The sequence below is a fragment of the Gadus chalcogrammus genome, chromosome 8 (genome assembly GCF_026213295.1).
Source record: "Gadus chalcogrammus isolate NIFS_2021 chromosome 8, NIFS_Gcha_1.0, whole genome shotgun sequence".
NCBI lineage: Eukaryota > Metazoa > Chordata > Actinopteri > Gadiformes > Gadidae > Gadus > Gadus chalcogrammus.
In genome coordinates this window covers 13,480,527-13,608,026 of record NC_079419.1, presented here as the reverse complement: position 1 = coordinate 13,608,026, position 127,500 = coordinate 13,480,527, and the positions used below count along the sequence as shown (strand labels likewise).

Here is a 127,500-nt window from a genome sequence, read left to right as displayed (position 1 = left end):
ATGCGTCTGATAGTGGAAATGATCACTTGCTCTATGTTATTGAATACTTCTCTATCTGCAAGTATTTGTTGCTGTAGCTTGTTGAGACGGATTGCATTGTTTGCTCGGACCAGGTCCACAATGGCAAGCTCCTGCTGTTGGGTGAACAGGCGTTGGCGTCCGACCCCAGAAGGTCTTCTAGTCATTCTATAGAAAAAAGCAATCACGAAATGTTACTGTATTGGTTTGCTTCTTTTCTTATAGTACTGTATATACTGTACTTTACTGTATATACCATAGAAAGTACTGAAACATCTCAATGTAGGTAATCACAAAACTACCACTTTCGTTCAAAAAGGAGCATTAGCCACCCTGCAATACAGTACATGTGATATGGTACAGTACTGCAAATACTCTAGATACAGTCTGAGTAGAGTAGAAAGTAGAGAGTTGAAGACATACCTGTTTTCCAGTCGGAATGTCCTTATTATGGATGAAACTGTGAAACGGCTTAGATTAGGGTGGACTCTGCCCAGCTTCCCTCATAGTCAGGCCATGGTTTACAGTATGACATGGTCCACCAAAGTTGCTCTTATGTCGTCGGAAATAATGTTCCGTGCACGGCCTCTTCCACCACGTCCTCCTCTATGTCTCTGTCCTCCTCTTCCTCCTCTACCTCTGCCTCTTGCTCTTGCTGCATCCATGCTTGCAAGTTCTCAAAATGGCTTAACTGAGGCCTTTTTGCAGCTGGCTGATTGGTGTTCAGTTTTGGAAGAAAGTGTTTTAAGGTGTGTAAGTAAGTATTCTCAATTAACCAATGTGTTTAGGATTTTGAATAGATGTGTTTTCCCAATGGTACAATGAGACGTCATTTTTGAATTAAGTGTCTTATGTATGAAATACTGTGTAGTGTGCAGGAGCAAGTGTGTTGCAGAAAGGAGCAAGTGTGTTGCACCATTGCAACTAAAGTGCAAAGCAGCGCTTTTGTTTAAGGAATGGTTACATGTGTTTAAGGTATAGAAACAAAAACTTCAAGTTGTGTTGCTTTGGTCTAAGCATGTGTCTATAGTGTTCAAGCAATTGAAAAAAACTGTAAGCTCAAATATAACAAAAAATGACCAAAAATACACAACTGTACTGTACATACAGTAAACACAGAAAACAGGGCAATTGTGCGTGGGTGGGCTTATGGATCCTCACCTTGTGTGCCGAATCCATCCATGGATTGACCTTATCTCATTGTCTCCACAGGCCTGTTCCATTGCCTGCAGAAGAGGTCGCAGGCTTGTGGTTGGCGGTCATATACATTTACCTCCTCAAGCTGAAAAAAAACCTTCTATAGGGTGTAGAAATGGCGAGTATACGACTTCAAATTGTTTATGGTTGGTGTACCAGTTCCAGACCACAACAGCCCGATGGAAATTAACATTATCCCAGACAACAACAAACCTGGGCTGCTCTGCTGATCTGTCCTGTTCAGCTGCATTATGAAGTGCATCTAGAAGTGTGATGATATGTTGGGTATTGTAGGGACCTATTTTTGCATGATGATGCAGTTACCTTCGAAGGCTTGTGGCGGCACACAATGATATATTTCCCCCGCGCTGCCCCAGGACATGCACAATTGCACTTTGGCCTTTTTGTAGCTGGCCAATAGGTGTTCAGTTTTATAAGCAAGTGTTTTGAGGTGTGTATTTAAGTATTTTCAATTAGTTGTATTTGTATTTTTTTTTTCAAATAAGTGTCTTATGTTTGAAATAGTGTGTAGTGGGCAGGGGCAAGTGTGTTGCAGAAAGGAGCAAGTGTGTTGCAGAATAGCAACTAAAGTGCAAAGCAGCGTTTTTGTTAAAGGAATGGTTACATGTGTTTATGGTATAGCAACAACAACTTCAAGGTGTGTTACTTTGGTATAAGCATGTGTCTAAAGTGTTCAAGCAATTGAAAAAAACTGTAAGTCGTCCTGAGTTTAGCTTTGCCATCCCAGATCAGCCCGTTTCTTTTGTTTTTTACAAGACGTTGAAATGCCTTTGAAGCCCTCGCGGGCCACATAAAATTAGGCAGCGAGCCAGATTCAGGGGGCTTTGTGTTTGACACATCTGGTTTAAAGCATAGACGGCAGGTTGAGAGGGCATTCAATTATGAACAGCAAACATTCCCAACTGGGTAAACTGACCTAAAAGCAGTTACGCAGATTTTGCAGTACAAGGCCAACTATAGGGCTGTTTGATGAAGAAGGATGCTGACGTACACCTAAAATGACTCTAGTTCTTCAATACACACATACGCACACAAACGCACACACACACACACACACACACACACACACACACACACACACACACACACACACACACACACACACACACACACACACACACACACACACACACACACACACACAGTACTGTCACACAAACACACACAGTACTGTACACAACTCTGTATGTAGAGAATGTACAGGGATGTATGGACATGAAACTCCTTGTCCGTCAAACATCCACACACACACACACACACACACACACACACACACACACACACACACACACACACACACACACACACACACACACACACACACACACACACACACACACACACACACACACACACTCACTTGACATTAGCATTACATTGTGTCATATGATAAGAAAAGACAGTCAGTTCTAGGAAATAAAAAACAAAAAACTCAGATTGAGTTCCTAAAATCGTCTCTTCTTATCATTACACAGCACCAGAAACAGATAGCTAATACAGATCGTATTGTTATACTCTTTATCAAAACATGATATTTACATTATTATTATCAATCAACCACAGAGGAACTAAAACAATCTAGGAATTAGATTGGTTCCAAACTTCCAATAACTTATGTTTGCTATTTTATTTCTTGAAGAACACACAAATAATTTAGGTGGTTCTGAGTTTTGCTTCGCCATTCCGGACCAGCCATTTTCAAATTGGTTCTGAATGAAACCAAAGTGTTAAGTTGATGATGGCATTCAATCGTCAGAATACGGGGGTTTGATCCCCAATGTCAAAAGCATTGGACACGCACCAGACAGATTGACACAACGATGTAGATACTGCAGTTGCTCCGCCTGACTGTAGGCGGCAGAGAGGAATAACAGAGGGAGCGGAGCGTCTTCAAAACTCCAGAGAGGAAGGGAGTTGTGACAACACGTAGATGGTGCGAGCTAGCCATCAGCTTAGATCATTTGTTGGCTGATCAACGAATCCTAAACAGACTGACAGCTTCCGTAAGTCATTACTTTGTTTTCAATAAAAGCTTTATGAAGTCAGCATGTGGTTTTAAATAGAAAACAGTTTATTTTGCAGCGTTATTCGTCAAAGTAGACACATGACCGACGATGCTAGCTAACCTTAACTATAAACATTGCTGATGTTAAGTTCAATTTAACAACGGTAACGCACAGTGAATTTAGAATCTAGGAGGTTTATTAAGAATATACTCGGAAATGAGGAAACAAGACGCTCTAAACCTGTTTTGAACCATTGTATTAACATTAGAGCTAGGGTGACTAGGCTGCCTAGCTAGCTAGAGAGCACACAGCAGGGAGACATCCGTGTGTCAAACTGCTGTCCTGCAGACAACATGTCATGCAGCAGCTGAGATTTCTGGAAAAAATGTGTCCTTTTTAAAATCCCCGACTGGAGATGAGTGAAACATATTGGCATACATCTTGTATCAATATGTGTCAATCATGTCTCTAAACTTTACTATGTTTAGCGTCTGAGATTAGTTATGTTTTATTACATCGATGGACGTTAGTAATAAGTCTTTGTCCCTAGAAAGCATGCACCAACCATGGCCATGCAGTCCATGCTGCAGGAGCGCATCGTCATCGCCCAGGAGCTGCTCGGGCGGGTGGAGCAGCTGTGCCAGCGGCAGTCCCAGCCAGTGGAGGGCCGGGCCAAGCTGTGCAGCAAGCTGCGCGCCGAGCTCAAGTTCCTCACCAAGGTGAAGAGTGGTGCGGTTCAGGTCAAAGAGTCCCACCTCCACAGCACCAACCTCACCCACCTGCGGGCCATCGTGGAGACGGCGGAGAGCCTGGAAGAGGTGGTCTCCCTGCTGCACGTCTTTGGCTACGAGGATGATGAGGACAGCGGAGGCGGGAAGCAGTCGCTGGTGGTGGACGTGGTGGCCAACGGCGGACACACGTGGGTGAAGGCGGTGGGCCGCAAGGCGGAGGCACTGCACAACATCTGGCAGGGGCGGGGCCAGTACGGCGACCGCAGCATCGTAAGCCAGGCGGAGGAGTTTGTGCGCGCCAGCGGGCAGCAGCCCATCCAGTACAGCAAGCCGCACATTATCTTTGCCTTCTACAACGGCGTGTCTAGCCCCATGGCCGACCTGCTGCGAGAGATGGGCGTGTCTGTGCGCGGCGACATCGTGGCGGTGAACGCCGTGCCGGCGGTGAAGGAGGAGGAGAGCAGCGAGGAGGAGGAGGACGACGAGGAAGACGACGTGGAAGGTGAGGAAGATGGAGAGCAGCTCGGAGCAGAGAAGGATCTAACGCACGCTGCTTCTGAACCCGATGAGGAAGAGGATTATGGTGATGAGGATGAGGAGGATGATGACAACGAAGAGGAGGCCGACCTGAGCCAGACCCGGGTGGATCGAGACACCATCGTGGCCAGCCTGGCGTTCCCCACCCAGGTGAAGGTGGACGCGTGCCAGCGGGCCAACCTGGACATCACCACGCTCATCAGCTACGTGTCGTCGCTGAGCCACGGACACTGCAACTTCACCTTCCGGGAGCAGGTTCTGACGGAGCAGGCGGCCCAGGAGCGCCAGCACCAGGTGCTGCCAGAGCTCAAGGCCTTCATGCAGGGCAAGGAGCTGTACGCGTGCCGGTCGGCCGTGGACGACTTCCAGGTGATCCTGGACACCCTCGGGGGCCCCGGGGAGAAGGCCCGTGCCCAGGAGCTGCTGGCCCGGGTGAGGGTGGTCCCGGACCAGCCGTCCGAGCGGACGCAGCGCCTCAACGCCAGCGCCAAGGTCAACACCCGCTCGCTGATGATCTTTGGCACCGGAGACTCGCTGCAGGCCGTCACCATGACGGCCAACAGCGGGTTTGTGCGGGCTGCGGCCAATCAGGGTGTCCGCTACAGCGTGTTTGTGCACCAGCCCCGAGCACTGACCGAGGGGAAGGAGTGGAGGGCCACAGCCATATAAGGTCATATGATTAATGTTGCAGAATGAAGTCGGGTGATCTTTTATGGGCGGGGCCTTATGCGGTCCAATGGGGGTCCAGAGAGACAGCACTTTTTGGTTGATTCGTTAAAACTTGGAACTGATGGTTTGACCGTCACGGGACGGGGTTTGGAAAATCTGTACAGATGTGGGTTGGCAAGTGATGTTATGGTATAAATTGAGACCCTAACTATTGGTTATTTGTTTGTACATTTTGAATATCTGTTCCCATCCAATTCTAGCAAAATATGTAATTTGGCAAGAAAAAGCTGATTTAATTTGGTCTCGCGCTCCAACACTATTCTTTACATACTGTTCCTGACAGCACATTGCCTGCCATGGCTGAAATAATTGAAACAATGTAAGGATATTTATTTACTTTGAAATAAAGCACTCGAAAGATGACTTGCTTCCTTTTTGTCCCAAGCCACTATTCCTAGGATTATTTTTGCATGGCGTTACATTTACTGCCATGTTAAGTCAAGTCACTGACTTGAATGTAATGGGCAATTTGACAGGAAGGCAATATTTTAGAATTCACTCACGAGGGTAACGATGTACCCAAGTCATGGATAGCAGTGCCAAGCATTGACCGATTATACCAATGGAAAATCCACGAGCCAAGTTGGATTTCATAAAATCTGGTATGAGAAATCTTTGGTTGTCCAATTCTGGATGCAGATTTGTTTCCCCTGCAGTCTGTTTCGAGGTGAACACTTGAGATGTTACATGGACCAAAGGGAAACTGAAAGTTATTTGATGTTACAGAAACAAGTTGTATAGTTTCCTTTACTTAGAACGGAGTCAGCTGAGGTGGTTCGGGCATCTGGTAAGGATGCCCACTGGGCGCCTTCCTTGGGAGGTGTTTCAGGCACGTCCAGTGGGGAGGAGACCTCGGGGAAGACCCAGGACTAGGTGGAGAGATATCTCAACACTGGCCTGGGAACGCCTCGGGATCCCCGCGTCAGAGCTGGTCAATGTGGCCCGGGAAAGGGAAGTCTGGGGCCCCCTGCTTGAGCTGCTCCCCCCGCGACCCGACCCCGGATAAGCGGATGACGATGACGAAGTTTTATTGCTTTCCGTTGTCTAGACATCAAGAGCAGCTTGGTCAGGAATCTGAGTCAGATTTAACCATTGCATAAAATGTTAATACAATTTAGTTGGCGGTATGGCTCATTTATTGGGGCTCTATGCTGCAGGATTTAAAAATGAAATCCCCATTGTATAGGTTTATAAATCATAACGAAACAGGTCGAGGCTGGGTGAAGTTCTGTCACTCTATTTTGCAGATTGAGTGTTTAAGGTCTGAAATTGAACGCCCTTGTGTGGACCATGTTAGCCGTCAGCTGACAAGGGGGGGCATTTAGAGAAAGCAAGTAGTTTCCTCCCATCCAACCTTTTCTTCCTTTTATGAAATCTACATCCAACTTGTTACAAAGAGGCAGACAGCAGAAAAGTAAAGTAATTCTCTTTTTATTAAAACAAATGTAGTTTCAGGTCACAGGCAATCCTGAAAGAAAAGAACAAACCTTTAGCCCCGAGACACAACTAAAGCAAACCAAAGTATTTATAAATTACCGGTACCCATTTCATCCTAGTCCACAATAGTCAGGGGTCCAAGAACAGCACTGTGCTTTATTCCGCCTGTTTGTAAACAAATCAAAGTCAGCATATTGCATAAGCCCGCCTTAGCTGCATGTTGTTGAACGAAGCTGTACCTCCTGATGGGCTCCTGGTTTTCCTTGAGCTACAGCTGGTGTCACAACATCCACAAAGACTGCTCATAGATGGGTCATCGAGAAGCTCCCATCTGTAGAAATAAGCCAGTGTTTGACCAGAGCCAGGTAAATGTGATGATGTTAATGTAAACGCAGTCTTTACCCGTTGCCCACGATATGGCAGGCCTTCTTATTCGGGAAAAAAGCGCTGGGATCCCAAGCCTCAAGTGTGCAGTGGATGTACACCTGTTGACATAAAGCACATGGTGGCCACAAGCAACACCACTTCAGTAAAAGGGTGGCTGTTGAAAATAAGCCAATGTTTCAACTAAATCTATAAACTAAGCGACAGGGTAAATTGCCTTTTGTACCACAGACTAATTTTACCCCAACTTGTCTAATTTAGACGGTCAAAGGCTTATATGAAATGGATTACCTCTTTACCAACTGCAAACTTAAAGGCCTGCAGGGACAAGCGGATCTCTGAGGAGACCACCCGGGGTTCGAATCGCGAGCGCGCCCCCTTGCTGTCCATAAGACACCTGAAGAGTGACAGGACATGGAACACGTCCCGTCAAGTAGGGGGAATTGCTGATGGCTTAAATGAAAGATCATGACCCTTGGTTATCCCCACTTACCCGTGGTTAGAGATGATGGAATACACGGCGCTCTCTTGCTGCAGGTCCGGTGTGTTGGTGGCGACACATTCATCCAGAAGCAGCAGCAAGGGCTGATGGGAGTCCTGGCCCACGGTCGCCATGATTGGGATTAGTGAGCCAAGACTGAAGGCAAGGGACTGAGCTGGGCCCGAGAAGTCGCCTGGAAAAACAGGGTCAGAGATTATAGCATGGAGAGATGGTCCAACGCAGAGTGGAAGCAGACGACAACAATGCAAGGAGAGAAAGGGCACCTTGAGTAAGTCAGAGAGGTAGGAGTGCTCCTAAGCTGTGACCCTCTGAGCAGGCTAAAAAAGGCTAGTCAAGTGTTCAAGGATGGACATGGGTGCCTTTTGTTAGTGAAGTAATATCCATCAAGACCAAGTGGTTGGAAACACTGAGCAAACAGCAAACTGACCGTTCATGATGTCCATACTGAACAGAAGATCTCCTTGCCCATATGTTTGGAGCATGGACGGGTCATACATGGGAGGGGCCCAGTCAACAGCCCTTTAAAGGAGAAACCAGGCAGTTAGAAGTGAAAGGGCCATAATAAATTCTCAAGACCAAATGGTCTTCGAGACACTCCTAGTTAAATTGTAAAAGAGGGATATTGAATGCGCAGGACCATAGCCTCTACAATTCCAAGTAGTTCTAGTTACTTCTCGAATGTACAAGATACAGGATGATGGAAAGTTGTTTTTGTGTTCCCAGGAGACGCCAAGGTTAAATCATTGCTGTACTCCAGGGTGTCCTTGGTCACCTTAAGAGAAAAGATGGGACTTAATTAATGCCAGAGTTAAAATGAAAGTTTACACATGTAGTAATCATTACACCCCCCAAACAGACGTAGAGCTCACCCACCGTCCTCCTGAAGTTACAGTCGCCGAACTCAACAGAGAACATGGCCTCCCTCAAGGACACGGCGGTCGGTCGACAGCTGCCGAGTCGCAGGAGAGAGAAGTCCATCAGGGATCTGGCCTCGGTCCAGACCAGCGTGAGGCCATCGGGTCCACAGTCCGCTTTCATATCTGCAAGAGAGATCATAGAAATAATAATTTCAAGTGGATTTTTTTGATTGCAACAAAACAGATAGAAATGATAGACACTGACATATATAAAAAACAGAAGACAAAAAAACTGGCCACAGATTATATTCAAATATTTTACCTGCGTTCACCAAGACAGCTGCTACAAGGACAAGTAGAGCCACACTGCTAAAGGGAAATGCCATGGTTGCCAGTGAATGAGCTTAGGAACCCAGTGCTTTTATTTGGTTCTGACTGCTGCAGAGCAATCAAACTAATATCTTTCACCTGGTTTCCCTAAACGAGTCTGGGTGTGTGAACAGGCAGCATCAGGGAATTAGACGATTAACAGTTTTTATACATTGAGATGTTTCCTCAAATTCTACTACTCGTGTTATTTATCTATGAAGTGTGTAAAAAATACACATTGTATCACACATTTCACAAGGAATATATATCTATATCAGTAAGGGCTATAGGCATTCTATGTAGGACATCTGAAATGGGATATTATTGCAGCTTGAACCTTATAAGTGGCACTAGGTATGAAGGAAGAGGGCTATTAAGTTCCTCACAAAACAGAAGTTGGCCTATCAGCCAGGAGACAACTTTGTCATGGATAAAATGTATCCTAACAGTATCACAAGGGTAATGAAAAATAACCTTTTACTAGTTAATTGACCATTCTCTTGACAATCAGCAGGGTTGCCAAGATTTGTATTGTCAATGCAAATCTTGGCAATCTAGGCTCCCAGTTTAGATCGAGAACCCACCTTTCCCCCAATAATATATATTTTAGGACAAAAGGCTCTTATATCAGGGGAATAATTCCTGGTCTGAGGCTGCTTTAACAAGCCATCATCCACACACACACCACATCTTTAAATGAACTTGACCTAGTGGCAAACACCCAAGTTCAGTTCCGTTCCTGATAGCGGCCAGTGTTTGGACACACTTAAAATTGAAGATCAGCACCTGATGAAACATTGCTAAGATCTATCCATCTCTAAAGATATCTGATTGTTAACTGGTGTGTTCTTGTCAGTTGGAGGCATATGCAATAGACACAACATACCATCCCTGAAAGAATTTCTTTTTTTTTTAAAAACACCCTTTACTTGTCTTTATGGGGTTATCATGGATTCAGATTTACACTTTGACAGTCACATCAAATCAGTTACAAAATCGGCATATTATCACCTTAAAAATGTAGCAAGACTTAGAGGGCTCATGTCCACCGAAGACTTACAAAAACTTGTACATGCCTTTATCACTAGTAAGCTTGATTACTGCAATGGTCTCCTCACAGGTCTCCCAAAACAAACTCTGAGGAAGCTTCAGCTTGTTCAGAATGCTGCTGCTAGTTCTAACAAAGACCAAAAAATGTGATCATATTACACCAATTCTGAAATCGTTACATTGGCTTCCTGTAGGTCAGAGAATTGATTTTAAAATCATGTTGCTAACCTATAAATCCCTACATGGTTTAGGCCCAAAATATTTAACTGATATGCTTCCACTACAGCCTTCTAGACCACTAAGATCCTCTGAGACCAATCTGTTAATTATCCCCAGAGTAAACACAAAACATGGGAAAGCAGGATTTAGTTACTATGCAACAAATAGCTGGAATAAACTCCCAGAGGATTTAAGACTTGCCCCAACTCTGAGCACCTTTAAAACAAGACTGAAGACTTATGTTTGCTATAGCCTTCTGCTAAAATCTTAAATACATTGCACTCTGAAAAGCTTTTTAACTTTGCCTCCATTTTCTATTTTAATACTAAAATGCCTTTTTCTATTTTACCCATTTCTTTGCATATGTTTTTCTTTTACTTATTTATTTTATTGTATGATAATGTTTATATGTGAAGCACTTTGAGTCTGCCTTGTGTATGAAAAGTGCTATATAAATAAAGTTGCCTTGCCTTTACAAAACAGGACTGCTGGATACCAAGGAACATTTCAAGTCAAGACTGCTTTTGTGTAGAATTATTTATTATAACAATCAAATGGTCATTCCAGGGGACATTACTGGTCCTCCATGTTGTGGGTCCCTCAGTAATGCAGTGGTCACGTTGATCGGGGCATTCCTATGAAGGATGAGATTAGACATTGTCCAGTCGCAGTACATCACATTGACAAAAAGATGAGAAACGTAGACCATCCATATTAATGACAGACCTTATTTGAGGTCTGATCTTGAAGTGCTTCTGGGGCCCACTTCGTCAGACGGGTTTACGAAGCGCAGTGGTCCCAACACAACATTCTGAGCAATGCCCCGGGATTTGTCTTTATGGACCAATCACAACCGACACAATGAGTTCAAGGAAGCCACACAAACCACCGGCGTCATGGATACATTAAAGATGGCAGGCATACCCGCTCCTCTTTTGTGGCGGTACTTGCACGACGAGTCACAGCAGCTGCAGAGGTGGCTCTGGCTGGGGTCGTCTAGGAGCTCCCAGCTGGTAGAGACAGTGTACAAGTCATTATGGTTTCCACAGCATTGATGGGAATACAAGATTGACAATACGCCTTACCTGCCGGTTTCCTTCACGTAGTTACAGGCCTTCCTTTCTTCGCTGAGAGCTTCAGGGTCCCATGCGACCAGTTTACAGTTGATGTAAACCTGCGGGAGCTGCAAGTCCTTCAACATCTGGCCAGTTTATTTATTATTTGTACAGCTTTAAATCAGGCTGAACTAGCGTCACAAGCCATCCCAAGACCTCTTGAAGAGCAAGGAGGAACTTCAAAAAGTGAACACAAGAGGAACCCTTCCCTTCAAGGGGGGTTTGGAGTGCAATGGATGCAGCTATAATAGTAGCAATAACCAGCAGAACAAAGTTTTGGCAAGTTCAACAGCAATATGGTAATGAGGCATTTGATATTAAAGGGTCATCATTATTCAAGTTCATCCTTCTTACCTCGTCTGTAAAAGCAAGCTTGAAGGTCTGCAGGTTCAAGACCAAAGCAGAGGCATGATACCGTGGTAGAAATTTTGAGTTTCCCCACGTACTGGCCAAAAGGCAACTGCAAAACAAGAAGTTCACAGAACGTATAAAAGACATAAGTCTATCCATTGGATCCTTGAAATAAAGCCAACTTAGTCATCGCTTACATTTTGAAGATCCGCATTTAAGCAAAGTTGGAGCTACAAAATAATTCAGACACTGCATGACCTCGTTTTACATAAAAAAATAGAGTCCTTACCGTGCGTTCACACCAAGCGAAGGCGGGGCACGAATACATTGAAAGTCAAGTGAGTACTTGGAGCCATCACGTTGCTAAGACGAAAACACGCGTCTATAAACCTCACCCCTGGTTCCCAACGAGCGGGTAATACTGCCCGGCGGGCTGCAGCTCGGGGGTGGCTGCCGCCACACACTCGTCTATGAGCAGCAACAAGGGCTGGTGAGACTTCTGTTCCACCGCAGCCCAAATGGGCATCATGGAGCCCAGCGGAACCTCATTGCTCTTGGAGATTGCACTTAGGTCCTCTATTTAGAAAAGACAGATTGGGGAAAACAGTTCAATATTTGGTTTAAGTACGTTATATTGTTGGTTAATACATCAAATGAAAGATGTTCACCATTGAGAAGTGCGAGGTGGAAAATCAGATTCCCATGGCCTTCTGCGACCCCCACTCCAGGTCTATTGAACTTGGGAATCCATTTGTTCTGGTCTCTAAATTAAAAAAATGCAAACGTTTTCCTGTTAGAAGCTTGAGTGTATTGATGTCAAATTGGTGGCAGCAGGTTAATATAGGCCTACCTGTGAGAATAACACTCGAAGGGATATGTGAAGTCTGCTGGATGATTTCTGGTTTTTGGCCGGTAGGTCAGCTCATTCTGGTAGATGACACGCTTTCCTTTAGGCTGTGAGGGGAAAAGGAAATGCATTTAAAAAAACATTTACTTACATTTACATGACATGTCCGCTAGAACACCCAGCATTACCCGTCTTCTGGAGTTGCAGTCCATGTATTTATGCTTGAAGTATAGTTCCGCTTCTCCACTTTGGAGAATGGCAAAATCAGAAGGAATACAACTTCCAAGAAAGAAACGGGTTGCGTGTGGAATAAATTCAGCGGGAATCGTCCATGTTATGTTGACCGAGTCTTTTGAACAGTCTATTTTGATATCTGGATGGAGGAAAATGTGTACAAATTACTTAACAATAAACGGAAATATACACATTTGGTTTAACCTGTAGATTATTGTGACATCTACCTCCTGCATTGGCAGCAGCTGAGGCAATGACTGCCAACACTATCATACAAACGTAATTCTTCATGACGGAAGGTTTCTGAAACGTTGTGCAAACCACACGCTTTTAACACTTAACCAATTAACTTAATCACGTGCATCTGTGCATTCGTTGGAGACCGACAGTAATTCCAAATATCACCACCAATTTCACTTCGTTAAAGCTTATGAAACTTTTCACCAACTCTTAATTTATAGATTTGAATAAAAATATATTGACTTGGATTTAATTTTTTTATATTTGTTTTTTATATTTATTTATGATTTATTCAATGTATTGGTTATGGATTTAGTTTGGTTATTGTTTTGTTGTAAATAAACAAAAAATAAACATATTAATCAACTAAAATAGATTTTCATGTAAAATAACAAATCGTAAAGGAACCAACGTATCTCTCGTTCATTCTTACACGGAACGTTCATGGTGTTACACAGGAAGTCATAGAGAAGTGGACGGCTTGAGTGTTGATGTTGGTCAGTTTGTAGACAGTCTATCAATTATTGGTATTACATTTTTTTCAAACGTGTTTTATGATCTATATCCAACATGCTGATTAAAGTAAAGGTAAGACGATTAATTTGGGGTTGAATCTCAGACTACTATAAGTTATAAGAAGTGGGCTCATTGTTGGTGGAGGAAAGCGTTGTATTTAAGACGTCTCATTTAACGACTGGTTACTGCACTAGAATAATTCCCTTTGTAGCAAAATGTAGAGCAGGTTCATGAGATTAAAAGGGTAAAATATTCCGGGGCGTAATTTTTATGTGTGTATACCATGCAACGTATCTATCCTCCAACATTTATAGACCGCGACATCGCTCCAACGTTGGTCTCATTACTCAGCATTTTATTTCGGTGAAGGAAGGAAACACTGTGTGCATATCGTATGCATTCATCTAGTCTTGTGTATGATAATCACACAACAGCCCTGAGTTGTGGAGGGCGCCTTGTGGCATGTTCTCCAGCGACGTCAAGCATCTCATTTCCTTTCAGACCCTCACAGGAAAAGAGATAGAGATCGATATCGAGCCCACAGACAAGGTAATGACATTTAATTCACGTTGTTTTATTAAAGAACCAATAACGGGTTTGACTTGATTGAATTTATGTACCACATGAAATTAAATTTTCTTTAATTTCAGGTGGAGCGAATTAAAGAGAGGGTAGAGGAAAAGGAGGGCATCCCACCACAGCAACAGAGACTTATCTACAGTGGAAAACAGATGTAAGTATCAAAGCTTCACAAATTCTGTACTGTATCGGCGGGGGAACGCCTACTCCATTCTCTGGCTACTTAAAGGGTGCTCCTGTACCAGCCTCAGGGGAGATAAATGGTTCATTGAGGTATCAATATATGTAGGATGTTCCTCTACATGAAATCCTTTCTTTTTTAGAATATATTCCCAAACTCTCAGGATAGTAGTGGGGACAGGTTCTGGGTTCAAAGCCCAATGTTTGCAGCGTAACATGTATGTGCCCTTTGGAAAGATGCTTCTTTATGACGTGGACCTAAATTAAATTTGGAAAGAAGTGTATGCTAAATGAATCAATAATAATCAATCTTCTGTCTATTCATTTACATTTATTCATTCAGCAGACCCTTTATGCCAAAGTAACGTGCACGTGGGGCTGTGAGTGAATCGATATTGTAACTGCTGTAGATCGGACATCTTACTTTGAAATTGTCTAACTTCCTGCCTGCTCTTTCACAGGAACGACGAGAAGACGGCAGCGGACTACAAGATCCAAGGAGGCTCGGTGCTCCATCTGGTCCTGGCGCTAAGAGGAGGGCTGCTACTGCTCCCCGTGCCCAGGAAAAACCTCACTCCTTAGGGGTCCCGCTCTGTGCCTGTCTGCCCCCCATCCCCCAGACAGGTGGTGCGGTATCCATTACAGTCCGACCCCGGGCCTTCCCATTACACCATTCGGAATTCCGGTGCTCTCCCGGCTGATGAAAAAGCAACAGTTTTAAAACAGGTTTAAAAACTTTAAGAAAACAAATGGACTTTGCTTGCTCATGTGTAGATGTTCAATCTGTAACCCACCCATGCGTTTGAAGTCCTCTGATGAGCGCACCTGCTCCGTGCAAAATGACAAGAGCAAGTTTGACACCTGTGGTTATGTTTGATTAAATGGTTCACTTGATTGGGTGTTTTTGTTGTGAGATACCCACATGCATCATGGATAAACATACTCTCGGTTCAGGTTGTAGAGGAATTTTCAGAACCCTGTTCTGTATTTATTAGCAATTTACAGGTTTCAAAGGCCACACAACACACTGCATCTTCCTCCTGGGATATAATGGTCATGTCATAATTCCTTTTAATGATGCAACAGTCAACATAATTAGATTGGACATCTGAAATGGTCAGCAAGGAATGGGATGGACATTTGATTTACAGAATAAATTCATTTCACTTTCGAAACAATGAATACTTATCCAGGTTTTTAAATGATTTGGTCTAACTCCTAACAAAATCAAAAACCATCTAGATTTCTATTGCTCTATTTTACAGCTAAAATATACTGTTTGTAGGAAGTCCAGCATTGAGTCGATAGTGTTTCTTTCCTTACATCAGTTAGAGAGGCGACCAAACACGTTTTAATAAAAACGACACCATCGACCACAGTAAACCAGGACGTGGGGCGGAATGAATACTGCCTTCTTTGGAGCACGCTTGCCTTCCGAGACCTCGTCAGAGCATTTCAGTTACAGGTACACAGACAGGTAATGAGTGTTCACCTCAACGACAATAGCAAACCCAACAAGACTCCCTCGTGGAGGGGACGAAGGCACAGGGAAGAGGGTGGGAGGTAGGGAGCATAGGGGAGCCCAGAGGAACGGCGTGGGAGGTCGTTATAGAAAGAAAATACCTCCCGTGCTCAGAGTCGAGCCATCGCGTCACGTCATCTAACGGGTCAGGTTAAAACATCGGAGGCGGTTGTGCCCGTGACCGTCAGCTAAAATGGGTCACCCAGAAGGATCAACTAAGAACATTAACCCTGGCTCTTAGTGTCATCCGTCCTCCAGATTTCGGGGGGGTTATTTTCCTTTGAATATCCTTCGATAAACTCTTGTGTTTGGGCAAACTGACCGTATAAAACAACCAACTCCTTTTGAAACTGCTGAAAAAAAGTCAAATGTGACAGTAATGGATGCTAATTGCAGGTAGTGTACATGGTATCGTAGTGGACATGGTTCTGCTGATTCAGTGCCCTGGAGCCATGAAGAGCCATTGCTACAGGGGTCTGTGCTTCTGAAAGGGGGAGGAGCCATCGAGTAAACTTGAATATTTGCAGGTCTTTCATAAAAATGTTAAGGTCAAGGTAAAACATTTACAGGGTAATGTATGCATAGTTCCTAGCGCATAATCCTTGGGGTGTAAATCTATAGTGAAACATCTAACCGTTTGTGTCTCAAGTGTTGATCCAAACCTTTATATTCTATCCTTTAAATAAATTCTCCAACTGGAAATCGATTGATGATAAATCAAACCTTAAATCATTTAGGTTTTTATATTGCTAAATACATTTTCAAATCTATTAGAGTATCTTTTAGGGGAGGGAGATGAAATGATCAAAATGTTGACATGTGGGTGTTGACAAGGTTCAGAACAACTGCTAACTAACCGCCATCTTGTCTTGTGAATCCCGGTGTTGTTTGAGCTCAGGAGACGCAGAGTGTAGTAACTAAGACAACTGAGTCACTTCATCGACTACAATGAAAGGGTGCGGTTCCAGACGAGGGACCCCTCCCTAAGTGTCACGTGACCACGCCTTGATGAAGATGTGTACATTTAAATCTTCCCAGGGGGCTGAAATTAAAAAAAAAGAAAAGAAAAAGGAAAAACCGACCGCTGTCTATAAAAACTAAAACATGTCGACTATCTGATCAATTCACTGGTTTCTAAAGGATCCCTGGTGGGTGGAGGAGTTCCTGCTGGCATTGTAGTGGTAGCAGTAATGGCGTCGGGTCCTGTGTGTGGTAACAGAGTCCTGCAGCCGTGCGAACGTCAGAGTTAACAGACCGACGTCAGGGGGTCGGTTGGGGGGGTCGGGGGGCCGAGAGCCGACGGCTATAGCGTTTAAGTGAGTCAGAGAGGGAGAGATCCACGGCTCACCCCCTCTCTCCCCGTAGAGTCTGCTGGGATGTAGTCCCACCGTCCCCGTCCCCCCCCTGTCCCCATCCGGGGGTCTGGGGTGGTTCTCAGGGGGGTCTGGGGGTCACTGCGGTGGTCACAGCGGTTCTGGGGGCCCCAGGGTGGAGTCAGAGGCCGGGGGTGGGGAAGGAGTCGATCTGCACCGTGTCCTGGAAGGGGGAGCCCTGGCTGGTGTAGGACAGACGCACCCTCATCTTCAGACTCACCTGGAGGGGGAGGAGGGGGAGGAGGGGGAGGAGGGGGAGGAGGGACATCGTTTTCAGCATTAGTCGAGTGTTGTGATCAATGTTGAAGGATTACGAAACTAACCATTTAAATGTTCAGGTCTAGATGTTTGGTCTTGTAAACCTGCTTTTAAATATAATTATTTGATCCAGTTTATGTTAAAGTGAGTACTCAGAATTAGTTAACATCGTGCGAGCCAATTCAAACTAACATATCTGATTCTTATTGTTGTTTTTATTTCAGGTGAGGTTTTTGTTTCATGTGAACCCCGATACAAATACAAGAAACCCTTATTTTCACCCTTTACCCTGGCCCTGTGCCGAGGTTCATTCAGCACCGGCAGAGGCTGACAACCTGGCACCTATTGCCCTATTGGGATTGGGGTTCTCATCTTGACCGTAACCATGACCACCGTAGCCCCCCTAACCAGGAGTACCGGCCCACCCGGGGCCCACCTTGTTGGGGTTGTTGAGCAGCACCGTCTGGGTCACCACGGCCGAGCTCCGCGCTGGGAGGGAGTCTCCGCTGGGGGCCTTCATCTGCAGCTGGACGTTCTGGGGGTACGGGGGGGGGGGAGTGGTTAAATGGGACTGGAAGTAGTCACAGTGAAGTTCATTGAAGTAATCCCAATCAAATAATTGTTTGGGAAAATGGGCGGAATACTATGCATTCTCTATATAGCCTGTGACATTAGAGCTCGTACAGACATATACATAGACATTTTCTGAATCACTGATCCATTATTACTCATTTGATTATGCAAGATATTTAATTAGTAAATAAATAAATGTCCAACTGCACAAATGTATACACTTACTTTTGTATTTTATACACAGACTTATGGCATTTTTGTGTGTATTTCTTAACAATACAAACCCTTCAGCTCTCCGGCCTGAGCACGGTGGAACATTCCAACAGCCTGTTGCCTCAGATGGTCACGGTGACCCCTACCTTGGGCACGGCGGCCTGCAGCGTGAGGCTGCTGACGTCGTGGTCGCTGGTGTTGGTGGCGGTCAGGGTGATGGTCTGGCTGGCGTCCAGCGGCCGCTCACAGCTCAGCTTCAGGACCACGCCGCTCTTGTCGTACACCGTCACCGCCGCCGGCGCTACGGAGGGATCCATGGTTACCATACCATAATACACTATATATAAGAATACTGCTATACAGTTTTACTGCTCGATGTATTAATACTGCTCCATACAAACTGTAACACCCTATATATTAAAACTGTTCTATACAGTTATACTGCTCTATATATTAATACTACTCTATACACTTATACTGCTCTATATATTAATACTACTCTATATATTAATACTACTCTATACAGTTATACTGTTCTATATATTAATACTACTCTATACACTTATACTGCTCTATATATTAATACTACTCTATATAGTTATACTGCTCTATATATTAATACTACTCTATACACTTATACTGCTCTATATATTAATACTACTATATAGTTATACTGCTCTATATATTAATACTACTCTATACACTTATACTGCTCTATATATTAATACTACTATATAGTTATACTGCTCTATATATTAATACTACTCTATACAGTTATACTGCGCTATATATTAATACTACTCTATACAGTTATACTGCTCTATATATTAATACTACTCTATACAGTTATACTGCGCTATACACTACTGTACCCCACTATAGTTGCACTGCTCTATGTATGAATACCGCTCTCTACTGTTAGACTGCCTGATATATTTATACTACTCTACACACCTCTACTGATCTATATTACTAGTCTATACCTATACAGCTCTATACACTACTGTACAGTAATACTACTCTATACTGTAAAACTACTCAATATTAATACTGCTCCATAATATAATACTGCTGTATATGACATTTATTTTTACAGTAATACTGTTCTATCCACTACTGTACAGCAATACTACTCAAAACAGTAACACTAGTCTATATGTCGCCTTACCAACAATGAAATCCCACTGATGGTAAAATAAAAAGATTTGAACAATATATCACTAGCCTTCACAAAATGACTTTGACATGGTAAATAATAATGCATAATAATATATTAACGATGGACATTTTATACATTTTTATTTGGGTCCAGCGGGAAGAAGTCCCTTGCAGACCAACTTGTTTTATACTCAACGTGGTTTCGGTTTGGTCACTGAGCCTTCCATTGTTTACGACCAGAGATCACATCAAAATAAGACACGCCCACTTTGACTTTCTAACCAATCACATAAAGTTAGATTTGGGCCAGTTCTACAGTGCACATCATTTAGTTGAAGTGTTTACCTGTGGCGGGCGTTGGGGTGGGGGTGAGCTCCAGCCCTCCCAGCAGGTACAGCAGGTCTCCCCCCGCCGACCCAGACATGAGGCCGGCTGGACCCAGGGGGGCGCCGCCCGGGAGGCTGGGCTCTTCTGGATCGCTCAGCAGGTCCAGCAGATCACACACCTTCAACACACACACACAGGTTACAGAGACGCGCTATGATGACCGTGAGCATTGATGAAGCACATTAGGCCTATCCTAGGTGGATACAAAAGGTAGAGGTGGCGTCATCTTGGGCATCCAACAACAAAGTCCAACAAAGAGCCCTGATCTTAGCCTTTACAAGACATTTATTTGATCTTTTATATATATTATATATATTATTATTATTATTATTATTATTATTATTATTATTATTATTATTATTATAATTAGGAGCCTCCCAGCTTAAAATCCATGACCACCACCCCCCTCACCACCACCCACCTGGCTAGCCGGCTGCGGGGCCACCATCATCTCGGGCTGCTTGGGTTTGGTTGGCTCCAGCTCCTGGACGCCCCCTCCGCCGGACTCCCCGTTGGTCTGGCCCATCGAGCTCCGGTCCATCACGGGCATCTTCTCCAGCACGGCCGCCCTGGGGAGCCAGGACACTGCTGCCTCAACCAACCTGGTAGCATCTGGTCCATTGTTAAAATGGAGTTTGAATAAAGATGGATGAAAGCAGCAGCAACATCTGCAGCAACATCATCACACAAACATACTGTTTTTGTGTGATGATGATGCTGCTGCTGATGTTGTTGCTGCTTGGTGCCATGAAAACTGTTTGTGGCGAGATGCCATTTAAACACGGCGACCACCCACAGCCAGCAGGTTTGTTTCCATCAGGCGTCTCATGTGACCTTACCTCATATGGTCGTACTTCTTGAAGAGAGCGTTGTACTCTACCGCCCTCTGCTGGAGCTCCACGTCCATACAGCTGCCATAGATACTCACTATACTGCGGATACGGCTGGAGGAGGGAGGGAGAGAGATACATGTAGTTGAATGAATTAATAACTATATTATTTAGAAGTCCAACATTGTTATCTTTCCTTTGCTAAAATGTAAACTGCGTTGGGAATGTGAATGCTTTCCCACGCCAGGAGAGCTAAAAAGTGAGATTAACAAGGAGGTTTGAGAGAGTGAGTGAATGTGATAGACAACAGAAAGATGGAAACCCAATCCATAATAACTATCTGAGAACATTTCATCTGAATTTACTTTAGTGTGGTCCGATATATATGTTTGTACAATTTTAAATATACAAGTACTTTATATGAAAGAATGAATCCTCCTCCATCCTCCTGGGATGACGATGATATGATTTCCTTATTAAATGAATTGTGCCCTGTTCACCTATAGGAGGGTTTCAATCATGTGACCTAAAGTTCCATAAACTAAGTTCAAAGCCCGCCATATTGAAACCTCTTCTTGACCAAACATTCTAGAGTTACCACGCAACCAGTGGTTGTGGTCAAACTGGTTAGAATGGTCAGGAGGCACCAAGATGGCCGCCCGGAATGTGCGTGATATCACGTGAAGGCCCTCCCTCTCCGCGTTGCCGTGGCGATGCTTACTCCACGTTCTCGGTGATGCGGGTGCTCAGCTTCATGGTGGCCGTGAGGGCGAAGCCGCGCGTCGCAGGGGACGACATGTGCGACTGCAGCACCGTCTCCAGGGCGTCCAGGATGTCATCCTCTGTCACCTGGTGGGAGGACACGCATCACTTCCTGTGGTCATGTGACCTGCCCAACCAACCCCCGGCAGTCTGTAACACCGTTCATGTCTTAAAAAGGGTCTCTGTGGGGGTTTAGGGTAATCCTCCTGTGATTAAGATATGTATGTACCAGTGGCGGCTGGTGGTTTTTAAAGTGAGGGAGGAAGGACTGCGCGCTTGGTTGCCATTGGCCTGCTTGGTTGCCATTGGCGAACTGCACCGCTCGGCGGAAACGAGGCATACGACTGAGCGCCGGGTTCGTTGGTTCTCGTATCCTAGACTTGAGGGGATAACCCCTCCCTCTGGGCTGCGCCACAGCCAGGGCTCCTGCTTATTGGTTCATAGCACAGCCAGGGCTCCAGCCTATTCGTGAATAATCGTTGGCGCGGATGTCTCTCTCTCCAGTCATGTTATGTAGTGTGGGTGTCTCTCTCTCAGCTGTACAGGGTGCGTGTCTCTCTCTCTCTCTCTCTCTCTAGTCATGTTATGTAGTGTGGGTGTCTCTCTCTCAGCTGTACAGGGTGCATGTCTCTCTCTCTCCAGTCATGTTATGTAGTGTGGGTGTCTCTCTCTCAGCTGTACAGGGTGCATGTCTCTCTCTCTCTCTCCAGTCATGTTATGTAGTGTGGACGTCTCTCCCTCAGCTTTACAGGTGCTTGTTTACCTGGATGGGCTCCGTCTCCTCACAGTCCCCTTGCAGCAGAGAGTCTCCGTACTCCCCGATACACCAGCAGGCCACCTGCACCAGGGGTTGCTACACACACACAAACAAACACACATTTGGATTTATGTTTAAGGATGCCTCAGCGAGGTCAGACACAGACTGAATTCAATGAGAACAGCATTTACCAGATTATTTAAAAGTGAAGGGACAGTGCATGTATTATTTTAGGTCTGTTACGGCAAAGGACTGAAGGAGAATATCTAGTTGTCTACATCGTCCACACACACACACACACACACACACACACACACACACACACACACACACACACACACACACACACACACACACACACACACACACACACACACACACACACACACACACACACACACACACACACACACCTGGGAGATGTCTGCGACCAGCGCGCGGTAGAGCTTGTGCACGGCTTAGCAGTGGAGCTGGGAGGCGTTGGTGATCAGCTGGATCAGGTTGGGCACTGTCTCGTCGCGGACATCGGCCCCTGCCTGCCGGAGGGGGATTACAGTAACTGAGACGGTGGGGTCATAGAGAACCATGGGGAGGTTCATTCATAGTACACTGGCTGAAAGGTGGTGGCGCAGGTCACAAACCAGTTCTGGTGTAGCTTAATTATTAGAGCATGGTATCATTAACATTAGTGTAAAGTAAACAGGCAGCGAAGTGCAACTACAAAGACAAACATACAAGGTGAATTTAAAAGTTAAAAAAGAAAACTACAAGGTGAATAAAAAACCTTAAAAGGTGAATTGAAACAAAACTACATCATAAGCAAAAACAACAAGGTGCGGTTAAAAACATATCCATAACAGAATTTTTTTTGTGACTAAGTGTGTGTCTGTGGATTTACCGTGATCAGGACATGCAGGATGGTGTCTATGTGCCAACGCTGGGAGGGAGAGTACCTGACAGACAGACACACACACACACACACACACACACACACACACACACACACACACACACACACACACACACACACACACACACACACACACACACACACACACACACACACACACACACACACACACACACACACACACACACACACACACACACACACACTTTTAGCAGGTGCTATGCTAACAGAACAGTGAAACATTTAGCGTCAAACAGACAAACAGTCTTAAACCCACATGTTGCCCATGCACAATACCATGTAGCTCAGCCTTCCCAAAGCCTTTAGGTAGCACACACACACAAGGCTGTTTAGACGCTTCACAGTGCTATACTAAAAGAACAGTTATACATCCAGCATTAAACCGACTAACGCCCTAGCGTAGCCTTCCAAACAACAATCCATAACAACACTATGACCCTATTCATAGCAATATCTGTGTCGATACAGCATGCGTGAGCCTCATGCACACTGGGAACGAACACGTGTGTGTGTGTGTGTGTGTGTGTGTGTGTGTGTGTGTGTGTGTGTGTGTGTGTGTGTGTGTGTGTGTGTGTGTGTGTGTGTGTGTGTGTGTGTGTGTGTGTGTGTGTGTGTGTGTGTGTGTGTGTGTGACCTCGCGGCGTTACCTCTCGGCGGCGTTGAAGATGCCGCTGGCGGCGTGCGATTTGAGCTCGGGGGGGCAGGTGGAGAGGAAGAGGAGCAGCTCCTTCATCATGGAGCGGATGTTGATGGCCGACACCAGCGCCAGGGAGAGCTCTAGGGCCCGGCTGGGGGGGGGGGGGGCATTAAGAACCGCTAACTATTGGGCTCCTTAGCACATGCTTGAATGAATGAATATCTAAAATGGAACGGAAAAAGCTACAAACTGAAATGTATTTGCAAAACATATCTCCTTGATGTCTCGTCACATATCACGTCTATGTTTGGGCGCTTTTACAGCGAAGGGTCACATGACGTTTGGAGGTGTGGTGGTCGGTTGGGGGGAGGCTCTGTGGTACCGTTTCACGGAGGCGTCCTGGTCCTTCAGACAGTCCACTATGGTGCCCCGGTGGCGCTGCACTGCATTGTGGTCCGTCGACACGATCTTCTGCAGCGACGTCATGGAGATGTACCTGAGATGGATAGAAATCAGAACAACACATCAGAAAAGAAGATTAATTTATAATGTGATATTATTAATACACTTCTAAAAAATACTTCGAATAAATAATATAAGTGGATATATAAAATAAATTTTACATAATAAAACGGAAAAGCAACGTTTCATAAAAAGTTGCATGGAAACATTGAAACATTTCAATGCTTTGTGAAACAGCCATTTCCGCCGGGTTAGTATTTCAGCCTAAGTGAGTGAGAGAGGAAAGAGGAAACGGGAGGGAGAGCGAGGAAAAAGAGAGTGAGTGTGTGAGAGATAAAAGTGAGCAAGAGAGAGGAAAGAAAAGCGAGAGAGGAAAGAGCGAGCGAGAGAGAGAGAGGAAGAGAGAGGAAGGAGAAAGAGTGATGAAGCGGGAGCACATGAGGGCCAGAGGAGAGGGGCTGAGATGAAAGAGAGCTGGATAAAACACACGCCTCCGGGGAACTCTGAGCAGAGCACCAGACGAGCCTGACCGGCCACGCTCCCGCTCTCCCCCGTGGAGAGCAGCCTCTGAAAGGACCCCTGGGTAGGCCTACACACTGCCTGATTAAAACATGACGGGAGACGGCTCGACATCCTACAGAAAGATGAAGGGCAGCTGGGCTCCGTCAGATCTTCACACAGCGAAGTGAAGTGGCGGCAAAGTGATTGATTGGCATGAACCGGATGCAGCCTGTCTGGAGGGGGGGAGGGGGGCTGTCGCAGTTCGGCTGGAGAGAGAGCTTCGGCCTTGGGTAGAGGAAACAGTGAAACGATCCGAGGAGATGAGGGGGAAACGGAGGGAGGGGAGAAAGGGACTCTATTAAAAAAGTACTCACCGAATGTTCCTGTCATTGTTGAGCAGAAACCTTCCGAGGATGTTTACAGCCAAGACCTGCAGTTCACACACACACACACACACAAACACACACACATAAAATTAAAAAATAAAAATACAAATGTATGTATATAAATAAAAATGGTAAATAAACTAAAAATTACGCCTCTGTGTTCCTTCTCAGGGTCTTCCTGAGAAGGAGGTGCTTCCTCCACCGTCAAGCAGTCTGAGGGTTAGGGCCTCATGTGTGAGGCCTTTGGACCTTGTAGCTGTGATGGCGCATTTCACCAATAAAGTTGTGTTTGACTCACGCGCAGGCCGCTCTCTGACTTGATGTCCATGACGGTCAGCACCGTCTCGTACAGCACCGCGCTGCCCGCAGTCTTGCTGCTGTCCGTGTTGGTCGCCACCTGTAACCACGACAACCACGTTGACAAGCTGCAGCGTAGCCCGAAGACAGAACCCCGCCCCTCTGCGTCACTGTGTCCACCGCAGCGTACGGTCGCGGTGGAGGGAAGGGCCTACAGAATGTCTACAGGACTTAGCAACGTCAAGTGAACAGTTTGGAGCTGAACACCGGGTCTTCTGATCTGAAGACCCGTTGTTCATCTCAGGCCCTGTTTACACGAAACGAAAACGCAGATATTTCCACGCGGTTTGGCCTCTCATTTACAGGAAAATGCTGTTTTTGTCACAGAAAACGATCATTTCTAAAAACTCCGGCCAAAGTGGAGATTTCTGAAAACGCTGGTTATGTGTTGTCGTGTCAACGGGGGAAACTGGGTTTTTGGTTCTGAAGCGTCACATTATTCGCCAGGAAATGCTTAACGTCATATGAGCGCCCTATGTTTACAGTTTGTTTGTTACAGGAAGACGCTCGTGTTATTCGTTGTTGTTGATTCTGAGGATTCTGAATGGCTTGCATGGCTTTAATTGCGCTCAACGGCGTATTTATGCGTTTTGATGTAAACGACAACTTTTTTGAAAACGATGTTGTGTGCACAATGTTATTTTTGAAAACGGAGGGGGGGAAATATTAGTTTCTATAAATACCCTGCTACGTATAAACGTGGCCTCAGTCGCATGGTTAACTCAACCGTGTGACTAATCGTTACGTGGTAGTGCTGGGTCTTGTGCTGTTTTTGCTTGTTTTGCACTAACGTCTTGCTTTTGCCTCCTGCACTCAATCATATCAATCACCTCCTGGAGGCGGAGCCTTGTGGCTGCAGGTTTCTGTTTGGCTCGCCCTGATTGTTAGCGCCGCCCCCACACATATAAAGCCAAGTGGAAGATGGCGGCTCGCTCTCTCTCTAATCCGAGAACAGACGCTGGCACACTTGTACCTTTTGTCAATTCTGTTAAAGATATCATATTTGTTGTTGCTCTTGGTGGTTACTTTCTGCACGTTAAGGTAAGAGCAAGCTGAACCTCCCAGGCAGATAGCGTGAGGTTTTTCCTTTACATTTTTCCCTTTCTGGTATGTGGTAATCACCTAGGCCTTTTCTGCCGATTTTTTTTTTGGTTGCTGTTACTGGTTTCACTTCTGAGAAACCTTACGATCATTGTGAACCATAAAACATTGTTTTTTCACAAAAACCCTGCTTCTGCCTTTATATTTGTTGGACACCGTAACACTAATATTAACTAATATTGTGATTTGTATATCACATCACATGTTGGTGATGGTGGTGTGGCCGCATCGAACAATCAATGTTAAATCACCCAAAACATTCAATGTCTTTAAAAGTAGACTGAAAATTCCCCGTTACTCACCATCCTACGGCCTTTGACCAATTCCAATGCATAAAGTAATATGACTGGCTAAAGGGTTTTATATAAATTAGATCAACTTAAAACTAAGTAGTAGAGCGAGCTGTGGTGAGTGAGAGGAGAGCGAGGGAGCTGTGGTAGAGCGAGGTGTGGTGAGTGAGGAGAGCGAGGGGTTGAACCTGGGCTAGTAGGTCGTTCATGGCGTCGCTCGCTGTGTCGTTGTTGCGACCCAGAATCCTCAGCAGCCTCAGAATACGCACCTGACAGAGACAAAGAGAGACAGACGGAGGGAGCCAGAGACGGAGAAAGTGATAAACATCCAGACAGAGACCCCAAAGCAGAGACAGAAAGAGAAGTTATTTATTTTTATATTTATGAATGTAGTAAATAAACGACAAGGGTGCGCCTAAAAGCACGTATACAACAAAACATGTTTGTGTCAAAGTGGGTGTGTGTCATGATGATCATGGCATCGCAGACGTGTTGAATGTCTGCGAGTGTGTGTGTGCGTACTCATGGATGCAAGTGTGATCTTGAATGTGTGTAATAATCTGAGCATGGTGTGAGTGAGTCTGACTGATGCCCCTTTCACACCGCCGCAAAATCGGGGCCGGTTCCGGGCCAGTTCGGAGCTAGGGCCAGGGCTTTGTTTTCACACCGCCAAAGAACCGGCTCCGGCCCCTAAAAACCGGTTCAACTCTGGCCCCACTTTAGAGCTGGGCTAGAACTAGAACCGCTTTTACGCCGGGGGCAGGGGGCGGAGTTATCCGTACCTTCATAAACAGGAAGACCAACGAAGACCGGCATAAACAATGGACGTGAATCCGTGTATGGTTCTTTTTTGTTTTTACTGATTTTGTTTTAAATCGGAATATTCAAAGAACGAACCATACACGGATGGAATCGAAGACGAAATTGTTGTTGTGTTTGAAACTGGCGCGAGGGTTCTTCTGCGCGCCTAACCTGACGCTTGATCATTGTGGTGGTTCAACGCGCCAACGCAGCTAGATGAGTCCATGTCCATGCAAGTGAACGGAGCGTTCCCTCTTCGTCATAACTATCAAACCAAACATCCTTCACATTCACCGAGCGAACATTATGAAAGTAAAATGCACATTTCTCGCTAAAAATGTTTCCATAAACGCATTTAATGGCGTAACTATGTTACTATTTCCACCCAGAATAAAGAAAGATGTCGGCCGTATGCTTCTGTCCAAGCTCACTAGCGGAGACGTTTGTAGTGACGTCATGACGTTGCTCACGCCGGCTCCATGGCTGGCTCTGGCCGGTGTGAAACCAACCGGTTCTTAACTGGGGTAAGGCTGGAACCAGTTTGGAACTGGCCCTAGCACCAGCCCGGAACTGGCTCTCGGTTCTTTTTGGTGTGAAAGCGGCATGAGTGAGTGAGTGCTGACCTGTAGGAAGGGGTCACTGATGCCGGCCACCGTGTGTTCTGGAGAGTAGCCTGAGGTCACCAGACCCCTCATGATGTGGACCAGCTCTGGGACCGCCTGGGAGACACACAGAACAACACGTGTATACACACAAATACATAGATACCAACACACTTGTATAAAATATTAAAGTTGCACAGAGTGTGTGTGTGTGTTACCTCTCTGAACTGCACCAGGGTCTGTGCGTTCCTCTCACACAGCTCCGTGATCAGGATGACGGCTCCATGCAGCACTCCTGGGAACAACAGAAGCAGGTTAGCACCAGCACTAGCTCAAACACCACTCAAACAATACAGTGACGCATGCTAACGCGCTGCCTCCTCACTTGGAATGTCCTTACTGACCGTCTGACAGCATCAGACCCTGGCCCACTTAGGATGGGCCTACAGACCTTATCTTAAAAGGCTTTGGGTTAAATGAAAATTAATTAAGGATGACATCACTCAAACATACGTCATTTGTTGTGCCTCAACCTACAGACCCCGGGCTTCATCGTGTGAGAAGACGCACCAGTACAGCCCTGCTAGTGCGGGAGGGAAACCCCAACTCACCGTGGTTCTTCTCTGCGAGGAGGGCTCGGGCCGCGGGCGTGAAGAGCTCCCCCAGCTCCGGAACCTTCCGTACGATGTGGACCGCACACAGAGTGGCCTGGAGAACCACAAGCAGAACCATTCAGTGCCAGTATGATGAGACCTAAAAGAGACTCGGTGGAATTGAAGGTGCTGACTTTAAACATGAAGACCGGAACACATTGAGGGGTAGAGGGGGGAGGGGCAGAATACTGCCCTCTAGTGGTTTGGGTAGGGTATCTGCAGGTTTCAGCAAGTCAAATTGAAGACTTTTTAATACCACCTTGAATGAAATTTAAGACCTAAAACACGCAATGGTGGGGGGGATACCGCTGTATTATAACCCAATCATAGCATGTGTAACTCAATGAGACTCATTCACCTACCCATTGTCTCAGACTAGCTAGCAAGCACGCAGATAATCGTTTATATATGCAGCTAGCAAGAAAGAAGCCTCTCTACATGTCCTTCCTGAAAAGTCCCACCAGAAAAATAAAAAAATAAATAGTCTTGCCCCGACAAATTTAAGACCTTGTGTTAGTGTTTAAGACCAGCATATGACATTTGTAACGAATTTAAGACTTTTCAAGGCCTTCAATTTAGAAACATGAATTTAAGACTAAGACTTTAAGGATGTGCGGACACCTTGGGTTTGGGTGACTACCCAGAACCCAGGTTCTGGGTTCAAATCCCCCATGATACCTGCCTACCTGGAGGCATCAATAAGCAAGGCGCTCTAGAACCTGATCATTTATGACGTGCAATAATAACAAAATCACAGCAGGTTGCATTGGATAAAAGTGTCTGCGAGATGACTCAACTGTAATCACAGGACCAAAGTGTCCTTTGTGAACCATAATATATGGGGGCTGAAACTGACAGGCAGGCGAGGAAGAACAAGGGGGGGGGGGGGGGGGGGGGGCTATTAGAGAGCGGTTGTCGTGACTCGCCGGGGATAGATGAAATGAGCCAGCTGCAGGACACAGTGTACTGGCACATCATTTCCTTGTTGACATGGTAAAAGATAAGAGATGATAGAGTGCTCTGACTCATAGAAACAATGGAGGAACAAGAATTCAAAAAGGTTCCTGGAGGAAAAGTAGCGAGCCAGTGAGTCATTCGTTTAGAAAGGGTCCCTATTGCACCACCCGCTGTGATGTGGTTAGCCATTGCAAGACATTAAAAAAATCCTATCAACACTGGTTATTGTGTTACTGTGGGCGATAAGTCAGGGTACAGTCTTCAGCATAGACATGCAATTCTGTCAATCAACTTTTATTTCCTTTTTTCAAATAGTACTGACAGCAGCCGCTACATAAATTATGTTCATATGTTCTTTTTACGAACTAAGACAAGTAGTACGCCAATTGCTCCTCGATATAGAAGTTATATCTTTCAAGCCTGCCAAACTTTTATTATACTTTCATTATTACGGTCATTATGAAACAATAGAAAGCAATAGCAGTCGTTATTCTTTATGCAAGGGTGTCATCTCAATGATCCTTTGTCACCTCAACTTTTCTTTTCATCACCCTTGAAAGAGCCTTGACCACCCAAGTCCCATTACTAAGGAATGAACCAAAAGCGACAGACCTTCTTCTTGATGTAGGAGCTGGAGGCGCGCAGCAGCCGGTCAATCTCGGGCGCCAGGTCGCGGCACATCTCGGCCGAGCCCATGCAGGCCAGCGTGCACAGAGCCAGGGACTGGACATACTGGCTGCTGTGGGCCAGGTCGCTGGGGGACACGGAACAGGGGAGACGCAGAGTCAGAGGGGAGGATGGGGAGCGACGGGGTGCGGGGAGCGGCGGTGGGAGTTGATGCCGTGTGCAGGAGGTGCTCAGAACAGACTGGGAATGCTTTATTGAACCAGAGGGAAACCGTTTCAGGATCCTTATTGGAATGATTTGCAATGGAGTTTGTTATGGAACCTCCTTCAAGGTGGCTATTGCTAAGGTAATCCCTGATTGACTATGTGAGTAAGTCTAAAAATACATGTTTTTTCCGCTGAATTTGAACTTGGGAAGAATTCAGAATTCCATAGAGCTGTCAAACAACTCCTAGAGCTCAGAACTCCTGGAGCTCAGAATTCCACAGAGCCTTAGCATTTCCATGGACTCTGAGGTTCTGTGGAATCCTCAGGAAGCGGCAGCGTTCTCCACATACTTCTTGATGGAGTTAGTGATGAGCAGGCTGGCGTCCTGGTTCTCGTCCAGCAGCATCATGGCGCCCAGGTAACCCACACGCTTCTCGTTGTAGCGAGGGCTGGCTATCAAGCGCACACACTCCATCTGTAAAGGAGGACCGCCATAACCTCTGGTGAGCAATGCTTTCGTTACTTAAAGTCAAAGGCGTCTAACCTCTTCTATGTGACTCTACTGAGGGATAGTGTCTGTTTCCTTGACAACCCCCATAAAAGGTCAGAAGCATAAAGACAGTCAAAATGGTAGGACAAGGGTAATTGGTGGTACACAGAGCCAACCTCTACTTGCTCATTATTGATGTAACTACTGCAAGTATTGATGCCCAGTGAGCTAGCTCCACAGTAATAACTCAATAAACAACCAGGCTCTCTCACTTGGCCGAAGTGAGCCGGGTAGCCCAACATGTGCACGTAGAGCAATTTGGCCAGGTTGTGAGAGCGACCTCCGTTATCCGCCTGTCGGAACTGAGCCCGGATAGCGGCACACTCTCTCTGGATGACGCCGCGCTCCTCGCCTTGCGTCCGGGCCGAGCGTATCACCCGGATCATCTCCTGCAGCCGAACTGATGGAGACATGGCTGTGTGCGTGCGTGTGTGAGAGAAGACATGAACACGATCACGTTAGAAAAACAACGATATGTAAACCGATTGTCTCTAAAAGTAGATTAATGCATTCACTACAATTAGGACATTTCAACCTTGATATGTGCTTTAACGACAGATGTCATTATAGTAGACTTTTAAAACCCCATTTAAAGTCTGCAAACAGGGGCGTGCAGGTCTAGAAGAGGTTACAGTTACAGGATTCAACCAAAATGAGCCGCTAAAGGGAACCCGTGAATATGAAGGTCGGCAACGCCTGACACAACTTCCAGGATCACAACACGTCCTCACTTTTACAACGGGCTGGGCGAAACTAAATATGTCAACCAGCGATTGGGCTACGGAGGGATGCTGTCAAGCCAACGTTAGCTTGCGGCTTAAAGCTCAAGCTAGCGATCCAAGCCTGGTTGTTAATGTTCCCCCCGCCTCTAGGAATAACAACATACCTACTCCCTGGACAGTAGTCAGATATTGATAAACCTTCAAATGAATGGATCGACCGCCACGGAGACGTCAGAATTGGGCTGTTTTGAAAGAGGCTGCTCGTAGGGTGGATGTAGCTTAGCTACCGCCGCTTAGCCATCACTTCCGCAACCTGATCTTGCGCTGTGGCGTGACTCCGCCCACTCCGATGACGTGTGTTTCAGGTGCGCCAACAGGTGGATTTAAAATATGGATGAGAACTTTAGACTTTAGTTTAATTCCCTTAATAATCAACGAGGCTGGCTCCTTGACATTTCCTTGATCAGAAAGGCATCTTTAGAATGTTTGATTAATTGCTGACCTTTGTTTTTAATGTAATCCTTTTAAGAAAATGTTTAGATTAGCAGGACTATTTTGTCCAGTGGCTGCGCTGGGGTGAGCAGAAATTACAATAGCACCACCAAGAAATTAACTGAGATTTGACACACAAATGGTCTGCTTTCTCTTTGAATACAGCTCGTTTTTCCAGTTGATCTAGTGAAACAGCGCCCCCGCAGCGGCTGCAATAAAGTTATAAACTCTGTGCTGGTCTAAGATCAGATCAACTCTACACTTCTGCTTATTTGTTGTCAGTTCGTTGTCAATGTCTTGCCGTTGCTGTCCTCAGATCAGTTAAGATGATCTAAGCTCACTTTAGGTGGTGAAGTCACTCACTGTCACTCACGCGAGAGATTTATAGTAGCTACATTGAACATTATGCTTTTAAAAGCTAGCGTGCATTATTTTGGCCGATGTTCTGCCAATTTCTGCTCCCTTGTCAGATTTTGCTACCGTAGTGCGACTCGATAGCAGGGTCTTATCAAATCATGCTACCCTATCAGAAAATGCGACCTTACGTCACAAGTGTATTTGATCTGTATACCAATCGTCTCTATCAAATAATCCTCCCACTGCAGAATCACGTTATGTAACACCACTAGGCATACTCACACACTGTAAGAATATGGGGAGCATATTTTGATGCTTGTTTATACCGTCTTTATTGAAGATTTCAGGGTACAGTGTGGATAGACCAATTGCCTATCAAATAATGCTCCCACTGCAGAATCACGTTATTTTACACCACTACTCACCCCATGTACATTGTTGATGCTGTTTTATAACGTAGCCTATATATTGAAGATTTCAGGGGTACAGTATGTGCAATGTAAGTATTGTAAAAAAAATAAACTACTTAAAGTAAAAACATCAATAATCAATTAAACTAAATAAATAACTTCAACAAGAAAAGTTTAGCAAAGTATTGTTAAAACTTGTATATATTTGTGAATGGGATTCTGTATGTGTGGGTTTATATATGCAATAGATATTAATTATTCAAAAGATCCAATGATAAAACAACCAAAGATCTCAAATCTTTGTTTTATTTTGAGGCATTTCTTGCAGCGCTATTGTCATGGCCATATTGGGCACCCTCAAAATGTGCCCACCGACTGCACAATTCACACTGCACCTACCAAATAAAAAATGCGTTCACACCAAAAGACACATTTGTTGCCCTGTCGCTGCGCAAGTTTTGTCAGGCGAATTTGCTGCGGTTCAACCCGGACTGCACTGCAGGGAACGGTTGGCTGGTTAAACGCTGATTGGCTGTTACGTTACACATGTCACTGGCTGTTTCCCAATGTCAAGGAAGCATGCTCAACGGCCGCCCTTTTAAGGACGCTACGTCATCGAACGCCGACAAGCACTGTTCCAATGTTGAGGACACTCGAAATACGCCCCCTTTTCGGGTCCTTCGTTTTTGAGAATTCCGAGATTTTTCAAGGATGCATCGCTGCATCCTAGACGAGCCAAAACTACCCACAATCCTCTGCGTTCACTGGGCGTGTTCTTGAAAATGGCAGAGAAGTACACGTTCAAACGAAGTGAAGTTATATTAGTTTTCAGAAATATTTTGTGCCGTATTGCTTTTTATAGATTCATCATGTTAATGCAAATAATCAAGCCTAAAGGCCTGTGCCACTTTTCAAACGTTTTTGCAACTTAATGATACGTTGCTATATTTTGCATGGACGTAGCTGGTGTTAAACACCACTGTCACCAATGTCAATTTACTCGCTCACAAGATTACATTATTTATGTATACCTATTTATGTTTTACGTTTTTTTTAGGGTCAGCCCAGCAAATGGAGGCTTTTGTGCGCCTTAGGGCGGCGCACAAACATTTGTTTGCCGGTGGAAGGGATAGTGCCACTATCCAATGTTGTAAAATTAATGCACAACCGATCATTTGCAATGTTGGTAATTGTTAATGAACGTATATAATTGTATTTTATATGATATACTTATGTGTTCAAAGCACTGGTAGATTGTAGGCATATTATATAGGCATGAATGAATGAATCAGATCATATATCCAAATAAATACACGTTTATCATCACTTTCTTTGTCTTTTTCCCCCTGCATAATAGTAATCAACCGTACTGTAAATGTGATGCATGAATTAAGTTCTCAGACAATTTCACTTAGTTTTATAAAAATTGAATGGATTTTCCTTTTAATAAAGACAATTCGATCAACCACAACAAAGCTTTTGTGACTTCCCCAAAGAGGCTCCATGCGAAGGAGACATGACCGCATTCATAACAGACAAAAGTCAAATAAATATCGATCAGCTTGATTGCTGCCATGTTTTATTCATAAGCGCACATGTGTTTACAAGCGGACACGCAGTATTAAAAAGCGGAAGCGGAAGCGCTTCCACACTACCAAGTCGTTCCCAAAGTCAGACGTTACAAACGCTAGGAAGCACTCGAGCTAGCACTCTAGTCTCATCTCCATAGGACGCGACTAGCAAGGACGCGTCCTAGCAAGGCTGCAGCCTTCACTTTGGGAAACTATGGAAGCATATATGTAGCAAAATTCAAATGGCAATGCAATTTGCAATTTGCAATTCAATAAGTAATTACGTTATGCAATTGACAATGCATTATGCAATTTCATAATGTAATTTGTAAATACGTTATTCAAAGTGTATTTTAAAATGCAAAGTGACAATGCAATCCTCAATTAAATTTGCAAAAGTTCTAACAATACAAATAGAATAACATTTTGTCAAATTCTTTGAGTTCCTTTATACAAATTGAAAAGCTATAGCGTCCCCGTGATTGCAATCCACTTCGCCACGCTCCGTGTGTTGCGATATTCAAATGACATTTCAATCCGCAAAACGGAATCCAAAACGGAATCCAAAGAGGAATCCAAAAAGTCAATATGCAAAGTGGCAAACGTATCAGCCACCAGCGGGAACTACGTCACTTTCTATTGTGTCAGACTGTTTTATGTGTGGGGGGGAGGGAGTTCCAGAGCCTGGGTGCTGAACAGCTGAATGACCGGGCACCCATTCGTAATGAGTCGTGATGTGGGGATACATAGTAGTCCAGCAGAGGTTGAGCGGAGGGAGCGGGAGGGAGTGTATTCTTGGAGGAGGTCGCAGAGGTAACTGGGGGCTAGGTTGTGGAGAGCTTTGTAGGTGAGGAGTGGGTGGAGACGGTGGGTCTCCCGACCTTATGTTTCGCACCCAGTGCCTGTAGCACTTTGGAAATCTTTGTGTTTACCACACTGGCGTCAAAACGTACCCGTGAGGATAAGTCGTCTATCCTATCTCCCAGAACACGCACTCTATCTACTGCATCTGTGTCTTCAACACGATTGTTCTCCACATCATCGGCCAAACTTCGGAGCGTATCAATAATCACCATTGGTGACCATGGACCTGACACATACGAACTAGAAGTGAACAAGGAAATTACGAGCAAGTGACGTAGTTCCCGCCCAGACGCTGATTGGCTGATACGTTTGCCACTTTGCATATTGACTTTTTGGATTCCTCTTTGGATTCCGTTTTGGATTCCGTTTTGCGGATTGAAATGTCATTTGAATATCGCAACACACGGAGCGTGGCGAAGTGGATTGCAATCACGGGGACGCTATAGCTTTTCAATTTCAATAAAGGAACTCAAAGAATTTGACAAAATGTTATTGTATTTTTATTGTTATAACTTTTGCAAATTTAATTGAGGATTGCATTGTCACTTTGCATTTTAAAATACACTTTGAATAACGTATTTACAAATTACATTATACAATTGCATAATGCATTGTCAAATGCATAATGGAATTCCAAATTGCATTGCCATTTGAATTTTGCTACATATATGCTTCCATAGGAAACAGCCACTCAGTGGCCACGCTGTTGAGGGGGTCCGCAGGTCTTCAACAGGGGGTCCGCAGAGGTACTGCAGGGGGGTCGCGAAAGTTTTGGTTGATTAGACAAAAAACATATTCCCCCGCAATCTTTTCCACAAATTGAAATGTCTTTAAATACACATGAACATGAATCCAACAAACTAGCCGCGTTTACATGCACTTTTTATCCGATTTCTAATCGGGATAGATCTATTCCTATCACGCGATCCAAATGTACTAGTTATATATATGGCATTTACAAAAGTGGTAAGCGTAGGCCTACGTTCGTATGTCTCTCTCGCACAAGCGGCCAAACATTGGGGAGGACGGCATTGGAAGAATGAGACGCTAGACAACACATATTTAAACTTGGGGTGATTGACGATAATACTGATTGTGTTAAATTGTACTTTTCAGGGGAAGAGCTGCACAGAGCCATAAATAATGGGAAAAGCAAAGATTGCGTACGGTGTGCACGCAGGGTTTTATAAATCGGAATATTTTTTGGCGCACGCAAAACTTGGCATTTGGGCGTACGTACACTTTTAGTAGCGATCCCACGCACAGTTTTATAAATGAGACCCCAGATGTGTCAGGTGTGCGCCCTCCTTTTTCTTATATTCAACACTTGTCTAGCACCTGTGGATTACCTTTGGATGTGCGCACCACCCCTCTTTACCTTTGGATGTGCGCACCCCCTCTAGCCATCACTTCCGTAACCTGATCTTGCACTGCGGTGTAACTCTGCCGACTCCGATGACGCGTGTTTCAGGTGCGCCAACAAGTGGATTTAAAATATGGATGAGAACTTTAGTTTAATTCCCTTAATAAACAATGAGGCTGGCTCCTTGACATTTTCCTTGATCCGAAAGGCATCTTTAGGTTTGATTAATTGCTGACTTGTTTTTAACTTAATCCTTTTAAGAAAATGTTTAGATTAGCAGGACTACCTAGTCTCAAAGATGCAAGTACTTCTTACAAAAATGAACTCCACAACTATAAAACTCGGAAATCATCACTAACAGTTTTCTTTCAAAAGCCAATTAAGGCTTTTATTTCAGAAGACAAACATATTTGACAATCACATGACGGAATCCCAATGTAATAAAACATGTCAACCAATTAGCTAGAAGTGCTACATGTTAGTGCTACTATAGTGATATCACGTGATGAACAATACAAACAATAAAATATATTACCCCCGTCCTCCCCCCAACACAGACAGTATCAAAGAACATACAAAAACACATTAGGCTTTTTAACTGTTAACATGAACACTGTGTGTGTGTGATAAGTTGACCTCGTTCGTAACTTCGACATTGCACCTTGCATCACCTGTTGCCAGGCATAACTACATTTGAGGCAGTGGTGTTCAGGATTAAGGCCGTTCAAAGAGACTAGGAAGAAGAAAGCAGGAAAACCAAGCCCTGCAGCAGAATGACTCAGTTCCTGATCATCAAGTGGTCGTGCACCATTTCACTCCCAGTTCCTAGGATTCTGTCCCCAGCATGGTTTTTTAAACCCATGCGTTTCAATCATGTCTTTTTCAACGGTTTCATTGGATAGCGCGTCAACCATCCACTTTTAGCGACCCGTCTTCCTCGTGCCCATCTCCTTTTTCCTCCTCCGGTGGGCTCTGGTCCATCGCAGGGTACACCACGGAACAGAACTTCTGGCACACGTGGGTCAACTTACCTGCATGTGATAAAACAAAAGGGAAAAGGAGCAGATTGAAGGAACTACAGTTGCAACAACTCCCCCACCCACTCCTCACCCCCCAACATAATTATTTTAACATATTATTGTTGTATTCTTTAGCCTATATCCACAGGGCCTCAACATTTAACCTGTTCATGTCTTTATTCTCTACATTCCATTCACATCTCATCTACTGCCCAAACACTTTCTTTTTATCATCCTGTGCAAAATATAAATAAAGTGACAAAGAATAAAATACATTAAAACGGCACTAGGCAAGTTTTGCCATTAGCATCATCTAGTGGTGTGATTTGTTGCTACATTTAGTTTAAGAAGGAGCAAAAAGGGGACCAGAACAAAACATTTCAGAGAGAAAAATAAACCTGGACGGATTGAGTCGTTGATTGCTGCGTTCAAGTCCTGAGAATGTCCTTAATGAATCGAACAGCTGCAGCAGGAAAGTTATAGTGCAGGTGTAAACATCACCAAGTGCTTACAAAGGCCTCTGTCGAACCACTCGGGCTTGTTCTCCCAGTAGACACCCAGGTAGTAGACTGGGACGCCCGTCAGCATGATCAACAGGCCGATGCCACACACCAGGGGCTCAGAGTAGAGCGAGAAGATCAGCAGGAAGCCCCAGAACAGCAGGTAGATGACAGGCCACACCAGGCTGATCTACAGGACACAACATGATCATCATCATAGTAGGTAGAGGACAGCACCCCCCAGGCTGATCTGCAGGACACATCATCATCATCATCATAATAATAAACTAACGTCAAGTCACAATCCTATACATGGACCGACGTACCGTCTAGTCATTTAGCAGACGCATTTGTTGATCCAGACAAGGCATTAAGGAGGATACCTACAGGGGTTTGGAACCTAGAACCTTTTGTAAACTCAATAACTATTCACTTTAATAACACCACAAGTAGAGTCAAACACAGCAATTACTTTTCCAGCCTGCCCCATTACGTCTCTAATGGTTGAATTTTATTAAAGATCTCCTAATATAATACTTTTCTGGTCTTCATTTCTTATTAATGACTCCTATTGAGCAACCTGACACGAATCACAGCACAAGAAACTGTCGATTTACGGGAAACTCTTCCTCTCATCTGGGCGCTTTCAGCATTCTCTGATTCGGCTTCCTCCTTCTCCGCCCCCCTCCTGCCAACCCAACTCTGTTGTGATTGGTTACCTTCCGGAAGAGCATGTTGCAACATTACCATGCATGGAAAATCCGGATTGTTCTACGTAGATAAATCCCAGAAATATGAAGAGAATTGTGACCAGCATATCTAGTGTTTAGCGCTCTGCACAGCTACCCCAGACGGTAAACAGGGAATACGTCTAAATGCATGTACGTCATCATTTGACACTTTAGTATGGTTAAACATGACTATAAATCATTATAACGTTTATAAGTCAAAAGTCGAAAAAGCCTAATAGATGCTCTTTAACATCCTTGGGTTTGCTTGGGAATGTTCTTGCCATTGATGGTTGCCTTGTGAAAATAAACTATTAATGTGCTGATCCAAGTTAAAATATAGAACAAAGCCAATTTTATTTTCTGTAAGCCAAGAATGTCAACCCAAGAAAATATGAAGAGCCCATATGAACAAACTGCAAAGCCTGCAATGCGGGGCTTGTACCTTGATTGGTCGCTTGAGGTCTGGCTGTTTGATGCGGAGCACAATCTGCCCGGCGACGGTGACTCCGTAAAAGAGGTAGTTGATGAAGCCCACGTAGTTGATGAGTGTGTAGATGTCACTAGTGCACATCATCAGTAACGTGGAGACGCACTGAGGAGAGGGAACAGAGAAAGTTGATTATTCTCTGCAGTCTTCCCAGAAAAAACAAAGGTATGCTTTAACATCTGTGACATTCTGTACTTTTATTAATTTCAAATTGTATAAAAACCAACCCAAAGAAAGAAGCCATTTCACAAAATTTGCATTTTTGCATAAAATAACGCAGTGGAATCAAAATATATATAATATAGTGACTTTCAAATCAGAATACGCTTGTTACGCTTGTTCAACTATCCTTTTCTCAAATGGTGGAAAAGAACCAAAACCAACAAATACTTAAACCATAGGCTCGGGTAAAGTCTACATTCTTTGTTATAAATCGAACCCAGCGTGTGTGTTTTGGTCCTTAGCTCCCGTCCACCCCGGTGGAGCGCGACCCACCGTGAAGAGGAGGGCGGGGATGGGAGTGCAGCGGTTGACGTGGATCATGGCCAGGAGGCGGGGCAGGTGGCCCTCCCGGGCGCCGGCGAAGAACAGCCTGGAGGAGAGAACGAGGAGCCAGAAAACAACCCATTTGTCTTCGGAGCGGCAGCATCGAGGGAGGGGTGTCGGCTCGGGCAGTAGTTTATCGCCCCAACGGAAACACTGATGTAGGGGGACGGGGTGCAGGAATGGCGTGGCAAAGCTTGAGAGGAGAGGAGGAAGGGTGGGGAGGTGGGGCAGACGGCTCAAGTGGCACGATGACTGCACTCCAACGGAAATCAATATTCCAGATTTTATGTCAGGATTTCCGACAAACGGAAGGCTTCCATTTGCAGAGGAGATTGCCTCTGATGTGAAACACAGGGAATCCCAATGAAGGTCTTTACTGCCATATTACTAGCAATAAATAATCTAACAATTTACCAACAATTGGCTTCTGACATTTATGACCACCAACAGGGGTGGACTGGCCATCTGGCATACCGGGCATCGTCCCGGTGGGCCGTTGACCCAATGTGGGCCGGTCCGGTCCGCTATGTTTTGTTTTTTTCTCTCTCTCTAAATTCCCTCCAATTGGGCCGGCCAATGGGCAACAGAGGGCTAGCAGTGTGTGGCCAGCATCGACACAGATTATTGGTCTATGTTTGTCATTGTCAATCAATCATGGGCTGACAGGCTCAGAGAGCCCTGGCAGTGCTGTCAATCACAACAGAAACCAGGGTGGGCGGGACCTCATGGCATGGGCCGGAGTCGTGGGAGTCCGCGACTCCCACGAGTAATTAATTCATATCTTAGACTTTTTCTCGCAGCTACAGATAAAAAAAATTAAATTCTCTATTTATGGTTTCACAATGACTGAGTCACATTTGAAACAAATTTATTTCAGCTCTAATACTGCTACTGTCTGTAATATGTTTCTATTTAGATTATTTGTCAGGATATTTTGTTATTATTGTCCGGGTCTGCTTTTAACCAATGCTGGGCTTACACAAAAAGATTTTCCCATTCACAGACTAAAAACTGCAAGAGAGAAATTAGCGTTGGATCAAGTGTGACATTTAACAAGCGTTTTGTAGCTATGTAGATATGGGGGTTGGAGATGCAGCGACCACAGGATGTCTGTTCACTTCCTGTTCAGGTTTCACACCTTTCTTGTCAGCAGCACAAGAGACACAAACTTGAAAAACAAAAACAAAAAAAGGCAATTTGCACTGCTATTTGCAGTGCTGTACTATTATTCGGATGTATGTACTTGATTAAATTGTTTTAATAAAGTACATACAGGGTTCTTCCCGTTCGTCTCTTGTCCCACCCCTAGTGCTGATAATGTAGTGGGCTGGTCTGGACAGAAAATGCCAGGGCTGAATTTTTGTCCCAGTCCACCCCTGACCACCAATCAATTAGCAAACATGCAATTTACTAATGGCCCTCTTGTCAGTTACAGCATCTGAGCTTTTGGGCATTGAAAATATTTTTTCTTTTTCAGTTCAGACCTTATTGTGTGTGGACTGACGCGATCCTGCACAAAGTAAACCGCCAACACAGTTGCGGAAATAAGAGGAGGGAAGAAGAGCGAGGGAGCAGACTGACCGTGAGGAGGTGAAGAGCGAACCGTTGACCCCCCCGAAGGTGGAGAGGGCCACAGAGATGGGCATGATCCATGACATCACCCCTAGCAGCTTCTCTCCAAATGTCTGGGAGAGAGACATGGAAGCACAGTTGATAGAGAGACAGACAGAGATTGGACCCACATGCTTATTGCTAAACAGCTGCATGCAATCAGAATGCTAGTTAACAGGGTTTGAGCTAATGCTAACAAACCATTTTCTCAAACACAATCATAACAATTAGCACGAATACACTTGAGTAATAATTTAAGTCTGCAATGGGACAAACTTTTAACAACCAACGGATAGGAAAATCCAAGCAACGCAACTACCGTACATGCCTTGTTTGGATGCATGAAACATGCATTTTATACATTCAGGAAGCAACCATGTAATGTAAATATGGGCCCTTTTTTGGAGCCGGTAGGGTTAAGGATGCCTAACTTAAGGCGCAAACGGCCAGGAAAAACGCCTCACAAAACCCAGCGTCGGGGCAGCATTTCTGTCAACAGATTAAAAATTCTCTTTTTTCCAAACAAGTCTACAAACATAAACTTTCGCGAAATTGTAGGGGGTGTCGGGTCAGGGTCCGATCCCCTTTAAACAGCAGACCTTTGAGGGGCAATCAAACCCAGGACCTTGGCGTCGAGGGTTCAACCGCAAGACTACCTGTGTTTACTCACCACGGCCACGGCGTTGGAGGCCAACAGCTCCTGGGGACTCATGGCGGTGATGTAGGCGATGTTGGCAAACACGTAGACGAAGGTGACCAGGGGGATGGAGATGAAGATGGCCCGGGGCAGGTTCCTGGAAAAGCCGAGAGATAATTAATATTTACTCACTAAAGGGAACTATATTTTTTGTGTATCCACCTAGGGGACTTTTATTATTTTTACAGACAAAGCACGCAGGTTGGTGATGAAGGAAACTGCTTTATTGTAGACATTTGTAGATAATGAATCATAGCGCTTGTGGCGCTTGTTTAACCAGTGCACACGGATTGATCAATGTGTAACAGGCGTCCATCCTCACCCAGCCCCAGTCCAATCAGTCTAACTAGGGCTCAGTAGAGGCTGGTTGAACCAGCCATCATCCACACACTCACAATAAGGACATGTTGTTGTGGAACAGCTAGGTAGATGTTGCGTAGGGATCCTTCCAGATACTCTGCGGGGACAGTGGGTTTCAAACCCAGCACCTTATGGCGGATAGTTGAAAAGCCTAACATTGTCCTGCCCAGCAGCCAAGGGAGGACCTCATCTGATGATTCATGTAAAACTACCATAGCCCAAATCACAAATGTGGGAGGGTTACACTTGGTTATGCAACACAACACAGAACATACAACTTGCTGTGTGCACTACTCCGTCTGGTCCCCGGGCCTCCTCCATCACCTGTAGGGGTCCACCAGCTCCTCCGTCACATAGTTGAGGAAGTTCCAGCCTCCGTAGGCGAAGGAGCCCTGCAGGAAGGAGAGGGCGATCAGCCCCACTTCGTAGTCCCGGAACGTCTCGAACGCATGCACCGGCTCCAACCAGTAGTAGTGGCCTGGGGAGAGACGTGTGGCTCCATCATCACAACAGCCTTTGATGCTGCTAACACTCTGTTCCGTTGTGATGCCATGGCAACAGCAGAGGGCAACAAATACTCTGCAGTGATTAGAACAGTATTTACATTTTTCCTACTTCAACCATAAATGTGAATATTGGATTTTAGATAGTGTAGAAATCGTATACATTGCATCATTTATAGAATCATTAAATGTATAACCATGCAAACAAAGGCAGACTAACATGTATGCACACAAATATACCATGACCAAACAATATTAGGGAAAGGTTGTGCAACTGGACCAAAAAAGAATGTTAAAACCGGAGGGGGTCGATTCCAGGAACGCCTATGTTGCGCAGCCAACAAGTACATTCACGCACACATGAAGATCCCAGGCAGGTATAGGAAAAACCGGCCCACGTTCCAAGCGGCCATTGTGGCAGTCTGACACCCCGGGTGATTAAGTCAGTAATGGTGAGCATCGCGAGTGGAGGAGGGGCGGGGGGGGGAGGAGGAGGGTAGGGCTCCCTGGGGGAGGGAGGGAGTGGGTCCCTGTGGATTACGAACAGGAGACTATAATCCCTCGTTCACGTTGGGTTCATGGAAATCCTGTGCGCCGGGATCAGAGGGGAGGGCTTTACGGTGGAGGTGCCAGCTCACCCTCTTATCTTGGAGCCGTTTGTCTTGCAGCGGTTTAGCAGGTAAATTACTGTGCTGTGACAAAGCCTGGAGTCAACACGTTAGCTTACTGGGCTTGTCCACTCCTGTTTTGGTCTATGTACTTACAACATTAACATACATTGGTGTTTGTAACAGCGATTTAAGTATCATCTTGTGGCTTGGCTTTTATTTTGGTGAATAGAAGCTGAAGCTCCACCCACATCCATTGAAGAGATTCCTTTAACACCATGTTCTACAAAAAGTACAAGAAGGTAACTATACCGTGCTCATGAGCAATTCTCTGACAAGTTTAACAGCATCCAAAGCTATGACCTCTCTGGTAAATCATACTTCTTCACTAAACTAACTAAAACGCATAAATTGAGTGTGTTAGAGGTTCATATTGCAACAAGTATTTCCGCTTCCCTACATGCTTATAAGGGAAGATGGGATTCAGGGAGTGAATTAGCTCTTGTTGGTTGAAAACATGAAGGAGCTAGTATTTAACATGGAGATGAGATGGTGGGGACTGGAGAGAGAGAGCACAAGAGGGGCCGGACAGGGTAGTCGCTCGGGAGCTGGGTCTCCCAGCTCCATCCCCGGCGTCTTCGTCCTAACGTATCCGTGAGCAAAATGCGCCGAGCCCCTGTGCCTCTGAAAGCCCCCCGTGTATCTCAAGTCACTGCAGCTCCCTCTGGATTACAGTGTCTGCTGAATGACCCTAGGATGGCTTCACGTGAAGCAGCCATCTTGGCGTTTTTTTTTGCATACATAAAATCTGAACAACCACAACGGGTTGCTCAGTTATTCTAGAGTTCTTGATCAAGATGGACTACCAAGAGGGCAGCTTGGAATGTGCTTTTGGGACAACCGATGGCATGATTGAAACGCTGCTGCAGGAGATCGGGAACGGAGGACAGAAGATACCTTTGCAGATCTGAACGATGCCCATGATGATGATCAGGCCCAGGGCTAGAAGCTTCCCGGCCGTGAAGATGTCCTGGACACGGGTGGCCCAGCGCACGCTGAAGCAGTTCACCCACGTCAGCAACACTGCACACAAACACACCCACTCAGCAGACAGACCCCCAACACAGCACACAGAACAATGGCATTAAACAATTAATCTGGTAATCCACAACTCTAAACCTAAAATTCTAGGAATTTACATGTTGTCCGGATTTAACTATTCTCTTTGTTCGTCTTTGCATGTTTAGTTATATAGACCAAGAGCAACCTCAAATACAACTTTAACACAATTACATGGCTTTCCCTTCCCCTATTTACATTTTGGATGATGAATCGTTGGATTCTTTATATAGAAGAGCATTTTACTTCAGGTCTGACGTGCAACTCGCCACCAATGCAAGTAGGGTAAATAAAGGCGGAGTGAATGCATTGGACCCAACCCCTGACATTCAGATGACCTTGAAACTCCCCTTCCCAACCCGCGAAAACAAGCATGAAAAAGCCTTACGAAAACAAGCACGCGCTGCTATTGGCCAGAGAGGCAAACCAGGGCAGGAACATCAGGAGCCGTAAACAAAATTCCAATGCAGATCGAGGGGGAATCTTTACAAATTACCGAACAACATACAAGGTCCCGGAGCCCCAAGACCCTCACACCAACTTAACCGACAACGCTTAAAACGATTCTGTTCAACCAATGAGTGCCAATGCAATATTATGATCATAAACAGGCATTCGTTTCATAAATGGCCTTCATGATGCGATACATCAACACGCTTTTTGCTCCAGACCTGGCAGGGGTTTGTGTTTCCAGGATCCCAACGGACTAGTCCGGAGAACAGTGGTTTGTTAGCAGTATTTAAATGAAGTTGATTTTCTTCCAGATCGTAGATACTCAACGGCTTTAGAGTCCTCAAGGCTTGTGTATAGTTAGTGCTAAAATTAGAATTTTCAAATCGCAACAGGAAGGGAAAATCTAAATTGGTTACAGCTCCAAAAAAGTGAGAAAATCTAAATGCACACACAATTGTGTCCCACACAATGAGGAATCATTCTAAGACGTTGTCAGGTTACTGTAATATTAGCAACAAACAGATATCAGTTTCACATGAGCAGCGGCCCGAGAGAGTGACAGCTTTATACAAGACAATTATGAGTTGCCTCCGGGGCTTGTCTGGCAAGGGAATAACAGGAGGACCACAACTCATTCCACGGTAAAAAGAACAAGACAAAGCAATCCTATTCCTCAAGGCCTCCGGGCCCCATCGGACCAAAGACCTGCCTTCCAGAGAGAGAACCCCCATGCCCCAGATACCACTTCAGTCTAACTGCATCAACCCTGACCCCCCCCCCATTTATTCCAAACTTTACATCTATTCTCTACACCAGGTGTTCCCAATGTTGTTTAGACCCTAGACACACCAGGAGCAACCCAAAAGTCAAGGCACACCAAGTTAAAGTGGTTTGATTATGGACAACGTCACATTTACCAGGAAATTATGTAAACATTGCGATTAGCAATCAAGAAAATTGTCATTAGCAATGTTTATATAATGTCTAGGATCGAGGATATGCCGGGGACCAATGATTCAAAACTAAAGCAAACATAACAGATCGCAATCAATGATGGGATAACGTATTAAACCCACAACAAGTCACGGCGGGTGGGTTAAATTCCGGGGCTTTAAACCACTGGTCTGAAACCGCAGAAAAAGGGTGCATTTGTTTTGCCGACTCACGCAGGCAGACGGCGGCTAGCAGACGCAGTGCGGTGTCGGGGGGCAGGCAGCTTGGGAAGAGGGGCTGGAGGATGTAGTTGGCGAATGTGAGGGCGATGACCGCCTGGTTGGTGGGGTAGATGACCAGCACGGCGATCCACAGCCGCAGGAACCTGGAGAGGGAGGGGGGGGCGGAGGGGGGGGGCCCATGGTTACGGATGGGCGGGGTCCCACGCCAGTGTGTTCGTGAGAACATGCGACTTTAACGACCCATTTGTTTGTGGCCCCACTGAGGGGACACGCACACACACCTTGTATTTCTCATACCAATTGCTACTGCGATCTCCAATCTTTAAACTATGTTTCTGCAGCAGTGTATCCAACTTGTAAATCTGTTTGTATCAAGGCTGCAGCTAAATTGAGATGTTCCCCCCCCCCTCCCTCACATGAAACCAAGTAATTTCTTGTCTGAACATTGTATTTAAAATTATACTTCTGCACTGAACCACGGATGAAAGATAGAGATGGCACCAGAGCACAGGCAGACCTCGGAGAAAGGAGCGTGCATAATTATTTAATGAGACGGGATTTATTAAACCAGGTGGGAAATCGGGGAAATGGGTTCTGGATGTGGTCCCAAACTGAAATGTATAACCGAAAATCAAAGTACCGTCTCCATCAGTGGACTCCCAATCAATGATAGCATGCATGCAAAGGTGCTTGTGAATTAATGAGCGTACGTGTGTACCCCTAGTTGGTGGTCTTCGTTACTCTGGTGCTGTGGTGCATGAAGGTCCTGCTGTGTGTGAACACCTAATAAGCCTGGGACTGAACAACAGCCCCACAGAAGGAGTGTTGTTGAGATGTGTGATGGCCCATAAAGAGCAACAGTGTAGAATGTCGAATGTAGCACGCATGCATCTTTTATAGCGGATGGGGTTGGAAAGCAGCGTGAAGGGGGGGGGGTGGGGCATTCATGAGGCGCATGCTTTGTCTCCTTTTGAAAGGTGGGTTGAATTTATGAACTGGCATTTGTTGCGGCAGAGCCAGGAGTTTGACAGAGCTTGTATACAGAGCGCTACACTACCGCTGTCCAGTCGTCTTTATTTACGGCCTGGTGTGCAGCCAGTAACAGAGTGTGGAACATCAAATTTAACGTCTCTTTCCAAGTTCGGAGTTCCCTGAAGGGCCAATCGTTTGTTGACTACCTATAGTTGAATATAAAAGCAGCACAACCCAAGTAACAAAGCGCCAACAGTTTCATATTTTAAAATTTCAATATAAATATATAAACAATTCCTTTAACACAAATGTAATGCTTGTAAATGTAAGTATTCTTGAACACATTACTTAATTCCATCTGACTATATTGCTTGCAGCTTAGTTCTGTATATCGAGAGTGCCCACGCACACCAGAGCCCAGTGCACCATTATATTTCATCATAAAACCTGACCCAGACCCCTTGAGAAATGGAACTCCATTCGTTTGCTGAAGCCTTCCACCTCACCCCGCCAGGCCGCCGAAGATGTCCTTGACGTAGGAGTAGTCTCCCCCAGACTTCGGGATGGTGACGCCCAGCTCGGCGTAGCAGAGCGCTCCGATGGCGGTGATGCCGCCCGTCACCACCCACACAATGATGGCCAGGCCTACGGAGCCCGCGTTCTCCAGAACCCCCTTGGGGCTCACGAAGATCCCCGACCCGATGATGTTGCCTGGGAGACGGTGGACAAACCAACTTCATTAAATCAATTTTCAGAACAGACTTTCATATTAAAAAAAAAAAAAAAAAAAAAAAAAAAAACACAAATGTGGGCTTCGGTTGTCTGGATGATTGGGATGTTGACTGCGGTTATACAGCGCTTTTCAGACTGGTGTCCCTTAAAAGCGCGAATTATGCCTCGCATTCAAATATTCATACACCGACGGCAGAGTCGACCATGCAGAGAGACAGTGAGTATCGGGGTGTCTTGCTCAGGGACACCTCGACACAAAGGCAACCGGCTCTACCTCCTGAGACCATCCTGGCCCAGACTGAGTGGCACTAGGTTCCAAGCCCGCTGTCCAACCGCTACAGTCTGCCAAAGGCATCCCTGAGCAAAATGCCCAAACCGCTAAACTCAGACCATATTTGGAAACAATTGCTGCCCAGCCAAGGCCAGACGGATATTCAATCCATAACGCAAAATTCAATATCTGGAATGTCTCACAAGGCTACAGAATGCAGAACTAATCCCACCTGCTCCACGATGATATGAATCAGAATTCACCAAGTCGCTTTGGCTAAACATCCGCCAAGGGAGGCAAAAGGAAGAACCACAATGTGATTCATTCTCATTGCCCAGAAGATACACCCAGACAAGGAAATTGTCACGTTTGTTCAAGGACATTTTGTAACCGTCAACTACTTTGAAGATGCACTGCTATTTCCAGGTTTATGCAGCACTTCTCTGGGGAAACCGACAGCAAGAGGGTCGCAATATGTGCAACATGGGGGACAAATGAAAATCCATACATTGAACGGAGGAGGGACGTTGGTACAAGAACACCATTCATCGCGTCTATTTACACGCTCAAGTGATCAATAATATGAACTCACAAGCAGGAGGGCGACAATAACACACTACAAAAGACCCACTTCCCAGCACCAATTAGTGGGACTCGACCCTCTGTCCTGCTGGGATTCTAACCTACTGTAATAACTAGGTCGGGTCTCGACACCCGAGACAAAGGGACTCAAACCCACCCTGATCCCCTACACAGGGCTTTCACCCTAAAAAAATAGGGCAATCAAGGGCCACTCAAACCACGCCCCCTAATCGGATGAGGTTTTACCTCACTGTTGGGTTTGCATCCAACACAGAAACAAAAGAACTACAACCCAGACCGGGATCCAGTCCCTTTTAAAGGCTTGAACTGGGACAGGTACCATATCTGCCTGCCGGTATATGGCTTCCATAATCGTTCAAAAAACAGGAAGAGCTGGATTTTACGAAAGCTCATCATCCAACAGAAAACTCAACAGGCGGAGGCTGGGGGGAAAACATTTCCTTTGGTGGGAAAATGCAAGGAGGGCAGAAAAATTAACGAACGACGGAACAATGTCAGCTTCCTGTATGGGACGTGACACAAAGTCCGTCCTCTACCTTTCTATACGGGACAGCCAGCAGTCCAAACCCCTGGTCTTGTTGTACCTCAGCTTCAATACAGCACACCAACTTCTGCCGCTGTGTGATTGACTGACGATGGCTCAGTCGGTGGCTCAAACAATCCAGATCAACCAATGAAGCACATTTCAGTTTCAACAAGCACACAAAGGCCACTTAGTCGTGTATACAAACTATTTAGGAGGCTGAATTGAATTGGCTCATTAAGTAGGCTTAAATATTACCATGATGAGATCCTTAATAAGTCACACAGAGCCACTATCGGCAAAAAAAATTACTTTGGAATTAGAGTGCAGAAAACGATTTACACCCTTTATGTTGCTGTCCATGCACGCGCACAGACGCGCGCGCCATCTGAATTATCACTCCCCATTTATTTCACATGGGTCAGCAGAAAATGGAAGTCTTGCATGGTCATATGTTAAAAGGAAAAACACTATTCAGTGAATATCGCGTCAGCAACAGACGTGACGGGGGGACGGACATTAGTGAGATTAAATGTATCGGCCTGCATGGTGTGCTGCGGTGATGGTGGTGAGGCCGGGAGGGCGTGCGTCGAAAGCCGTTTAGTCCACAGATCAGTTTAAGTGCACCATGTGATGTTGACACATTGCTGTATCTATTAAAGTAGGCCTACCTATATATCTATATAGATGTATCAAATTAAGTTATCTAGTTTATTCACATTTTCTCCCAATTTAAGTTTATGATTAACAAAAATGTAATAATGCAAGACACTTCTTCCCAAAGCTTCACCGCTCCAATAACATTAGATTGTGTTACAGGGTAAGCTCAACCCTACACAATGGGCTATCCGGTGTGGGACGGTGAATGACGAAACCGGGACAGAAGTAGAAAGGGCCAACTTAAAAACTGACCAACAATAATTCCACAGGCGCTGACCAAGCCGATCTCCTTCTTCAGAGCAACACCGCCTCCCCCTGATTCCTTGGCGGGCTCCGGCGTGGGGTCCCCGCTTTCCGAGTGGGAGCTGCTGGCACCCCGCTTCCTCGGTCCGTCACTCATCTTCGTTTATGTTGACAGCCACCAGTGAACGCCTTTGGCACCTAGAAAGCAGGTAATTGCTCAGGTGATCGTGGGCACGGCTGGATATCGAATAACAAGGAGTGGAATAAAAGGTCTATTGTAACCCCGCTGCTTTAGGTGCCCTTCATTTTTCCAGAGGTGAATCGCCAAATAGCGACAGGAGGACCAAACTTCAAGACCCGTTTCAAAATGTCCTCGTTTAGAGAGTGGATTACAGCCCGATAACGTTGCTTCCACTAGGCTACTGGATCGACGTGCAGTTCGGGTGCGTGGTTGCCATTTTTGGACACCAAGTCCCCGCATTAATTATTTGGTGGATTCGAATGAAAGAGCTACTCCCACTGCAATCATTAAAAGTCCATCAAAAATAAATAAATGTCATTTATTTTAAAGTTAAATCCCCCCCAAAAAACAGCGTCACGTTCTAACGAAGCGCATTATGTTGGATGAACGCCTACGTGTTCAGGTGTAGAGGGGATCAATCGTAGGCTACCGGTTCGGGGGTTACAAGGGTGCGTGCAATCCCAGCCCGATGAGCGCAAAGGACCTGCTGCACTTTGAGTCACAATTAAATAAAACTTATATTCAACACAAAAACTGCGACTCACCTCTTCACTGCATGAACTAGATGATGAATTTATAACTTAAGTTACGGACGTCATTTTGCCACCGACTTCCTGCTGCTGACCAGGACGGTCGAGATGCCAAATGAATCCCGACGAGAAAATGAACGTGAAATACACAAGCTTGTTATTTGCAGCCAATCAGGCCGCCGGGAATTGTCAATACATCAAGGCCCGCCCCTCACGCAGAGAGACGAGACAGGTCTATTTTCCAAACTGGCATGTCAAAAAGCTTTTTACATTAAATTCAGCAAAAACAACATTTTAAGTAGGCCTATGAACTTGCAATACAAGGCCCATTTTAGACGTATGCTTATTGCACAACAAATCTGATGTAAAAAGTTTAATCCAAACCAGACATGGCAACTGTAGTTTTGCAATCTGTCAGTTCTGTGTTTGTGATCGCATCTTTATGTGAAGCTTTCCCTGACCCATTTCATGATATATTTAGCACACGCAGTGGAAGGCATGGATAATATTGGTCAGCCATTCATGCCGGATTCAACTTTTGAATGTTCAATAAAAACGACATTTAAGATTTCGAGACATGGCTGAAAGTTCAGCTTGCATTTAAAAATATGCGAAGAACGCTAATAAGACCTGAGACATGTTGGAACAATAGCGACCAACACTTTGACTGTATCTGGCTACTCAGATAATGGCTCCGGCGACCCCTAGTGTATCCAATTATGTTCGACAAGTTACATGCAAATTCGCACAAGTGTGTTTCTCTTTCAAAGCTATTCGCACAACTCGGGAATGACCTGGAGATTATTTTACCTTTATTTTACCATGCAAAATTGCTTGCGGTCAAATTACCTTTTCGAGACAAAATGGCAGCAGTTAAAAATTAATGAAATAAGACAATCATAAAAAGAAAAGACATGAGAAAAAAAAGACAAAAACATTCCGGTGGGTGAAGAACAATTCTGAGACAATGATAAAATACTATTCAGTGAAACATTGACAAATCAAAATTTGCCAATAGAAATCATACGAGTCATCCTTTAAAATCATTCATAGTGATGAGTTCCTGCAATTTGTTTTATTACAACTGCAAATGGACAAAAAACCTTTGGACCAGTGAACCATGTATTCGGGGGATATGTAGTAACTTTTATTGATACAGACCAGACAGTAACAGTGGAAAATACCAAAACAGGAGTAACAACATGTAAAATGGGACCCAAACTAATGTCTAGTCATTCTGAGTGGGGGATAAGTGCTTCAAATCTGAGGCTAAGCAATGTGGACCCCGTAAGGCAGAGTGGGCCTCAACCACTGAGGGGGTGAGGGGGGTGGGCTTTGACACAAGGGCAAAATTAACAAAAAGAAATAACTGAATGCGGGAACCACACACAGGTGTTGAACGATAGTCCATGCCCTCAGGAAATTGACCCAACAACCAGTTGTTAATACTGGCATATTATCGACTAAATTGGCGTCTGAACCAGAACACATTTCATCTGCTCCCTCACCGCTGTGACCCAACAAATACAACGTAAAATCCCACCCAAAACCATTACAAAAGAGGACACTATTGGCCCCGTTCACCGAGCGGCCGCCTGGGTTTAGAACATAGAGGGCCGCTAGGTGAACAAGGCCCATTGGAAAGGCTTTCCAACACAGTCCCAACTGCCACGTTATGATGTCATCGTCCGGGGCTCCGTGGATTCCCGATGGTGGATTGGTTGCGTAGGGAGGGGGGGAGGGGGGGGGGGGCGTGGCCTCTTCACAGGCCAATGGTGTAGGAGCGTCCGGCGGGGTTGTGGATGGCGGAGCAGGCGGGCTCGGTCACCGCCCACTCGTACCACACCTTCTTGCCGTTGTTGCAGCGCCAGAAGCGCACCGTGACGTCATCATTGTGGGACAAGGGGATGGGTTGCTGAAAAAAATAAATAAAATAAAAGATGTTAACATTTTACACTGGCTTGAGCATTAACTATTTGAGGAGTGGTTGTGTATTGGAGTGGCGAGACAGTCGAGGTATTGTCTGCTCAACAGTGATAGTATTTAGCCTGGGTATACCCATGCTGACTTGCGCGCGATTCCATGGATCCGAATTTGGCCCGAGATAGGAAACCAATCACAGAACGGGGAGGGACGGCAAGACGATGACGACGTCTATTCGACACACCCATCGTCTTTCTTCCTCATCGAATTTCTGTCGCTCTACATACGTCATCTGGTATAATTAATACGATTGGCTATGAGCTACGTACAGACTCATATGATAGACAATCGTAGCGCCCAATAAACGGCTCCGGGCAATCGTAAACCACGCATCAAATACGAGAAAATGAATGTGTGGTTCCCAGACCTCTTCTCAATGTAGATTGAGATGGGGTCTGGCGTCAGCCAGGCTAGATAGTATTGAGTCACACCACAAACTTATATTGTATTTTACTTTTTTATATTTAAAGCACAGAAATACAGAGTATGTCACACAAACATTTCACTGCACATCCTGTATGAGTATGTAAACAATAAACCTTGAACTTTGTTCAATTGGAAATAACAAAAGAAAAAAATAATTGTAGACCGACCTTAAGTGGGAAAAGGATTGGGAACCAGGAAAACATCCCAGGTGAATGCGTTGCCGGTTTGATACCTGTAACACAAAGTCATGGACATTACGTTTGAGGAATCACCACTCAACTCTTAACTTTAGCAAAACAATGTCTTTTTGTGAGACAAGTTTATTTAAATAGCAGACTTCAAAACCAACATACCATTAAGAATGCTTTACATAAGCCAGGATTAGCATTGTATAGACTTCAGAACGAACACACACACACGCACGCACACACACAAAGTTTTGTTCCTTACTGAGTGTGACGTCTTTGTACAGGGTGGTTTCGAAGTAGCCGGCGAAGCCGTGGAGGACAGAGTTACAGCCCACGGAGAACTTGAGGCACTGGTACCGGTTGTTGTTCATATCTAGAGGCGCGTAAGAAAACAAGAAAGGTTGGAACATTTTTCTAAATTTAGAACATAACCTTTACATCCCCCATCCCACATTTGTTAATTCCCTTCATTCCCTGTTTCACCACCAGGTGCACTGCCATTACAAGTCATTGACATCACACATGGTAGTGTACACCCTGATGTATGATGGAGGTGGAGACACAGCCACCAAGGCTAACCAGTGTCTGCACAGAACACCCAGCTGGGTGCAGTCCCAATGGCTGATCAATCTGATAGGGGGGGGGATGAAGTTCACCTTAAAAGCCTTTTAAACCCAAAGCACATGGGGGGGGGGGTCATATTATAAACAGTTCATATTAGGACAACCCGAAAAGAGGAATATAATCATAATGTGTTAACAGAGAACAGCACACGGAACGGAACAGGGCCGCCTCCTTCAGGGATCTCACCTGTAGTGGGGTGTGTGAAGGTGAAGCAGGCCTTGGGCTCGGCCAGCTGGTGGAAGTTGTGCAGGCGCACCACGTAGGGCGTCTCAAAGTGGCTCTCCGGGTCCTTGTCTCGCTCGCGGCAGCCCCGCACCTCATTGTACAGCTTGGAGGAGGACAGCGGCGCCAGGAAGGACGTGTAGGAAGACGGGATGCTCACGCCGTCACCTGGGGGGGGGGGGGGGGGGGGAGGACAGGATGGAAGATGGGGTTACATCCCAAACAGAAAGGGAGCACCGGGAGAGGCATGACGCGCGGAGAGTGCGGCGAAGTAGAACCGAGAAGCGGTTTCCCCGACGGGAAGGGGAACGGTTGATGCGGACGCGGGTGTTGAATGACGTTTTGATATGGGGATCCATGATTAAAACAGAGGCTTGTTAGAGGTCACTACTGGTTGTTCATAGAAGCAAAAATAAAAGTAATAATACATTTTATTTATTGGCGCCTTTCTTGACACTCAAGGTCACCTTACAAAATCAGACATTCATAAGAGCAAACAAAAAACATAATAAAACAGTGTACAAGAGAAAAACAGTGGGGTCATTCTAGTCCCAAGAATGCAACTGACTTAAAGGGAGTAGGCTCGGCTGAATAGATACGGTTTCAGGTGAGATTTGAAAGTGATAATGGAACTGGAGTGTTGGATGTCATGAGGCAGAGTTCCAGAGGTGGGGGGCTGAATGCTCTTGACCCCATGGGAACTAGGCGAGCTGGTGTAAATGCATCAGACTTGTGGACTACTTTGAAGAGTGTGCTATAAACACATCGGTGTGTTGAATACAGATAGATGCAGAACCCCCCTAAGGATATGTCTTTAAATGTATGCGACAATTCTGATTACTGAGCAGAACCTTTTATAATTGCAGCCAGACAAATTAATATGCATTTGGGCATCTTGCTCAAAGATGCCTACAGGTATACTGAGGAAATTCAAGCACCCAAACCACTACACCAAATACAATTATGTAAGCAAAAACGCGTGTTCTGAAGCGGTTCAGAACGGCGGTGGGCGGTACCTTTGAGGAAGTGCTGCGCTCCGTCCAGACACTCGGGGGACAGCTCGTTGTCACCGAACGACCCCAGCAGCTCGCTGACGATGATGTCAGCCTTCTCGGGCGCGGCCCAGTCCCGCATGTCGCATGACACCACGGTCACCTGATCGCCCCACTCCTCAAAGCGCCAGTTCTCCAACCTGGCCGGGAGAATGGACGATGTGGATCAGTGGACGGGGTCTTGGTTCCTGAACTTCAGGGAGATTCGGGAACTTTAAAGTTCCCACTTTCATGTGCTCAAGGTCAGTTTAATATTGACTCAGTAGTTCAACAGAGGGAGCAGGATAACGGTTGGCCCCCCTCTTGTCAAACGCGTGGTTCCAAGCCATGGGGCCGCTCCAATACTTGGAGCTTGCTGCTTGCTCTCAGGCTTTATCCCTCGGGCTTTGAGGCAGTAGCAGTATCGCGCTGAAGATGCAATATGGGCTGGTGACCAGCCGAGCTGCTTCAGCAACAAGAGGCGGCTTTTTGATGATCTGACCAATCACAACATCCAGACTTCGTAGGCAATCCCGTTGGTTGTTATGCAAATGTATGATTAAATAGGGAAATTTAAGTAGTAGAGTCTCGGTACGACACTTGGATGGACCAGTTTTATTCTTAAATAGAGTAAATAATTGCCATTTCACCTTTTATGCCGAATCATTGATTTATTGCACCGTTGTGTAAATATTATCCCTTCAACACCGTACTTAATAAATGGCTTGTCATCTCATCCCGGCAGGGTGACAAGATGGCGTAACAGTGCAACTCACGTGACGATGGCGTTGGGGTTTTTCTCGACGGCGTAGATCTTCAGTTTCCTGTGCGCCTGGCGAGCAGCACGGAGGGCGGCGTTGACCAGTGGACCCCTGCCTGCCCCCAGGACCATCAGCACCCTGTGGCAGAGCAAATCTCGTTCAGGTCCAGTTTGTGTGGAACAGACCAATCAGAACACTCATCGTCGCTCATATTCTATTTTGGTTCTGATCTGCGTCAGCATAGTGGGTCTTATGAACCCAAGCTGAGGGTTTGTGGACACTCACTGAACGTTGGTGTCCTTCTGCTCCTCAGGAACGCGGTCCAGTAAACACTTGTACACAGCCTGGTGAGCGAGGTAAAGAAAAGGTCAATTCACTGAGCCGGAGATGCTGGGAGTTGGAGTTCTATGCTATGGTGCTGTGGAGGTTACCTGTTGGTACTGGGAGTACTTTATGGGGTCCTTCTCAAACACCTCGTATGTCTGGGATTCCAGGTTATCCATCAGGGGCTGAGAGTGAGAAAAATAAGAATACCGGCCATGAAGATAATTTCAAGGGATGTACTGATACTCATTATCCTAGGATGATATACAGATTATGAGTCCTTATTGAAACGGTATAAAGCATCTTGCTCAAGGACAATTACGGGCAGACTGGGGACAATGGGCATCAAACCTGACATCTCTCAGCTTGGAGTCAGACGCCCTGAGCATCTACACTAGTCTCGGGCCGAGAAGCCCACAGCCTACACAGTACACAAATGCACACCTGGAGCGGGGACTGCAGGTAGTCTTCGTAGCCCTTGGCGAAGAGCTCATAGGCGTTGGGCGTGGGCCGGTTCTGGCTGAGGTACTCCAGGTACTGCAGGTAGGAGCGGAAGTCTTTCTCACTGTGACGGCTGGTGCCTGTGAAGATGAACTGGGCCTCCAGCTGGGGGGGGCAAACAGATATTTTGGTCAATGTTCCTCATTGAAGATGATGGGAAATAGGATATTGTTTTGACACGTTATTGAAGGATTTTATTCTTTAACGTGTTTTAGAAAAAGTGTTTTAGAGACCATCTTGGTTCTTTTCCAGGCAAAATAGGAATTTAAACTTGCATTAAGCAAAACATGAATGTGATTCTATCCTTTCATTTGAATATTGTCAAATGAAAATGTTTATATTGACGTTTTTACATGATGGAAGGGTAAACACGGAAACAAACAAAAGGAGGACTTAAAATATTCTAGGACAATGTCAATGAACAGTTAACAATTTCATAATACTAGTAAAGCATTGCCCAGGCCAGTACCTTAAAAAGATTGAAGATTATCCGTTGGTGTGCTTTCGACAGCACAGGGAAGCCCTTTTTATTGGTTAGAAAGATGCTAGTTGGCAGAATAGCTGCTTTGATTGGCTCCCCAAGCCACTTATCAATCACAGCTTCTGAGGGCATGTCTGCACCCACTTCGATCGCTGTCAGGGAAAGGAAATCAAAGTCAGCACCAGAAGGACTACAACTCCCAAGAACACGACTGCTGACATTGCTCAATGTGTCTATGTGCTCTCACCAACACAGATCCTCTTGTTGTAGTCACAGAGAGTCCTGAATGAGTGCCACCTTAAAAAAAAAAAATGGAAAGTGTCAATCATAATTGAACCTGAGTCAACACTAATGTGCATATTCACCTAGTGACCATGTTGGTTCTTTAGGCTAGCTGGCTTGAGGAACTAAATGCAGAATTCCAGATTCACTTCCCCCATCCAGCTAGCATTGAGAAGTAATAGGCGCCAAGATGGCTGCTAGATGAATAGGGCCCATTGGGTGTTCCAAGCCGATGAAGGTCCACCTACTGACCAGGTCCAAGTCTTCTCATCCACGTTAGTGTCATCAGGGGCGGCTTTGCCCTGCTCGTTCTCCACCAGCTCATCACGCATGTCCTCTGGCGCGAGCAGTGGTACGCGGATCCAGAACTGGTGAGACACACAATGATGAAGTCAGCACACTCCAAAGATGACATTCACTCACATTCAACCAAGATGATGACGAAGTCAAAACTCTGCAATCAGTTATTTACATGCACACCTCAATTCACCCAACTTCAGAGGATATCTACCCCTGCGTACGGTTACGGCTCATGGATCACTCCCATTTGTGTTGGCCGTTCTCCATGGATAATTACATGCGACTTACTTACTGCATAGCAACAGTGATAATTACGACCATTCACTATTCATAGACCCTCTTAGGGGTTGTTGGTCACGTGTGTGGTCCGCTTACATTGGACGTGTGGTGTCCGGTCTGAATGTGGTTGACCAGCACACGGGCCAGGTTGGCGCTGTGGGCTCCCTTCAGGGGGATCATGAAGGCCGGCAGACCCAGGTAGGCGGCGAAGTTCAGCTCCTGGACCAGCGCCTGGGAGGGAACACACGCGCACATAGGAACAAGATAGTTTATGTCAGTCGAATGATTATAAACCCTCTAAAAGCCCTTCATGATGAACGATGCCACTCAAATGAACATGCACTTCTATTAATGTTGATACAGACGAGTGGCGCTTTGGATCCCGATGTTGATTTAATAGGGATATCTCTTGTTATTGTTCGATACTGATCTTTCATTATAGTCTATGAAAATTTTTCGTTCTTTGTACCGTTGTATGCTGAAGTTATGCTTCAATGTCATCTCAGCATGCCCTGAAGGCAGTGTCCCGCTAATCTAATGGATGGGATATTACACCACCTAACGCTTCAAAAGGAGCAGGAAATTAGAATGCTATGGAACTTACGGCCTCGGAGTTCCTGCGTTCTGTGGTGATCTCGGAGTCGGCATCGATCCATGGCGAGAGTTTGCCTACGATAAGAGTATTCCAATCTGGGGGAGACGTTCAAAAGAACGGAGAGAGTGAAAGGAGTGTCAGCATGCATACAAGGCAAATCTCCCCGCTGATTGCTCATCCTGTGGCCCTTCGTGAGCCAATGGAGAGGCAACGTGGCCAAGAAACACACAAGTGATAGTGAAAAAAATAACCAAGTCTGAATTGGGTAATGGTCATCCAACTATAATTAGAGGAGTCTCTGTATATCTGGTTGTCCTTCGATTTTCTCGACCACCATTCAGCCGATCGCATTCACACTTGGCGGAGCACCGAAGGAAGAGCAGCGTCAAGTGTGTAGTTCTTTGGATGAGTGGTTCTGGGAAAAGCTGCAAGCAGCAATACTGGAATTATAAGGCCCATTCTGGTCACAAACGTTGTGACCAGGCAATGCATTCGATAGAGAACGCAATACTGGAATTTATTCATACTACTGTGCTGAAAATGGTTACACAGTATGTTTTACTACCTAGTGGGATAATTGTAATACGTTTAACTTGACACACCCCTACCCCGTGAATATGCAAATGCACATCCAAGCATTTCCGAATATGATATGGAAATTTGCTTTATATTTTGAAACAGTTTATAATATTTAACACCTTAATTATCCATATGCTTCCACATCGACAGTTACCTCATAGCCCAGGAATGCGTCAACGAACTTGAGACTAACATATACATATGCCATAGCTTTCTGACGAAGCATCAGTTGTGGAAAGAGTTGTCTTCTATACATCTATGCATACACTCATATATTGCACATACACAACATATAAACCCACGTTACCTCTTCCACAAAGAAGCAGATCTGACCGAGTCTGGGCACCGAGCCGGTCTTTAGCGGGGGCCAGCTCATACTCCCTCCTGAACCTCGGGTGGTACAGGGGCATGCACAGGAAGTCAAACCTGCAAACACAGTTCAAAAAGTAGATCAGTGATGACAACCGGACGGATCAAACACATTCACTTACCATAGCCATCTCGTAAATCATGGCACGTAAACATGAGAAACTACGAGAAATACACATTAAAAGATTTTGGAGATAAAGAGTAGTGTAGGAACTCTGAGTAGCATCATTGTGATTTTGCACGTGCTATTCATCTGCCGGCTAACCTAGCAAGACTCACGTGCACAAAAGAAAATAGCTACGTAAACTCCACACCAAAAACAGACTAGTATAAAGCAAGTGTATTCTTCTCACCCAAGTTTGGCGACCGCTGCTAAAGTGTCGGCTACCTCCGGCACACAATTCAAATCCCTCCCGCAGGATACTCTGCCTCCTGTACTACCAGACGCCATGATTTAGCAGAGTGAGTGAATGGAGAGAGAGAGAGCACTGTGACGATCCAGTTCTCGGTTTTGGGGAAACTGGCGCCATCTTGGATCTCCAGACATATTTACTCATTGCGCTCTCAATTCATTAAGATCCAAAATGTCTTCGATGCATTCCAGCTGCACGATCCACGAACTATCACGATACTACGCAAAAGTTTGAAACAGCAGAGGTAGAATCCGATTCGGGTAATTATTTTCTTAAATTAATTAAACATATCCTCAAATATTTCTTCATGAATTGAGTAGAAGTTAATCCTATATTCTAACAGGGGGAATTAAAGCTGAATATTGTAGTTAGATTTTTGTCTTATAATAATTAAATACAAATAACAGCTATTCCTAGAACTTTAAAACGATCGCTTGAATGCGTTCTTGTGGGTTTGCACATGAAAAAGTCGCTTCAGCAAAAAAGAATTGTTTGTCGCGTGGCTTTCCATATTATCACTTTCGTAGGATTTAATATCATAATATCCGATGTCAACTTCAACACAGTTTGGCGAGTGTCTGTGTGCGTGTTGCGTGTGTGTGTGTGTGTGTGTGTGTGTGTGTGTGTGTGTGTGTGTGTGTGTGTGTGTGTGTGTGTGTGTGCGTGCGTGCGTGCGTGCGTGCGTGCGTGCGTGCGTGTGTGTGTGCGTGTGTGTGTGTGTGTGTGTGTGTGTGTGTGTGTGTGTGTGTGTGGGGGGGGGGGGGGGTGTTTGTGTGTATGCTCGCGTGTGCATCTTTCACGATGGATTGTTTTACAGCACTATAAAAGGCCTGGTATTTCAGGTCAAATGGTTCCTGCACTCTTTGGCGTTGACCTGAGATGTATGGTATCTGATGGATAATAAGCAAAGAGAGAGGGCAAGCTTGGAGGATGTCCACATTGTTTCCTGGGAAGACATTCATGTTCATTCGAGAAGACCTTGATGTTACTCACAACTTGAAGAATATTTGCTTTTGACTGACTCACTCAACTGACTCTTACAAAATACTTTAGATCTATAACCTTATTTGGTGAGTTGAGGTACTCTTTCCCGATCTCCTCAGCCATGGCGTTAGAAGACTTCTGCAGCTTCAGGAACAACCCACACCTTTGGACTCCTGCATCTCTCCTTCCGCCTCTACAAAACCCAGCCTCCTCCACCCCAGGCATCCCCAAACACCACCACTCTGGACGGAGAAGATCGGAGTTGAGTAACAAGGACGACGGACCGCCGCTCCACCTCAGCCTCCCTCCCGCCTCCGCCGCCCGCTGCCTGGTGCCCACGGTCCGGCGGCCCTTCCCCCTGACCCACGGCACCACCACCCTGGGCTTTGTCTTCCAGGGCGGGGTGATTGCGGCGGCCGACACCCGGGCCAGCGCCGGGGGTCTCGTGGCGTGCCCCGAGGTCCACAAGATCATCCCCGTCCACTCCCACCTGGTGGTCACGTCGTCCGGCAGCGGCGCCGACTGCGTGCTGTGGGCGCGGGCGCTGGAACGCGAGATCCGGCTGTACCGGCTACGCCACGGCCGCGTTCTGTCGGTGCGTGGCACCGCCAAGCTGCTGGCGTTCATGCTGCATCCGTTCAAAGGGACGGATGTGTGTGTGGCCCTCACCCTGTGTGGGTGGGACCAGGGACCAAATGGAGGTCCCCGTGATGGAGTGGACCAGGGCTCGGCGGGGTCATCCGGGGATGCAACCGCAACGCAAGCACTGAGTCGGATAGAAGGGACGTCTCCGGCTCCGGGTCACGTGACCCAGAGTCCTGTCTCTGAACAGTCTGGCCTCTCCTCCTCTTCTTCCTCCTCCTCCTCCTCTTCCTCGCCCTACTCCACCTCCTCCACCTCCTCCACAGCTAGAGAAGGCCCAAAGGTGATCTACGTGTGCAGCGATGGCGCCCGCCTGCAAGGGGAGCTGTTCTCCGTGGGGTCGGGCTCCCCGTACGCCTACGGGATCCTGGATGGAGGCCTGAGGTGGACCCTGAGCCGAGAGGAGGCCTTCTCATTGGCCAGGGAGGCCGTCTTCCGAGCCACTCACAGGGACGCGTACTCTGGGAATAACGTGGACCTCGTTTACATCACGGAAAAGGGTTGGAGTCGCAGAGACAGAGAGGACCTGAAAGAGGAATATTACACACGAAAGGAGGAGATAGGGAAGATAGTGGAGGAAAGATGTAGAAAGACTGACTGAGTTTTTATTTTATGAACCCTGTTGTTATTTGGTAGTTATTAATAAATTGTGTGTTGTTAATGTGTTGCAGCAAGCTTTTCTTTTTGGTATTTCTTTTTATATATGTCTTTATTTATTTTCGTAGGGGAATATATATCAGCACTAAACCATATATTTATAGACTGTATAGAATGCATTCAACACTATTTTAATTGTGCTGTTCATAAAGTATCGCAAATAGGGGGCGCTGTCATATTTTGTCTGCACCACCAAACCATATATTGTAAACCAAAGAAGTCCATTGAACGATTATTAGTTTCAAAGATGGCGCTCGCTAGTGTGTTGGGCAGTGATTATGCGGATTTTTCATTTGATACTGACAAATCCTATGCTTTCGGCAGCGGACTCGCCGCCGAGCCTACATCGATAGATAACCTCAGCTTCGCCATTAAAGGGGCGCTTGGCTCTGCGGAGCAGGACGACGTTGAGAAGAAGATAGAGTTTCTCCACGGCACCACCACCTTAGCGTTCAAAGTAAGCTAGCTAACGCTGCGCTGCTAGCCGGCTGTCTTTGTATCTGGTTCCGCGGTTCTCCGGTTCTCCATTTAAACGCAGGACGTATTTACCTGGCTAACGTGTATTGGAAATGTTGAACCACCTCAGAAGTTGTAATGTCTTTGAAAAGTCGTGAGCTAGTTGTGTTTCGGGGTCTCTTGAGAAATACATCGTTAGCTTTGTTAGCCTATCTAATGCCGCCGCACCGAGGATGACAGTGTGGTTATTGTTGCTGAGAAGTCTGCTCGCCTCATAAAGTGAACTCCAACTTCATTTCTTATTTCACGGTGTACCAAACAGGCCTAATATTGACGTATCCAGTGTTTCTGACCTGCTGCACATAAAGCGACATCAAAGCGTTGAGCTGTTTACAATTGATTATACTTCCAAATCAAACTTTACTTATCGAGTTATAATAATAACCGTAACGTTACACATCAGAATCACAATGATGCATTGAGGAAACGGCAATTGAGCACGCTCAAAACTTATAAGGGAAACTACAAAAATAACTTCAATACGTCCGTTATCTTTCCCAGTTCGACCATGGCGTCATCGTCGCCGTGGACTCCAGGGCCACCGCGGGCGCCTACATCGCCTCCCAGACGGTCAAGAAGGTGATCGAGATAAACCCCTACTTGCTGGGCACCATGGCCGGAGGAGCGGCCGACTGCAGCTTCTGGGAGCGCCTGCTGGCCCGACAGTGTCGCGTCTATGAGCTCCGCAACAAGGAGCGCATCTCCGTGGCGGCTGCGTCCAAGCTGCTGGCCAACATGGTGTACCAGTACAAGGGCATGGGGCTCAGCATGGGCACCATGGTGTGCGGCTGGGACAAGAGAGGACCAGGTAAATGTTACTGTGTGTGTGTTGACATTTATTTATTATAGTTTTATTCGGTTTTATCATTAAAACTCCGCATGGCGTTGGTGATATACCATCCCATTCCACTGCAATCATTTGAACTGCAGTACTCCAGACCATTTCTGCCCCTCCAATACTGTGAGTAAATGGCCGCTGTTGACAACCCATTAAACCCATTAAGGAAAGGGAAGTGACATTGAGACAATCTAGCGATCAATAAAATGATCCTTTTGAAATGGACCTCACCACTTGCTTAATGAAGTGAGGGCTAAAAATCTATTTGGCCCATATTGCGGCTGACAGGATGGCGGCGCTCAACTGTGCAAGGTCAACCAAACCTTAGAGCGGTTGATTGGTTTGTCTAGCATTTAATGGCCACTCAAAACACTTTATTGACTCATTACAGGCCTCTATACCTACGTAATCGTCGTAAGCATGGATGTTAGTAACGCAGTGGACACTTAATAATTATGTATTGGTTGAAAATCAAGCAACCTGAAATTTGATTAAAGAGGCTGTTTTTTTATTCGATTTGGATAAGAAAAAACATTATTGGGGAATGAAGACATGATGATTGGTCGAAATAATACATTGCTCTGGAGAGGTTGAAAAGCCATGCTTTTAAGTTCATGGTGACTGCAAGACACCCACATCGGGGTGCATCTCTTTGCATGGTGTGATGGCAGAATTGTAGAAATCCAACTGTCGTTACCGTTTTCCGACACTAGATGGCACTGTAGGCTCTGCTAAACAATATCCCTGTCTCCAGTCGTGAGGGATGATTTATTTATTTCTTTATCTTTTGATACCACGGCAAGGACCCAAGAAGCCGTATATCACGGCCAGTGTGCTTAAAGAGGTCGCCACGGTGACACAGTAATGGCAAATCAATGAGGCTGTGACCGCGGGCCAGGGAGAGAGGTCCCAGACGATGATGGACACAGAGTCACAGCCCCGGACAATTGGGTCGCATGCATAATGCCGCCCGCCAGTCCCGACGCCGCTGATCGATGGCCAGCGCTTCCGAGGGAAACTGCGGCCGTCCACCACGGGACAAAAGACCGGTAACCCGGCCCGGCGGAGCCGGCGTGGTTAATCACGGGCCCCAATCAATCGCAGAAATAACAACCGGCGCATAAGTTCGATAGGAGCGAGGGATTCTTGCTGTCGCCTTGGGTCACATTTGGCAACGGCGGTGATTGAATGGAAAGGTAAATGACATGTTAATGAAATCAATTGCGATTACGGGCGGAAGCGCATTAGCCGGCCGCAATCACGTCAAGAGCACTTACTCTGTTGGGGGGCCCGCTACCGCCCTGCGGTGGAAGGCTTTAATACAATGCGGGTTGTGACTGAAGTGATCAAGGACCCAGTTTGACCTACGGTAGTTTCCTATAGGGTCTCGACTCCCTTGTACAGGGATGTACCTGCTGTACAGCACCCTCCTCTGGCTAATGGTTGACCCTCAAATAATGATAGTCAATCAAGCGCTGGAATGGCGGGGTTCCCCAGAAATGGTAGCAGGAAGTCTTCATCTTGACCCAAAACGCTTGGTGCCGACCCAGCTGTAGTCCAAACCGTCTCTTAGAACCACGGCGGAATGCACATCCTGTCATAAAACGGGGCCGTAGTGCCGCTGTTTTATCGCCTCTCCCTGCTAGGCAGACGGTGCCTTGATATATAATGGCGGCCGTTCGTTCGCCCCCCCCCCTTCGTGTTCTCTGGTTTCATTTCAGCCCCAAGCCTGTCATGTGTTTTGTACGGGAAAGGGCACCGTCGACAGACTGCCGTCTATAGACAAGACGCAAAGCTCATTTAAAGCTGACAAACCTCCACCCTACCTCCCCCCCCAACCTCCGCCCGTAGTTGTCCATCGAGCCAGCTGCAGTGGATGCTGGCACTCTTTAAAAAAAAAAAAAAAAAAAAAAAAAAATGCTTATCCACCTGTCAGCTGATTTATGGAGTGGAAGGAGCCGTCGGCTGGCGGAACGTGCCGCCATCCATCCGGCGGCCGCGCCCGCCGCTCCCCTCGCTCTCTGATTCAAACGCCAGACTCATGAATTTTCTCTGCGGTTGTTTTTTTTTATTCAGTTTTCCTCGTTTTTCATGTTGGCCCAATGCCACTAAGGTGGCAGCAAACCATGTGGCGCGTACATCGCCTAAACCTCGCCCGGCTCCTCAAAGGATCCAGGTGCGCTGTTGCCGTGACGGCAGCGCACTGCTTCGTCTTGGGCTTTCTAAAGACGTCCCCATCATCCTCTCATCTCCTCTCCCCATCAGCGCTGGCACTGAGCCCGGGAGACTGCCTGGCTCTGAGCGCCCGGGTTGCGCGTCGTGTGGGGGGGGGGGGGGGGGTCCTTTTTTAAACGTTTATTTAATGACTGCGTTTACGGCTGTTGAGGAAGCGGCGCTCCTCCGCGGGGCACGGCCGGGAGCCGGCGGCGGCGGCGGCGACGCCAGCGGCGCTGTTCACTCGGCAGACCCAGGGTGATGATTATCCCAGCCGCCAGGTAGCGACTGGATGGAGAAGGTGCAATTTGCCCGCTGAAAGCGATTGCACGCGTCCACGTTATTTTCGTTTCCATGACTAATAGACAGTCATTTGTTTTTCAGTTGGAACTGCGCGTTTCCTTTTTTCTCTCTCACCAAAACGTGTCGGCTATTCGCAATGTTCAGTTTTGAGTGTGGGAGTATGTGTGGGAGAGCTGTGTGTGTGTGTGTCTTAACAGGTTTAGGCCCTGTGACGCTGCTAGAAAAGACGTACTTTTCTTTCGGCCATCTGTCGGGAGTGCGAGGGCGATCGCAGGCTGTCGCCAACTGCCCAATATCTCCCTCGTCACTTTCATCTCGGTCAGGTCACGGCGAGATGGACAAAAAGCACTTGCACGTGTCCACAAACGACAAGATGCGCGCTGTGTACATGCTTGTTGTCCGTGGACTTATGGGGGGGCCAAATTTTCAAATTTTATAAATACCTTTTGAAGAATTGTATGGACGGGAAGTGTGGTGTTTTCTGGATACGCCTGTGGTGACGACCTTTTGTTGTTCAGGTATGTTTGCATACCTGAACAACAGTCTAAAGCTGCACCGATCAGCAGTGCAGGGCTTGCATTATGGCCTGCGTGATTCCATGTTTTTACTAGGTTATATGGGGACATATGTTTCACGTGTGCGAGAGCGTTTATGGATGTCTTTGTGTTGTGCCGTCCTTGTCTGAAGGCGAGAGGAAGCGTCTCCGGGCGCCACTCGCCCTCCTTCCTGCCAGCAGGAAGAGGCGGGGGAGGTCACCTGCTCAGCTCGTGTTACTGGTCGATAGTTAATTTTTGGTGTGTTGGGCCAGATCAATACCCTGTACTGCTGCTGCTGTAGCCGGGGGCGGCTGTGTCTTTTTGGAACGCGCGCCGTGTCAGCAGGTTCCGTGGCCAGCCTCACCTCGCACGGACAGGATGCAGCTGTTGGCATCTGGCTGTCTCAGCGCACACACACACACCCCCACACCCCTCCTGTTCCTCCTCCATGAAATCACAGCTGTTCCAACCCCCCCGCCCCCTCTCTCTGGTGGTGTGTAGGCTGTGTAGGCTCTTTGGTTTAAGGAAAGCCAGGCTGCTGGATGTCACTGTTGTGTGTGTGCGTGAATTTTGTCAGAATGTAGTGTATAACCAAGCTGTTGGAAGTATGCGTACACACCATTTTTGTGGTCTTGTGTTCTCCTGACCCAGAACTCCACGCCGAGTCAGGTGAGCTGTCCTCCGTGACTGCTCTGTGGTACTCCCATTTTTCCTACTCCCTTGTCCTTCCTCTGCCTCCATTCTCACTCTTTCCCCTCCCTTCTTTCCTCCGTCTCCCCCCTCCAGGCCTGTACTACGTGGACTCTGAGGGGAACCGCGTGTGCGGCGACCTGTTCGCCGTGGGCTCAGGCTCCATGTACGCCTACGGCGTGATCGACAGCGGCCTGCGGCAGGACATGAGCGTGGAGGACGCATGCGAGCTGGGGCGCCGCGCCATCTACCAGGCAACGTACCGCGACGCCTACAGCGGCGGGCAGGTCAACCTGTACCACGTGCACGGCGAGGGCTGGACGCGCGTCTCCCAGGACGATGTGCTGCTGCTGCACCACAAGTACCAGGAGAAGCTGTAAAGCAGGAGGCACAGAGGAGGAGCTGGTGGAGGGGTCAAAGGGGAACGGCCAGTTGCGGCTGTTTTCTGATGGAGGAGAGCGCTGCTTGCTACGCGTGTTGTGAACCAAAATGGCGGTCTGACAAATGGACTCGTTTGCGATCCCCTTGTCGGACCAATGACATCAATGGTCCAACCTCTCTGTGTTCAATGTTGAGGACCGGTTATTATATTGTTCCACATCACGCGTATAAAGCAGTTCTGTTTTATTAGAGAGTAGCAGAGCGCTACTGTTCCCAGTTGACCCAGCAGTTCATGGGTTACAAAGGCTGCGTTATATTCCCTGTTGTTCAGTACATGTTCACATTGTGTAACGGGCGGGGGGGAGGGCGATGTGAAAGTAGTGCTGATCTGTGGGGAGGGCAGATGGGTTTGTTTGGCGAAGGATGAGTTGTGAGTAATTTGCCTCGTCACTGGGCTCCAATGAAAAGCATCCACTTAATGTTGTAGATTATTTTGACAGGAACACTTGTCAACTGACTACACACACACACACACGGACACACACCTAAACGTAGGGAGTGATGATTGTTAGGCTGAAGAGGGGAGTACATCGCTTGAATATGTAACCTGCTAAACAACATCCTTTCTAATTAATAAATGACACCTTGTTGGTTTTTTCCAGAATGTGCATGTGTCATTTGTCATTTTTTCTCTGTCGGTTAACTTTAATATTCCTTATCCAGTGCATACTCAGAATGGAGAGTTGATCTTCCGACACCCGTCCCCTTGATGTAGTTGCTTCTGTTTACAGCACCGTCATCTGTTCCCACAGCTGTTGGCAACTGTCGTTAGATCCACCAACTCCTGTTTCGGCAGCGTTCTGCAGCCTACGCGCGTCGCTTATTGGCAGAAACAAGAGCCCCGTTTAAATGGAAGTTGCTTAATTGCATCGGGCCATCTTCTGTTCTAATTGCGCCTCGTGAGTTGTGCAATGTATTTTGTACCCATCCCCGCATGCTCCCCCCTTTCAGTCTTTCAAAATGTCTCCCCGTTCTCCCACTTTGCTTACACAAATTCTTCCATTTAATTGCATGTGAAATGCACTTTACTTTTTTTTTTCAGCCCACGCGTGTTTTCTTTCTTTTTGTTCTTCCCAACATTGTAACGACCCGCACAGCGCGAGGGTGCCACTCGAGCGCGTTTTACGGTCTGGGATAAACACCAATAAAAGGCGATGAGTAGACCTCTCCTGCCTCGGAGCCGTGGTTAAAAACTAGTTTCACAGGTGACTAGTTGGCAGATGGGAACAGAAATGGGATTTCGATAAATGGGAAATGAGCTGGTTATTGAAGTCCAGCAAACGCTGTTCTTTTGAATGTAGGTACGGGGTGCCCCTGCTACACAGCAAGGGAGGGCATACAACTAAGGTGAGCATGATTAAATAAGTTATATAATACTTATGTCCTCAAAGTATTCCACGACTAAACTAGAAAACCGAGCATTGCAGTGCAAGGTGTAAGGTTAGGCCTATTCTCATAACGACATGTGGTAGGAGCAGTAGCCTACAGGCCTATTTAAGTGATTATTTTATAACGGCCATATGTGACACTAACATGTGCCTCAGTCGTCAGCGTCCCTTGGAAAGGTCACTTCCGACAATGAAAAAGCCTGCTTTAATGGGCTACAGTGTTGGCCCATAATTACTAGATAAGGAGTTATTTGAGTTCTGCAAACACGTGTACGCGGGGGGAGAAGAGTGATTCACAGAAAGAAAAAAACATTGCCCTTTGTTTGAATTTTACACCCTTTCCCTCTGATTACCGGGTGGACTTAGGTTGTAATGTGTATAATTGTATATTCTGTATGTGTGTAAGGTGAGGTTGTTTGATCTTCTGGTAGCATCAATGTCTTTGGCAACTGAGTCTCCTCTTTATCTGGGTCGATCGATGTTCTCGTCATTTCATTTTGTGTTTTGAATTCATATTTAATCTGCCGTTGGTGATGCTCCGTCCCTAAGGCTTTTTTCTACCGTACTTTAAGAAACCTCACTTGTTCTAACCGCCTTATGAATAAGTAACGTAGCCGACTAGAGGGCACTAATATCCCTCGCCTGGCAGTTGGGTTCAAATCCTATAATATATTCATCCGCAGCCTACTTTGGATGAATAATCAGACTTCTAGAGTCTCTTTTTAATCTAATAACCAGGCATATTAATTACCTATTCAGCCGTGTTGGTCAGTATTGTCACATTTTTAAATTGTTTTGGTTGTAAAGACAACCTCATAAAGCCTGCAAAGGGCATGGCTGGCAAGCATTTCAATTAAGCACGATCCAATCAAATCACGGTCTCCTCCTATGTTTTGAGCTTCGCTAATTGACAAGCACCTGTTCGAGACATCAGGATTTAGAGATTTGCAGTGTATTTTAATTGGGAACAAAATGACAAATTTGCAATGATGATTTTTATAACTACGAAAACTTCAATACTTGCATACATCATTAAGTGTGCTACGAAAAAGGTACTAGCAAAACACAAACCACTTAAAACATTGAAATGAAGTGAAATGCCCCTCTCGGTCCATGTGTTTTTTCTTTCATGTCGATTGGCTAGAGAATCAAATGTAGTTAAAGACGGTTCCCTCTCCTGTGTTCCTTCTCAAGGTGGGGTGATTGGTCGTCTGCCTTTTAGCACTTTGACACAAACGGTGATTAAGGGCTGTAGAAATAAATTGTACTTGACGCATCTGTTTAGTTTAGGTAGGCCTCCAGGGTTGGAAACGGTTAATGGTTGCTATTAGCTCAAAAACCACTAAGGCTATCTGTTTAGTAAGGGGTTTAAAGCAATCAGGTAGAAAAATCTATTAGTCATTATTGACCAATCACAGGCTGCCTTTAGCTTCGTTGGCCGTTTGCGCTCTCTCTTGTGTAATTGAATCAATAGCAGCGTGTAAAGTAATTCCTTCGCGATAGCCTCGCTACTCGTTCACCAATCGCTTCCCCACATTGTTTTCACTCAGGTAGTGCTCCAGCTCAAACAATTCTCGCCGTGCGACCTTGGCAACGAACCAGCGGGTCAGCGCACATCCGGCTCAACAACGGTGAGTCGGGGAGTCGCGAGTGGTCAAACAGCAAGCCCTACTTTGACTACAGTAGGGGGTATTACCGTCGCCATGTGTGGCACTTGTTGTTTCATTATCGGTTCGCACCAGTGATGGTCCCCGGCAAAAGGCTGCAGCGCCGTCACCGCAGAGCAAATGACAGAATGATGTGTTTGTATTTTTCATACCTAAAATGAGACTAAACTGCAATGAAAACGACCAGCTGGCAATGTTGGATGGTGGCGGCGCGATCCCTTTCACACCGTTGCAAAATAACCCAGTTAATTTTTTTTCTCATTTTTTTATTTTTTTGTTGCGTTGAGCCATCTGTGAGGCAGAGGATAGCGTTAGATTTCTGAACCGGCAGAGAGCGGATTACACTAGAACACAGTCCTCAACAAGGCCTTCTATCACTTAGGTATGCATCCCATGGGAGACGAGCCAAAAGGATCCAGAGTATATAGGCCCAAGTCATTTTGGAGCATATTTATAAAGATTAAAAGGAAAGCACACACACACCCAAGGCAGACTCTTGTCTGCGGCCCTCCATTCTGAAGTTATTATTCTATCTGTTGATGCCGGGACCTGTTGTAGGAGGGGGGGGGGGGGGGGGGGGGGAAAGCAATGAAGAATCTATTTGGCGAGGGGTAATGACTCCTGGCACGACGGCTCCCCTCAAGCCCTGAAGTCTCCCTGCATGTCACACCATCAGGGCGCCCGCGTCCTTTAAATATGATCTCCGTACTACACGTCCCCACCCTCCCCACATAATTACGTTTGTGCTCCCCGTGCTTTCCTTCCCCTCGCGTCGCCGCCGGCCCCCCGAGTGGCGACCGCCGCTGCGCCCGCTCTGAAAGGCTCAGTTTTTCACCCCCCCCGGGAGGCGACAGCCACTCTCTCTCGTCATTCCCAGCGCACGCCGGTGCATGTGTGCTCCCTGGCCCGATTAGCTCTTCCTGAACTGGATGTAAACCCCTTCCCCCCCCCCCCCCCCCCCTGTCCTTCTCTGCCCTCACCCCTCTCCCCCCTAAACATATTCTCCTCCACCACTGGCGGCAATAACATTTTGTCAATTGCTTTTTTTTTTGGCAGCGTTGTGTTGCACGATTAATTCAGCGGCACGACTCGATGAAACCGGTCAGGGGGAAACAGTGCGGCACTCGACTCACGTCCAATCAGACTCATTCCTCTGCTGGGGAGCTTTGGCCAAACACACCGCTCTGAACGCTCCTCTCCGTGATCACCACCACCATCATCATCATCGTTGATCCCCATGACGATGATGGGATGGTGATGACCGCCCTGAACTGGCCACCAACAACCCCCCCATTGAAGATGATGATGGTGGAGATGACCCCCCACGAAAACAACCACCAAACTCCACGCCCCCCCCCCCCCTCCTTAGTGTAGTAGGTCCCTTACGATAACCCTAACCCTAGCCATCATCATCAGCGTCAACATGAGGAGGATGGCGATGAGCGTGGTGATGTCCGACCCCTTCCCCAACTCACCGCCCCCCCCCCTCCTATGCTATTAGTGCAGTCTCTCCCTGCAGCACCCGGCGGCGGTGGCTGTATATCATGGTCATGACACCTGACTGTATAAATGGGAGCTGTCTGTTTGTTTTATCGTCACCCCTGCCCAGGCCTGCCCCCTCGCAGGCAGACAGAGGCAGGGTCACGGAGCCTATGTGATGGGGAGACGGCGGCAGGAAGAGTGATGGACTCTGCCACGGTCAGTCCACTTGTGCTCAGCCGCGTGGCTCCTGGCTTCCCCTGACGCACGCCGTCTTTCCTCTTGGAAGACGGAGGACTGAGCGCCAACAATAGCACATGGACGCTGGTTTTCCATGCGATGGCTGCTTCCCCGGGGAAGGTTGCTGCATGTTACCCTGTCACCTGCTGACGAAGCGGTGACGCGACACACCTGTGCTCCGCTTATTGCAGGTGAAACGTGGGGATGTTTACCCCGGAGCCTGCAACCCTGCAGCCCCAGAATGAACCAAATCCTGAAAGCTTTTTTAAAGGCGTGGGTCCTCCTTTATAACGCCAAGGCTGAGCGACTGGCCCTGGCGATGGAGGGGGTCTGACGTGGCCATGCTGGAACGATGGCACGTTGTTTTGGGTAGGTCTGGAAATTAAACAAAAGCCCTCCATTTCTACCGTCCCTGACGGCTGGAGCCCGTTATTGTACTTTAAGAGTGTTTTTGACGCTTTCAGGAAGGGAGCGTAATTGGAGCAGGGACAGCATGATTGGCTTCTAACAAGGGTTTTACAGGTTTACATGGCCCAAACACAAGCAGCGCTCGCCTGCACAACGTGGCCTTCAGACACAAACGACTGAGCAGACACATGGCAGGACAAGAAGAACCTTGCTCTGTTTGTTTATTGACGAGAGAGGGGGAGAGAGAGAGAGAGAGAGAGAGAGAGAGAGAGAGGGAGAGGGAGATGAATGATGAAAGGAAGAACAAACAGGTGACAAAATACACAATCAATGAGAGCAGAAAGAAAGTACAATAAAAAGGGGTCTGCGCATAGTGGCATACTCCACGGCGACACAGGTATCTTTTTTTTTTTACGTTGTGCTGTGATGAAGTACACCTTGATTTAAGGACAGATTTTATTGTTATTTATAACGTATGAGAGTCGGGTGAGCCTGTGTCTTCGGCTCACACCGAATATAAGGAAAATCATGTCAGGAAGTGTGTGAGTGTGTGTTATTGCTTTCATGGGGCTCAGAGCTGAAGGCTTTATGACAGACAAGCATAATGCCATGCAGAAGATTCAATTCGAGGAGCTTGTAGTTCTTACACTTCCTTCTCTCGCTTTCCCTCTCTTCCCGTCTACTGCTCTCCCTCCCTTGTTCTGACTCTCGCTCTCTGTCTCCCTAGCTGCCTATTTCTCTCTCTCTCTCTCTCTCTCTCTCTCTCTCTCTCTCTCTCTCTCTCTCTCTCTCTCTCCCTCCCCCTCAATTCAATTCAAAGAGGGTTATCAGCTTGGGAAACATGCTGTAACATGGCCTATGTAAAAAGGAAATGAGATACATATTTTTGTCAACAAGTACATTGCCCAGAATATAACACAATAACAACATGTACATACAGTGCAAAGTGTTTCACAGGTTTAGTGGAGCGGATAGAGAAGTATTTTTACACATTTGGGAAGAACAAATGCGCTGCCAAAATGTTATTCTGTCACACTCTGTGCAGAACGGTGCATGTGTTGCTGAAGCATTTCCTTGGTAGGTGGGATGATCTCCTCATCGTCACCGTTGATGCCGTTGACCTTGGTGTGGAGCAGGGTAATGCCGGGTGCTGCAGATGGTAGGAAAAACCTTTTCAGTTGTAGAAGTTTAAACGAGAGGGTCGAAGGCTCCATCCCTTTCTCGCCCCATGACTCTGGCCTAATACGTCTGTGTTTAGTCAAGTCTTGCTGCAAACCCTGTGGTTGTCTGGACTCTATTACAATGTCGATTTTATTCCATCCAAAATCACTTTCTAACAATTAGTGAAACAACCCTGGAAGCCTGTGCCAAATTAAGGCTTTTTTTAGGAACGTGAAAGCAGGAGAACAAATAGCTCTGTGTTGTTGTTTATTTGGCTGTTAATTATGGCGCTGGGGGTACTACATGGGTGGTTTTTTGTTAATCTGGTGAAAATAACCGATTTGACATTTGCAGAGGACATGGTTTTCTGTAATTGCACTTCGTCGAAGAAGTTGACTTTTGCTCCGGTTTCGTGGATTGACTTTTCCAGTCCTTTTTCAAATATTGGGGACAATCCAATTGCTGAGGAGCACGTTGAAGTCTGGTATTACAGCTTATTGGGATTCAGGGTCCATGTCCTTTATCACTCTTCCTCCTGTCTGTCTCATCCCTCGGTCCCAAGTGCAATCCCATATTATGCCCGTGAATTTGCGTTTCCAAAGTCCGAAGCGTCAGAGGCCCTCTACCCCGGTGAACAGCTGCCGACGGTGCCGGATCAACCAAGCCTAGGCAGCCGGTCTCAAACACCCCGTCTAATTCTTCACACTTGTCACGGACGTGGAGCGGAAAAAGCAAATTTTGCGACCATTTCCTCACCTCCACCCAGTCGTCCCCTCACCGAATTGTTGAACCAAACGATCTGGTCCCCCCCCCCCCCTACTGTTCCCCCCCCTCCCGACAACCAATCCCCTCCAGAAAACACTGATCCCGGGGGCCCGTCCCCTATTTCCCCCCTCCCGACCTCTCCAGTCAATTGGAATTCTGGAAGGATCCTGGAATGTGCGAGGGGTAATGACGGAGCGTCGGCGGCAACCGAGCGGATGACAACCTGGCTGACGGATGATCCTCTGGGCCGGACGTGAGGAAACCGACGGAGGAGCGGGGGGGGGGGGGGGGGGGGGGGGGGGGGCTAAGATCTTAGGGGGCCCAGATGATTGACAGCAAAGCTCAGACCGAAGGAATAAGAGTGAGGAAAATAATGTATGACTCGCCGCCGCCGGGAACGCGGAACTGCCCCCCCCCCCCCCCCCCCCCCCGAAATGAGGAATGACCTCCCGTTTGAAGTTCCGGGGCCTTTCTGGTGGGCCGGCGTTAGTGCGGCGGTTTGTAAGGGACATGAGGGCCCGCCTGTCGCCCCCGCTGACGGATCGGGTTGCGCCGCGTGAAATGGGGGAAACAAAGGAATCATTTTAGCTAATGACAGTTAATTTGCCGCCGACAAACGCAGTGATTGTGTGGCGCTCCCAGCCCACACAAAAGGGGACGCTGAACAGAGGCGTGGAGCAGGACAGCAAGGTTTTCATTCCAAGATTGGTCCTAATTTGGTCCAGTTTTTCAAGTCTCTGACTTTCTCTCCTTCTATTCGTTGTGTCTCTCTCTCTCTCCTTTTCCCTCTCTCTCCCTCTCTCCCTTTCCCTCTCCCTCCCTTCAAGAAAAGGTTAATAATTGCAGATGTTTTCAAGCCAGCGGTTGTGCTCCCCTATGCCCACGTCATGATGTCATGGTGATGATGGCCGGTCAGCCCAGCGTGACCGACACCATTCCCCTTAATGCCTCCTCCGTCTCTTATCGCCCCTTGCTCTCTTTCCTTCTTTCTCTAGCTTTCCGTCTGCAATTTAGTCGCTTGTACTCACCCTCCCTCCCTCCCTCCCTCCCTCCCTCACTCTCTCCCTCTGGCTCGCTTTGAGCCTGCCTATGTTCCTTTCATCTTCTCTTCATCTTCTTTGCCTCCGTTGCTCTCCCTCTATCCATCTCCTTTTTGTCATTACCCATGTTGCTTTGTCACTCACTTCTCTCTCTCTCTCTCTCTCTCTCTCTCTCTCTCTCTCTCTCTCTCTCTCTCTCCCCCCCCCCCCCCCCCCCCCCCGAGTCACGTCTGGCACCCTCTGCTTTTATACCCTATTCAACTCATTACTCTTTCCCACTCGCTCTCCTTCTCTTCCTCCCAGTCCTCCAGAGGACAGATATCCTCTCATTACGTCGATGACACTCATGATACAGCTGAGTTCCCCCCCTTTCCCTCTCCGTCTCTGTCACTCCCTCTCTGCACTCCCTCCCCCCCCTCCCTTTTCTTCCCTCATCTCTCGCCATCTCATCTCAATCAGTCTCCTCATCCTGTCCTCTCTCTCTCTCTCTCTCTCTCTCTCTCTCTCTCTCTCTCTCTCTCTCTCTCTCTCTCTCTCTCTCTCTCTCTCTCTCTCTCTCTCTCTCTCTCTCTCTCTCTCTCTCTCTCTCTCTCTCTCTCTCTTCCCCCCTCTTCTCTGTTTCCATCTTCCTCTGTCCACCCCTTTCTCTCCATCACTTGAAACTCTTTACCTATCTATCCCTCTTTCCATCTCTCCCCTTCTTTCAGTTCTCTCTCTTCCTCACTCTCTCCAACCACTCTTTCCACGTCGTTCTCTCTCCCTCTACCTCCACTCTGTCTATCGTCTCCTCTCTCGCCAGCGTGTGGCGGTTCGCTCTAGAAGCGTTGCAGTGGGTCACCGCAGCATCTGCTCCTTCTCACCTCCTCCTTCTCTTTGCCTCCTTCTCCTCATCTACCTTGTCCATCTCCTCCTTCTCTTTCCTTCTCCTCCTCCTCACCTGCTCCTCCGTGCTGCCGCTCCTCCTGGTTGTGCTTACTACACACCGGGCCCTGAGACCATGCTCCTCCTCATCTCAGCCTCGGTCACACCCACCCGGGTAGCATCCACACCTGCACCAGGTGTGGATGCTACCCGGGTGCTAACATACAGGTGCTAGAGGGTGTGTGTGTGTGTGTGTGTGTGTGTGTGTGTGTGTGTGTGTGTGTGTGTGTGTGTGTGTGTGTGTGTGTGTGTGTGTGTGTGTGTGTGTGTGTGTGTGTGCGTGCACCCAAGTAGGTTTAGGTGCATTTATAGGGATATATCTCGATTTATGTTATTGTTTTAGTGTAGGTGTGTGTATGTCGGATCATGTGGATGTTGTTGTTTTAACGTTTACCATTTATGTTGTTTTAACGTTAGGTGTGTGAATATGTATGTATGCAAATATGTTTAGATGCATCAATGTGTATGTAAATGGGTGTGTAGGTGTATGTATAATGTGTGTATATATATACGTATTGCTAAATGCACAAAGAAGTACCGTGTGTGTGTGTGTGTGTGTGTGTGTGTGTGTGTGTGTGTGTGTGTGTGTGTGTGTGTGTGTGTGTGTGTGTGTGTGTGTGTGTGTGTGTGTGGCTTAAGTTAAGTTACAGAGTTAAGTTAGGTTAGTGAGGAAAGTTAGGTTACTGTCCAAAAGGGGTGCGCAATATGTCGGTTTATTTCAACGTATTTCTCCCCCGGTGAATTTCAATGCCGGGAAACTACTTTTTTTACACTTTGATGTTGGCAGTACACCCTCACCTCCCCCTCAACTCCCCCACAAACCGGTGCCAGCTCCAATTCGCGAGGTTCTCACGAACCTACAAGCCATCTTCCATCTCTGAGCCCTTAATGACTCACGTCTCCCAGCCTCCCTGGCACCGGCCCGCTGACTTTGGTTCTCCTTGACTTGCTGAGACTCTGACTTCTCTCTGTCTCGCTCTTTCTTGCTCTCACTCTCTCGCACTCTCTCTCTCTCTTTCTCTCTCTCACTCTCTCTCTCTGTCTTTTCCCCTCTCTCTCTCCCTTGCGCTCTCTCTCCATCTCTCTCTGGGTCTCTGTCTCTCTGTCTCTCTCTCCTGCAGTGAGCTTCTGTATGTGGGGAGGTTTCATGGGCCAGCTAGTCATTTCAGGTTATAGACGGTTGTGTTGCTCCATGGCATGCATGCACACTCAAACATAATACATTCAGACTTTAATGCCTAATTTTCATATATTTGGGCTGTTTCGATACAGATATTTTTGTGCTACACCCGATATGGCTTACTTCCTGCTGGGTCACTGTCCATGGCCCTGATAGCCCATCCCCTGTGGAGTCCATGTTTTTTATCGTTCCATCGGTCTACTCGAACACAATATCCGTTCTCTTACATCCTATGAAATGCGGACACCAGTTCACAGTCCCCGGAGCGAGAAATATATGAACATGACAAGGAGAACCAAAACAAAAACCCAGAGAACACGATTGTTTGACGAATAATTTAACATGTTTTGGACGCATCCAAAACATGCAACAGGAAACGGATATCCCACTGTCGAAAGTCCCTCCTTCACCCTCGCCCCTAAACCCATGTCACTGAAAGTCCCGCCCTCTCTGGCCAGTTACACTCCTGTGGAGCATTTCCCTATGCAGGCGTCAGCGTTTACCATTTGAGACAAAAACGCCTGGGAGGAAGATCTGACGACCCAGTGGCCTCCACCACGCCTCCAGTCACACACCCAGACAAACACACACATAGATGTATGCTACACCTGTACACCTGGACGCCGGGCTGCTCCCCCTGCTAGCTTGGGAACCATAGAGGCAATACGCCTTGTAGAGACTACAGGTTCAATTCCCCCCAGAGGCTCTAGGCTACTGCCCAATCTCTCTCTCTTCCAACCCAGTTCGTCTGTCTCGTCCAAAAGAGTTATTTCAATAAACAATGCAGTCATTTATTATACAGGCCGCTTTCTCAAGAGGAAGTCCCTCAACCCAAACGAATTACAGCACAAACAATACAGATATGCTGCCACACTCTCTCTTCTCCTTGAACTGCTTGACTTTATTGTTCATCTGCATTCCACATCTTCCACCTTCCGCCCCTTGCAGCAAGGTCTTCACTTTGTCTGCCCCCCCCCCCCCCCCCCCCCCCCCAACCCCTTTAATCCCTCCAGGGCCCCCCACTACGTCTCACGCCCCTCTTTATCGCCGTCCAACCAACCACTACCATCTCTCAATCCTCTCTCTCGTCTCTGTTTCCTCCCATCTTGTTGTTGTTGTTGTTGTTGTTGCTTGTCGAGAATCGTTGCTCCCGCCACGTTTACTCTTCCCGTCAAGGTACCCTGAGAACAGTTGTTAAACCGCTCAGGTGTGTGTGTCTGTCTGACTGTGTGTTTGTGTGTGTGTCCCCAAGCATAAAACATTAACATTGTTTGTCTCCCCTCTGTGCTCACTGAAGTCTTTTCCCATGGAAATAATTTATTTCAGAATATACACACGTTAGCAGGCAACTACTGTGAAGTTCATTACGGCGATGTGGGGAGACACTCACACACGCAGGCATGCACACACGCACACAGACACACACACAGATGGTTTATGACCCTGTTGTGTTTTTTATTTCCGTAACCTCATGCTCACTCCAGTTTCGTGGCAAGAATTATGAGCAACTTAATATTAACTCACGCTCACACACGCAGATACACGCTTGTATGCATATACACGCCAACACACACGCACGCAACACAAACACACAAACACACACACACACAGACACACAGACACACACACACACACATCTGAACTTAACGATCTCATTTCGCTGCTACCTCGGCAATTCCTTCCCTCCTGCAACGTTATTTGAAGCTTCCAAAGTCTTAAATCTGTGTTGTCTCTTTAGATTTGAATATTTCTACTCGATTGTCCTGCAAATCTGTCCTGCTGCGCCGGCGACTCTTGCTTACGTTTGTCGTAAACGGCTTCTGACTGGAGGACGTGACGCTCCAGGGGTGATGGGGGCGGCCACGGGTGTGAGGGGAGGCAGCGTAGCACGGGCAAAGGTGTAATGGAGGGTGGCGAAGGAGGCAGAAGGTCTGATACGAAACCTGGGGGGGGGGGGGGGGGGGGGATGGAGGGAGGGGGGAGGCCGCTGTTGCTGAGATCACATGTGATCAAGGTTGATCCAACACGATGCTGTGTCTGTGAGAAAAGGGTGTGTGTGTGTGTGTGTGTGTGTGTGTGTGTGTGTGTGTGTGTGTGTGTGTGTGTGTGTGTGTGTGTGTGTGTGTGTGTGTGTGTGTGTGTGTGTGTGTGTGTGTGTGTGTGTGTGTGTGTGTGAAAGAGAGGGAGCTGATGTGTGAGCAGATAGGAGGATCCTTCTGTGTATGTCTGTGTGTGTGTGCTTGTGTGTGAAAGAGAGAAAGTCGGTGTGTGAGTATGAAGGAGAAAGTTTCTGTGTGTGTGTGTAAGGCAAGGTACTTTTTCGGTCAAGATGCATCATGACATATGCTCATTTGCCTTTGAAAGCATCTGTACTGTAATTTGTTCCTCGGGTGGTTCGCACTGTGCATGCCGTGCGTGTGTGTGTGTGTGTGTGTCTGTATGCTCACGCTGCAGAGCATCTGTCTGTGGATGCATACTGCGTGGATTCATATGCTATCAACCCAACTAAGACCTGATAGGGGAGGAGGAGTGAGTGTGTGTGTGTGTGTGTGTGTGTGTGTGTGTGTGTGGGGGAGGTGAGGCTTTGGGGCGGCAACAGGCCAACTTAAAATACAGTTGGCCCGATGCCCTCGGTTACACCTCTTAGCCAGTCTCTCTTCTCCTCCCCTCTGAATCTTTCGCCTTTTCCCCTCTCCCCTCGCTTGCTCCCATCTCTAACTCCTCTCCCAAGGGACTCTCATACCTCCTTTCCTCACCCTTCCTCTCCCCTCTATACTCTCCTCCCCTCCCCTGCTTTCCTGTCATCTCCTCACCCTCCCCTCAAAACCTCCCCTGCCTCCCTGTTTCTTCTCTGCTGGAGGTTCAGCCTCTCTCTCTGTCTCCCTCTCTGTCCCTCCCTGTCTCTCTCTGTCTCTCCCTCTCTGTGCGACCACAGCTGGCCACAGCAGGTGGGTCTATGGTACCAGCTGAGGGAAGGAGAATGTGTGTGAGCGTACGTGCATATTTCTCGCACTCTAAAACATGCACTCACTATGAGCCAAGCACGTGCACACAGGATGCATACTGCTTACAAGTGTGGACGCTACAACCACAAAGGCAGGACAATGCACGCCGACACACACGCACACACCCGTGACTCGTCCTTCCCTCCCTGTGTGTGCGTTTGCTGGTGTTCAACGTTTCAGCCGGCCGAACATGCTTCCTCCCATGTCCTCACTCCTCCATCGACCTTCAGCGCCATCGACAGCCTATCTGCGGCGAGCACCGTGTGCTGACGTAGGCCTTCTGTGGGTAGTGCACCTTTTAAAAAGACTCATATTGTTTTGAGTGATGAGGGGTTCGTGGCGGGGGCTCATGGACGCACGCACCGCCCAATAAGAGTCCCGCTGCTGCACGACAAACGGCCCGGCCTTTCTGCCCGTCCACCTCCTGCAGGCACCTGGATGCTAGTCGCTACCTGTCTGCGTGCATGGCTGTCTGTGTGCATGGCTGTCTATCTGTTGACTGTGTCTGCATGGCTTTGTCTGTTTATGTCTGTCTGGGTGCCTGTCTATCTGCTTTTCTTCCTGTCTGTATGCTTGTCTCCCTGTCTCTATGGCTGTCTGTTTGTCGACCAGTAATTCCCCTCCCCATCTTCCTCTTCCTCTTCCTCCTCCTCCTTTTCTCCCGGTTGACTCCCCCGCCACAGGTGTCTAAACCAATCATTAGCTCCGGCTTATCCTGACCCCCGGCAGCTCCTGTTTATCTGAATATCTGCTTCCTACCAGTACCATACAGGGTACCGTGTGTGTGTGTGTGTGTGTGTGTGTGTGTGTGTGTGTGTGTGTGTGTGTGTGTGTGTAAGCTGTCGGTATTTATGTGTGCGTAAGGTCGGCCTTGTGCTCGCCTGTCAATCATACATCCCCCCCCCACTGCCCCTCCCTCTGTCACTTCTTTACCTATCTTTAATGGCAAGGTCAAAGAGGGAGAGAGGGGGGGGGGGAGAGAGGGAGGGAGAGATGTGTGAGTGACAAGGCGACATGGGTAATGACTAAAGGGAGATGGATAGAGCATAGCGAGAGAGGTAAGAGAGAGAGAGAGACAGAACGAGGGAGAGACTGGCAGGTAGAGGGGGAGAGAGAAGGCATATGTTCACACTTAGATGCAGCCAGAAATTCTGAAACGACACTCGTATAACTGTTACACTTAAGGCTGTTACTGGAATAGCCTTTTTGTTCTGTAGGAAGGTAGAGGAAGACTATGTAAAAGACTTTTTTGTTTTTGGTTTTCAGTGTCGATACGGATTCGGAGAGGCGAGGCGTTTATGAAGGTTTTGCCAGAATGTGCACCAAAAAAGCTATGAAAATGTGAATGTTAAATATGATTCATATTTCAGTGTCATTCAAATATAAGTCAAGCTATGAAAAAGTAATAGAATTTTGGCGACTAAATTGCAATAATTGTCTTACACACACAAAGGCACCCATGCATGCAGGCTGGCGGGCAGGGAATCTCACACACACACACACACACACACACACACACACACACACACACACACACACACACACACACACACACACACACACACACACACACACACACACACACACACACACACACACATTGCTCACAGATGGTTTGTGTCCAGCACACTTCAGACAAATGTGCCACCATAAGCAGATGTGTACACAAACATAAGCACTTCCACACTCAAACTGATGTGGACACACACACACACACACACACACACACACACACACACACACACACACACACACACACACACACACACACACACACACACACACACACACACACACACACACACACACACACACACAATTACAACCCACAAACATAAGCACTTCCAAATTCTAAATGATGGACACTGACAAACTGGTGGACACACACACACACACACACACACACACACACACACACACACACACACACACACACACACACACACACACACACACACACACACACATAAAAAAAAACTAATCCAACCCACAGCGTTTTTAAAGTAGGTAACAAAACACACACACACACACACACACACACACACACACACACACACACACACACACACACACACACACACACAAAACGAATCCAACCCACAGCGTTTTTAAAATAGGTAACAAAAACACACACACGCACACAATGTGTCGAGTGCTTGAGTGAGTGAGCGCTGAGTGGGTGAGGGGTGAAGGGGTGAGTTGGCATGCCACCCTCTGGAGTGAGTGAGCATCAGAGGGGGAGGAGGAAACCAGGAACTCCGCTCTTGGTTTCCAGCCCAGGCTCTCTTCCCCCCCCCAGCAAGAAGTTCTGCTGTAACATAGTAGGACTGATGGATCAGGAGTTCTGCTGTAACATAGTAGGACTGCTGGATCAGGAGTTCTGCTGTAACATAGTAGGACTGCTGGATCAGGAGTTCTGCTGTAACATAGTAGGACTGCTGGATCAGGAGTTCTGCTGTAACATAGTAGGACTGCTGGATCAGGAGTTCTGCTGTAACATAGTAGGACTGATGGATCAGGAGTTCTGCTGTAACATAGTAGGACTGATGGATCAGGAGTTCTGCTGTAACATAGTAGGACTGATGGATCAGGAGTTCTGCTGTAACATAGTAGGACTGATGGATCAGGAGTTCTGAGGTAACATAGTAGGACTGATGGATCAGGAGTTCTGCTGTAACATAGTAGGACTGATGGATCAGGAGTTCTGAGGTAACATAGTAGGACTGCTGGATCAGTATTTCTGCTGTAACATAGTAGGACTGCTGGATCAGTAGTTCTGCTGTAACATAGTAGGACTGATGGATCAGGAGTTTTGATGTAACATAGTGGGACTGCTGGATCAGGAGTTTTGATGTAACATAGTAGGACTGATGGATCAGGAGTTCTGCTGTAACATAGTAGGACTGCTGGATCAGGAGTTCTGATGTAACATAGTAGGACTGCTGGATTACACATTACAAACATTGAGGGCTGGGCCTCTTGCTCAGGGAAAACAAAAGTCTCATTGTTTTGAGTGTTGAGGGGTTCGTGGCGGGGGCTCATGGACGCACGCACCGCCCAATAAGAGTCCCGCTGCTGCACGACAAACGGCCCGGCCTTTCTGCCCGTCCACCTCCTGCAGGCACCTGGATGCTTGTCGCTACCTGTCTGTGTGCATGGCTGTCTGTCTGTGTGCATGTCTGTGTGCATGGCTGTCTGTCTGTTTGCATGTCTGTTTGCATGTCTGTCGACTGTGTCTGCATGGCTTTGTCTGTTTATGTCTGTCTGGGTGCCTGTCTATCTGCTTTTCTTCCTGTCTGTATGCTTGTCTCCCTGTCTCTATGGCTGTCTGTTTGTCTACCAGTAATTCCCTCAGCTGTCCAGTATAGCATGCAGGATATTGAGATCCATGAAGCTCAGCAATAGCCTACTGTTGGACAGTATGTTGAGCGCTGACACAGCGAGGTTAGTCGTAGTAGTGAGTCACAGGCCCGCTCAGTCCGTCCCCCCATTTTATTCTAAAAAGGATATCTCACTTAGATTAGAATGTCTTTCCCATGAGAGCCGTGCAACTCAACACTCCTCTTTACAAGACAGACAGATACACACACACACACACACACACACACACACACACACACACACACACACACACACACACACACACACACACACACACACAATTACAACCCACTGGTGGACGAACACACACACACACACACACACACACACACACACACACACAATTACAACCCACTGGTGGACGAACACACACACACACACACACACACACACACACACACACACACACACACACACACACACACACAAAAACGAATCCAACCCACAGCGTTTTTAATATAGGTAACAAAAACACACACACACACACACACACACACACACACACAATGTGTTGAGTGAGTGAGCGGTGAGTGGATGAGGGGTGAGGGGATGAGTTGGCATGCCACCCCCTGGAGTGAGTGAGCATCAGAGGGGGAGGAGGGGAGGAATGGATGTAGACATATCTTGGGCAGAGAGAGGGGAGAGGGAGAGACAGACAGACAGACAGAGGGAGAGGGAGGGAGAGAGAGAGGAACAGATGGGTCAGCCATCTGTTAGATGGAGGAACAGCTAGAGAGATGAAAAGATGAGAGACAGAGAGAGAGAGGTATCTTTTGGTTGGAACCTTTGGTTTGAACCGGGCGCCCTGTGTACGTGTATGTGCATGAGTGAGCGTGTGTGTGTAGATAAAAGTGAGGACTGTGCACATGGCGTGTGCAATGGCCTAGTGGGCAGTCATTTGAGACTCAGGTGTCAGAAGGCTACACGGTTGAGCTCCTGTAACATAATGTTGAACGCACTAATCTAAGTCCACACCTCGACACATCCACACACACTGTTAAACACGCATGCACACACACACAAACACGATGTCAAAATCCCCCCCTTCCCCTCAAATACACACATGCCTAAGCATAGACACACATGCCCATATAAAGGCATGTATAAACCCACGTGTGCCTACCCCCACACATGCACATGCATAGATATACAGACGCACGCACGCACGCATGTATGGCTACGTACAAACATGCAGACATTAGACGCATGCAAAAGTGTATTTACAAGCACAGCCATGGCAACACACACCAGTCATGACATTAACACGATGTCTTCAAGCCTTTCTCCGAGCTCAAGGATGCACACGCTTTTTAAAGAGCCTACAGAGAGCAGCGAGCGGCAGCCTGAGGCAAGAGTTTCATGCACAAGCCCACTTTATTTAAGTTGACGATGTGAGGGTAGAGATTCAGGCCTGGTGGGAAAGCAGCACAACGCTCATAACCAGCTAGTCAAGGAATCGCTCGCAACGCCCCTGTGTCTGAAGTCACTCGTGGTCGCTGGAAATGGATCACAGGCAGTGTTGTCTCAGTAATCAGACTGGATATTCATGATCCCAAATCTGACGGCTGGCGAGCTTTTACTTTCTCTGGCTCGGTATTTGTTTTGACCAATTGCGTCGCCGGAGGCTGGGATCTGTAAGCGCGTAATTGGCGAACGGCGAACACATACTCAGCCAGCACTGGTAAGCTTTTCCCGGTGGGACTTCAAGCTTACCAGACGCTGATTCTCGCAGAACAAGTGTCTGTAAAGGTTTTAGATCAACACAGTGTAGATTGGCCACTGTAGAAATAAACATGTTTTTATCCCTTTTGAAGGGAGCTTCATTCACTTGTGCAAATTACTTTCTCTTCGTTAGAATGTATCCATAACGAAACAGGAAACAAGTCGTAACGAAACAGGGTACAAGCCGTAACTCCGCTCTTGGTTTCCAGCCAAGGCTCTCTGTCGCCCACCCCCCAGCAAGAAGTTCTACTGTAACATAGCAGGACTGCTGGATCAGGAGTTCTGCTGTAACATAGTGGGACTGCTGGATCAGGAGTTCTGCTGTAACATAGTGGGACTGCTGGATCAGGAGTTCTGCTGTAACATTGTAGGACTGCTGGATCAGAAGTTCTGCTGTAACATAGTGGGACTGCTGGATCAGGAGTTCTGATGTAACATAGTGGGACTGCTGGATCAGGAGTTCTGATGTAACATTGTGGGACTGCTGGATCAGGAGTTCTGATGTAACATTGTGGGACTGCTGGATCAGAAGTTCTGATGTAACATTGTGGGACTGCTGGATCAGGAGTTCTGATGTAACATAGTGGGACTGCTGGATTACACATTACAAACAGGGAGGGCTGGGCCTCTTGCTCAGGGAACTGAGCTGTCCAGTATAGCAGGCAGGATATTGAGATCCATGAAGCTCAGCAATAGCCTACTGTTGGACAGTGTGTTGAGTGCTGACACAGCGAGGTTAGTCGTAGCAGTGAGTCACAGGCCCGCTCAGTCCGTCCCCCCATTTTATTCTAAAAAGGATATCTCACTTAGATTAGAATGTCTTTCCCATGAGAGCCTTGCAACGCAACACTCCTCTTTACAAGACAGAATTCACTATTTGATTTACTCTCCGACTGATTCTACATTCTTTTAGTATTTTGTATTATATAAAAAAAGATTTTTTTCATTATTTGTCTCATTTATTCTCTTTTAGAAAGATTTTCTTGCAGCACGCTTTGAAACCTGAATAGTGTATTTGTTGAAGGGTAGAAACTCTTGTATGTAAATAAAATACCCCAATCTTTTTATCCTAATTCTAGATACAAATCTACAAAGAAATGATCCATGATCCCTGAAACGGGCTTAAAGCTGGGGGAGGTTTTTCCTCCCTTAAAGGCTGTAACGGATCTGAGAAATCACAACATCGGCCAGATGTCTCAGAACTCCGATCGAGTGAGAGGCTCTGCCTTCCTGACAGATCAGTAAGAATTTGGATAGATCTTTTCTGTGAATGCCAGAGCTATCCGCGTGTGCGTGTCTGTGTGGGTGCACGTGTGTGTGTGTGAGTAGGCCTGTGTGTGTGTGAGCGTGTGCATGTGCGTGAGTCCCTCTGTGTGGCACCTTGCCTGGATCCACCTGTAAATTGCTTCCATGTCGCCGCAGGAAAAAGCAGAGCAGAGAAAAAACTGCGCCCCCCTTCCACTGCCACCCCCCAAGAGATAGTAGAAAATGGCTTCACATGACAAAAACAAGTGAAATTGGTCACGTGCAAACAACACTGCAATCCTCCCGGGCACAACACACGTTTGATTCCCGTCGGGCGTTGTTGGTTGTTTTCCCGCCTTTCCGTTGGAATATGCGACGGCTGCCACCGCTATAATCGTTGTTAATAGGATCGCAGGTACACACCGCTCACGATCAGCAGGCAGAGTAACTCCGGCTGGCCGGCTCAGCAGCGGTCCCCAAGGGTGGCAGCGGGATAAAAAATGTAGAGCCGCTGCCAGAGGATAATTTATACAAATGTGGTTGTTGTTTCATTTGTATTTCTGTGTCTTCTCTGTGCCGGCGTGGAAGGTCGATGATTGCGGGGATAATTACCGACTCTAACGTTATGTTTGGTTTTGTTGTGGAATCGTCTTTGTAATTATTGAATGATTTCCTCTTTCTTCTGTGCGTGGTCGCTGTGTGTGTCCTCACTGACCTTGTGAATGCTGCCTGTCATCTGGGACTTCTTATAGTCGAGGAGTATCGGAGTCCTTTACCCCATTTTTGTGTGAATTACAGCGTGGTCGTCTGTTCATACTCAAACACACTCACAAACACACACGACAGGCACACGTGCGTGTGCATGCGCATATACACGCATGTAGTCATATACATCAAAACATTTGTGCGTACACATAATTACACACAGCATATACACACAGACACAGACACACGCACACACACACACACACATATATATATGTAAAAAAAAAACACATGTGCGCACACAAACACACACACACACACACATTCATTTACACATATGTACACACACAAACACACACACAAACACACACACACACACACACACACACATGTGTTGAAGGGTTTGCGTGATGGAAGATGAAAGCGGCATGCCAACACAGCGATGGATGCCTACGGCAGTGCGAGGAGAAAGAGTCAGAGGAGGATCTTCACTTGTTTACGACCAGACGAAAGGGTTCCTCCACTCGCCCGATGACCAACATTCGCCTTGCGTCTCATGTCGGTTATTGTCTAGCGCTACGCCGGCACTTTCAAAAACATACCCGGAAGGGATTTCAACTCGTCTCTCGTCGGCATGAGTCCCTAGCTCTGATGCTCTCTTTCAGCTTACCCGTTGTTATGGAGTGCAAACGCTGTTTAACCCGCCTGAAACGTTGTGTCTAAACATGGCTCTTTTCTCGCTTGATTGTGTCGGATCAGACGCCCGGTTCCGCTGACGGTTAATTATACATAATTGACTCCGAACCCCATGCGGAAATCATTGTGTTTAGTCTTCTCCCATTTCTTTCTCTTGCGCTTTTATTTTCTCTCTCTGTCTGTGTCTCTGTCTGCGTGTCTCTCTCTCCTCCTCTGGCGCGAGTTCTCCCGGGGAAGTGGGGTGTACGGAGAGAGCTCTCGTTGGGATACTGGAGTGTTGGAATGGAGCGGTGATTCACCACCGGGTGACATTCACAACTCGGTTCCACAGAGTGCTTCCCCCCCCGAGCCCTGTGTGAATCATGAATGAGGGGCATTTTGACGGAATGAAAACCTTTTCAATTTCAGTTGCACACAGAAGTAATACAACAGCTTTGTTTTTCTTGTTCTCTCCCTACCTCCCCCTCCAAATTACCGAAATAACGGGAATGATTTGGAAAAGGTAAACATGTGCTAATGAAACACCAAAAGACAAGCTAAACTCTCGCCTCATGAGTAAACCGCCTCGCTTTGTACTTTTCCATCAGTGACAGACGTTGGGTCTAATTTAATACGATTCAGTCATTTTAGCAGACACGATTATCCAAAGCAATCTAAAGTGATCCAGGATACATGTTATCAAGGGGCAGGTAGGGGGCTAGCCGTCTCACTCAAGGACCCACAGAGGACAGAATCGTCTAGGGCGGAGGCAGAAGGCTCCGGGTTCATACGCGAATGTCAACGTCAAGACGCATCACCTTCTCCTCAACCTGCTCTTAACGCCATGACAAAATATCGGTCAAAGCCGCTCTGGATGTGGAAGTGTTTGCCGGACGTGAAGGCAAAAAAGAGGGGAATCAAAAGCAGTACCTTTCGGCGGGGTGGAGTCGAACACCATAACCAGGTCTGGCTATCCCTAACTGCAGCCCCCTCGGCTCCTGGGGTCCCTGACTCCGTTTGGACAGGCTCTCAGCCCCGGTGCACACCGCGGGCATTTGGCCCCGAGCTCTGAGTCAGGAAGAGAACAATATCCGTCTTCAGGAGAGGTCTTGCTATGGTGCATGCCCGGGGGGGAGGCCCGGAGGAAAGGTCCAGGTAACTCCCATAATGCACTGCGCTCTATATATAGCGCCTTGTTGTTGTGCCTCTGTGTCATGTCTGTGGTGAGTTATGTGTTGCCTCCCGCTGTTAAGTTGTGCTACCGTGTCTTGTTTTTAAGCTGAGGAACAGAAAAGATAACTTCCTCTGGCCTCAGCTGGGTGGTCATTTCACTTCTGAACTAAGTATAAATGTGGAACTCCACACCTGCATCCGATCTCCTGGACCACCAGACTTAACGCGTCAGGGGGGTGACCTCCCTGCTATTTCTGTGAGATCGCCATTGAGCGATGCAAAGGTATAACGGAGGACAGGACGAAGAGGAAGAGGCTGTGTTACCAAACTATCCTCCTTGCTAATGCTTTCATTCACTATCTCTTCGAGGAGACGGGAAGGTCGAAAGGAGTGTCAATGCCGACTGTCGATAATCCCTAGGCCAATCACAATCTTCAGAGTAGCTTGGGCGTGTGTCTGGTGACACCCTGCGAGGTGTTCACGATAGGCTGATGTATCTACGGCGGCCACTTTGGGCTGATTCTCTATCTAGCGTACTATATACTGATACAGTGACTGTGGGTACTTTCTGTGATCCTTCTCGCTGTGTTGCCCTTGGATATATTTTTTTTCCTTGTCCTTTAGCAGTCTCAGGGTGAGGGGAGTGACACATAATGTGCACCGGTAAGACCTTTGTTGCCTGTTTGATTCAGCACTCTACAAATACAATGGACTTTACTCCACTTGAACTGGAGATGTAGGTAGTGAGAGTCAGATGTTTGCTATGGAAGGACCAGTGCAACAAAGGTTCTGAGAAGGTTCCTGCTGTCCCGTGTCGTTCCTCTGTGATCGGGCGGCGCCACTGCCGGTTGCAGAACACGCCCGGACCGACTCCATCGACCCTATTAACCAAGACGCTGGATGTAAAGTGAATCCTGAGAGCGGCGTGTGTGAGCACGGCGAGGACGTTAAGGAGATGTGGATAAACAAGGTGGGCCGCACGGAGCCTCCTGGTGCACGTTAAACTAATGGAGGAGCAGGATGGAACCAACGCTCGGCTAGAGGTTCTGTAATGGTGGAGCGGGCCGAGCGCAAGGCCGGGGGAGGACTCGAGTACTTTCATTCCTGTCGTTTTAGCCGAGTACTATGTGTAGTAAAGTGTGGTTTTTAGCTGCTCGTGTTTCCACTGAGTGGGACTTTGTAATTTTGCGCTGCTACTTTACACAAATAATTTCTGTGTGATGCATTTTTCTCATCTATCAGGTCTATCAGGTTTATTATTTAAATCCTCCTCACACTTGCTGTTACAAGCGGCATGCTAGCTAGGTTTACAAAGAGTAAATACGAGGATGTCCTGGACTCCTGGTGATGCACAAGTACACAATCCTTTTACAGGAGCATACTTTCAGGGTGAGCTTTAACATGAGGTCAACACCAGGTCAGACACTTTTGTTCCAAACCACTCAGAAATGACCTTTCACCCAACGGCGGCGATTCCTCTCTGGTGGCGATGCGATAGAATAGCCTCAAGGCCAGGAGCGAAGCTCAGAGGAAGACTCTCCCCAGTACCGGCCCCCTCTGACCTACCGCACAGCAGGAACGAAGGACATACATATATATTATATTATATTATACAACATTATACCAGAGTATATTGTTACTGTATTTATTTATCCCCATTTTGTTGTTCATTTTCTTTCCAAAACGGTACTGTTGTACCGGTTCTACTTTGCACATTGTATAAATTCTGTATCATTATGGTTATTGTCCTGACACTTGAAGGTGGGTGCTTCTGCTGATCGTTCGTCTTCAATTGCTTTGCCCATTTTATTATAATGTATTAGAATTCGAATGGATAGTAATTCATATATAGGAGTATTATGGGCATATGGGTTTGTTTTGTGTCTTTCTTTGTTACTTTTCTTTCTTTGAATTGATTGCACAATCTACAATGGGCAAGCTTTTCTACCTTTTGTGACAACTAAACTAAAGTCAGTCTAAATGAGCTGGGAAGAAACAGTGTTCTGCGGTTCTTTAGTCTAGTATATTCCTGCTCCACCGCTGGTAGTACAACTCCCTCAGAGACCCGTGTTACAGAACCCCCCGGACATGCCTGTCCTCCATGGTTACTCCCGTGTGTGTGAGTGACCCCCCCATGAACTCAGCCTGTCAAGGTGTCTCCGGCCTTCTAGCGATCGCCAGGGGAAGGGATGTCTTTATGCAGATATCACTGGGGATTAGAGTGGTTACTCCTCACAGGCAAACCGTACCAGCCTGGATCTCCCCGTGTCCGCAGCATAACCCGTAGACCTCCTGCAGCAGGCTGCCCCCTCAGCCCGACCGGCTCCTTAATGACATGTATCTCTGTTCCCTGGAAGTGGCTGTGGATTAGAGCGCCCGCTGAACGACGCCAGGATTACTAACTACAACGTCAGCGTGTGCTCCGGGTTATTATCCCAGACGACTTCAGACTCAATCGCCGCACTGGTGTATTAAGATAAAGGTCTGTGATCCGGTGGGTTGAGTCCAGACCCGGAGCAACGGGGACTGTCTGCGTCGCCCCGATCGTAATAAACAACAGCGCTATTATTTATCTATTTCGAAAAAAATAAACGGCTCAATTTGTCAAGTGTCCGTGAACTTATTAAAAGATAAAATAATCTGCCGGGGCTCAAGGAATCACACACCGCCGAGAAAATATGGCTGGCAATTATGAGAAGTAATTAGTAATGAGAAAACAGGGCCGGCGGCCGCGATGTTGTGCTGGGTGTATCCTCAGACGCCTCCGCGCTCCTGGGGGTGACCGTCTGATCCTCTCTGGTTGAAATTCAGACCTGGTGCTACTCTATAAACGCGGCGTACGCCCCGCACGCCCTGCACGTTGCGCTCGCTTCGCTCCGAGAGCCGGTTTGATGGATGGCGTTCATTCCACGCCGGTGATGGATGAAGGCAGGTATTTAATCCTCCACCCCGCCCCCCGCAACATGAATTCAAAGACAGCGCGATCTGTGTCCTACGGCAGGGCTGGGCGATGTGATCCAAGGAGGTAAAGCTGGGCTCCAGCCCCTGCCCAAGGCCCCTCGTATGTTAAAGTGCACCTCGGAATCTTCTTAATCCGGGGCCGCCGTCGGCGCCTCGGGCCCCAAACTCTCCTTCCTGTTTGTCGTTTGTTGTTGGCTTTCGAGACGCGGGCGGTGAGCGCGGCGCGGGCTGTGTGATTGCGAGACCAATTGGAGCGTGTGGCGGCGGCGTCCATGCAGCCACGTGCTTATTCCTTCTCGCATGTTCGGGGATCGACTGAATGGGGTCACCGGCACCCGCGATCACAAGCGTTTGCGTTCCTGCGCGCGCACACGCACACACACACACACACACGCACCCACTCCCCGTCGTGGCTGATGGATGTGGACGCTGTGGTAATAGCGGTGCACTTTTATCATTGATCCCGTTGTTCACGCCGGCCTGGTCCGCCGTCCAGCGAGACGGGTCCCGCCACTGTCGGGGTAATTGTTGTTTGTTCGTGGGTTGGTCATTGATTGAACAAAGGAAAGGAAGAAAGACAAATATGGAGGGGAATATTTGATTCTATTCCCTTGAACTCGTCAAGAAAAGCAGATACTATATGTCGATTTAATCACGTGCGTGTGTTGTACGGTATGGAGGCGTAACCTCGGGTTATTATATTCTACACTGGAGAACTCTGTGTGCAAGCTAATGTGTGGCATGAAGGGAATTTTAATTTGTTTTTTAAGGAAGACTAGGACTTTGAATAATGCGAGTAAATAATCGCGCTCGCACACAAGCAGAACAGATTATGAAAAACAAACAATGAACAGAAAACTGGTTTGTGGGTGTCTGTGTGTGTTCTCAGTGCAATTTAGTCTTCCACAGCCACACATATAAATATTAACACTGGAGCGTTGTTTGGCTTCGCAGGCCAAGGATGAAACAGAACCGATCTGCCCTCCAAATGGAAGCCAGGAACGGGGCCAGGTGGGCTGGGGGATCGTCAACACAGTTCACTCATGTTTTTACACTGATGCCACTCATCGCCTATCAATGTTAGTAACGCTTCGAGTGCAACCAGTGCAGTGAGACTCCAGGAAAGTAGGCCTACTTAACACAGTTCAGAGCTCTCCTTTCTGCTGCCCCCGTGCCGGTCCAACACGAGACCACCATGACCTGCTCAAAGGGCACATAGCAAGTGGAGAAATTCTCAGTTTCTATGACGATAGCAATGCCATCTCCAGCAAAATGCATAGGTTGCAATAATTGCATTTTCTTTGTGGTCCTAAAATGCACAGTAGGAGTTCACATGCAAGATATGGACTGAATTCAATTGCTTTTCCTGGTCGAGATAAGACTTGGGATGTTTCCGGAATATAGAAGTGCATTGTAAAGACCATAATAGTCATATTATTAATAATATAGCCGAATAAAGCAGTGATTATCTGATCAAAAGATCTTCATGATCAAGTGGTCCGGCCTGCATTCCAGACATAACCAATCGAGGGCCAGCATTGTCTAGGCTAAGGCATTTTGACTCTCTCAAAAGATACAGGATTTGATCCCTAACGTCCGCTCTATTGTTATCCTTGAGCAAGATGCCATCACATCCTCCTCTTCCTTAATGAAATATCTGAATATCTGATGGATAAAAGTAGCTGGTGATGACTTTTATTTAATAACTCACCTTTGATCTTACAGAGATTGATTGTTTTGTTATTATTCCAGACATGACTCAACAACAGATAAATCCCTAGCTAATGATTAGGTAAGCAGTGTGCCACGACGGGCTGTCCCGTTATTGGAAAATAATGTACGACAAGTGAGGTGATGCCGCTGCAGTGAGGCAAAGATTACCACAGCAACAATGATTAGATATTAGTTACTTTCATCTTGAATATTATTGATTTTTTAGCGCCTTAATCAGCTGAAATTACAATGTTCTTCTGCAGCCCTCTGGCTCACTGTTTTCATCATCTGGTCGATAGATCATTTGACGGCTGTTGTTATATTTTGAATTTTGTAGCGCATTGATTCAGAACTGTTAAAAGGCAGGGGTTGTCCCATTGTTGAAAATGAACTCACAATCTTGGCACATGTATGGCCCAATCGCAATCAAGTATTCAACAATGCTTTCGTAGGAATGAAGATTTAATTGTGGGTCTCTGTGTGCAGGGGATGTAGAAGTCTCTGGCTTATGGGTGACTGACTGGCCCCCGCGAAATAGGGTTCAATGTGAATTAATATGAGCATCTGATCTGCTTAATACTGCTCCATCAGACTCATTGTGCTGTGATTCAGTGTTGGTGTTTTCTACAGTAGGCTCAGGGTGAGAGGCAGCACAGCCAGAATTAGCTTAGTGGAGCAGCTCTCTCTCCTACGCCCATCCAGCCATCTCTTCTGTTTCTGTTTCTGTTTCTCTCTCTCTCTCTCGGTCTCTCACTTTTACATTCCCTTTCGCACTATGTTGGACTCCCTCTCCCTCTCTTTATCTCTCTGCCTCTCTCTCCATCCCTTCCTCGCTCTTTCTCTTCCTCTCACTCATTCCCTCTTTCTCTGGCCTTATCTCTGTCAATTCAATTACATTTTCCAAAAGGGAAGGGACTCAAATTGGTGCAATTAATGCAATTGTGGAAGAACTGAAAAACAGAGGCATGTAATAATGTAAGGCTGTGGATCTCTGCTGTCTGTGCAGTAAGAATGCCTTGCTAAGTAGCATCGGGGCCAGCCCTGCTCACAAATGTAAGCACTCACGGTGTTGTAAGATGCTTCGGATGAAAGCCTCCGCCAAATGGCATGCATTATTCTTAATATTATTCTACGTCGTTTGTTTCCGTCTGCCGCCTTCCACCCTGTCCGTTTCTTTTCTCCTCTCCTCAGATTTTCTCGAAGGCAGGGAGACGGAACGCGTGAATGGATTGAGGCCAGTACGAAGGCCAGGAGAGGAGGGGAGAGGGGAGAGTCGAGAGGAGAGGGGAGGAGAGGTGAGGAGAGAGAGGTGAGGAGCAGAGGGAGAGTCGAGAGGAGAGGAGGAGAGGAGAGGGGAGGCGAGGAGAGGAGAGAGAGGTGAGGAGAGGAGGGGGGAGAGTACAAAGACAGGAACCTGAGGAGAGAGGGGGGGAGAGCAGAGGAGATGGGAGGAGAAGGAGAGAAAGAGGAGGGAGGCGAAAGAGAGAGAGAGAGGGGTGAGAGGAGAGGGGGGAGAGATGCATTCATACTTAATTTGCATTCAAACAATCACTCACCTCCCCTCGCTTGTCCCTCAGCCTTTGTCATATTCATACCTGGAGTCTGGCCACAGCGCAACACCCCACATTCACATACACACACATACACACACATACACACACAGACACCCACAGCCACACACACACATACACGCACACGCGCACACGCACGCACACACACACACACACATATTGAAATATACTTGTATAAATGTAAGCACACATATATCCACATACACACACATATCACGGCAAACACACACATCTAGACACAAAGGCACACACATATACACACACACAACAATACGCCAACACATAAGCACACACATGTCCGCAGTCAGACACACAGCCATGAATACAATGAATACAGTACTGTGTACAGACACACACACACACACACAGACATACACACACACACACACACACACACACACACACACACACACACACACACACACACACATGAACCGAAAAAAAAACCTCCTGCAGATGCCAGTTTCGAGTGGACACACAAACACATACAAACACACGCAGACACACACAGACACACGCTCGGTAGCCCTGGTATTATGGCCGTGGCGAGGAGCAGGAGCGGCCGTCAAACGGTAAATGTCACCACGAGAAGGAAGGAAGATGGGACGAGAACAGAGGGAGTAGGGGGAGGTGGGGGGGAGGTTGAGGAGGACGAGGAGGAGGTGGGGGGGAGGGTGAGGAGGAGGAGGAGGATATGGGGGTGGGGAGAAGGGCTGAGGAGGGGAAGGGTGAGGAGGAGGAGGAGGAGGATGAGGAGGAGGAGGAGGAGGAGGAGGAGGATGAGGAGGAGGGGGGGAAGGTTGAGGAGGAGGAGGAGGAGGAGGAGGAGGAGGAGGAGGATGAGGTGGGAGTACAACATGGGGGGGGGGGGAGGAGTTGCAGGGGTTGCAGTCCTCTGTTGCCCCAGAGAAGGGCATCTGTCCGTCTGGAGACGGCGGAGCGGGGCGTGTCACACTGTTAGACAATATACCTGTCGGCATGTCTCGGCGTAGAGCTGTTACCCATCATGCATCAGTCTGGACCGTCTGTTATCTGCTCGCGGCCTGCCACTCCGTGTCTGTCTTCCTCTGAATGTACACCTGTGTGTGTGTGTGTGGGTGGGTGGGTGTGTGTGCGTAAATCTGTCTGTGTGTGTGTGTCTGTGTGGGCGTGGGCGTGTGTGTGTGTATTGGCGCATGTGTGCGTGTACTTGTGTGTACGTCTGTGTGTGTGTGCTTCCGCGAGGCCCATCCCAATACTGTCACCACCTGCTTGGCTGGCTCACAATCACGGAACATCTGAATTATATATCTGTCAGCCTGCTTATTAACACCTGTCTGTCTGTCTGTCCTGCCTGTCTGTGGTCACTGCCCATACACTTGTCTCCCTTTCACTCCTGCAGTTTGATGGTGGTAGTGGTAGTTAAAATCTCCGCTCGTGACGGCATCCTTCGGAAAACACGCTGTCAGCATCGGATGACACACACGCATGTCGTACCCCACCAAGTGCACTGAAGCAAGCACAAACACCTTCTGCGCGCACACACACACACACACACGCACACACACGCACACGCACACCCACACACATGCAAACACGCACACGCACACGCACACACAGGCACAGGTACACAAAGAAACACTCGTACAACGCACATACAAACACCTGCATTCACACAGGCGTGAAAAGCACCTACAAATGCACCCATTGATTGTTGTTTACAGACTAACACACTTTCACAAACACACTCTTTCAAACACTGCATAGAAAGACAATCAGACACACACACACATTGCACACTCACACTCAGTCACTCAGTCACTCTGTCCCTCACAGGTATATTGACATATAGCATCAACAAACAGTGAAGGCTTGGAAGGTTAACAGAAAATATCACCTCAATACAAGAGAGATTGTGTGTGTGTATGTTGGGGTGTGCATTTTCTTATTTATCAATCTGTGTGTTCCCCCCTGTCGTTGTTTAGTACCTGGCCCCTCGTGTCAGGGGCCCCTAGTCAGCAGTCAGTAGGGGCACTCAACCTCATCTTAATCTACAACTCCTCACACAATCTCACTCATTCTGACACACACGCACACACACAAAAACATACACAGATATTCAGCATGAGTGGGACAGGATTAAGATTGGTGGTTCCGATTCAGAAAGGTTTTCTGGATTTGGGGGCTCCACATCTGACCCACAGGAACCACATACCAGGGACAGAACTATTACCATCAGGGTTACAACTACACAGGTCAGAACTACAACCACCAGGGTCAGAACTACAACCACCAGGGACAGAACTACAACCACCAGGGTCAGAACTACAACCACCAGGGACAGAACTACAACCACCAGGGACAGAACTACAACCACCAGGGACAGAACTACAACCACCAGGGTCAGAACTACAACCACCAGGGACAGAACTACAACCACCAGGGACAGAACTATTACCATCAGGGTTACAACTACACAGGTCAGAACTACAACCACCAGGGTCAGAACTACAACCACCAGGGACAGAACTACAAGCACCAGGGACAGAACTACAACCACCAGGGACATAACTACAAGCACCAGGGTCAGAACTAAAACAACCAGGGTCAGAACTACAAGTACCAGAGACAGAACTACAACAACCAGGGTCAGAACTACACAGACCCGGGCCAGCACCGGGCAGCTATGTTATTACTGAGTCTGTGCTTAATGTCCTCACTAAGTCCTTAGTAGTCCTCAATCGTTTTTTTCCTACCAGACGTTTCTTAAATTAGATTGCACAACCAATTTTTAACTCACATCCTGACTAGTAACAACTAATGCGTAAGCTGTGTGTAAGAAGTTTGTTGTGGCTTCAACTTAACGACAACCAAGTTGTTATGAACCGCCGGCGGGCTACGATGTGAACCAGGAAGTGCTTGAGCAGACCAGGAGGACATTGCATGTCGTGGTCGGATCAGACAGTGTTTTCTTGAACTCATACCTTAGGATTGATTGGCGGTGTGAAAGTAAATGAGTTATACAGTTTAAGCGGCATGGTACCCTGCGTAGAGAGCGTCTGCTGCTGCGCTCCGATCGGCGCCTTGTGCACTGAGCGGCGCCACTCCAGTCGCTCATCATTATTATTCTTTTAATGCGACGATTAGTTTTGCTCACCCACGACCACAGTTTAAACCTGCTTAGGCGTAGGGGTAAATAATTAATCACTTAAGTGCTACATGAGAACTAGTTTGTGCGGTGCGACCCATTTTGATTTAGTAATGTGTAAGCCCTGTGTTTGTACTAGACACCTAAAGTGCATCTAGACTAAGTTCTGATTATTGTTCTAAATAGGATTATGTTTTGGGTTCAGATAAAGGCTCTGATGTCAGATTGTGATTCTGATTCAGTTCGTGGTTCTGATTCGGATGCAGGTTCTGATTCAGATAACGGCTCTGAATTCAGATTGAGGTTCTGATTCAGCTTGTGGTTCTGATTCCGATAAAGGTTCTGATTTCAGATTGTGGTTCTGATTAGGACTGTGGTGGTGCTTCTAATCAGAGCAGAGAGAGGAGCTGATTGGCTCTGAGCTCGTTAGAGCAACAATTTCACCTCTGGTTCTGGTTCTCCGTTCAGGCATGTTTTGGTTTGTTATTCTGGGTATCTGTTTCTGCCTGAGAGATGAAGACCGGATCATTTGAGCCAAACGATGTCCAACACATGAAGGTTGAATCCCACTCTCTGGGCTACAGTACATACACTCACCCACTCACCGCCCGCATCTAAACACACACTATTAAACACACTTACTCACTGATGCATGTGGAATAAATCTGAACACACACACACACACACACACACACACACACACACACACACACACACACACACACACACACACACACACACATAAAGATACAAACATATACTTGTGCATAATGAACACAACCCTGCGATTACAGTAGACACTGCCACACACACACAATATGAGCAGCAGCATTATCAAAAGCCTCTTAATAGATGGAGCAATACAGGAGGATGCATGTTATACAGGTCCCTGTTCATCTGCCTCCCTTCTCTCTCTCACACACACACACACACACACACACACACACACACACACACACACACACACACACACACACACACACACACACACACACACACACACACACACCATCATGCTGAGTCTATCCCGGGTGGATAAATCAGTCCTTTCATGCTCTGTCGTCTTGCTGGCCCTGTTCTGGTGTTCCTTTAATAGAGAGGGATGACTCTCTCTCTCGCGCTCTCTTGCGCACGCTCTTTTCCCTCTCTCTCTCTCTCTCTCTCTCTCTCTCTCTCTCTCTCTCTCTCTCTCTCTCTCTCGATGACTCCCTTCCCCTCTCATTTTCTCTGTCACTATCGCTAGCTCTCTCTCTCTCGCTCTCGCTCTCGCTCTCGCTCTCTCTCTTCCTCTAACTCCTGATCCCTCTCTTTTTAACCCCCCCCCTTCCCTTCATCAAAGTGCTGTACGTGTGTCTGGAGATGTGTGTGTCTGTATATATGTGTGTGTGTATCTAGAGGTCTTCCTGTTTTTTTGTGTGTGTGTGTGTATATCTGGAGGCGTGTGTGTCTGTATATGTGTGTCTGTATGTGTATCTGGAGGTGTGTGTGTGTGTGTGTGTGTGTGTGTGTGCCTTTGTGTGCGTCGTGTGTGTTAGTGTGTTTATGGACTATAGCATTAACTATAATGTCTATAATGACTCAGAACGGGACGATCAGTCATTGATTAGAACACTGATGACTATGATTAGGGAAGTGCTCGTTTTAATTAATGTAGTTTGATTGCCGTATGGAATTAATGGAATTACATTTGTCAATGGAAATAGCCTGGTGAACAACAACAATTAAAATAAAAAATGAATTGTAATTGTTACGATGTAGGCCTAATTGTGACGATGCGATCTGATGCTGCTGCTGCTGCTGATGATGATGGTGAATGACATGTATAACCCTATCGATAAATATGTAATATTGCCTTGTTGGAAGAAAAGGCACGATCATAGTCACCGTGTGACTGATAAAAAATGTCGCGAGTCATGTTATTAGTGAGTAGAACGAGGGAGAGAGCGGTGGCTGTGGAGGTGGAGGGAGAACGAGCGAGACCGCGAGTCGGAGGGAGAGCGAGAGACGGAGAGAGAGAGAGAGAGAAAGAGAGAGAGAGCGAGAGCGAGCGCCGCTGACAGCCTTTTCGCGCGGCTCTCATCCAGACTCAGTGCTCGCTACGGGAGACGGACGGAGAGGCGGCGCGAGGAGACCAAACTTGCGGCGGACACACCACGAGATCGACGTTTAAAGGTAAAAAGTCGCTTTTTAAATTGGTTTTAGTGCCGAAGCGATCTGTCGAAGAGGTGAGGTTGGATGGATGCGTGCGTGTTGAGGTGGAATACCAACCCAGGATAAAGAGAGCGGGAGAGGAAGCGCGGACCGTCAGAGCTCGTTTTCTGTGCGTGTTTTAAAATGCGTCTGGCGGGCTGTTCTCAACAGTGGTCGACATCCGGATGGGCCAGTGGGGCTCGGAGGGTATCATTAGACGGAACGTTTTGCATACCCGTGCCGCGTGTTAATCCTCAAGGTGTCTTTGGTATGTGTGTGTGTGTGTGTGTGTGTGTGTGTGTGTGTGTGTGCGTGCGTGCGTGCGTGCGTGTGCGTGTGCGTGCGTGCGTTGTCCTCCGACATGAGTCGAAGGGTCTCTGTGTGCGGGCTTTCACCCCGTGCGTATTTCCCAGTCGAGCTGGTGTGCACATGAAAATCCCCAAATCCACAAAGTAGGCTACGATCCCGCCCGATCCCAGTTAGCCTACAATTTGCTGGGAAATGTTTGATGATATTGATGATATATTTTCTTGACAATGTTTCAATATTACACGGGGGAACATTTTGGGACAATTCTGATCGGACACGTTACAGAGATCCCGAATGCAACAAGACGCAGACACGGGGTCTATTGCGGGACCGAGGTCATAACTTGGCCATGTCTCAGTCTCAGCCCCACCAATGAGACACTGGGGTCTTAGTGCCTGGCTCAGCGGGGACAGGGACGTTTAGCCCAGAAGAAGTGTCACGCAGGGCGGACCATACCCCGATCAGACAGGGCGCGCAGCTCATTCTGCCCCTGGGTAGTGCGGAGCAGAGGACTGCACCGACCCCGCGCCCCGGGGAGGGAGAGGGAAAGAGAGGAGATGCTGATGTATTTTACCTGCTGTCATTTGCGCCATTCCGCCTTGATTCAGCGCGTCCCTAATGGACTAGATCGGCTCAGCGTCGCGTCATAAGCGCCGCGTAATTGCTTCAATTTATTAAGAGGAACGGCTCAAACCGGCGATCACAAGAATTTGGCGTTACGTCTACTGATGTTACGCATGTGCGCGTTCCAATTTCTTTGACTCCTTTACGCAGATCGGAAAAAAGAACACAAATAGACACACACACACACACACACACACACACACACACACACACACACACACACACACACACACACACACACACACACACACACACACACACACACACACACACACACACACACACGCACACACACAAGTGCGCGCGCGCGTGTGTGTGTGTGTGGTGTGTTCGCGCGCGTGCGTGCGTTTCGCGTCTATTCTTCCATGTGTACAAACCTTCTGGGAGAAATCATTTGCTTAGATTTATGAAGCGCCGTCTAACATATCGATAACGCTGCCTCGGTGTATTATGAGGGGGTGAGTGGTTCTGGTGTTTGAACCGCTATGGCTTCACTCGCTTGCTTTTTAATGCAGTCCTTTTTGGTGAAAGGGTTAATTCCCAGATGGGAAATTCTATGCAAATAGCCCCCCTATGCTATACATCATGCTGCTATGGTGTCCAACTAGCTGTTGCACACACACACACACGCACGCACGCACGCGCGCACACACACACACACACACACACACACACACACACACACACACACACACACACACACACACACACACACACACACACACACACACACACACACACACACACACACACACACACACAACCACATGCATACTACATACAACACATACATGAACAGACATGTATGCCCACAGACACACACAGACACACACACACAGTGGGACTTGATGGCCTTATCAGTGAGTGCGTAATGTCTTTGATGGCTGTTAAACATTATAGGATCTTGTGGAAGAGCCTCATGTATTAAACATCAATGTAATTACACTACCAAAGAACTCAGCACAACCAATCACTGCTCGACTCTGTGCCTCTGGAGGCCTCTTGTCTCTGTGCATGCGTCGGTTCCCATCCACGCGCGTGTGTGTGTGTTGGTGCGCTTCATGTGCACGCGGGTGCGCGGGTGTGTATCTCTGGCCGCTGATATTTATCTGTGTGTTTCCCTGAGGACAATTCTTTCGACGTGTCTTAATCTTTGATTGCGTTAGCACTTTTTGGTCATTTTCTCTAAGGGCAAATCGTGGAAGACACGAGGAAGAATTAAAGAAATAAAAACCTAAGAGAGAGAGGGAGGGAGAGAGAGAGCGAGAGAGAGACTGTGTGTGTGTTGATGTGGTCGCTCGCCCGCTGCTCATTTGGCTAACGGAGAGCGCAGCAGTCTGTGTGTCAGCGTTCACTCTGGAGCTGTTTACGCCTCAGAGCTGCTGCACGGGAAGGGGAGAGAGAGGTAGAGAGACACAGAGAGAGATGAGTGGTTCGAAAGAGAGAGAGAGGGAGGGGAGAGAGAGGTAGAGAGACACAGAGAGAGATGAGTGGTTCAAAAGAGAGAGGGAGGGGAGAGAGAGGTGTTAAAAGGAGAGTGGGAGAGAGAGGGAGGGAGACACAGAGGGAGATGAGTGGTTCAAAAGAGAGAGGGAGGGGAGAGAAAGGTGTTAAAAAGAGAGGGGGAGAGAGAGGTAGAGAGACACAGAGAGAAACGAGTGGTTCAAATGGGAGAAGGAGGGGGGAGAGGGGTTAAAAATAGAGAGGGAGAGAGGTTGATAAAAGAGAGAGGGCAAGATGTTTACTCTCTTCTTCATATGCCTGCGTAGTCATGCAGTGGAAACTTTTTGTTGTTGTCAAAACACCATGCCAATAACGCTCAAGTCAATTGATTTGACCTGTCTCTCTCTCTCTCTCGCTCGCTCTCTCTCTCTCTCTCTCTCTCTCTCACTCGCTCTCGCTCTCTCTCTCTCTGGATGAATGGGTGGATGTTTGTGTGTGTATGTGTGTGCTAGCATATGTGTGTTTGGTGTGTGTGTGTGTGTGGGAGGGCGGAGTCAGAGAGTCAGATTGGCAGGAGAGCGGGACGGGGCCAGGAGGCCACCCTTAATTGGAAGGGCGCAGAGTTGGAGATCAATATAGAGACAAGAGGAGGCGGAGTCAGATATCAAGATAGAAAGAAGGGGGCGGGGTCAGAAATAAGGTAGAAAGTAGAATGGGTCAAGACAGAAAATAATCAAGGATTAACAGAGAGAGGAGGGGGTGGAGTCTCGATGCAAGATTGACAGGGGAGGGGGCGGAGTCAATGGAATGAAGGAGGGGCAGGAAGGAGCGGCAGGGGGGCAAGATGGACGCAAGAAGGACAGTTGGTGGACAGGAGAAGCAAGGACAGGATGCGCTGGAGGAACACCGTGGCATACTTGGAGAGCGGGGCCAGACTGGGTTCCCTAGAGGGAGGGGAGGTGAGCTGGTGCAATATAAGGCAGAAGAACAACTTCCTCTGGGTCTGCTGTGTTTAGTGTGAGCAAACGGACAGTTTGCTGATGCCACAGAGGAGGCCATGCTGTTCCTCTCCCGAGAGGACTGTTGTTCTTCTTAAATGCAGTCCTGAGCACCGTCTCTTGTGCTGGCGTCACCCTGAGGTGTTTTAGGAAGTGCTCTATGAATACACCTCGCTCCACGACCACCGCCATCGTGCGTTCATCGCTCGCCCTGAATACAGGACTGAGTTCTTTATTGCTTTATGTCCTGATTCGTTGTCATAAAACGGGGGCAATAATGGCCGGTGTGGTGGCTAGAGAGATTGACGTACAGAAAGGTACTAGGTTTGATTCCCACAAGGGCCAAGGTCTACCGCTACACACTCCTGAGAAAAATGCCCGTTCCTCTACCTGTTCTTATGTGACATTTACTTAGAACGAAGAGTCTCGGTACGCTGCTTTGGGCAAAAGTGCCTCCTAAATATTAAATGGGAAATGTCAATGAAGATATATTCTGTGTATGATTGGAACTCCTTCCAATTAACAGGCTTCATTTCACTGAACTACATTATTTAATATTTGTTTTTGCGAAACTTTCTGGATTGCAACCCCGTCACTATTAGTGTAACCAAGCATGTCTAAGAGGCAAGACGTTTAGAATCTTAGAAACACCACGCGAGGGTCAAATTTCACTTTTGTAATGATTATTTGACAGAATAACCCTTGTATGTTATGTCACAAAGTGAGTAGTGTGGGTAGTGTGTGAGTGAGGTAGTGAGTTAGTGACTGAGTGACTGAGGTAGTGAAGGAGTGAGGTAAGTAAGTAAATAGTGAGTAGAGTACATTTAATTTGTAAAGCACATTTACACATAACTGACCAAAGGGCTGTACAGCAGATAACTAAACAGACAAATAATGCAAAAAAACATTGGACCAATTGTCCTAATTATATAAAACGTAAATAAAAGGAAACCATCAATACCAGTGAGTTGTTAGTAGTGAGTGAGTGAGGGAGTGAATGTACTTTTCTGACAGGAAATGTGAGCAGTAGTTCAGTGAAGAAATGCATAATAAATAGCGGGTATGATATCATATTTACATAATTTATATATGTTTAGCTTGAATAAAAACAATAAGGACAACAGTTACAGTCAAATAAACACAGTAGGAGTATCTGTGCAGCGTGTTCCTAAAATAAACTTAAAGCTTCTCTGAATGGGCATGTAATGCGGTAGCAATAAATAGAGTTATAGCCTGGCGGAGGTTTCCATATCGGAGGCGAAAAGGAGCAATTTATCCGGCAGTGTCAACTGGAACTTTAGCTATGAATTCCACGTTATGAATCTTGAGGTAATTCTATAACGAATGACGACATGACACGGAAACGACTGCAATACAATACCGCTTCTCCGAACCTCCGCCACTCCGTCACGATCCCATCTCGTCCCCTCACTGAAAACTGCTGCTGTAGTGAACTGAGAGACACGTCATTAAGGAGATGGCAGGGGGTTGCGAGACGTCTTGCTCAGGAATGCCTGCTGCGTAGGCTGCAGAACCCAAAGCCTTTCGAATGGGCCTCGACCGCCGCCGACCCGCGGGATCATCCCGGCCCACTCACTCGATGAGCTACAGCAATGCAAAGCACCAATTACCGATAATTGTCCCCCTGAACTCCAAAACAGCTGTTTACATACCCAGCGGTACGTATCACTTAGTATTTCACCCCTTTTTTCCGCTCCGAAACAAGCGCTCCCTGCCAAGGCAGCTCTTTGTGATGGCAGCCAAAGCAGCTAATGAGAGACGGAAGCAAACTAATGCGTTCTCTCTCTCTCTCTGAGGAAACACTATGACATATTCTCTGGCTACGACAGTTCCCCCAAACCCCTCTTCACAGGGGAGTCCGCAACACGCCCAATCTCTCCTCAAATCTACCCAGAGTGTTGAGATATTTGTTCCTTTCCAAACAATGCACACCAACACTTTCCTCCCCCCTCGGAAGTCTATACACACACACACACACACACACACACTTACACACTTACACACTTACACACTTACACACTTACACATACACATACACACACACACATCCAGCACCCAGAATCCAGGGTTAGATTAGCATCGGTAGGGTTAGGGTCTCTCTCCTGGGGCCAATTCACCTCCACAATAAGAGATAAGAGAGGTAATAGCCGGATATACAAGGGGGAATAAGAGGGGCTAGCATGATTTAACACCACCTCCTCCTCCTCCTCCTCTTCCTCACCCTCATCCTCATCGGCTCTCTTCTCCTCCTCCTCCTGCTCATCCTCTCCTGCATCTCCGATAAGCCGTGAACCTCCTGCTGTTTTCTCATGGAAATAGTAATTTTACTTATTTGACCCTCTCTCTCTCTCTCTCTCTCTCTCTCTCTCTCTCTCTCTCTCTCTCTCTCTCTCTCCATCGCTCTGTCTTTCTCTCCCCGTCTGGCCCGGTCTGTTTGAAGCACCACTGGTGTTTGTTTCCTGCGGTGTCAGCCTGTTGATGGCCGAGGTTTATTAAAGATTACGGCTGTTGTCTGTGAGCGAGGGCGGTTTGAACTGTGCGCTCTTTGATTGGGAACTTCACAGGGCTGAAGTGGACGGAAATGTAACTGTGTTGTCATCTCCGCTCGGATAATTAAAGGATAAGGTGGTGGATCAATGTACCTAAGCCGTCTCTAATTGGCTACTTGAAAAGTGAGGATATGACTGTTAGTGTGACTGTCGTTAGTTTAAAGTGGACTAAAGGTTTAAAATACACATTACGAATGAGAAGTGAGTGGTCAGGGCTTCTTGCTTAAGACTACCCACAGGTTAGGCTGCACACCTTGGGGTTCGAACCCGGATCCTTTCGGTTGAGAGGCAAACACACTAACCACGCAGCCTAGATGAGCCCGACAACATCTGGCCCAAATTACAGATAATTTCCCCTATACTCCTGCTGGACTGCATGCTCCCGTTTCAAAGCCCATGAGAGAGGATGTTCCCTGGTTCCTGGTCAGTGAGGACCAGAGAGCGTGAAAGGACCATGGATCCATTCATGAGCTGGCCGTCATCATGAGAGCTGACAAGGTTCCGCACTCAGAGCTCCAGGTCGCTGGGCGTCCCCATAAGACGGGACTTATTGACGGGTGATCTGATGGATGACGCGGGGCCTGATGGACCCCTGATCGCGGGAGGATTGATCCGAGGGTGGATTGATTGATGAGCCCCGACGCGGTGACAGGGGGTGCGCTCCTCGAGGGCCTGTGCGTCATTGTGTGGCCGGAGGTCAAAAGGGGTCGTCGTGATCCATCATCTTAACAGAAGGGAGTTTTAGGACAGGGGGGAAACACACTGTGATGGGGGGCGGTTCGATTCGTCACACACACTCCAATCCTTCTGCACTTGCACTTTTATATGGACAAATGTGCACAATTGCTTTCTGAAACTGATGTTTTTGATGTTTAAATTGCAGATACAATTTGTGTTCCATCCTCTATTAATTTAATGGCTAGTGTTTCCGGTCGCCTGTTCTTGTTGTTTGTACAACGCCTGTCTGGATGTGCCCCTTGAGGGTCAAATACAATATCTAGAATACTTGATTAGGGGTCAGGGGGGGAGGGAGGGGGGGGTACCCACCAGATGGAGGTGTGATTTGGGGCGGTGATAGCGGGGACCGACCTGAGGTGTGGTCCTGTCCTCCGTGGGTTGTCTTTGCCTGTGTGGTGGATCCCGTGGAGCCCGTGTGATGGAGGCTGGTCCACCCAGCTCCGGCAGACCCCCCGCAGGGCTGCAGAGAGTGGCAACGCAGCTCCAAATCCAGCACTCTACCTCGCTAGGTCTATTGGTGCGTGTGTGTGTGTGTGTGTGTGTGTGTTTGTGGTTGTTCAGGGATTGGTGGGTGGATGTGTATATGTATATGTACACCATGTAAAGCCAAAGGTAGCAGAACATGTACACACACACACACACACACACACACACACACACACACACACACACACACACACACACACACACACACACACACACACACACACACACACACACACACACACACACACATTCACTACACAGATAACACACAACATAGATAACACCCACACCCACACACATACTGGAGTGTGATCTGCGTTGGCGTCCTGCAGCCCCCCCCGGGCTGCAGGAGTCTCCTGATCTCCTGATCTGCCACGCTGGGTCGACTCCCATGGTGTCAGAACGCTGCGGAGGAGAGCTGGATAAGCCCATGACGGGTGGCTGGTAGTGAGGGTGGTGGAGGTGAGGGGGAGGGAGACTGAGGTATGAGAGGGTGCAGTACAGATCTTCCCTTGCCTGAAGGTGCTGGTGGTGGTGAAGGAGGGGGAGGAGGAGGGGGAGGGGGAGGAGGAGGAGGGGGAGTTGATCTGAGATCTGACTCTGAGGTGGCATCCTGCTGAGAGAGAGAGAGAGAGAGAGAGAGAGAGAGAGAGAGAGAGAGAGAGAGAGAGAGAGAGAGAGAGAGAGAGAGAGAGAGAGAGAGAGAGAGAGAGAGAGAGAGAGAGAGAGAGAGAGGTGCTGTAGAGGGCGCGTGTGTGTTTCAGCTGTCCTTTTTGTTTCTGTAGGTGTGTGATTCAGGGTGTGCTTGAGCGTCCACATAGCAGTGCTCATGATGAAGTGTGTTTGTGGGTTTGTGTGTGTGTGAGTGTGCTCACTGTCAGCCAAATTAAATAGGGCTTCATAGAATACAGGTCAATAACAATCAGCCACTAAGAGATACCCAACCGTTACTCACCGATACGACAAACACACGATCCACCGGCAGAACAAGGGCCTCACGCTACCCAGATCCATCTAGAAGACGAGCAGAGGAGCGGGGGGGGGGGGGGGGGTCCGTCAGCGGACGTCTCGAAACCAGTACCCCGCAGCCCCAACCCACCAGCAACCTAGACTGTGTGGACCACGAGGCCCTACAACCACAGCTGAACCCGGCCCCCAATTACCAGGACTTCCCTCCAGGAAACCGCCGAGCCCGGCTAAATGTTTCTCTCACCTCTTTTGCATCCCAATGAATCTAATGGAGCCCCCCCAACCCCTCAGTCCCCCCAGACCCGACCAGTGCCTGTGTAATACAAGCCGGATCGGCGGGGGCGACCTGCTCCCCTACGGTCTAGAGGCGAACGTGTCCAATTTGCCAGAGAACCCCAGGAAATAAACGGATATTACCACGGTGCCCGCGAGGAAGGGAACAACAATCACGCTTTAATTTAGCTAAATATGTTCTGGAGAAAACTAGCCGGGATAATTAGTTTGGGTTTTTTGTCGGGACCTCCCTCCCCATAAAACTCAAAGTACCAGCCGATCTGTAGGCTATTTGGCTGACTGACTTAGATGGAATTGTAGTTTTTTAATGCTGTGCTGTCAGTGCGGTGCAGGGTGAGATTGATGGCATAGGAGATGCACGGCTTTAATGGATGTAATGGAAGCCGACATAATCCTTATATTCATATAGCGAGTGACATTCCTAGATGATCCATGTCTCTGAACCAGGCTAGCTTTTGTCGGCTTTAGAAATGGGATTGCGTGTATAAATGCATGGGCATATGTTCGTAAATGCAAAAGAGTACGTGGAAGTAATGTGTTTCTGTGTGTGTGTGTATGTGTGTGTATGTGTGTGTAAGCATGGGTAACGGATTTGTGAATCTGTGTGTGTGTAAGTGTTTCAATGTAGCATGTGTATCATCTAAGTCTGGTGCATCATCTAAGTCTGTATGTAAATGTATAAATATGACATACGATACGATATGAGTCTCTCTGTATGTGCGTGGGTGAGTGTCTGTCTAAGTGTCCGTACGTAATGTGTGCGTGTGTGTGTGTGTGAGTGTCTGTGTCTAAACGTCCGTATAAAATGTGTGTGTGTGTGCGTGTGTGAGTCTGTGTCTAAGCGTCCGTATATAATGTGTGTGTATGTGCGTGTGTGAGTCTGTGTGTAAGCGTCCGTATATAATGTGTGAGTATGTGCGTGTGTGAGTCTGTGTGTAAGCGTCCGTATGTATTGTGTGTGTGTGTGTGTGGCTCTGTAACGAGCCCCCCCCCCCCCCCCTACATGGCGTCCTGTAGGAGTTAGTAAATCCTATTGTAAATGTGCCTCCGTCAGCAGGATAATTGGCTTACAGCGGCGCTAAACGGCCATGTCGTCTTCTCTACGGTGCGGCGGAGGGCTCACACCGCGGCTCTCTTCTCTCTCCTCTCTCTCCTCTCTCGCCTCCTCCTGGTGCTCTCTAGGAGATCACACACGTGCAGGCACACACACACTGAGAGTTATAGGGCGGCTGATGACAGACTCCAGGTGCTGTTCTTCACACTGGGCCAGGAGCGCTCGGAAGGACATGGGTTCAAGGCCCCTGGGAGATGGATCTAACTCATCCAGTGGGTCGATGTCCTGTCTCTGCCGCTCGGCGTACATGGACGACGGACATGTTTTCTCAGTAAAGAGGGACAGGAAAGTAAAGGGAGTAAGAGTAAACGGTAAAAAGAGGAAGGACAGAAAAGTGAGATGGTAAAGTGTCTTAATGGACATAACACTGAGGAGAGACCGGACAGTAAAGAGAGACATGACACTGAAGACAGAGTTGGTTAAAGAGAACGGGGGGACTTACAAATAACAATCTGTATTCCAGGTGGGAATTGCACCTGTGGTCACTGAAGGGCGTGTTGAGGTTGTGGTCAACGCGCTAGAGAGATGAGCCGCCACGCATGCTGTGCTTTGTTAGTAGAATAAAGAGCACCGTTCACAGATCAGCACCACGGACAGCGGCCGTTGCGACCAGACGCCGAGAGCACATTGGTTTTGCATCAAAGGACTCTTTGGGTTAAAGACATGCCACTGCATGCTTCACCCTTCATTGGTTGATAGGGTTACCCGGTCACCTGCGGATGACGCGTTGATGCGACACACCTGTGGTCCGCTTGTTGAAACTGGATTGTGGGAGCGTCTGCAGGGGAGCAGGAAGCCCTGAAGCAGCCCCAGCACGAACCACCACCTGAGGGTGTTTTAAAAGGCTGGGTCCTGGGGGTTGGTTCTCCTTAAGAGCCTGCCAGGAGGAGGAGATGTAGTTAGCGAGATGTTTGGCTTGGTTGGACTCACGGTCCCCCCTATAGAAATGGAAATACTAGGAAACTAAATTGGTGAATCGCTGCATTGTTTATCGAGATGAATACCGCTGTGGCACTCGGAGGCTGGTTTCCTGTGTTTCAAGGTCCTCTGATTGGCCCTGTGGTTGAGGCTAATGGGGATGAATCATTATCCATCACAGTGAACGCCATCTGGGGCTCTGCGCTCTTACTTTGAAGTCTTCTTCTTCCTCACCTGCTTCCTGAAGGCAGAGCGCGTAAAAGTTGGCTTGTTTTTTACCTCGTTCTTTATATGTTTACGTGAGTTTGTTTGTGTGTGTGCTATGCATGTATATCAGTGTATTTGTGTGTGTGTGTGTGTGTGTGTTATGCATGTATATCAGTGTGTGTGTGTGTGTGTGTGTGTGTGTGAGTGAGACGTGTGTACATCTACCTGTGTGATTGTGTTGCAGGCTTGTGCCAATATGTCTGTGTGCGTCCATTACCTGCAAATTTTTTTTCTCTTTTCATGCTCCCTTTGAAGCCCCCCCCCCCCCCCCCCCCTCATCCTCTCTCAACTCTCGCTGTCTGCCGTCTCGTTATATGACTCCGGGCCCCTAGACAGCCACTTAGTGATGGAGGGCCCCCAGCTGATGGATCGGCCCCCAGCTGATCCTCACGCTTCGGGGGTGAGAAAGAAAAACACCGAAAACTGAGAGACACACAGAAATGAATGAGCAGCTGTTCTGTCATTGAGTGTGTGTGTGTGACTTTGTGTGACTGTGTGTGTGTGTGTGTGTGTGTGTGTGTGTGTGTGTGTGTGTGTGTGTGTGTGTGTGTGTGTGTGTGTGTGTGTGTGTGTGTGAGAACATCCGGATGAGTCCCCCTCATGCCTACAAGGTGAAACGGAGAGCTAGCTTGCATAACTCCGGGACACGTCCGGAAGCCGCTTCGTTTGCTATTCCTCCTCTTCTCCCTCCCCCCTACTGCACGCGTGCAGAAGCCCTGACAGCGACGGTTGCTAAACGGTACGCGGCTAGCACAGACGGAGGGACGGTGGAGCGACGCCGCTGCTGATTTTCTGGCCGCCGCCCTCTCCAGCTCCCCGTCCCGGTCCTAGGCGCCACAGACTGGCGTCGTCCTGCGTCTCCGGAGCCGGAGCCGGGATGTCAGCCATCTTGGGCGTGTTGTTGCTCTACGGTGGCGGCGGCGGCGGCGGCGGCTAACGGCTACATCCCTCGCGGCTGTTTCTTCTCACTCCTATAAATACGGGCCGGCGGACGCCCTGGGAACGCTGTGTTTAGGAGCGTGTTTATGTGAGCGGCGAGCGGCAGACGAATGACATTAGAGCGCTGTGTAGGGGACGGGGCGATGCTATATTAGGGATGTGGCGCGCTGAATTAGTGCATGACGGTGCACAGCCCCTCCTGATGGCATCTGCAGCCCCCACCCCGCCTCCACACAGTGATGTATGACCGCGCTGATGTGTGTGCATGTGTGTGTGTTTGTGTGTGTGTGTGTTTGTGTGAAGATTTCAGCATTTGTGTGTGTGAACGCACTTTGTGTGTGTCTGTGTCCGTGTGAATGCATGCATGTGTGTACATGTGTGTATTGTGTTTATAATGTAAGAGCGGTTGTACAATGTGTTTATGGGTGCTAAATGTGTCTGTGTGTGTTTGCTTGTGTGAGGATTGTTGTATGTGCGTGTGCAAGCACTTTGTGTATGTGTGTGTGTCCTTGTGCATGCATGCACCTTCGTGCACGTGTGTATTGTGTTTATACTGTTCACGGTGTGTGTATGGGTGTGTATATCTGTGTGTGTAGGCTCACTTATGTCCTTCTGACTTATGCTTCCAGTATGTGTGTGGTTGTTGTTAGCGTCAGAGTGTTTACGGGTAACTACAGAGCACTAAAGGGGAGCAGCGTAGCCTAGCGTAGCGCGGGGCGGGTGGAAGCGCACTCATCAGCGGTGTAATTAGCGCGCGTGGAGTCCAGTTGTCGCGCGGGGAGCCACGTCCCGCGTGGACGTGAGGAAGCGTTTTGATGAATGGCCAATTAGAGCGGCGTTACTCATGCCTGGTGGCTGACTGATCTTTTTTTAATGGCGTCGCTGTTACTTTGATCAAACGAAGGATGAATCATCGATACGCGCCGCACACACAGGGCCGCGCTTTTAATTGTGTGTGTGTGTGTGTGTGTGTGGGGGGGGGGGGGCACGGACCACACCCGTACCCTGTTGGAGGACGTGTGCGGGTGGTCTGTCTGCGTCAGTGTCCTTGGTTGCGGGTATGTGTGTCTGTCCTTGTGCGCAAGCGTGTGTGTGCGTGTCGGCCTGTCCTTGTTATAGATAGTGGGAGTGTTTTTGTCTGTCATTGTTCCAGTGTGTGTGTGCCCATGTGTGTCCTCTGTCCTTTTATGTTTGCGTGCGTTTGTCTGTGTTTGTGTCCATGCATCTGTCCTTGTGAATGTGTGTGTGTCTGTCCTTGTGGGTTGTTGTCTTTTTGCTTGTGTGAGAGTGTTCACACATGCGTGCCGTGTGAGCATGTGGCGATTCTGCGACCCGTGTGTGTCGTCTCTGTCTTTGTGTGTGTGCGTTTGTCTTTATGTGTGTGTCTTTGCGTGTGTGTCTTACTGTTTGTCTTTGTGTGCGTTTGAATGTGTGCACACATGCGTGTCGTGTCACACGGGTCAGCCATGCCCCATGTATGCACACACTTGTGTTTGAGTGTGTGTGTGTGTGTGTCTGTATCTTGTGTGTTTGTCTGTCTTGTGTGTATGTGTATGCGTGTGTGTGTGAGTGCCTATGTGCTGTGTGTGGTAATGTGTCCTGGTGCACATGGCTGCTCCTCTAAAGCCTTATATAACTCCCCCCAGCCCCCACGTTCACTTTGATCTACGCAAAACACAGTGGCACCACAGCCGCATGGCAGCGTGTGCGTTCGTGTGTGTGATTGGCTAGTATTAGTTTGGTACATATTTAGGTATGTGTTGTGTGTGTTCGTGTTTGATGTACCATTATTGGTATCTACTTATGTTTATGTATGTGTCTGGGTGTCTGATGTATTGGTACAAATGGGATTGTTATGTGTTCATGTGTGTAAGCATTTGTGTAGGATGTACCTGTACTGATGCATGTGTATATTTATGTGTGTGAGGGACATATGTTTGTGTGCGTGTGTGTTTGTGTGTGTTTGTGTGTGCATGTGATGGACTAGTAGTGATGCATGCTTGGGTGTGTGAGTGCGTGATGTACTCAAAGTGATGCTTGTGTGTTTGTGTTTTTGTGTGCCTGTGTATGTTTGAGTGTTTTTGTGTCTGTGTGAGTGTTTGCATGATGTACTCAGATGCGTGTGTGTGTGATGTGCTAGAATTGATTAATATGTGTGTGTGTGTGTGTGTGTGTGTGTGTGTGTGTGTGTGTGTGTGTATGTGATGTTCTAGCAGTGGTATATGTGTGTACGTGTTATAAGTGGCTGCATATCTTCAGCTCTCCCAGTGGAAAACGTGGTCTTCCCCATATGTCGTCCCCATATGTAACCTGGCAGTCATTATTCCCAGTACAGCTAGTGTTTTGACAGACACAGGTGGTGCTTTAGCTGTCATACGGCCTTACGGTGGCTCCCCCCCCCCCTCGGGTTTGGTTCCCTGTTGAACCTGCTATCAGGTTGCTCTGGCTGCGGTCGCGTGGCTGATGCCTTTATCAGGGAAGCTGTAATTCACTCAGTCACGGAGACGAGGTGTGGGCGTGCAGTATCAGATCCCTTATCGCTGGGGAAGAAATATGGGGTTTTGTTGGGGGTGTTTTGCTTTATGTTCGTATTCAGAGCATTTATGCACGGTAGAGAATAAGAGGGGGTGATCCTCATAATCTCCGACCCCATAAAAACAACAACAAATTATTAGCACTATTCAATTAGCATCTGGAACTACATTACCCATAATCCTGTGAAAACCGTCAGATGAATGAACTTACTTAACCACAGAGCCTGCTGAGCTGTAGATCCCTCTGTCACACCGGTACCAGCCGGCATCGTGTGAGCCAGCAGGGGGGCTCTGGGAGAGGGGGCGAGTCTGTGTGTAGGGGTCTGTGTGGGGAGGATGATGTCACCGCCGTTGACAGGTGACACCTGTAAAGCTCCATCTCCTTTCACCTGGACAGCAGGTGTACGGGGGGTGACAGGTATGGGAGCGTGCGGCAGGAGGGGGGAGGTATCTTCTAACTCAGCGGTTGATTCTACACTCCGAACACAGTCTGTCGTACCGGAGATGGAGCTACTGCTGCTGCTGCCTTTGCTGTTGTTGTTGTTGTTGCTGTTGGATTTTCTGCACATTTATATAAGTGTGTGATTTCCCCAGCTTCCTTCTACTGACAGCTTCCTGTGATGTGTGGCCTTTCTCTCTCTCTCTCTGTCTCTCTCTCACTCTCCTCTCTCTCTCCATCTCGTTCACCCGCTCACTCTCCCTCTATCTGTCTGTATCTGTCTCTCGCTCGCTCTCTCTATTTCTCTCGCTGACTCGCTCTCTCTCGCTCGCTCTCTCTTTCTCTTGCTTTCTCTCGCTCGCTCTCTCTCTTTCTCTCTCTCTTTCTCTCTCTCTCTCTCTCTCTCTCTCTCTCTCTCTCTCTCTCTCTCTCTCTCTCTCTCTCTCTCTCGCTCTCTCTGTCTCACTGTCTGGTTCTCCCTCTCAGTGTTTCTCTCCCCCTGTCACACACAGGTTTGAGATGTGTGTATGTGTGTGTGTGTTTGTGTCAGGAAGTGTGTGTGTGCGTCAGGTTGTCACAGAGGGGAGAAGCATGACTGGTTCTCATTCTGTGAGGTCCATGAACATCATTATCATCGTTGCGACCCGTTAGCTGTCCCATTCTTCCGCGGTGACCCCAATTTTGTCACTTTGGCGCGGAATCCCAGCACAGAAGCTACGCTCTCTCTCTCTCCCTCTGTCTCTCTCTCTGTCCCTCTCTCTCTCTCACTCTCTCTCTCTCTCTCTCTCCCTCTCTCTCTCTCTCTGTCCCTCTCTCTCTCTCACTCTCCCTCCCGGGGCGAGTCAGCCTAAAATAGGGACTATTTTTATTTTTGAAAAAGCAGTAAATGTGTGTGTGTGTGTGTGATTGTGTGTGTGTGTGTTTGTTTGTGTGTGTGTGTGTGTACGATTAGGCATGTAATTATGTGTGCTTCTATTTGTTTGTTTGTGTCAGGGTGTGCACACGTGAATGTATATATTGGTGTGTGTGTGTGTGTGTGTGTGTGTGTGTGTGTGTGTGTGTGTGTGTGTGTGTGTGTGTGTGTGTGTGTGTGTGTGTGTGTGTGTGTGTGTGCGCGAGCGCACGCTGACTCAGTAATCTCGCCAGCTGGTGCAGGGAGCAGTCAGCATCTTTCCATTCCTTTCTTTTTTTCCAAACAAACTTTAGTTGACGTGGATGTGTGTGTGTGTGTTTGTGTATGTGTGTGTGTGTGTATGCGCGCGTGCGTTTGGTTGCGTGTGTGTTGCTGTCAAATATAAACTGTGGCACATTAGCCCCCACAAGCTCTCTCACCACACTTTCGCTCTCTGTTGAATGCCAGCCAGCACGGCTGCCCTCCATACTTCACCAGCAACCCCCCCCCCCCCCCCTCTCCTCCGACTTAGTCCCCAGACTAATTACACCCGTCGCACGCTCCGACGCGGACGCCGGTTTTATGATCACACCCGACACACACAAGTTTGTTTCGGGGTCCTCGCCCTACATCCTGTGTGGCTTCACCGCGTAATGGAGCCGAAACAAGAACCCCCTTCTGTGGCGGGAAACACTCAGGAGGGGGCGGGGTTAGGGGGGGGTCTTGACGGCGATGCCTGTTGCATGTGGTTTGCGTGACCGTGAGGTTTGGTTCCCTCGGATCCCTCTCGACAGGTCTGTGCCGCGGACCAGACGGAGGGGTCCGTCAGGGCGGTCCGCTCCCATTGGAAGGGTACCGGGATCGATTCCCCGATGTCTTTCTCTAGAAAGCAAAGATGGTTGGCGTGAGGGAACTCAGAACCCAACTCCCTCCCTGGACGAGCCGTCGACCATAGGCTCGGGGTTAAGATTCTTCGACTCCCAGCCGAAGTGTTCCGGGTTCAATCCCTGACCTCGACGCGCCCGCTCCTTACAACCTGTATCTGTATCCCCTGTCACTTTGGACTGCTGTGTCTGCGGAAATGGATAAAAAAGCACAAATGGCAAACAGCAAAAAAATGAATAAACATGTGTGGGGAGTTCTCCACTGGATTCCTGGAGCGGTCCATCACGCCAGGAAACACGGGGGGGAGTGTGCGTCATCCCAAAGCTTCCCCCTGCTACGCCGCACCACAGCAAAGCGCCCACTCCTCCTACTATCAGACTGTAATGCTCATGTTTATTTATTCGTGTTGTCTTTGATTACTAGTACGGGAATAATACGGCTCTGGAGGATAACAATAGCTGTCCTGGAGCGCATTCTGTGGGGATATTTTCTCGAGCATGTTTTTCTGTTGTCGTGCCAACTGAAAATATGCGCTGCCAAAATATGTGGAGATACTTGTTCCGTAGAGTGTGTTTTAGGGGACGCTCTGCCATGTCGAGTTGTTCGCCTGGCGAAACACCCGTTTGGAAATTGATGGATTACATCATTGCTGGATCCGATTAATTAAAAGGCTTTTAAAAGATGGGAGATGATGTGATTGGCGGGGAAAGGTGGTTTTGGGTTTGATCCCCGATGTCTGCGTTCTGCCTGTAGGCATCGTTGAGCAAGATGTTCTCTGTCAAATAAAAGAAGTGCGCCACCCCTGGCTAAACACGCATCCCCAGACGCATAGTTTTCTAATGGCTGTGCACCTCGCCAGGGCTCACTCGAAACTAGGCCCACTGAAAAATACAATTACAGACATCATGAATCACTTTATTAAAGAAAATTCTACGTATACTTATGGAAATTATGTTTCCAGATTAAATTTATAGAGCTCACTGTGTAATTCTGCACATTTAAAGTGTTCACCAATAACCCCCCCACCAAAATGGTACATCCTCGGAACACCCCTAAAAACATGCACTGACAGCGCCGTCTGGCTCTCAGGGAGGATAATAAGGAGTATAAGGAAGTACCGGTAAATTGCTACTTCGAACAGAGTTTGTATTTCAATTTGACAATTTGAATAATTTGATGATTCATGTTCCAACCCAGAAATATAAACAAAGGTAGATGAATCCGGAAAAGGCGTATACTGAGGGAACTAACTAGCGAATATGCAGAGAAAGGGCTGTTTGACTGAAAGGAAAGTAGTATTTGCATGAGCAGAAATGCTCCCAATTATACATGGGACCCGACGTGCAAGTTCTTCGTAAAACATTTAAGACTGTCACGACGGCTCGGATCCCACTTTAAAATACTTAAAAGCATTTGTTCGCTTAGTGGAAAAGGTTAACTTACCCTTTAATGACATCTGAATTGAATCACTGTGATCGCTCTCAATGACTGTGTCTGCCAAATGTCCAAAGATTGAGTATTTAATATTGCAGACCAAGTTCATTCCTGCAGGTTTTGCTGCGCTGTTGTCGGGGATTGAACCAGGTTTGTCTCCTGGTGCTAAATTATTCCTCTGTTCCAGTTGTGTCACATTGGCATGTAACCGCAGGCGAACGTTGTGACACACCAGAACAGCACATGTCACCAGAAGCCGCTCACACACACACAGAAGTGTAACAGACACAGCACACACATACAGACCCACACAAACACAGATCCACACACACACACACACACACACACACACACACACACACACACACACACACACACACACACACACACACACACACACACACACACACACACACACACACACACACACACACACACACACACACACACAGGAACACAAAATAGCACATGTTTTACACTATATATAAAGTGCATGTGTGTTTGTGCTAGTCAGACACAGCTGGGGTCGGTGACGGATATGGGCTGAACTGAATCGAGCTTGGTTGCCATGAGACAAGTCCTTCCCCTCGCTACATGCTAACCACGCTAGCTGCTTGCGTTAGCTGCTAGCACTTACCCCATGACTAGATGTATGTGTGTGTGTGTTTGTGTGAATGTGTGTGTGTGTCTGTTTGGTATGTGTGAAGAGTTTCATGAATGCAGATGAAGATATATGTGTTTATGTTTTTGTCTTTGTGTGTTGTGTGTGCACATGAGGAAGGATTTATGTGTGTGCAGGTTTATGTGGTTGCTGTGTTTGTGGGTATCTGTGTGTGTGTGTGTGTTTGTGTGTGTGTGTGTGTGTGTGCCTGTCCATCTTTTGTGTTGTATCATGTCTGGTGGATACAAAACGTGGCTGAGAGACACTGAAGGAGAGAGAGAGAGAGAGAGAGAGAGAGAGAGAGAGGGAGGGAGGGAGGGAGGGGAGGGAGAGAGAGAGAGAGAGGGGAGAGAGAGAGAGAGAGAGAGAGGAGAGAGAGAGAGAAGAGAGAGAGAGAGAGAGAGAGAGAGAGAGAGAGAGAGAGAGAGAGAGAGAGAGGAGAGAGAGAGAGAGGAAAGTGGGCGAGAAAGAGATTGACATAAGGAAAGTGGGCGAGAGGAAGGCAAAGAAAGAGAGAGGGAGATCGGGAGAGAAGACAGAAGGGAAGCTTGAGAAAGAGAGGGAGAAAAAGCAAGAGCATGAGAGTGAGCAAGAGAGGCAGAGACAGACCGAGAGAGAGAGTCGAGAGACATATAAAGAGATGTGCATAAGCCAGGAGGAGGGTGGGTGAGTGTATGTGTGTCTTAACATCATTTTGTCCTGTGAAAGGGAGGGACAGAGGGAGATTAGCAGAGAGAGGGTGGTGTGTGTGTTTGAGTGTTTCGGGCGGGGGGCGTAGTTGTGTGTGTGTTTAGTGTGTATGAGAGCATGTGAACAATACATTTGCGCACCACTGAATTTAAGTGTCAATGTGAATGCATATGTTTTAGTGTGTGGTTTATGTGTATGTGTGTGGTTATCGTATTTTTTTTCCTGTGTGTGTACCTGTGTTGGTGTGTGTGGGAGTTGATCTGTACGTGTGAGTGAGTTTAAGAACATGTGACCAATGTATTTGCTCACTGCAGCAGCAATAAAGTTTGGTTGGTTTGTGTGTCTGTGGTTTATGTTTGTGTGTGTGTGTGTGTGTGTGTGTGTGTGTGTGTGTGTGTGTGTGTGTGTGTGTGTGTGTGTGTGTGTGTGTGTGTGTGTGTGGGGGGGTGGGGGGGTGGGGGGGGGGTGGGTGTGAGCATGTGTTTGCAGAATAGAGGAATGACATTGAAGGCCTTTGTGAACATCAAACGATTTCCTTATCCTAGAAACATCCAATTTCTAGATTTACCTTCTGCATGTGTTCTTCAACTGTCATTGCATTGTGTGTGAGACAGTGTGTTATGTATGTATTGATGTGTCCATAATATGGATGGTCAATTGCATTTGTGAACACGTTATTGCATACCTTGGCATTTTTGGGAGTGTGTGTGTGTTTACCTGTGTGTATTTGTGTTAATCCCTATGTTTGTGAGTATGTTCTCCTGTGTGTGTGTGTGTGTGTGTGTGTGTGTGTGTGTGGTTGTGCAAATGTACCTCTGTGTATGTGTGTATTCATCACTTTGTGTGTGTGTGTGTGTTTATGTATGTCTGTTTGAGTGTGTGTGTGTGTGTGTGTGTTTAAAACTGTGAGTGTGTGTGTGTGTGTGTGTGTGTGTGTGTGTGTGTGTGTGTGTGTGTGTGTGTGTGTGTGTGTGTGTGTGTGTGTGTGTGTGTGTGTGTGTGTGTGTGTGTCCCCGGTGGGGTTGTATTTCGGTGGGTCAAGTCCGTCCGATAACAGACTCATCCTCCTCACATCTATTATTCAGGGGAGGGGGAATGGATCGACACTAACAGCAGCGGTTACCCCGCCCGCCTCCACCCTCCCAGTGATGCTCTCTGCTCAGGCCCAGTCTCCGCCCCTCTCCAGCCTGACTACAGCTCATTGTTTGGGGATAGAACCACACTGGTGTCGGGCGGCCGCACCTCACATGCTGCTGCCTGGCCCGTCGTCTCCCTGCAGTTACTTTCCCTTTTTGTTCTCGCTGAAGTTGGCTCTGCCATTCACTCTTTTCAGTTTGGATTATTTGTTTTCCCCTTTGCCCGTGTTCTTGTTTCTGTCGGTTCATTTATTTCTTTATTCCTTTTGTTACCTTTTCACGTGGGTTTTCTTTTGTAATCTTTTCATTTTCTTTCATTTGTCTTTGCAAGTTTCTTATGCTTCTTTGTTCTTCCTGTTTCTCCAACGGTCGCCTCCTTCTGACGGAGTCTGGGGGAGTGAGGCTCTGAGGGGAGGCTCTGAGGTGAGGCTCTGAGGGGAGGCTCTGAGGTGAGGCTCTGAGGTGAGGCTCTGAGGTGAGGCTCTGAGGTGAGGCTCTGAGGTGAGGCTCTGAGGGGAGGCTCTGAGGTGAGGCTCTGAGGTGAGGCTCTGAGGTGAGGCTCTGTGGTGAGGCCCTGGAGTGAGGCCCTGGAGTGAGGCGCTGGAGTGAGGCGCTGGAGTGATGTGCTGGAGTGGAGCTTGTCTCTTTCAGTGTGAACTGTGAGGCGCTGAGCCGCCGCGTCCTCCGGAGTCGCTGTCTCGTTCGGCTGAAACGCCTTAGTTACTTCAGACAGGACCCCCTTCATCTGAAGACACACACACACACACACACACACACACACACACACACACACACACACACACACACACACACACACACACACACACACACACACACACACACACGCATATATGCATCCATGCACACACATACACACGCACGCACACACACACACACGTATGCACACACACACACACACACACTGCAGTGAATAGGAGAACAACCACCTTCTCAATCTCAATTTAACCTCTCTTCTCTATTTGCCCTCTTCTCCTCTTCGTGTCCTTCCTTCACTCTCAACTTTTGATCCCTCTCGTTCGAACTCTCTCTAATTGTTTCTTCCTCCCTTTCTTGCACTTTCTAACTGTCCTTCTCGCTCCATTTTTTATGCCTTTGACTTCCTGAATCTCTCTTAGTAACTTGGCCTCCTTCTCCGTCTTACTCACTCTCTCTCTCTCTCTCTCTCTCTCTCTCTCTCTCTCTCTCTCTCTCTCTCTCTCTCATCTCTCTCTCTCTCTCTCTCTCTCTCTCTCTCTCTCTCTCTCTCCCCCTATCTCCATATCTCTCTCCACCTCTCTCTCTCTCTCTCTCTCTCTCTCTCTCTCTCTCTCTCTCTCTCTCTCTCTCTCTCGCTCCACCTCTCTCCACCTCTCCCTCTCCCTCTCCACCTCTCTCCTGGGTGCTCTGTTCCTCCTTGCCTGTCGACATGGTCTTTATCTTCATTACGTATCAATTCACCCCGAGAGGAGGAAATGACACGGTGCCAGCCGACGGGCCTGTTCAGAGAGAGCGGGGGGAGGGGGGAGCGAGGGAGAGCGAGGACGAGAGAGAGGACGAAAGCGGTACCATGTTGGGGCTGAGAGAGAAAAGGAGAGGGAGCAGGAGGATGAGACAGAGCGACTTGCGGGTTGGGAGGTTGTGAGGATGCTGGGCCGCAAGTGATGGTTAGTGAGTATGTAAGGGGTGGTGGGGGGGGGGGGCTAATTTGAGCTCAATTCATCGCAGCCAAGATGGCCCCCGCATTTATTGATAATTGCTTTTTTGGGCGGCTGTGCCGGGCGCCGGAGCAGCAGCCGTGTAAACACGGGGAGATGCAGCTGTCGCCGCAATTAACTCCTCACTCCACCGCTAATGAAAGGATGACTCCCTCAGCCAATCTCCCGGCTGCTTTTCAAACGCCAGGCCCCGCTATTCAGCTCACCGCCGGGGGGTGGTGGGGGAGACAAGAGGAGGAGACCAGAAAACGTCAAAAAAATGTATGGGGGGGGGGGGGATCTGGAAGTAGGGAAGTCAAGAGGCAGAGTGACAGAGGGAGAGTTTGCGAGTTAGAGAGAGAGAGAGAGAAGAGAAGAGAGAGAGAGAGAGAGAGAGAGAGAGAGAGAGAGAGAGAGAGAGAGAGAGAGATGGAGAGAGGAAGGGGTATTCATGTGCGTTGCATGACGCCCAACGTCATGCAACGCCGTAACAAGCCAGCTCCTTAACCCACCACTGTTTGATCACTTCCTGCCCCCGCGGCCCCTCCACAGGAGTGTGTTTTCACCGGAATCACCATGAATCGCTCACCCTCCCCCAACCCAACCCCCCCCCCCACCCCGCTGTCGTCCTCCTCATCTTCGTCCGTAAAGAGCCTTCATTTTCTACATTCCAGTCAAAAAGAGTGTCGCACCCCATCGAGGCTTCCTTTCAGAGCCTCTCAAAATGGCCGACGCAGAGTGTTTATGCCGCTGGCGCTGACTGAGTAGCAACGCAGTGAATGGCGGAGGCTGCCGCTGTATTAAGATGTGTCACGTCAATAGAGTCTCTGAATGGCAGTCTATTGAGAGTGTGTGGGGTGGGGGGGGGTGCTCTTTGGGGCGATCGATCGGGGGAGGAGAGAGGCTATTGAGTGGCAGCTCTTTTCTCTCCCGTCTCGTCCCGCTGGGGAGCGAGAGGCGCTGAGCGGGTGTTAGCACGGAGCGGGAGACACACGGGACATGGATTCTCCTCAAATGTCAATCCCACCATTGCTTTAGCGGATCCCATCGACCGGGAGGAGGGGTTAGGGGTGGGGGGGGGATGGATGGTTTGACCCCGGGTCAATGGGGGGGGTCAAGCTGTTTTCTGTCGACATGGCGTCAGTGGACCCCGGGCTGCCATGATGGCCGTTTGTTGTTGAGTAAACAGCTTGGCGCGCGCACACACACACACACACACACACACACACACACACACATCTCATCCAGTTTAAACACATAACAGCTGCATTTAATTAGTTGCGTCAGAGCTAATCGCCGGCGTGATAAATAAAACCCCACGCGCAGCCGGCTCTCAATGTTCAGAACACATTTTTAGACTGAATGTTTATTTATAAACGCTTGAGTGAGCTACAGTCACGGTTTCTTGTTAGATTTTTTCTTTCATTAATTCAACATTTGTGCATTGATTTATTCAGCTATTTATTCATAAATCTTGTTTTATTGAAATCGTGTGTTTGTTTAAGTTAGTCTTGTGGGGAGTCGCCCACCACTCTATTGATTTAATAAAGGTTCAGTGGAATGAAAATCAGAGTTGGACCAACTATAATGCAGTTTGTTCCCCCTGTCTACGAAGGGTGAGCGTGTGAGGGCAGCAGGTTTGGTCCTGCGTGTGGGTGCTGCTGGGTGCTGGGCTGACCCTCTGGCTCTGTGATATGAGAAGCAGGATTAACGTTCATCAGTCATGAGGCTAATGTCTTGATCCTCTTTATGTCCATCTCTTATCCCTGTCCTTATTATTCATCTCCTCTAAGACCCCTCCATCTCTCCCTCTGTCCATCCCTCCGTCATCACTCCCTCTCTCCCTGCCTCCCTCCCTCTCTCCCTTACTCATTAACCCATCACTCCCTCCCCCCTCCCAAATTACTCCCCCATCCCCCTTCATCCGACCATCCCTCCCTCATTCTCCCCCTCCCTCATCTTCACATCCCTTGCACGCTCTCTCACTCCCTCCGTCACTCACTCCCTCACTCCCTCCCTCCCTCCCTCGCTCCCTCCCTCGCTCCCTCCCTCGCTCCCTCCCTCGCTCCCTCCCTCGCTTCCTCCCTCGCTTCCTCCCTTGCTCCCTCATTGTTCCCCCATCACTCCCTTATTACCCCATCTATCCCTCCCATCCTCCCTCACTCATCTATCCCTCCCTCCCTCCCTTACTCATCAACCCCTCCCTCCCTCCCTTCCTCCCTGACTCATAAACCCCGCCTTCCCTCCCTCCCTCCCTCCTCCCTCCCCCCCTCCCTCCCTCCCCCCTCCCTCGTTGCTCTCATCACTCCCTTCATGTCTCCCTCCCTCATCCCCACATCCATCCCCCTATACCTCCATCTATCCTGCCATCATAATCCCCATCCTAAAAGCTCTTTCTTCTGTCCGTTACTCGTTTAAACCCAAGATTATACAACTGTCTTTACCATGATCCCCTGCATCTCTCTCTCTCGCTCTCTCGCTCTCTCTCCCTCCTCTCTCTCTCTCTCTCTCTCTCTCTCTCTCTCTGTCTCTCTCCGTCTCTCTCCGTCTCTCTCGCTCGCTCGCTCGCTCACACTCTCTCTCTCTGCTCTCTGCCCTCTCTCTGCTCTCTGTCTCTCTCTTTCGTTCTTTCTCTCTCTCTCTCAAGCTCTCTCTCTTTTGCTTGTCTATCTCCTGCTCTCGCTCGCCCATCACTAATCTTATGTCGGCCTCAACTGTCTCCTTAATCACATTCAATTTCTTCCTCTCTCTCGCCCTCTCTCTCTCTCTCTCTTCCTCACACATGCATACCCACACACGGACACATGCATGCACTAAAGACGCACAAACGTGCACGCACGCATGTACATACCCACACATACCAACGCACACAAAAACACACACAGCGTCAATCCCTTTGTTGTTGCGCTAGCAAGCGTTCCTTTGCTCTTCAGATTGAGTTTATTGGCGTGAGAGAGAGTGATCAGAGGAAGCAGCCAGTGGCACAAACACACACACACACACACACATGCGCACACACACACACACACACACACACACACACACCACACACACACACACACACACACACACACACACACACACACACACACCCTCACTCACTTTGTTTCACAGCTGAATGAGCATTTCCTGTGCCCAACGCTTTGTCCGCAGATGGGGAGAGAGAGAGAGAGAGAGAGAGAGAGAGAGAGAGA

At 47.6% G+C, this 127,500-nt stretch overlaps 9 protein-coding genes and 1 long non-coding RNA gene across 12 annotated transcripts; 5 read left to right on the top strand and 5 right to left on the bottom strand.

Annotated features, from left to right (window-relative positions):
* The first annotated feature begins 3,139 nt into the window (after positions 1-3,139).
* c8h7orf25 (chromosome 8 C7orf25 homolog) lies at positions 3,140-5,626 on the top strand. 2 transcript variants are annotated; one of them, XM_056596459.1, is made up of 2 exons: positions 3,140-3,239; positions 3,793-5,626. In XM_056596459.1, the coding sequence occupies exon 2, from the start codon at positions 3,809-3,811 to the stop codon at positions 5,177-5,179; it is 1,371 nt and encodes a 456-aa protein (XP_056452434.1). In that variant the 5' UTR covers positions 3,140-3,239; positions 3,793-3,808; the 3' UTR covers positions 5,180-5,626. The 2 variants fall into 2 exon arrangements, with proteins under 2 accessions (XP_056452434.1, XP_056452435.1); XM_056596460.1 differs by having other exon boundaries at positions 3,146-3,239; positions 3,797-5,626.
* Positions 5,627-6,602: 976 nt separating this feature from the next.
* LOC130387719 (zona pellucida sperm-binding protein 3-like) lies at positions 6,603-8,852 on the bottom strand. The gene is made up of 10 exons (XM_056596939.1): positions 8,742-8,852; positions 8,436-8,602; positions 8,234-8,334; positions 7,990-8,081; positions 7,554-7,734; positions 7,352-7,457; positions 7,079-7,161; positions 6,916-7,007; positions 6,782-6,841; positions 6,603-6,707 (listed from the first exon to the last, which is right to left on the bottom strand). Exons 1-9 carry the CDS (start codon positions 8,803-8,805, stop codon positions 6,792-6,794), a joined length of 936 nt encoding a protein of 311 aa, XP_056452914.1. The 5' UTR covers positions 8,806-8,852; the 3' UTR covers positions 6,603-6,707; positions 6,782-6,791.
* Positions 8,853-10,565: 1,713 nt separating this feature from the next.
* LOC130387779 (zona pellucida sperm-binding protein 3-like) lies at positions 10,566-12,941 on the bottom strand. Of its 2 annotated transcripts, none has more exons than XM_056597036.1 (10): positions 12,832-12,941; positions 12,559-12,743; positions 12,374-12,477; positions 12,192-12,286; positions 11,919-12,099; positions 11,527-11,632; positions 11,143-11,249; positions 10,982-11,067; positions 10,784-10,891; positions 10,566-10,692 (listed from the first exon to the last, which is right to left on the bottom strand). In XM_056597036.1, the coding sequence occupies exons 1-9, from the start codon at positions 12,893-12,895 to the stop codon at positions 10,785-10,787; spliced, it is 1,035 nt and encodes a 344-aa protein (XP_056453011.1). In that variant the 5' UTR covers positions 12,896-12,941; the 3' UTR covers positions 10,566-10,692; position 10,784. The 2 variants fall into 2 exon arrangements, with proteins under 2 accessions (XP_056453011.1, XP_056453012.1); XM_056597037.1 differs by having other exon boundaries at positions 11,143-11,240.
* Positions 12,942-13,268: 327 nt separating this feature from the next.
* nedd8l (NEDD8 ubiquitin like modifier, like) lies at positions 13,269-15,294 on the top strand. Its single transcript, XM_056596445.1, has 4 exons — positions 13,269-13,432; positions 13,862-13,909; positions 14,011-14,093; positions 14,581-15,294. Exons 1-4 carry the CDS (start codon positions 13,415-13,417, stop codon positions 14,699-14,701), a joined length of 270 nt encoding a protein of 89 aa, XP_056452420.1. The 5' UTR covers positions 13,269-13,414; the 3' UTR covers positions 14,702-15,294.
* Positions 14,912-32,047, bottom strand: ap1g2 (adaptor related protein complex 1 subunit gamma 2). The gene is given in 22 exon segments (XM_056596444.1): positions 14,912-17,234; positions 17,709-17,807; positions 18,205-18,359; positions 19,562-19,721; positions 20,025-20,172; positions 20,443-20,547; positions 21,155-21,282; positions 21,959-22,048; positions 22,366-22,488; positions 22,851-22,905; positions 23,531-23,671; positions 23,903-24,016; positions 24,858-24,913; positions 25,168-25,266; positions 26,806-26,886; positions 28,042-28,137; positions 28,239-28,315; positions 28,632-28,728; positions 30,243-30,384; positions 30,814-30,938; positions 31,226-31,428; positions 31,900-32,047. Coding segments are annotated over 21 exon segments (2,391 nt in total). The 5' UTR covers positions 31,427-31,428; positions 31,900-32,047; the 3' UTR covers positions 14,912-17,135.
* Positions 32,048-37,157: 5,110 nt separating this feature from the next.
* slc7a8b (solute carrier family 7 member 8b) lies at positions 37,158-51,507 on the bottom strand. The gene is made up of 12 exons (XM_056596985.1): positions 51,392-51,507; positions 50,615-50,803; positions 48,080-48,284; positions 46,593-46,744; positions 44,812-44,937; positions 43,068-43,221; positions 42,357-42,480; positions 41,657-41,760; positions 40,025-40,121; positions 39,485-39,634; positions 38,324-38,501; positions 37,158-37,823 (listed from the first exon to the last, which is right to left on the bottom strand). The coding sequence occupies exons 2-12, from the start codon at positions 50,760-50,762 to the stop codon at positions 37,699-37,701; spliced, it is 1,563 nt and encodes a 520-aa protein (XP_056452960.1). The 5' UTR covers positions 50,763-50,803; positions 51,392-51,507; the 3' UTR covers positions 37,158-37,698.
* A 663-nt stretch (positions 51,508-52,170) lies between these two features.
* prmt5 (protein arginine methyltransferase 5) lies at positions 52,171-60,843 on the bottom strand. Its single transcript, XM_056597488.1, has 16 exons — positions 60,675-60,843; positions 60,260-60,378; positions 59,383-59,468; positions 58,875-59,009; positions 58,452-58,567; positions 58,165-58,214; positions 57,906-58,069; positions 57,380-57,541; positions 57,043-57,120; positions 56,897-56,955; positions 56,627-56,749; positions 55,836-56,011; positions 54,784-54,987; positions 54,236-54,346; positions 53,953-54,017; positions 52,171-53,291 (listed from the first exon to the last, which is right to left on the bottom strand). Exons 1-16 carry the CDS (start codon positions 60,770-60,772, stop codon positions 53,139-53,141), a joined length of 1,899 nt encoding a protein of 632 aa, XP_056453463.1. The 5' UTR covers positions 60,773-60,843; the 3' UTR covers positions 52,171-53,138.
* Positions 60,844-61,670: 827 nt separating this feature from the next.
* Positions 61,671-63,153, top strand: psmb11a (proteasome 20S subunit beta 11a). The gene is made up of 2 exons (XM_056597489.1): positions 61,671-62,433; positions 62,533-63,153. Exons 1-2 carry the CDS (start codon positions 61,840-61,842, stop codon positions 62,959-62,961), a joined length of 1,023 nt encoding a protein of 340 aa, XP_056453464.1. The 5' UTR covers positions 61,671-61,839; the 3' UTR covers positions 62,962-63,153.
* Positions 63,154-63,261: 108 nt separating this feature from the next.
* psmb5 (proteasome 20S subunit beta 5) lies at positions 63,262-69,176 on the top strand. The gene is made up of 3 exons (XM_056597371.1): positions 63,262-63,474; positions 64,035-64,341; positions 68,211-69,176. Exons 1-3 carry the CDS (start codon positions 63,265-63,267, stop codon positions 68,492-68,494), a joined length of 801 nt encoding a protein of 266 aa, XP_056453346.1. The 5' UTR covers positions 63,262-63,264; the 3' UTR covers positions 68,495-69,176.
* A 1,647-nt stretch (positions 69,177-70,823) lies between these two features.
* LOC130388050 (uncharacterized) lies at positions 70,824-93,135 on the top strand. Its single transcript, XR_008896370.1, has 3 exons — positions 70,824-70,995; positions 71,494-71,574; positions 93,068-93,135. It is a non-coding gene; the product is annotated as an uncharacterized LOC130388050 (long non-coding RNA).
* Positions 93,136-127,500: the final 34,365 nt, after the last annotated feature.

Bases quoted from the DNA above. Each gene is read 5' to 3' on its own strand.
- psmb5 (XM_056597371.1), top strand. From the start codon at position 63,265: ATGGCGCTCGCTAGTGTGTTGGGCAGTGATTATGCGGATTTTTCATTT. The intron at 63,475-64,034 runs GTAAGCTAGCTA...TATCTTTCCCAG, and splicing joins CCACCACCTTAGCGTTCAAA to TTCGACCATGGCGTCATCGT. The intron at 64,342-68,210 runs GTAAATGTTACT...TCCCCCCTCCAG, and splicing joins CTGGGACAAGAGAGGACCAG to GCCTGTACTACGTGGACTCT.
- psmb11a (XM_056597489.1), top strand. From the start codon at position 61,840: ATGGCGTTAGAAGACTTCTGCAGCTTCAGGAACAACCCACACCTTTGG. The intron at 62,434-62,532 runs GTGGACCAGGGC...CACGTGACCCAG, and splicing joins ATGGAGGTCCCCGTGATGGA to AGTCCTGTCTCTGAACAGTC.
- prmt5 (XM_056597488.1), bottom strand. From the start codon at position 60,772: ATGGCGTCTGGTAGTACAGGAGGCAGAGTATCCTGCGGGAGGGATTTG. The intron at 56,956-57,042 runs GTAACCTCCACA...CTCGCTCACCAG, and splicing joins AGTACTCCCAGTACCAACAG to GCTGTGTACAAGTGTTTACT. The intron at 56,012-56,626 runs GTGAGTTGCACT...TCTCCCGGCCAG, and splicing joins AACCCCAACGCCATCGTCAC to GTTGGAGAACTGGCGCTTTG.
- c8h7orf25 (XM_056596459.1), top strand. From the start codon at position 3,809: ATGGCCATGCAGTCCATGCTGCAGGAGCGCATCGTCATCGCCCAGGAG.
- LOC130387719 (XM_056596939.1), bottom strand. From the start codon at position 8,805: ATGGCATTTCCCTTTAGCAGTGTGGCTCTACTTGTCCTTGTAGCAGCT. The intron at 8,603-8,741 runs GTAAAATATTTG...TCTCTCTTGCAG, and splicing joins AGCTGTCTTGGTGAACGCAG to ATATGAAAGCGGACTGTGGA. The intron at 7,735-7,989 runs GTCAGTTTGCTG...CTGTTTTTCCAG, and splicing joins CAGTATGGACATCATGAACG to GCGACTTCTCGGGCCCAGCT.
- slc7a8b (XM_056596985.1), bottom strand. From the start codon at position 50,762: ATGAGTGACGGACCGAGGAAGCGGGGTGCCAGCAGCTCCCACTCGGAA. The intron at 48,285-50,614 runs GTCAGTTTTTAA...ACCGTCTCCCAG, and splicing joins CGCCTGTGGAATTATTGTTG to GCAACATCATCGGGTCGGGG. The intron at 39,635-40,024 runs GTGGGTCGCGCT...CCCTCTCCTCAG, and splicing joins TCCCCGCCCTCCTCTTCACG to TGCGTCTCCACGTTACTGAT.
- nedd8l (XM_056596445.1), top strand. The intron at 13,910-14,010 runs GTAATGACATTT...CTTTAATTTCAG, and splicing joins ATATCGAGCCCACAGACAAG to GTGGAGCGAATTAAAGAGAG. The intron at 14,094-14,580 runs GTAAGTATCAAA...GCTCTTTCACAG, and splicing joins ATCTACAGTGGAAAACAGAT to GAACGACGAGAAGACGGCAG.
- LOC130387779 (XM_056597036.1), bottom strand. From the start codon at position 12,895: ATGAAGAATTACGTTTGTATGATAGTGTTGGCAGTCATTGCCTCAGCT. The intron at 12,478-12,558 runs GTAATGCTGGGT...TTCCCCTCACAG, and splicing joins ACTGCAACTCCAGAAGACGG to CCTAAAGGAAAGCGTGTCAT. The intron at 11,250-11,526 runs GTAAGAAGGATG...CAGATGTTGAAG, and splicing joins AGCTTGCTTTTACAGACGAG to GACTTGCAGCTCCCGCAGGT.